We start from the raw sequence: 144,179 nt of genomic DNA, 5'->3' as shown, positions 1-144,179 counted from the left end.
GTATCCAATACCTGGAATACTTTCATTACTTTCAATATCACAAGCCAATCCTGTCTTTTCCTTTGCGAGTAGCATCCAAGGCATCTTCTGCCTACCTTATTACTTTGCATCCCCCCCTTGAAAACCAAATGGAAAAAACCCACGTGAAAAGAACACGTGGTATTCGTACACAGGTTATTGTAAATGTTTACATGTGAAATTTGCACGTGTCAGTCACGTGGTTTTCGGACACGTGTGACATTTCAAAGAAAAAAAATTCACATGAATACATCACGTGATAAGTGTGACGTGGGATAAACAGACACGTGGTTTTCAGGCACGTGAAGTTTTACATGGACTTTTCACATGACTCAGACACGTTGGTTTCCCAATATTTAACATGATATAAGTCTCACATGTGTGCTTTTGAAACTGGCGGGATTAGAACCTGGGTCGGGCAGTAGGCAGTAAGAGGACTGGGCAGTAGGCAGTATGAGGGCCGGGCAGTAGGCAGTATGAGGGCCGGGCAGTAGGCAGTATGAGGGCCGGGCAGTAGGCAGTATGAGGACCGGGCAGTAGGCAGTATGAGGACCGGGCAGTAGGCAGTATGAGGGCCGGGCAGTAGGCAGTATGAGGACCGGGCAGTAGGCAGTATGAGGACCGGGCAGTAGGCAGTATGAGGGCCGGGCAGTAGGCAGTATGAGGACCGGGCAGTAGGCAGTATGAGGACCGGGCAGTAGGCAGGCAGTATGAGGACCGGGCGGGTAGGCAGTATGAGGACCGGGCAGTAGGCAGTATGAGGACCGGGCAGTAGGCAGTATGAGGGCCGGGCAGTAGGCAGTATGAGGACCGGGCAGTAGGCAGTATGAGGACCGGGCAGTAGGCAGTATGAGGACCGGGCAGTAGGCAGTATGAGGACCGGGCAGTAGGCAGTATGAGGACCGGGCAGTAGGCAGTATGAGGGCCGGGCAGTAGGCAATATGAGGACCGGGCAGTAGGCAGTATGAGGGCCCGGTAGCTCGCTGGCTGATTGGCTCCCCTATTACCTAAGGCATGTTTATCGTTGCTTTTGAAGGATCAGTCTCGAACACAGCCCTAATTAAAGCTGTCACGGCTGGGCGCCTGCAAGGATAATGTTATATTATTAGAGTCATTTGTTTCAATTAAACGCTCAATGATTTTACAATAGCAACTGTGAACCTGTGTGAGTGAGCCATCACTCTCAAACAAGATGGCTCCAATCAGGGAAGGTGTGAATTGGGGGGTTGAAGGAGGAAGGCTTAGTAAACCTGGGTTTCTCCCAACACTGCCAGGGATAGGAGCGCTAAGCAGGCAAGTATGGGCACTATTCAATCAAAAGCTGAGTGGGCAGTGTGCGGCGGTGAAGCTTGTGTGATTTGAATGTGTGAAGACTTGTTTTTGTTTCACAAAGCAAACATTGTTTTGTTGATGTATTGACCTGAAAACTTCTGGACACCCATTTTGAATAATACCTTACATCTAGATTCTTGATTGCTTGGTCCTCAGAGAAAATGGAGGTAGACACAAAACCTCAAAGTAGATTATGCTAATTATAATAGAATATGTATTTTATTAATTCCATCCCTTTTTAAGGCTGATTGATAAATATTTCTAAAGGATATTATAATATGCAATTACGTCCCAGTATTTGTCAGATTTTGCCCTTGTTTTATCTATCCCCTTGTTACAGCAATAATGCCGATCTTGGGCCATTTTGATCCTAAATCATTGTTTGTATTCTATCACAAAGGCTTTAGCTCAAAAGTACGGCAAACAAACGCTGTTACAGTGTGTAAGTACATTATATGAAAATACTCTCATCAGCAAAAGTGAGCCATTGAAACCATCTTCCACTTGGTTTTCGCTCTTTGTCAATCTACATGACAATGCTATGTATGGTGATGCATACTACAATTCCAATGCAATACTAATGCGAGCAAAAAGCCCATGCATAGTGGTGGTTGGGTCAATGTTGTTCTATTACGGAGCTAGAGCCATGAAACCTTGTAATGCATTGGGACCTAAATAAAGCAGTTGATATGAAGTGGTAACATTATAATGATATGAAATCATTATATGAAATCATAATATGAAATCATAATATGAAAGTACAAATGTAGAAGTATTCGCTCAATAGTGTCTACAGTTGAAGTCAGAAGTTTACATACACCTAAGCCAAATACATTTAAACTCAGTTTTTCACAATTCCTGACATTTAATCCTAGTAAATATTCCCTGTTTTAGGTCAATTAGGATCACCACTTTATTTTAAGAATGTGAAATGTCAGAATAATAGTAGAGAGAATTATTTATTTCAGCTTTTATTTCTTTCATCACATTCCAAGTGGGTCAGAAGTTTACATACAGTCAATTAGTATTTGGTAGCATTGCCTTTCAATTGTTTAACTTGGGTCAAATATTTTGGGTAGCCTTCCACAAGCTTCCCACAATAAGTTGGGTTAATTTTGGCCCATTCCTCCTGACAGAGCTGGTGTAACTGAGTCAGGTTTGTAGGCATCCTTGCTCGCACACACTTTTTCATTTCTGCCCACAAAATTTCGATATGATTGAGGTCAGGGCTTTGTGATAGCCACTCCAATACCTTGACGTTGTTGTCCTTAAGTATTTCGCAACAACTTTGCTTGTGGTCATTGTCCATTTGGAAGACCCATTTGCGACCAAGCTTTAACATCCTGACTGATGTCTTGAAATGTTGCTTCAATATATCCACATTATTTTCCTGCCTCATGGTGCCATCTATTTTGTGAAGTGCACCAGTCCCTCCTGCAGCAAAGCACCACCACAACACGATGCTACCGCCCCCGTGCTTCACGGTTGGGATGGTGTTCTTCGGCTTGCAAGCGTCCCCCTTTTTCCTCCAGACATAACGATGGTCATTATGGCCAAACAGTTCTATTTTTGTTTCATCAGACCGGAGGACATTTCTCCAAAAAGTACAATCTTTGTCCCCATGTGCAGTTGCAAACCGTAGTCTGGCCATTTTGCCACAACTTTGGAAGTATGCTTGTGGTCATTGTCCATTTGAAGACCCATTTTTGACCAAGCTTTAACTTCCTGACTGATGTCTTGAGATGTTGCTTCAATATATCCACATTATTTTCCTGCCTCATGATGCCATCTATTTTGCGAAGTGCACCAGTCCCTCCTGCAGCAAAGCACCCCCATAACATGATGCTGCCACCCCCATGCTTCACGGTTGGGATGGTGTTCTTCGGCTTGCAAGCCTTACCCCTTTTTCCTCCAAACATAATGATGGTCATTATGGCCAAACAGTTCTATTTTTGTTTCATCAGAACAGAGGACATTTCTCCAAAAAGTACGATCTCTGTACAGTTGCAAACCGTAGTCTGGCTTTTTTATGGCGGTTTTTGAGCAGTGGCTTCTTCCTTGCTGAGCGGCCTTTCAGGTTATGTCGATATAAGACTTGTTTTACTGTGGATATAGATACTTTTGTACCTGTTTCCTCCAGCATTTTCACAAGGTCCTTTGCCGTAGTTCAGGGATTGATTTGCACTTTTCTCACCAAAGTATGTTCATCTCTAGGAGACAGAACGCGTCTCCTTCCTGCGTGGTACGATGGCTGCGTGGTACCATGGTGTTTGTACTTGCGTACTATTGTTTGTACAGATGAACGTGATACCTTCAGGCGTTTGAAAATTGCTCCCAAAGATGAACCAGACTTGTGGAGGTCTTGGCTGATTTCTTTTGATTTTCCTATGATGTCAAGCAAAGAGGCTCTGAGTTTGAAGGTAGGCCTTGAAGTACATCCACAGGTACACCTCCAATTGACTCAAAGGATGTCAATCAGCCTATCAGAAGCTTCTAAAGCCATGATATCATTTTCTGAAATTTTCCAAGCTGTTTAAAGGCTCAGTCAACTTAGTGTATGTCAACGTCTGACCCACTGGAATTGTGATACAGTGAGATAATCTGTCTGTAAACAATTGTTGGAAAAGTGACTTTTGTCATGCACAAAGTTGATGTCTATCCGACTTGCAAAACTATAGTTTGTTAACAAGAAATTTGTGGAGTGATTGAAAAACGTGTATATAACTTCCAACCTCATCTGTAGCTCTCCGTCTTTGTGTAGCTCTAGCTCTCTAGTCATTGGGTCCTAAATAAAACTACAGATAAGAAGTGATATGAAGTTGAGTTGAACGATATGAAATCATGTTTAGGACAAATGTTAGAGGTGTCCACTCCATACTGTCTAGCTCTCTTTCTCTGTGAAACTCTAGCTGTTCTAGTCCACTTCACTGTGGCATTGCAGTTGCTGGTTTAATCCCTTAGCTAAATCAAATGGTGCAGGAAATCCGAGCTGCGATGAAACCATTTCAAAGGTAAGGTCAGACAATCAGAAGAACAATAGCTTTCTGATATACCAGCTTGCACACAATGTGTTGCGCATAATTGGAAGGCCTTTGTTATTTGACTATGATGTACAAGATGTGAATACAAACACATCTACAGTGGAGAGAGGGGAACAGATTTGCCCCAAAGTTTCATCCTGCCTTTGCATCACGGTTAGGGGTCGGCTGGGCGGTCATTCTGGACTTTGAAATTGCAACATCAAACTGTCACCAAGCCAATTGTGTGTGTGTCACGCCAGGCATGAACCCAAGTTCTCCCCCTGGAAGCAACCAATGTCTTAGACCATCAGACCAAGAGGAGATTTCTTCTTGGTCCGAGGGCAGATTCTGGTTTTGAAGTTCGCAGTCGGAGCTACCTCGTCACAATGACTCGTTCATGTCCGCTACATTCACCCTCCTTTGACCTCCTCCCCCATGAGAGACCGCACCACGTAGGATGAAAAAGTAACACACAGGATATGAACCCGGATCTCCCACAATGGGGGCGACCAGCGTCTTGGACCATTACACCAAGAGGAAATTCCCACTTGGTCCAAGAGCAGAAACTGGTTTTGAAGATTGTAGGTGGAGCTACCGCATCACGTGACCATAACCAACTCTTGTCCGCTACATGTTAATGTGTGACTTCTAAACCCAGAAGCGTCAAACAATAAAGTGATATTCTCAGAAAAGTCATCCCTTCGACAATGAAGAAGCAGCCGAATTGCAATTTAATTTATTACATAATCGCCAGTTGCATCATCATTGCTCTGTTAGAATAAAGAACATGTTGTCTGTCTGCCTGTTCTGGGAAGGATTGAGCCAGACAGTAATGGCCAAATAAAGCCTGTTACCCAGACAGCACTTCCCCCCACGTCCAGAGATGACACCGTTTATGAATTAGCATACTGTACCTATGGCAACCGGCAACCTTTGTGAGATTCTTTCATAATGTTTGTACAGCCGTCACCCACCTGCTTTATTTAGCTTAGGGTGACTGATGGTGCAACGTGATACCTTCTCACTCTCTCTGATTCTCTCTCGAGGTGAAAGGGTGAACAGAAAGCACTCCAAAACATAATAAAAGGCCCTTTAGGATAACGATTTGGTTCGACAACTGTTGGAAGTGTGATTATGTGACTTGGAATCGTGATGATTTGCAAGAATAGGGTTTCTACATGTAGTTTGAGTGTTTTGTATTCATGTATTACTTGCTTGCAATATGCATTTTTGTTGTAGAGGTAAAACTAGTTACTAGAGGCATCATGTACTCGACCTTAATGAATTTATAATGTGTAAATTAAACTACAGTGCCAGTCAAATGTTTGGACACACCTACTCATTCAAGGGTTTTTCATTTTTTTTTTTTTTTTTTTTCATTATAGAATAATAGTGAAGACATGAAAATTATGAAATAACACATATGGAATCATCTAGAAACCAAAAAAAGTTTTAATCAAATCAAAATATATTTTAAATTTGAGATTCTTCAAAGTAGACACCCTTTGCCTTGATGACAACTTTGCACACTCTTGGCATTCTCTCAACCAGCTTCATGAGGTAGTCACCTGGAATGCATTTCAATTAACATGTGTGTAAGGGCTATTTGACCAAGAAGGAGAGTGATGTAGTGCTGCATCAAAGGACCAGCCCTCCACAATCACCCGACCTCAACCCAATTGAGATGGTTTGGGATGAGTTGAACCGCAGAGTGAAGGAAAAGCAGCCAACAAGTGCTCAGCATATGTGGGAACTCCTTCAAACTGTTGGAAAAGGATTCCTCATGAAGCTGGATGAGAGAATGCCAGAGTGTGCAAAGCTGTCATCAAGGGAAAGGGTGGCTACTAAAATCGAAAATATATTCAATTTGTTTAACACTTTTTCTTTGGTTACTACATGATTCCATATGTGTTATTTCATAGGTTTGATGCCTTCACTATTATTCTACAATGTAGAAAATAGTAAAAAGAAAGAAAGAAAGAAAAAACCTTGAATGAGTATCCTACAAATAAATGAAATCTATCAGCTTCAATGGGCACAATGCTTCTGCTGTTGACTTGCCAGTGTACCTTTGCTCCCATAATTTATATTTTCTTCTGTTGGTGTGGTATTTGAGATTGTACTGTTGAATAGATGGAGTATATTTGCTCACATTTTATCCAAACGCAGTGCAAGGTCTAGTCAATTAACCTTTGTACATTAATTTAACGAATTTCTCACAAGTTGAAAACTATTTATTTGCAATATATGAAGAGAAGAGATTATGTTTTGGTAATGAGCAATTTTAAGTCTACAGTGGCTTGCGAAAGTATTCACCCCCTTTGGCATTTTTCCTATTTTGTTTGCCTTACACCCTGGAATTAAAATAGATTTTTGGGGCGTTTGTATCATTTGATTTACACAACATGCCTACCACTTTGAAAATGCAAAATATTTTTATTGTGAAACAAACAAGAAATAATACAAAAAAATGAAAACTTGAGCGTGTATAAAGTCAATACTTTGTAGAGCCACCTTTTGCAGCAATTACAGCTGCAAGTCTCTTGGAGTATGTCTCTATAAGCTTGGCACATCTAACCACTGGAATTTTTGCCCATTCTTCAAGGCAAAACTGCTCCAGCTCCTTCAAGTTGGATGGGTTCTGCTGGTGTACAGCAATCTTTAAGTCATACCACAGATTCTCAATTGGATTGAGGCCTGGGCTTTGACTAGGCCATTCCAAGACATTTAAATGTTTCAACTTAAACCACTCGAGTGTTGCTTCAGCAGTATGCTTAGGGTCATTGTCCTGCTGGAGGGTGAACCTCCGTCCCAGTCTCAAATCTCTGGAAGACTGAAACAGGTTTCCCTCAAGAATTTCCCTGTATTTAGAGCCATCCATCATTCCTTCAATTCTGACCAGTTTCCCAGTCCCTGCCGATGAAAAACATCCCCACAGCATGGTGTTGCCAACACCATGCTGCACTGTGGGGATGGTAACCTCGGGGTGATGAGAGGTGTTGGGTTTGTGCCAGACATAGCTTTTTCCTTGATGGCCAATAAGCTCAATTTTAGTATCATCTGACCAGAGTACCTTCTTCCATATGTTTGGGGAGTCTCCCACATGCCTTTTGGTGAACACCAAACATGTTTGCTTATTTTTTTCTGGCTACTCTTCCGTAAAGCGGCTTAAAGTGGTCCTATGGACAGATACTCCAATCTCCGCTGTGGAGTTTTGCAGATCCTTCAGGGTTATCTTTGGTCTCTTTGTTGCCTCTCTGATTAATGCCCTCCTAGCCTGGTCCGTGAGCTTTGGTGGGTTGCCCTCTCTTGGCATGTTTGTTGTGGTTTCATATTCTTTCCATTTTTAAATAATGGATTTAATCTTGCTCTGGGGGATGTTCAAAGTTTCAGATATGTTTTTATAACCCAACCCTGATCTGTACTTCTCCACAACTTTGTCACTGGCCTGTTTGGAGAGCTCCTTGGTCTTCATAGTGCCACTTGCTTGGTGGTACTCCTTGCTTATTGGTGTTGCAGACTCTGGGGCCTTTCAGAATAGGTGTATATATACTGAGATCAAGTGACAGACCATGTGACACTTAGAATGCCCCACCGGTGGACTTTATTTAACTAATTACGTGACATTTGAAAGTAATGGGTTGCACCAGATCTTATTTAGGGGCTTCATAGCAAAAGGGCTGAATACATATACACGTACCACTTCTACGCTTAACAAAAAAATGGACTATTTTGTGTATGTCCAGTACATGAAATCCAAATAAAAATCCATTTACATTACAGGTTGTAAATGCATGAAAATAGGAAAAACTCCAAGGGGGGTGAATACTTTTGCAAAGCACTGTAGATATGTAGAATATATTCACAGTAAAAATCTCCTGACATGTCTTGCTTTCCATTTGATTGATCAACTAGTCAAAACAGGGGATTAGTTTTTAATATTGCTATCTGGATATTGTGCCCCATATTTTACATTTGAGCACTTAGCTTTAATGAAAAAGGAACAACAATTGAAGCTAATACTATGAAGCATGATTTAGAATATGAATAGTGGCAGAATGTATCTATACTTGATTCTAAACAAATATTATGAATTATTCACGATTCGGTTGAAAGAGAAACGAACATGATTGATAGGAGTCCGCTATAGACCCTCTCCCCCTTCCTCCTTTAACAATATGGATTAGATGGGTAATTCCTTTTGTCCCAATAACTCCTCCACTGTTCTATAAAAACAGATATATCCCAATTGGAACTACTGAGAACCCCTCTACCTTGCCACACTGCTACTCTTCTGCTTTGCTTGTCCCTTTTTTTTGTTTATATGAAACATAGTTTGCTCAGATTAAAAGGGTGACGATTTCACCCAGAGGCTGTTGCTATGGAAATAGGTCTGCTGTAGCCATGATAGGCCATTCGTGTTTGATTAATTGGTTTTTCAATGCTTCTTGATTTGTGAAGACCCTTAAAGAGCAGCTCCGCCGAAAATGGAAAAATAATGGATTTTCTTTTTTTTGCTAAAGCTATTTCACCATGTTTGAGAAGTGGAGTGATGGTGTTTTAAATTATGATTTGAGGTTGGGAGGTTCTGTTTTGGGTGGGGGAGGTTAGAGCATGGTTATTTTAAATGCAAAGGGAATGTCTTTGTTCAGGCAGCCTTTTGTTAGCAGCTGCCGAGTCAAAAAAAATAATCTAATGTCCTGTAAATATTCTTTGGTTTTTCAAAGCAGCCCAGAGTTCTCTGCAACATTACATTACCAGTACATTTTATTCTTGGCAACCTACTGGGGCCAATTATGATTACAGAGCTGCAGAGCCTTCATCTCAGAGGCTCTACTTGTGTTTGTCAAGATCTCATAATGCTAGCGCCCCAGTAATTTGATCTTTTTAGCACAGCGCTAATGTGTAATGTATTATTTAACTCATGAATGTTTAACAGCGCTGATAAATGCTAGTTCATCACTTTCTGATCTGTAAATTGCCAAACATTCCTCAGTTATGCTTGCATTAAGGCCTGCTTTGGCTCGTCTATGTCCTGATAGAGTTTTTTTTAAATGCTTTTGATGTTGTTATTTTAGAAGATCTGTTAGACTACTAAGAGTGTTACTTTAAGAAGGGGTTATGAGGACTGTCTCTTTAATCAGTTGAAAGTGTGTATCCTCCTTTAATGCATTAACTTTCAACAATAAACTTGGCCCATAGCTTTTTTTCTCGTTGAATGACCAACCACAGTCATTTTAGGCTATAGGCTATTATTCCATAAGCATAGCTTTCAGTCTGAACCATCCTTGTACTTAGTGAACAATCTAGTAAATGTTGCCCTAATGATGCTCTACAGCGGCAAGACATCTCCCACCTCGCTTTGAAAGTCAAGTGGTTCAGTTGGTTTGGATTCTATTGGTTTGGATTGTAAATTCCAGGCAGGGACATCAGAGGGTGTTGACACAAGTCCACGGGTGGCAGTGCAGATCTCCATAAAAGAAAAACAGTTCCATGAATTCACAAGTAAGATAAAGGGACAGATACAGTCTTTGAATAATGTTGGTGTGATGCATTATATGTTGTTCAAGGTCATTTGCACTGGAGGACTGCAATTGAAATTCAACACATCAAATTGTGCCTCAAAGCTCAATCAGATAAAAATGGCCCGAATAGTGCCAAGTTATTGGACGAACGCATGGTGTGTATTTCAGTCGTGACCGAGGAGAATGAAGATAAGTTTGCTTCCGACCAGTCCTAAGTAGAACAGTGGGACCAGTGAACCCGGAAGGGCACACTTCCCTTCTTTGACATCCTACCAACGGTTTGCCTTCATTAACGAAGACGTCAAGTTTTTGGGCAAATTGGGAATGTACAATTGGTAAAGTTAAGTAGTAAAGCTGGTCTTCTTCTCTCACCCAGATCCAGGAGATGACTCGCCACGACGGCTCACATTATGACCTCAGCCTTCACAACCCCCATCTGATAAACAGGTCACCTAGGATACTGTCCCACCATCCCATGAGCGCAATGTCCCAACTGAACTCTCAGGTTGGCCGGAGTGCACTTACCCATGGTTCTCCCTCACCTCCCGGAAGTAAATCAGCCACACCCTCTCCCTCGAGCTCTACACAGGAAGAGGAGATCGATTCCCACCATAAGGTACTGATGTGGCAATGCTTTTTTGATTTCGCTGAACTTAGGGAAAGTTAGGGTGTTTGGGTTGGTCCTGTTGGGTGTTGCCAGATGGAATGAACATTTTAAATTTTTTATCAACGTGACTTACGTTGTGTAATGTGTGTACGGTATGTATGGCAGTATGACAGTGAATGTATGGCAATTATTCAACAAGCTACTCGGTGAGGTTTTAAGCACAGTGGTGTCTCGATGCAAGCATACACATTTCCAATCTCATAGGTATTGGTGATTGCTTTGTTTCATTTGTTTGTTTGCCTTCTTAGGACATGCCAATAACAAACCATCTTGTATTTTTTTTAGATTGGCTTCGAATCCTGGTTCAAACTTAAAGATGCATTCTGCAGAAATTGCTCCGCCATTTCCTGGTTGCTAAAATTATAATAGTTAGCCTACTTTAAGTTTATGTGGAAAAAGAAGCATATATTATTGTATTTTCAGTTGTTTGAAGCAGGTGTACCAAAAAAAGAAAACTTAAATGACATAAAAACAAAACTTAACAATGGGAAGCATAGAAATATAGCACATTGAACAGATCTACTTCTTCTTAGACTTGAGAATGGCAGATCTAAAACTTACATTTCTATGTGAATTTGGTCATATTGCAGCTTTTAAAGCAATGCACCTTTATATTTTCCCTTTGTTGCTTGCTGTCTAAATTATTTCATTTGAAATGTTCATGTAATGTGGGTTTTGCTAAGAATCCATTATCACCATGTCATCTCATTAATTTCATTTGCATATTGTTAATTGTCACGTCAAGAAAGGAAAGAACTTCTCACACCATTTACAGTTATGTTGTTTTCCCCTCAAACAATTGTGAAACAAATGTCAGATTCCCTTGTTGTTAACATATCTTTTATTATTGTTGTTCGATAGGCCCTAATTTACAGAAGCTGTGTTCAGTTAATTATATTGCAGCAATGGCGACAGTAATGCATTTGGATGTCTTCGTATATAAGCCGTCTCTATAGGATGTCGTAGACATAACTTGAGACAACATAGTGATGACCAAACAAAATCACTAGAAGCAGCAGTCTTCCATACTGTATATCATTGTCTTCCAGGGCTCTACACACCTATCAATAGATGTGTTTCTCCGTTGTGGGGTAAACGTGTGGAAAAGGACAGGAAAGCTTGAGGGAGAATACGTGTGCCTCAATTCCTCTATTGGAAAAGCACAACTCTTTCATTTGAAACAAGGAAACAGAATACATACTCATTAAAGTGGCATTCGTTTAATTTATGTAAATCCATACAACAAAGCATATAGAAATGACTCACCAATCAGGGCTCTCACTGGATTTGTTTTTCCTTTACCTGGGGGATTGGTAAAGAGGAACATGAATATGTATAATTGAATCCGGGGGTTTCTATCGTCTTGTTGCACATTTATAAGCATCTGTAAGCGCACGGTTAAAGTAGCAAATGTTCTGAAAAACAATACTTTCTCCACCATACAAGTCCCCGCTGAGCATGCCTGTCCATGTATGAATAAAACACTTTTACTATCTCTCCCCTATCAGAATGTAATTCCATTTGCCTCCCTCCAATTTATTCAACATCCACATCAAAGCTAGTACAAACAGATGTGATTTGGAATAGTTTTTGCTCCATTGCACAAAAGTTGGAATCTATTATCTTAATGAAACGATGTGAGGAATGTACAGTTTTACTTAGACCTGGACGAAATGTTGCGTTTGTGTTGTTTTGATAAATAATGTTTGACAATTTAAACGATGTATTGCTGACAGAGCAGCTTCAATCGGAATAGATAATGGTAAATTAGATAAGACCAGACATATGATTCTGACTCAGTTTCTGTTCATGGAGTACAATTCAAAAGAAGAGAGTATTAATAGTATCATACTTTAAATACATGTATTTGAACAAAGTTGTGTTTTTATTGTATTTTCTTTGGTACTTTTTAGCCGTTTTTCGTGATATCCAATTGATAATTACAGTCTTCTCCCATCGCTGCAACTCCCATACGGACTCGGGAGAGTCGCAGGTCGAGAGCCATGTGTCTTCAGAAACACGACCCTGCCAAGCCGCACTGCTTCTTGACACACTGCTCACTTAACCTGGGAGCCAGCCGCACCAATATGTCGGAGGAAACACTGTGCAACTGGCGACTGTGTCAGCATGCATGCGCCCAGCCTGCCACAGGAGTTGCTCGAGCGTGATGGGACAAGGACATCCCTGCCGGCCAAAACCTCCCCTAACCCGGACGACGCTGGGCCAATTGTTTGCCTCCTCATGGGTGTCCCGTTTGCGGCCGGCTGCGACACAACGGGATCGAACCCGGATCTGTAGTGACACCTCAAGCACTGCGATGCAGTGCCACGCAGGAGGCCCCAAAGTTGTTTGATTGATGTTAACAGGTTTAAATGGTTACATTGAATGTTTATGAGAATTCTAAATGAAAATAAATGATGCACTGCAACTATTTGTTGTTTTTATTTTGATTTGACTGTGGATGACTCAATAACTAGGGATTGATTCAATTAAGCTGTCATCGAAAACACTCATCGCAAAAATGCACACTTTCATTAAAGTCAAACTAAGTTTTATTTTGTTTTTCGCTGCAAACGTTCATAAACATTATTGTCTATTACCCTAGTAAGTCATACTTGCAACAAGGGCGCTATTCTTACACTTGACTGGCAACTCATATCTCTTGATGGTGGGGATGCAAACTTGTTTTAGCTGTCTGGTGGGCATCGACATGGATGAGTTGGCACACTGACTATGTCCATTGGTCTATGAGAGGCAGTGAAACTTTACCAATCTAAGGAGCCTGTGCACTGGAACGTGAAGTAGATGGGTGGAAAGCATCTAGTCACTGTGTGCTGTTGATCTTCTCATGTAGTAAAGAAGTGTATATATAAAATGGCGGAAACTATTGGCATCATACCAAGTTTGATAGCCTACTACTCCTATCAAAAGGGAACAGTTGAAGTTTACTGCATTTCTTGTGTGTAATACATTCTCTTTGAGTGAGCGATTGTCTTATTGTAAGGAACTACAAAGTTCAATCTCCGAACAATGTTAGAAAGACATGAGGGACAAATTAATAAAGTAGAACCCTGTTGTCGTTTTTTTGATCGTCTTCCAGATCACGGGCGAGAAGCGGCCATCCTCGGAGATGATGAAGCCCAAGCCCAAACCGCAGAAGAAGAAGAAGAAAAAGGACCCCAACGAGCCGAACAAGCCTGTGTCAGCCTACGCCCTCTTCTTCAGGGACACCCAGGCGGCCATTAAGGGCTCCAACCCCAACGCCACCTTCGGGGACGTGTCCAAGATAGTGGCCTCCATGTGGGATAGCCTGGGGGAGGAGGCAAAACAGGTACACATACCAATAAATACATGGGTATACACACACACCAACATACAGTGGCAAGAAAAAGTATGTGAACCCTTTGGAATTACCGGGATTTATGCATGAATTGGTCATAACATTTGATATGATCTTCATCTATGTCACAACACTAGACAAACACTGTCTGCTTAAGCTAATAACACACAAACAATTATACAACCTGGATTCAGTCTTATGTAGCAAAATTTGAAATTGTGTTTTTTACATTATAGAAAAGTAGAGACTCGGAGCTACAAAATGGTACAGTTGAAGTCAGAAGATTACATACACCTAAGCCAAATATATTTAAACTCCGTTTTTCACAATTCCTGACATGTAATCAAAGTAAAAATTCCAAGTCTTAGGTCAGTTAGGATCACCACTTAATTGTAAGAATGTGAAATTTCAGAATAATAGTAGAGAATTATTTATTTCAGCTTGTATTTCTTTCATCACATTCCCAGTTGGTCAGAAGTTTACATACACTCAATTAGTATTTGGTAGCATTGCCTTTAAATTGTTTATCTTGGATCAAACAATTTGGGTAGCCTTCCACAAGCTTACCACAATAAGTTGGGTGAAGTTGTGTGCTTCACGGTTGGGATGGTGTTCTTCGGCTTGCAAGCGTCCCCCTTTTTCCTCCAGACATAACGATGGTCATTATGGCCAAACAGTTCTATTTTTGTTTCATCAGACCGGAGGACATTTATCCAAAAAGTACAATCTTTGTCCCCATGTGCAGTTGCAAACCGTAGTCTGGCTTTTTAATGGCGGTTTTGGAGCAGTGGCTTCTTCCTTGCTGACCTTTCAGGTTATGTCGATATAGATGCTGATTCCTTCAGCATCTTCACATGTACCTGTTTCCTCCAGCATCTTCACAAGGTCCTTTGATGTTGTTCTGGGATTGATTTGCACTTTTTGCACCAAAGTACGTTCATCTACAGGAGACATAAGGCGTCTCCTTCCTAAACGGTATGACAGCTGCGTGGTCCCATGGTGTTTGTACTTGCATGCTATTGTTTGTACAGATGAACGTGGTACCTTCAGGTGTTTGGAAATTGCTCCCAAGGATGAACCAGAATAGTGGAGGTCTAAAGCCATGACATCATTTTCTGGAATTTTCCAAGCTGTTTAAAGGCAGAGTCAACTTAGTGTATGTAAACCTCTGACCCACTGGAATTGTAATACAGTGAATTATAAGTAAAATAATCTGACTGTAAACAATTGTTGTAAAAATGACTTGTGTCATGCACAAAGTAGATGTCCTTACCGACTTGCCAAAACTATAGTTTGTTAACAAGAATTTTGTGGAGTGTTTGAAAAACAAGTGTTAATGACTCCAACCTAAGTGTATGTAAACTCAACTGTATATTTATTTCACCTTTATTTAACCAGGTAGTCTAGTTGAGAACAAGTTCTCATTTGCAACTGCGACCTGGCCAAGATAAAGCATAGCAGTGTGAACAGACAACAACACAGAGTTACACATGGAGTAAACAATAAACAAGTCAATAACATAGTAGGGAAAAAAATATCTATATACATTGTGTGCAAAAGGCATTAGGAGGTAGGCAATAAATAGGCCATAGAAGTGAATAATTACAATTTAGCAGATTAACACTGGAGTAATAAATGATCAGATGAACATGTGCAGGTAGAGATACTGGTGTGCGAAAGAGCAGAAAAGTAAATAAAATAAAAGCAGTATGGGGATGAGGTATGTAAATTGGGTGGGCTATATACCGATGGACTATGTACAGCAGCAGCGATCGGTTAGCTGCTCAGATAGCAGATGTTTAAGGTTGGTGAGGGAGATAAAAGTCTCCAACTTCAGAGATTTTTGCAATTCGTTCCAGTCGCAGGCAGCAGAGAACTGGAAGGAAAGGTGGCCAAATGAGGTTTTGGCTTTAGGGATGATCAGTGAGATACACCTGCTGGAGCGCGTGCTATGAGTGGGTGTTGCCATCGTGACCAGTGAACTGAGATAAGGCGGAGCTTTACATAGCATAGACTTGTAGATGACCTGGAGCCAGTGGGTCTGGCGACGAACATGTAGCAAGGGCATACAGGTCGCAGTGGTGGGTGGTATAAGGTGCTTTAGTAACAAAACAGATGGCACTGTGATAAACTGCATCCAGTTTGCTGAGTAGAGTATTGGAAGCTATTTTGTAGATGACATTGCCGAAGTCGAGGATCAGTAGGATAGTCCGTTTTACTAGGGTAAGTTTTGCAGCGTGAGTGAAGGTGGCTTTGTTGCGAAATAGAAAGCCGACTCTAGATTTTATTTTGGATTGGAGATGTTTGATATGAGTCTGGAAGGAGAGTTTGCAGTCTAGCCAGAAACCTAGGTACTTATAGATGTCCACATATTCTAGGTCAGAACCATCCAGGGTGGTGATGCTAGTCGGGCGTGCGGGTGCAGGCAGCAAACGGTTGAAAATCATGCATTTGGTTTTACTAGCGTTTAAGAGCAGTTGGAGGCCACGGAAGAAGTGTTGTATTGCATTGAAGCTCGTTTGGAGGTTAGATAGCACAGTGTCCAAGGAGGGCCAGAAGTATACAGAATGGTGTCGTCTGCGTAGAGGTGGATCAGGGAATCGCCCGCAGCAAGAGCAACATCATTGATATTTTCAGAGAAAAGAGTCAGCCCGAGAATTGACCTTGTGGTACCCCCTTAGAGACTGCCAGAGGACCGGACAACAGGCCCTCCGATTTGACACACTGAACTCTGTCTGCAAAGTAGTTGGTGAACCAGGCAAGGCAGTCATTAGAAAAACCGAGGCTACTGAGTCTGCCGATAAGAATATTGTGATTGACAGAGTCGAAAGCCTTGGCCAGGTCGATGAAGACGGCTGCACAGTAGTGTCTTTTATCGATGGCGGTTATGATATCGTTTAGTACCTTGAGCGTGGCTGAGGTTCACCCGTGACCGGCTCGGAATCCGGATTGCACAGCAGAGAATTTACGGTGGGATTCGAGATGGTCAGTGATCTGTTGACTTGGCTTTCGAAGACCTTAGATAGGCAGGGCAGGATGGATATAGGTCTGTAACAGTTTGGGTCCAGGGTGTCTCCCCCTTTGAAGAGGGGGATGACCGCGGTAGTTTTCCAATCCTTGGGGATCTCAGATGATACGAAGGAGAGGTTGAACAGGCTGGTAATAGGGGTTGCGACAATGGCGGCGGACAGTTTCAGAAATAGAGGGTCCAGATTGTCAAGCCCAGCTGATTTGTATGGGTCCAGGTTTTGCAGCTCTTTCAGAACATCTGCTATCTGGATTTGGGTAAAGGAGAAGCTGGGGAGGCGTGTAGCTGGGGGGGGCAGAGCTGTTGGCCGAGGTTGGAGTAGCCAGGAGGAAGGCATGGCCTGCCGTTGAGAAATGCTTGTTGAAGTTTTTGATTATCACGGATTTATCGGTGGTGACCGTGTTACCTGGCCTCAGTGCAGTGGACAGCTGGGAGGAGGTGCTCTTGTTCTCCATGGACTTGCTTTGAAAGTCAACTTGTACACTCACTTTTGAGAAAGTGACCTTTGAATGTTTTGATATCTACAGTAGGGAAGAGCTCTACTTTGTCTACACCTATTCAGCATCGTTCACACCCTCACCCTAAGCTTTAGCCCCACCCATCTCGTTTCGCTCTTGAAGCGCACACTTGATGCTCTGTCCGATGATTTGTTTACCTCTGGATAACATGAAAACAGCCTTACCAGTTCTGCTGGCAACAATTTCATTATGCTTTTTTGCAGACATTTACTGACACCGGCCATTTTCAACGGATGTTGTACACACGTCACATAACGTTAGCTAACGAGCCAGCGAGCCAACGTTAGCTAGTTAAACAATAAACAGTGCCAACAATGCCACAGTGCTGGGAGCTAACCAACCATGTTCAATGGTTAGTAACATTAGGCTCTAACTAGAACAGCACACAGCTCTGGGAAACTAATAATAACGTCAGCTTGGGAGCCAGCCAGCCAATAGTGTCTGAAAATATAATGTTAGCTAGCTAATGCTAGACTATCTTACCTGTATACATCATTGTGCATGGACGCGTCTCACATTTTTTACGTTCAAGCGGCTCTCCTGTGAAGTCGTGACATAAGTCGTGACATACATATCCTGAACTGAGTCACATTTCAAAACTGTAGGATGAAGTTTCGCGGCTCCAAAATTAGAGCATAATAGCATTCCTGATGTAATAAAATTCACTTTATCTCTATAAAACATTGACAGACATACAGTGGCTTCAGAAAGTATTCATACCCCTTGACTTATTCCACATTTCGTCTTGTTTCATCTCATCCATCTGCACACAATACCCCATAATGACAAAGGGAAAGCATGTTGCTAGACATTTTAGCATATGTATTGAAAATGAAATATCTCATGTACGTATGTATTCACACCCCTTAGTCAATACTTCATAGAAGCACCTTTGGCGGCGATTACAGCTTTGAGTCGTGTTGGGTGTCTGTATCAGCTTTGCACATCTGGATTTGGGGATTTTCTCCCATTCTTCCTTGCAGATTTTCTCAAGCTCTGTTAAGTTAGATGGGGAGCAGTGATGAATAGCAATCTCCAAGTCTTTCCATATACATGTATACAAGACTGGGCTTTGGCTGGGCCACTCAAGGACTTTTACATTCTTGTTCTGAAGCCATTACAGCATTGCATTGGCTGTATGCTTGGGGTAATTGTCCTGTTGGAATGTACATTTTTGCCCAGTCTAAGGTGAACTCTGAAGAAAGGTTCTCATCAAGGATTTGCCTGTATCTGGCTCCATTCATTGTTCCCTCTATCTTTACCAGTCTCCCCATCCCTGCTGCTGAAAAGAATCCCCATAGCATGATGCTGCCATCATGCTTCATGTTAGGGATGGTGTTAGACGGGTGGTGAGCTGTGCCTGGTTTTCTGCAGACAAAGCACTTTGTTTGAAGGCCAAAAACATTGCATTTTTGACTCATGAGACCACAGAATCTTTTGCATTATGCTCTAAATCTTTCACGTGCCTTTTTGCAAATTCCAGGCGGGCTGCCATGTTCCCTTTTTCAGGAGTGGCTTCCGTCTGGCCACCCTCCCATAAAGCACAGATTGGTGAAGTGCTGTAGATACTGTTGTCCCTCTGGCAGGTTCTCTCATCTCAGCCAAGGAACTCTGTAGTTCTGTCAAAGTGGTCATTGGGTTCTTGGTCACCTCCCTGACCAAGGTCCTTCTTGCACAGTTGCTTAGTTTGGTTGCACGGCCAGCTCTAGGAAGAGTCTGGGTACATAATTTTGTGCTCTTGGAAACTTTCAAGACTCTACAAATAGTTTTATATCCTCATCACAATTCTATCTCAGAGATCTACGGACAGGTATGTTTCTTTCAAAAATGAATTGGCCACAGGTGGACTCCAATCAAGGTTTAGTGACATCTGAAGGATGATCAAAGGAAATTGGATGCACCTGAGCTCAATTTGGAGTGTCATAGCAAAGGGGTGTGACTACTTATGTAAAGGAGATATTTCAATATTTAATTTTGAATAAATTGGCTAAATCTTTATAGTGTATTGTGTGTAGAAGGGTGAGAGATAAACAATCTATTTAATACATTTTGAATTCAGGCTGTAACACAACAAAATGTGGAATAAGTCAAGGGGTATGAATACTTTCTGATGGTACTGTATATCCATATCAGTCAAACAAAGTCTAAATGTCCAACAAAACATATCACAACATAAAGGTACTGTACAGGCAAGGCCAACCTTCACTTCAGATGGTTTGTTCAAGCCAGAGCCATAGAGACCTACAGTATAACTAAGCAACAGCGTATTTACCATAATCACAATGTAGTTAAATGTAAGTAAACAGTTATCTCCCACCACAACCTCACACGTCTGTCAGAACAGAAGGACCACAGAAACTCCTGTCAAAGACATTTCATTTCAAAGACATTTCATATTCACACAGTAATCACAGAAAACAATAGGTAAACACACAACAAACACATCTTAGTTTTGTTACGGCCATAGAGGAGTAGGCAGAATAAAGGCACATGTCAAAGAAAAAATAATCTAATTTGTAGTCACAAATATTGGTACATAGTTCACTCCAAAATCAAAGCTTGATTTGAACTATCTTTGAATTGTGGAATATGCATAGGTCCCGTTGCAGTATCGTTTCCATGGATTCAGTTATTTCTCTATAAAATGGCTTTCACTGTGAAATATTGCACCATATGAATTGCACCACAGAATGTACCATATGCTTATGTGATGCATGGTGTGTATGATGGAACAATGGGTGGTTCATGAAGTACATACTCAATGTCAATGTCATTATTACAGATCGATTACAATGGCAATGCATGTGTAGTGTAATTACAGCGAAACTACTACCCTGTATTGATTAAACTCGCAACCATAGGGTTACAGGAAGGTCAAGTTTTTCAAACAAAACTTCTCTGTACATTTTCTTTGCTTTCATTTTTGCATTCCAACCCTGGAGGAAAAAGTCAAAGGGGCCAATAGTAACAAATGACTTGCTGAAATGAATGGAAAATGAGACAGTCTGATGATGCCGGTCCCAGACAAAATTCATATTTTTAGAATATCCAGTCGGGCAGGGGCCTATTGCGTGTCAAATAAAAGCACCTGTCTCTATGACGAAGTGCAGCCTGTTTGCCACCGCACACCGTATCTCACACCATAAGTGTGTTTTTCCCCAAACCTACTTTATACAGCTGGACTTTGGAGACTGGTTGTGCTTTTATTTGCAGTAAATTTTTGCCTCCTTCACTAGGCCCTCTTCAGCATGAATCTTCATTTCGCTCCTGACACCCTTGAATGTGAATTCCTCATTTCCTGTCCTTTTATTTATATCTGTTGCCTGGTGATTTGATCATGCTGAGAATACAAGATTAGCAATTGCCTCGTCCTTGAATCCGCCTCAAGGACATCTGTTCCTGAAATGTTATTGTTTGCTGGGTTCTTAACCCTCTGGTGTCCTGGCTCTTTCAACCATACATGTTGTGTTCAACACCCTGTATTATTTTTCTGAGGTCATTTTTGTCTCCAAACAAAGATTAAATAGAATAGGGGTTGTCCTTCACAGGAGGACTGTAAAAATGACTGTTAAAGGGCAACTCCACCATTGCATTATAATTTGAGATGTTGTTCTACATCTAATTGTACTTGATTTGGTTGGGCTCTTGTGTTAAATCACATTCTTTAGCCCACAGAGGCCAAAAATCTACTCAAGATGACAATACATCATGATACAAAGTAGATGTTTACACACCTAGATTACACCTAGATTATGCGCAGGGGAGGACCTTCCTCTGAATGACATCATCAATTCTATTCAAAATACTTTTTCATCAGCAACAATATATCAAATAAAATAGGCCTCCATATTGGAAGGGCCTTGGAAATGAAACTGAGAGCTATGTCTGTTCTAGACTGTTTATTTCTATACTTAAAACAGACATTTTCAGTCTTCCCACCCCGAAATATTTTTATCTCCCCTCTCAAACTGATGAGTGTCATTTTTTTTAGTGTTTGGCTGTCATGTCAGTTCTACAGTACTGATGAGGTGTACTTTAATGTCACTGACCTTCCAGAGCCAGTATAACTAGAATGTCAACACATTCTCTCGCCGCAGACATTTTTTTTTTAAACAAAGAAATGCCCTCTGTTTCCAATTACCTGTGTTAGGAAACAAGCAATTCCCTATCCAAATGAAAAGATACCAGCACTGTATCTTATTAAGTATCAGATTTACATCATAAACTATATACTTCTTTGAGTTCGGGTTCATGTTTAATTCTGTTGTACTGCATGATTTATTTTTGCCAAGTTGTCCTTGAGTGTATTAGAGGCATGTTTTTTTTCATGTATTTTATGTTCGTAGCCTCTTTTATTCAGCTGTTTTCAGCTGTTTTCTCACATAGAGTATTTAAACCCCTGGGGTCCCTGCTTTGTTGTCTCAGATCAATCATTGAATTTGCCTTTGTTATTCCTCAAGGTGACAATGTGTTCGAGCCGCCCCCCAAATAACGAATGAAATGTTCTTCTTTTTGTGGTTTAGATTAAGATCAATCCCCAGTTTTACATCTATAAAGGAAAGACAGTTGTAAAGGGGATAGTAGTACTTAGCTTTATTTAATTGAGTCTGTTGTGTTGTAAGTGTGATTCTGTGAAAGGTCATAAGAGAGAGAGGGAAACTGTCGTTCTGGCAAAAAAAAACAAGCTTTCAAACAAAACGGTTCTCTGTATCTCCCTCTTTTTATCTCTCTTTCTCTCGTATTATTTCTTGATCGCTCTACCTCCTTCAATCTCCCTCTCTTTCCCCCCCTTCTATTCCCCTCTCCTTCACTACCTCCTTCAATTCCCCCTCTCTTTTCCACTTTCTCTCTCTTTCTATTTCTCTCTCCCTCTCCCTCCCTCTACCCCACTCCCTCCCTCCATCCCTCCCTCCCTCTGTGTGAATCAGTCAGCTAGCTATAGGTGATCCCATCAATGCCTCGGCTAGACTTAAACCTGTCTCAAACCCTGACACCCCTCGTACCCACACAGGTTGTTTCTGCTTGGGTTGGGATGGGGGCGGGGGGGTAATCGCTCAGTCGATGTCAGGAGGGGTTCGGGAGTTATTGTCTCCTATAATTAACTGGTTATCAAACAAGAACATTTCATTAAGGTACAATTACCGGCTAATTGTTGCGGGACACCCCCCCCCCGTGTCAGGATTACGACCGCAGCATATGCTCCCTCGAAGCTTTGTTATTTCTAATTCATCCCGACCTGCAGCCTCTGACGGCTTCAATTGCTAATGAATCCACTCACTTTGGAATAATTAGAGAATCCTTAGGCATGGTAATTTATTTAAAAGTATCCGTCGTCGGGCGAATCATTAGCTGTGTTAAATTAATTTGAAATTAAAGCTGCTGGGAGTACTTTGGGGTTCATTAAATAGGCAGCGCTGGCTCTATCAATATTTAAGGGGTGAGGCGTTAAGGTCGCGACTTTTAACCTGGAAATATCATCACAGTCTGTTTTTTATTTCTTGTTCTAGGAATAAGTTATGTTTACAGATTTTTGGGTTTATATTTACAGATTTGTATATGAATTGTGGAAACAAAGCAGAGAAGAATGATATAATATCATGTCTGCCATAAATGGGTTCACTCCCCCTCCTCCCTCCTCTCCCATCACTTTCACTCTATTTTGACATTCATGCCATAATGGAAAGGATGATATAGCTGGAGAGAATGGAATAATGCAAATATATCATTATATGGGAGGATAAATATAATTTTTTATTTTCCTCCACCTATAGAAGGCTGCAGTGCGAGTTTGCATTTGTGATGTGTGTGTGTGTATGCATACGAGTGTGTGTGTGTGCTTGTTTGCGCGTGTTTGAGTGCACGTGTCTCATCCCTTACAAAAAAAATGGGAAAACATTTGGTTTTCTTACACGTTTGACTCAAACACATGATTTCACATGTGATAATCTAAGTTTCACGTGTGCTTTTGTACCAGTGAGATTTGAACCCTGTTCTTCCATGGAAGAAGACAGCTATTAGACCATTAGATACTGATTTTGATTTTAACATGTTAAACGCGATAAATACGGAGACACGGAAAGATTATTTTCACTGGGTTTCTCTTCCAATGCATTTCTCACAATCTCAGAATATTGTCTGTTCAAATCAAAATTGTCTCTTTGTAGAGGTTGAGAAAAATGAGGAATTGAGAACTAGTGTAAACTAGTGAACTAGTGTGTGATTATGGATGTATTCTCATAACTCACAATCCACCTTTCACATGCCCAGGGTTCACGTTGGGTCCTGGCCAATAATTAAAAAACCCTGGTTTACATTCATTCCAATAGCAAACACATTCACACATTTTCAAATACATAAAAATCCCTTTTACGCCTGTGTATTAAATGTAACATAAACCAATGAACAGCTAACAATAAAAGAAGCTTAAAATAGCTTGCATGGGCAAAATGGCAGGCTAGCTAGTGCCTAGCATATTGTGTGCTAGCTAGAACCTACTTGCCTAGCGACAGGTAGCCTAGTAATTAGCGCGTTGGGCCAGTAACCAAAAGGTTGCTGGATCAAATCCCTGAGTTGACAAGTTAAAAATCTGTCATTCTGTCCCTGAACAAGGCAGTTAACCCACTTTCCCCAGTAGGCTGTCATTGTAAATAAGAATTTGTTGTGATTTACAATTTAGCACTAAGCTAGCTAGTGGTTAGCAAGTAGCATACAACCACTTGATAAAAATGTAATTAAATTAATCTTCTAAAAAAATATATCGTAACCGTGGTTCATATGTAAATACACTCAATATGAGTCCTTGTTTTTAAAATATTTTATCATTTAAGAACCAAAACATTTATAATAGAAATACAAAATCATCCTAGACGCCTATTGTTTTCACTCGGTCAAAACAATTAAAGTACCTTCCCCCCAAAGGAAGTTGGCCCCACAATTTCAACTGAATTTTTTAAAAGTATAAGATTAAGCTCCGGTGATATGGATAACTTTTGAAAGATAGCTGATATGCGTTTTTAGCTAACGTTACACTAATCAAAGCAGTGGAGTATATAGTGAAGCAAAACTTTAGTGGTCAAAACCATTCATCGTGGGGCGACAGGGGCTCCATGGCTCAGGCAGCCAAGTGGACACTAGGCTGTTTGGCTCATCTTAGTCACGAAGAGGAATCATTTTGCAGCCGTTTCTGATTAATAAACAATGCCATGCTGGTGGGTGGTAACATTCTAATAAAACCTAGCCCTGAAATGAAATGTAGGCTAAAAAGATTTGATATAATAATAATAAAGTATTCAACTTTTATAGCACTATTCATTACATAAATAATCTCAAATCACTTTAAAGCAACACAAAAAAAGATAAGCAATTTATAAAACAACAACAACCTTCATGAGATGTAAGGTAATGTGGAGGGTTTGGGAAAGCACTTGGCTTGAGTGGCCATCGGAGGGAGGTGGAGCAAAGAGCAAGCAAAGATGGTCTCTGGAGCATGTCCGGAGGCAGGCAGGCAGGCAGCACGATGTCATCAAGGTGTCTCCTGGTTCTTGCCGTCTGTGTGGCCTCTCTATAGTAGGACTCGGATTAAGTTTGAGCTTCAGCCACTGCAGTTCACAAACTCGGTAAGTGTAGTTAGCTAGCTACTCCTTCACTACTACCAAAATGTAGCACCCACTTGGCTGAAGCTGCTATGGCAGTAACCACATTTCAATAATAGTTCAAGAGTAGTCTTATAACTTAGTCCTCCCTACGGTCTTCATCACTGCACACGTCAGCCATCCTGCTTTTTTTCTCTCCATCCTCAACCTCCGGACACTGGCTGGCATTCGAATCAAAACAATTGCCAGCCAGTAAACATTAGCTAGCTAGCCAAACAAAGACTTGCCAGCTTCAGTCTTGAAACTCTGTGTGTCATATCATAGGAAAAAACATCACATGGATTTGCACAAAGTTCGGTTTGTCACTTTAAGCCCAAATATATCACACTTTGACAAAAACAATGACTTATTGACTTAAATCGTTGTGCAACATCATGGGTAAGCTCCGGCCATCGTCTTTCAGCTCAGAAAAGTGGATTTCTACTGGTGTCGGTATTTAAATTATACATAAAAATTCGCAGAAAACTCATCACAGTTTAATTAAACATGCTATCTCTACATTTTGAAAAAGTGATCATGCTTACAAATCGGAATACAGGATAATAAATAAGAGTTAGCTTCTCTGTTCTTTTCACTGGGCCCTTTCCAATGGTCACAGACCAACATATGAAGAGAGACATGTGCCTGCAGCAGTAACACTCCGAATGCCAACTCCTAGTGGTAGCGCTAAGATGCATGTATATCAAACCAACACCATGGAGGACTACAATAATAATGGAGTGGATAGCTCAAAATCAGAAATTATAATTTGAATTATTGTTATACTCAGCTAGGCAAAGTACAGAATTGCATTATAGAATTTGCAATTCCACATGTGGAAACATTGCTACTGCCACATGTTAACCCCAACTTTTCACATTTGAGGAGGATAACATGATTTAACCCCCATATGTGATCTTGCAATTCCACATGTAAAAGTAAAACACATGTAAAAAGACATGTAAAAAACACATGTAAAAATATTTTCAGATGTAAATGTTTAATACATGTAAAACTGCTAAATAAATTTTCACATGTACAGTAGGGCACAAAAGTATTTAGTCAGCCACCAATTGTGCAAGTTCTCCTACTTAAAAAGATGAGAGGCCTGTAATATTCATCATAAGGAAAGAATGAATGGGGCCATGTATCGTGAGGTTTTGAGTGAAAACCTCCTTCCATCAGCAAGGGCATGAAACGTGGCTGGGTCTTTCAGCATGCCAATGATCCCAAACACACCGCCCGGGCAATGAAGGAGTGGCTTCGTAAGAAGCATTTCAAGGTCCTGGAGTGGCATAGCCAGTCTCCAGATCTCAACCCCATAGAAAATCTTTGGAGGGAGTTGAAAGTCCGTGTTGCTCAGCAAGAGCCCCAAAACATCACTGCTCTAGAGGAGATCTGCATGGAGGAATGGGCCAAAATACCAGCAACAGTGTGTGAAAACCTTGTGAAGACTTACAGAAAACGTTTGAACTCTGTCATTGCCAACAAAGGGTATATAACAAAGTATTGAGATAAACTTTTGTTATTGACCAAATACATATTTTCCACCATAATATGCAAATAAATTAAATAAAAAATCCTACAATGTGATTTTCTGGATTTTCTGGATATTTTTTCTCATTTTGTCTGTCATAGTTGACGTGTACCCATGATGAAAATTACAGGCCTCTCTCATATTTTTAAGTGGGAGAACTTGCACAATTGGTGGCTGACTAAATACTTTTTTGCCCCACTGTAAATGTCTTTCACATGTGAAAATGCAATTTCACATGTGAGAGTTAGATTTTCACATGAAAGTGAAAATTTGAAACTGCAAATGAGACCGGTTCGACCTGTTCGGTTTGGACTTATGTAGCAAAATTTGAAAAAATAGATAGAAAATGGTATATCATACACTACAGTTAAGGAACAATGGGAAAGTTATTCTGCTTTGAAAGTTGATAACCTCACTTTTGAGAAAATGGCCCTTGAATGTTTTGGTAAACCTGCTGGAGATCTCTTCTTTGTCTACACTCATTCAGTATCATTCACACCCTTTTTAGCCTTAGCCCCACCCATCTCTTTAAGGATTCACATGTGAGGCCATGTACTAAACAACCAAAGATTTCAAGACTAAGGCTGGTTTATACCATGCATATCGACAGTTGTTGCAGTGACATCATGAACATTCTATTGTCGTCCGACATCAAACTTGTCTTTTTTTATGAAAAAGTATAAACACAAAAACTACAGGCTTTATGACATCAGCAGCCTGGTTGTCCATAAAAGCATAACTAGTGTATTTTAACTTCTTGATACTACCCATCCCGCATGCGGGAGCGTAACGCTGTCTCAAACGAATTAGCATAACGCAGCGGACATAAATCTTCCTAGAAAATTATCCTATTCATGAAAATCACAAATGAAATATATTGAGACACAGCTTAGCCTTTTGTTAATCACACTGTCATCTCAGATTTTTTAAAATATGCTTTACAGCCAACGCTAGACAAGCATTTGTGTAAGTTTATCATGGCATAATGCTAGGGCTAGGCTCTGCTAGCATCAGGCAACATTTTCACCAAAATAAGAAAAGCAATCAAATTAAATCATTTACCTTTGAAGAACTTGTTTTCACTCAGGAGACTCCCAGTTAGATAGCAAATGTTCCTTTTTTCCAAAAATATTATTTTTGTAGGTGAAATAGCTCCCGTTTGTTCGTCCCGTTTGGCTGAGAAATCGACCGGAAAATGCAGTCACTACAACGCCAAAAGTTTTTCCAAATTAGCTCCATAATATTGACAGAAACATGGCAAACGTTGTTTAGAATCAATCCTCAAGGTGTTTTTCACATAACAATTTGATAATATATCCGTCGGGGCAATTGGTTTCTCATAAGAAGCGATTGGAAAAATGGCTACTTGTGTACTTTACACAAGATTTTCTGCGGGAGCCACCATGTGACCACTTGCTAAATGTGGTCCCTTACGGCTATTCTTCAACATAAATGCGTAAAAAGACGTCACAATGCTGTAGACACCTTGGGGAATACGTAGAAAACGTAAGATCATTCGTTGCTCATTCACAGCCATATAAGGAGTCATTGGCATGAGGCGGTTTCAAAAAATGTGGCACTTCCTGATTGGATTTTTATCTGGGTTTCGCCTGTAACATCAGTTCTGTTGCACTCACAGACAATATCTTTGCAGTTTTGGAGACGTCAGAGTGTTTTCTATCCAAAGCTGTCAATTATATGCATAGTCGAGCATCTTTTCGTGACAAAATATCTTGTTTAAAACGGAAACGTTTTTTTTATCCAAAAATGAAAATACTGCCCCCTAGTTAGAAAAAATACTGCCCCCTAGTTAAATCCACCCGTTTAAAAATGAATTTAGTATATGTCAATCTATCAAACTAGGCAACTAAAAGCAACTTTCCAAACAATGTTTTGCTTTGTTTTTAGCTTATTAGCTACCTAGCTAATGTTAAGTTAGCTGGCTAGCCAGTTCAAATGATGACCGTATCACGTAGCTGACAACATCTTCACTTTAGCTCATTTGTCTTCATTATTAAAAGAAAATAAACTCACAACAAGATAATTATTTACAAGTTAATGGTGAGCCAATTATTGAAAATGTTCTCAGTCCAATAACTGCTTGTGCGCCTTTTTATGTGGATGGCTGAGCTCATGTGGATATTTCTCTTTTACATGACACAGTGCATTCTACCAAAGCATTTTAGAACTTGGACTGTCTCATTGGCCTAACGTTATATCCTAAATTTGACTTTGGTGCAGGTCATGTTCTTCACATTACTGTCTCTGGTATACACATATTTGTCACATGCACAGGATACAGAAGGTGTAGTGAAATGGTTATTCACATAGTCTTTTGTTTAGACATGTAGCTAGCTAGCTAAACAATTAACCATAATCCCAATTTATAAAGTTACTACCCTGCATGAATGTAGATAGCTAACATTAGGCTATAACTAGCAATGCAAAAAGCTCTGAGATACAATTAATATTACTACACAAATCATACACGTAATATTAGCTAGCGAGCCAATGTGATTGTCACATTTGAACTTGCAATTCCACATGTAAAAGGGAAATTTTCACATCTGATATGTGATATATTTTAACATTTTAACATGTGAAACTGCAAATTCACACGTGAATCTGCAAATCACATGTGATGTAAAAACATGTTATTCTCCTCACATGTGAAAAGGTGGTGTTAAGATGTGAACTCTTAATTTAATACAATTTAAAATATGGTTTCACAGGAAATTTAAGAAGAAAAAAAACTGAGATTTTCATATGGGATGCCTGTGTCTGCGCCTTTCAGTGTGTACATGTGAGCGTGCCCATATGTGCATTTCTGTCTTGTCTATGTACATTTGCAATGCATGAATACCTAATGGTAATTCTAGCCCATCTCTTTCAAAGAGAATGACCTGTCTTTAAGACCACAGAGGGGCTCTATGAAGAGAACTTTAATTATCCTCGATCTGCTCATGCAGTCTGTTGTATAGAAGAACTCCCAAGAGAAGCCCAAATCTGATGGATGCGTCACAAATGGAACCTTATTACCTACATAGTGCACTACCTTTGACCCGGGCCCATAGGGTGGCCCATATGGTTCTGGTCAAAAGTAGTGCACTATGTAGGAAATACGGTGCCATTTGGGACGTAGTAAAGGACTTTCTTATCAATCTAGGGATGGACTTGGCACTTGTTTTCTTACCATCAAAAAGGAACGGGGGCCTCAGTCTCAGCCTCAGCAAACGCTAGCAACCGCACATGACTGACACCCTATTACATTAACTTGAATTGCCCTTCTGAACGCATCATTTGAGGTTCGTTCGGCGGATCCCTATTGCCTCGTGCTAATGCTGTTTGGAATTTTCATCTCGTCTTGATGCTTTGATGGGACATCAACTCTGATTTAGCAATGTGTGTGCTTTAATGGAGGCAAAGACAGAGAGGCAAAATGCAGAATAGTGTTTTTTAAAGTCTGGCTCTCTACCTTAATTTCATCATACCTCTCACTCTAAACACCTCACATTTTCAATGACTGTGGGAAAACCGACACAACTGAATGGGATGATATCATGTTTATGTTTTATTTTTTTCCAGTGGTTCACATGGCATTGACATTATGTGCATCATGGAGTAAATGATGGTGTTTTCTAGGTTGGGACGGGACCAGGGGTAAATTCAGTGTGGCAAAATGTTCAGAACAGTGCAGATAGAAATATAACGAATAGAACTGACAAAATCCTCTATTCAACCTATACATTTATATCTGTAACACCCTCCTAAAGGCTTTTAGCCTTTAAAAAAAGAATGTCCGCTAAATTACATTTATGTGATATAAAATGCCTAGCCTAAAAAGGACCGTCTGCTAAATGACTAAAACATAATGTAAAATGCCTAGCCTAGCCCAAGCACCTTGTCACTGACCACTGCTTTGTTTCTGGTTGTATCTCGCAGGGCTACAAGAGGAAAACAGAGGCTGCCAAGAAGGAGTACCTGAAAGCCCTGGCTGCGTACCGAGCCAGTCTGGTTTCCAAGGTAACGGCGGAGGTCATATCTCTGATATACATGGGTCAGCGGCGATATAAGGGATGATAAATTAGATAGAGAATTCCTCTCTCATCCCGGGGGAGGATGTCCGTGCGGTGCCGTTTGAGGATTGGGTGTGTGTGTGCTCCGAAGAGAACAGTGAAAATTAGGGCCCAAACACACACACACTCCTTTATTTGCCTGTGTTATTTGCAACACAGCGAGTGAGGGAGGGATGAAAGGTGTGTTTGTGTTGTGTGTGTCTGTGTGGGAGAGAGTGAAGGTGTATACAGTATGTGTGTCTTCTTAAGTACTGTATGTATGTATGTATGTATGTATGTATGTATGTATGTATGTATGTATGTATGTATGTATGTATGTATGTATGTATGTATGTATGTATGTGTGTGTGTGTGCTCGTTTGTGTGTGTGTGTACCTGTGTGTGTTCATGCTTGCGTATGTGGAGGCAGAAGTGGGAATTACCTAGCATAGAGCCACCTACTTGTGTCTGTTTTTGAATGAGAGACAAATGTGTGGGCTGCCTGAAGATTGTTTCTTTGACTATATCCTGGGTTGTTGGAGATGAGATTTGATACAGAGGTTGGATCAAAATTTGACCTCTCGTTGCAGGAGAAAAATAATCCTGCAGTGGGAGGAAAATAATCCTGAAGCAGGAGGATTTCAAAAAAATATTTAGAATCGCCACCAGGGGGCAGCTGGAGGCGGTGTTTGTATACAATGCATTGTACCTTCTGTAGGCTACGTGCAGGCTACAGAGCGTCTCGTGTGAATTCTTATGTGGATTATAATAAATGTACATATTTGTGTGGGGTGGCAGATAACCTAGTGGTTAGAGTATTGGGCCATTAACTGAAAGGTTGCTGGATCGAATCCCTGAGCTAACAAGGTAAAAATCGGTCGTTCTGCCCCTGAAAAATGAATTTATTTATTATATGTTGAAGGCAAGCAATAAGCAGAATTAATTATTGATTACCTCAGTGCCTGTGTGGCCCAGAGGTTACAGCTGTTTACCCTAACACATATGCCAGAGTCAGCATGGGTTTGAATCTGGCCCCACTGCCCTTAGACTCCTGGATGAATGTTTATTTTTGACGCATTAAATGTGTGTGGTCACAGTGTTAATTCTGCATTGTTACAGGGTTAAAACAAAAAGAAACGACTCAAAGGTTAACAGTTTAGGCATTAATTCCAAATGGTTAAGGTTAAGGGCGGGCCATGGTTTAGGGAAGGCTTAAGAAACAAAAACAAAAAGTATGCCTATGTATCATCAGTATTCATAGCATTCTTAGTGCTTGCTGAGTATTGTGTACCGTAGCGCATTGGTCTAAGCAGTGTGCACTGGTTTCGAGCCTCAAGACTTCATACCCAATGCTGGGCAATCTAGTGACAAGCCTGAGCCTAAATGGCTATGTTTAGACAGGCAGCCCAATTCTGATAACTTTTCCACTAATTGGTCTTTTGACCAACATCCAATCTTTTCACATCAGATCTTTTTCAGAGCTGGTCGGATTGATCAAAATACCAATTAGTGAAAAAGTAACAGTATCAGAATTGGGCTGCTTGTCTAAACGCAGTCCATTAGGCCCACAAGTTAATTCCATTTATTTCAATGATTCCAAGAAGTAAAACGAATAGTCTGGTAATTTACACATCAGAGAAAAGTGTCTCAGCTCAATAAAATCATCTTTGGATAGGCTCAAATGCATAAACATCTTGACAGCTTTACAAAATTAAATATTAAAGCCACACAATACAGGCTTTCAATCCACACCAAACACCATAGCCTAACTAAATTGAAAAATTGTACGTTAACCTAACTATAAAATGTTGGCTAGCATCCACACTGCAGGAAAGTTTATCATTTTACAGTAGGTCTACATCTGTCAATCAATTGATGGCCCAAATCAACTCATCAACTCAGCCAGGAAAACGCAGTAGCCTAATATCGCTTTTCACACTTTTCATTATGTTTAAATGGACAGGCTAATGGCTAGCCTACAGAATGTATTGGAATACACTCAAATAACAAGGGGTGTATTGCAAACATCGACGGCACTAGATTATCACCAGCTGATATCTCGTTAAACCATCAGAACGCGTTAAATTCACCCGCACAGCTGATCTCAATTACAATCATTATGGGTCACCTCATTACCGCTTCCTCAAAGATGATGGCAGTGCTACTTAGTCAGTATGTAGTGTGTGCGTGAGGTGTCAGTGTAAGTATGTGTGAGTAGAGTCCAGTGTGTGTGTGCATAGAGTCAGAGCAAGAGAGCAAAAAAGGGTCTATGCAGGTAGCCCAGGTAGCCATTTGATTAGCTATTTAGCAGTCTTGTTTAGCAGTCTTATGGCTTGGGGGGGTAGAAGCTGTCCAGGGCCCTGTTGGTTCCAGACTTGGTGCTGTGGTACCACTTGCCTTGCGGTAGCTAAGAGAACAGTCTATGGTTTGGGTAGCTGGAGTCATTGACATTTTTTTGGGGCCTTCCTCTGACACCGCCTGGCATAGCTGTCCTGGATGGCAGGGAGATCAGCACCAGTCCTGAGCAGTACTCACTACCCTCTGTAGCTACCCTCTGACCTTGCGGTCTGGTGCCTTGCAGTTACCGTACCAAGCGGTGATGCAGCCAGTCAAGATGCTCTCAATGGTGCAGCTGTAGCTTCATCCAATCATTGTTCAAACCTTTCTTCTTTCCTCTATATATTTAAATATCTAAAACTTGACCATGTATTCTAATATATAGACTTCAGACAACATCTGAGAATCAATTAATGTCCATGTTTTCCAAATGTTCAAGCTTGTAAAATTACACTATGAATCCAATGTAGTAGATCAACCCTGATATACATATTCAGAACCAGATTAAATGCATAATACAGGATTGAATCATGATATACCAATATTTTTCATGTGCCAGTCTGAGTGCCAAGCACCTATTTTCTCAATTTCCATGTCTTCACTCCATTGTTTTCCTTTCACACAAACCCAAATTGCATTACCATGTTAAACACCCTCCCACCGGTCCCCATTGCCTCACACTTCCTCCAAGGCTTACAAGCCCAAAACAAGTGCCTTGATTAAGGCATGAACAGATTATTCATCAACCTCTTTCTTTCCCTGTGAAGGTTTTTTTTCCCCTTTAATAAAGACCATTCTCATCGCTCGTTTGCGTAATTAAATATTTATTTCTGACAAATCTCATATTCAGAGGCTTGATTGATGCGTTAGCAGATTGGCAGGCATTTAAAAGAAATTAAAACAGACAGAAAAAACTGCAAATCTACTATGCAATCACAACCACTCAGAACAAGACACATAGTACATCTAGCCATTCAAAGGGAGTCCTCTTTAAATAGTGTGTTTTAATTGCTGACGAGAGAGTCTTTTCAAAGGAAGTGGGAATCAAGGAGAGAGAAATTGAAGGTAATTGGAAGTCGACAGAATGTCGTTCTGGACGAGTCACGTGCTCCGTGCGTTTGGCGTGCACCTGTTGCCATTTTGTTTGTGACGCACGCTGATAATCTATGTTGGTGGAAAAGGTACTCGCACACAAATGGAGCTTGATGGCTACAGTGAAAAGCCCCAAGTTAATGAGTTTCATTCATTCAAAAAGTCAAAGTGGTGTTTTCTGCTTTTCAACCCACCAAGGGACACATGAAGGGATAGTTCACCCAAATTACAAAATGACATATTGGTTTCCTTACCTTGTCCCTTTAAGGTGGGAGTATCACATTTCAATATCTGAACAAATAATCATCTCCTGTTGTTCATGGAATAGGGATAGATTAGTATATTGCAGTACAGTATAGAATGCTAGTATAGTATAGAGTAGTATAGTTCATTCTTCATAATGTCATTTTCCACTTGACCCTGCAGTGTATCTCTGTCATCTTTACTCATCTATCCATCTTTCCATTGATTATTTCTCTGTCTCTTTTCAATATATGTACGCCATTACCAAATAGCCGACGGCGATAGATCACGTCAACAACTGTGACAGCTAACGAGAGGGCCTGGACATATTTCATACCACAGCAATGTATACATATATATTGCCATTTAAAGTCTATGAAAGGATGGAAAGTCGAATGAAATAAAGCACGTACATCAGTGGATACGACTCCCAGGCTGAAATGAACCGAACAACATGATTCTCACATAGAGGGACCTGAATGTATGACATATTCATATGTTCTACCAATATAGTGTTTTAGTTGTATAATGAACTGGTTACTATATTTGCATTGACATACCTGTATCTCACCAATATAAATGAGTTGTGTAACATATTTGCATTAAGATAAAGTGTATTTCAGCAATATAAATTAATTGCACAATATATTATATCATCTGAACTTTCCTTTTTTCGCCCTCTGTCCACAAACCTAGTGGTGTTATATATTATATAGTGTGTAATATATGTTCTCAATATACACTTAAATATTTTGTCTTGCCCATTCACCCCCTGAATAGCACACAAACACAATCCATGTCTCAATAGACTCAAAGCTTAAAAATCCTTGTTTAACCTGGCTCCTCCCCTCCATCTACACTGATTGAAGTGGATTTAACAAGTGACATCAATAAGGGATCATAGCCTTCACCTGGATTCACCTGGTCAGCCCATGTCATGGAAAAAGCAGGTGTTCCTAATGTTTGTAAACTCAGTGTATGTCAGTACTGTATAGTTATATTAACTGTACTTTTTGTCCCTTTTGTCTTCCCCTCCGCCCTCAGACCTACAATGACCCGGTGGAGACAAAAGGTGCCCAGACGAGCCAGCCTTCCTCCCACATGATGCCCCCCAATCCGCCCCTGTACAGTGTGCCACCCCAGCCCTCCTCCCCGTACAGTCTGGGGCCGGGGGGCTTCCCCCTGTCGGACCTGCAGAGCTACGCTGGGGCACCGCGTCATGCACTTTCCCGGACCCTCAGCCAGTCCCAGATGCTGCCCAGCATTAGTGCCTCTCCCCCCTCCTCCTTCCAGATCAGCCCACCCCTGCACCAACAGCTCTCCCTGCACCAGAGCTCCCTCCTCAACCAGCCAATCCGCATGCAGCACGGCCAGTCCCAGCCAATCATCTCCCACCAGATGGGACTCCAGGCCTCCCTTCACTCACCACCTCCTGGACAGCAGGTTAGTGTGACTCGGAGAGTGCCGATATCACCAGCATATCACATATCACTAGTGCACTAAATTATTTGAAGGAATAGTGGACATGCTTACTTTGTAGTATATGCTAGTGTGAACAGTATGGGCCAAAAAAATATATAATAATAAAAAATAAAATAAAAACATTTATGTTCCTCATATTTGCATCAAGCATGTATACATTCTACCCAGATGATGTTTAATAAAAATCTATTCCTGCCTCTCTTTATTCTCCAATCTCTCTCCCTCCCACTCCTCTCTCTTTTAAATTCAAATGTACTGTACATGTTATTGGCTCCCTTGAGGTACTATGTTGCCAAACCAATTAGCAATTCGACTAATCTAAAATTAAAATGTAACAGAATTTGGCATTCGGACCATAAGTAAAGAGCAAAACTCTCTCCCTCTCTCTCCATCCCCTCCCCCTACTTTTCTCTAGCATTGTCCCCTCTCCATATGGCCAGTATAAGTTGTCAGAAACTAAAACTAATGCCATGGCCTCTCTCTGCCCGTCTCCTATAGGGATTCTCCCACCTACAGTCTGAGTACCAGAAAAGTGTGGGTTCCCAGTCCCCGGCAGCTCCCAACCCTGGGGGTAGACAAAGCCACGATTGGGATGGTGAATACTGCGATAGGGAGTGCGGTGGCAACCACTGCAGGTGAGCAGCCCAGACCAGTATCGGCTTTGTATAGGAAATGATTGTTCATTCCAATACGGTTTATAACTTAGAATAGGGCAAGTTTCCCTGACCCGAATTAAGGCTAGGTCAGGACCAAGAAATTATTTCAATGGAGATTTTCCATTCAGAATGATTCTTTAGTCCAGTACTTGGCTTAACCTTTATCCGATAAACTGTCAGAGATAGTATTATTTTATGTTACCTTAACTGTTCAAATGAAAGGACTTTGTTGAATGCCCTTGAATACACAGTTTTATTATTTAATGCTGGCTCAAATGTTAATTAAAAAAAATGTTTTTGAGACTATGGCACTTTGTAGGCCTATATCTTTGAATTTACTTTGCACCATTTCAGTCCTCAATGTTGGCTCAGCTATCTACTGCATATGAAAGTGCGTTTGATACGACTCATGTGCCCCTTGAAAATTAAACACTTTAGTACATAACGCTGGCTTAGTCAACTAAATAAAAATATTGTTGATTCTACTGAGTAAACCTTAGATAAGTACTCATAGTTGTGCTACTTAATATGCTGAAACAACCTCTGAGGCTTCCATATATCACTTTTGAATGAACAAAAAGATAAACGCAACATGTAAAGTGTTGGTCTCATGAGCTGAAATAAAAGATCCCAGAAATGTTCAATACCCACAAAAAGCTTATTTCTCTCAAATGTTGTGCACACATTTGTTTACGTCCCTGTTCGTGAGCATTTCTCCTTTGCCAAGATAATCCATCCACCTGACAGGTGTGCCCTATCAAGAAGCTGATTAAACAGCATGGTCATTACACTGGTACACCTTGTGCTGGGGACAATAAAAAGCCACTCTAAAATGTGCTGTTTTGTCACAACACAATGCCACAGATGTCTCAAGTTTTGACGGAGTGTGCAATTGGCATACTGACTGCAGGAATATCCACCAGAGCTGTTGCCAGAGAAATTAATGTTAATTTCTCTACCATAAGCCACCTCCAACGTCATTTTAGAGAATTTGGCAGTGCGTCCAACGGGCCTCACAACCGCAGACCAACCGCAATTTGTTTAAATTGACTGATATCCTTTATATGAACTGTAACTCTGTAAATCTTTCATATTGCTGCATGTGACATTTATATTTTTGTTCAGTATACTATTGAATCAATATTACTAAACTCAACAAGAAACGTCCCTTTTCAGGACCCTGTCTTTCAATGATAATTTGTAAAAATCCAAATAACTTCACAGATCTTCATTGTAAAGGGTTAAAACACTGTTTTCCAAGCTTGTTCAATGAACCATAAACAATTCATGAACATGCATCTGTGGAACGGCCGTTAAGACGCTAACAGCTTACAGGCGGTAGGCAATTAAGGTCACAGTTAGGACACTAAAGAGGCCTTTCTACTGACTCTGAAAAACACCAAAAGAAAGATGCCCAGGGTCCTGGCTCATCTGCGTGAACATGCCCTAGGCATGCTGCAAGGATGCATGAGGGCTGCAGATGTGGCCTAGGCAAGAAATTGCAATGTCCGTACTGTGGGAGTCCTAAGACAGCGCTACAGGGAGACAGGACGGGCAGCTGATCGTCCTCGCAGTGGCAGACCACGTGTAACAACACCTGCACAAGATCGGTACATTCAAACATCGCACCTGCGGGACAGGTACAGGATGGCAACAACAACTGCCCGAGTTACACAAGGAACACACAATCCCTCCATCAGACTGTCTTCATTGCAATAAGCTGAGAGAGGCTGGACTGAGGCCTTGTAGGTCTGTTGTAAGGCAGGGCCTCACCAGACATCACCGTCAACAACGTCGCCTATGGATACAAACCCACCATCGCTGGACCCAACAGACAGGACTGGCAAAAAGTGGACTGGCAGGACTGGCAAAAAGGTTTTGTCTCAGCAGGGGTGATGGTCGGATTAAGTACGTTTGGGATCTGTTGGATCAGAGGGTGAGGGCTAGTGAAATTCACCCCCAGAAATGTCCGGGAACTTGCAAGTGCCTTAGTGGAAGAGTGGGGTAACATCTCACAGCAAGACCAGGCAAACCTGGTGCAGTCCATGAGGAGGAAATGTACTGCAGTACTTAATGCAGCTGGTGGCCACACCAGATACTGACTGTTACTTTTGATTTTGACCCCCTCCCCCTTTGTTCAAGGACACGTTATTCCATTTGTCTGTGGAACTTGTTCCGTTTATGTCTTAGTTGCTAAATCTTGTTATGTTCATACAAATAGTATTATTCACGTATTATACTTTCTCTCTTGTTTCTTTTGAGATGTCTGTCAATTTATTCAGTGTACATTTTTTCTGCTATGGCACTGAATAATCATTGAAACTTCTGTTAGGAACATCTGTTTGGAGTGTACTCTGACAATCACAGGACAAGCTTTATTTCTTTAATATTAGTTTGACAGCTGTCCCTACTGTACTTCAAAGGGGAAGCATTTTAAGGTTTTCTATCTGCAGGTTTTTGGGGGGGGAGTAAGTAGTATCACCTCTCTGAGTCTGTGTTTTTTTTTCTCCCTATTCCGTCTCTTCTCACCATCTCCCTCTCTTCTCGTTTTCAGTGGCAGCATGATAGCTAGGGACAAGCCACTCTACCTCACTTGAAGCTGGAGGCCGCCGTCAACAAGAAAAGACACCAGGGAGTCAGCCCTCAACACCCCTCAACCACACACACCACCTCCCCGACCCATCCCTCGCAACCCCCCCACCCCTACCACCACCAAAACTCAACCTTTTTTTTGTCAATGTAATTTGGGTTTTTTAGAAGGATCTGTGCAATTCTGACGACTACTAGCGATCCCTCTCTTTTTTAAAACTTTTTACGCAAAGCACTTACAAATGTCCAGGCATTTTTCCTTTCTCACCTGATTCTAGAGCACTCATCTTTGTCTCAAAGTTAAAAAAAAAAGTGAACTACCATGAGAATAGTCCCCCTCAGGGACTAAACTGAGCTTTAATTGGAATAAGAAGAGCAAAAAGCCTTCTTCTTCTCCTTCGTCTCCTTTTAATCATATTTAAATTGATTTTGTTTAGTTTTCTTGTTGTTGTTTTTATTTATTTCTTGCTTGCTACATTTGCTTTTGTCAATAACAGTCCCTGTACTGTAGGGAAAATACTCTTCTGGTAGGTTTCAGCACACAGGCCTTGATGTTACTGTAGCTTTGCTTTAGGGTCTGTGACTTATATTAATACAAAGTGACGGGACGGGAGGGGGGGGGGGGTAATTAAATAAATTCTTTTTTTGTAATATGAAAGACCCATGGAGGTTTACCAAGCTGTCACAGTGTGATTGTAAATATCACTTTTATGGGATCAAATTGGGAATTCGAAGTCCAGATGGCTTTTTTCTTCTTCTTTAATATTACCTGTAAGTCATTGGTTTGTATAAAAAAAAACAGTGTGTCTGTGTGTGTGTGTGGATGTGTATGTGACTGTGCGTACGACGTGCGCACATGCATGTGGGTCTGTGCGTGTGTGTATTGTGAATTTTAACAGCCTGTGCAGGTGGATTTCAGAGGAGTATTCACACACTCGATCTTGCATTAAATCTGTGCTCACTGGTGTGATTTTTCCCAATAAAGTTCAATCTAAAACCGAATACAGAGTATGGGTCCCGCAGATCATTCAATGGAAAGAGAAAGAGAGAGAGAGAGAGAGAGAGAGAGAGAGAAAAGAGAAAGAAAGGGAGAGAAAAAGGGAACAAGAAAGAGCGAGATGTAGACACATACACTCACAGGTGAACAGTGTTGCCTCAAACATTTTTGGCCACTGTCTTTGTTGATTTTATTTTTAATTCACCTGGTCATGTTAATTGTTAATTTTCAGCCACTCAACATAAAGAGGTAAACTAAAAATGCTATATGTTAATGGTTATGTCACAGAAACATAGCAGTGGGTTTCTAGTAGCTTCTTAGGTGTTCTATTGTGTTGATCTCATCTTTAAGTTTTGTGATAAATATTAATGCGTTTGATGACAAAGATATATGTTCTTATTTTCACTGTAGCATAATTTCCTTTTTTGTTGTAATTGAAATATAATAACATTTAAACCTGCCAATTGTAGTTATTTTATTTGTAAAGCCAGTAATGATAATTATTTTACTTTTTTTTTTGCAAGTTGCCCATCAGCTATGACAGGTTTCTTATTTACGAAAGAACATGAGATCATTTTTGCTTCATACAATGGAGGTGCATTTCATTCAAATTGCATTGTTTTTATGTTTGGTTTGATGATGATGATGATGATAGTTGTTTTTGTTTGTATTATTATTATTTTTTTTACATTTATATGCTGGTTCTTTCTTTCCTCGCCGGGCGACATTATTTTGTGTCACAATGCTTATTTTGTTTCAAATCTACGTAATAAATAAATAAAAAAACGTTAAAAGAGAAACAGGCTTTCACCGACTCTTTTTTTACAGCACAAAACCTTCTATTTTCTTCCCTTTCGGTAAAGTATCCGATCTAAAATGGCATCCACTTAACCCTTGGACAATGTCCTAAAACAAGGCATTTATGCTTCCATAATATCTCTCTTTTGTTTCCAACCCAGAACATTCCATATGTTTCCTATACTTAATTGTAGTCTTATGGCTGGATTCAAATCAAATGCCATGGCTTTACTAATTAGCTGTCGTCGCTAGAGCTAACACCAACACCGGCCCAATCTGAATGTTGTCCTAAAACTATCTCCGTAACCATGAACAGATGCAGGCTTGAATTTGCTTTGCTGCTATGTGAAAGTGGTGCACGGTGTGGTGGGCGTCAAGTCAGAGCTAAAGAGAACAGAGAAATGCATGGCGTACGTACTGTACACAAACTCAGGCATCCATCCAAAACACAGATTTTACCCCAATTGCACACAAGTCTTCCAGAGAGACGAGAGTGGGGAGCTGTTCAAGGGAACTGTCACGACCGCACCATTTTATGTTTTATTCATTTGCGGCTGGCATCTCCCTCTCTCTCTTGCAGTATTGAATTGGCAAATAGATCATTATTGGACAATTGGAAAACGTGGACTGCCACTTCGTGACATGACACACATTATATGAAAATCAGTCATACATTCTTAATGGAATACCAGATAATGGAGTTTTTTTTGGCACAGCCACATTGGTGTCTTTCTTTTGTGTGTGTGTGTGTGTGTGTGTGCGCATGTGTGTGAACACAATGTTTGGGAAGGTTGGGGTGATGGCTCCTCTGTGCAATGTTTAAATTGACATAATTTCCCCTTTCCTTGCAGTTACAATGGCCTTTCTTCATTTGACAGTTTCTCCACCTTGACTCATACTACTCTCCATGGTCATTCTGTGCACCGTAGTAAACTAAACAGTAAATACTGAGCCGCCAGCCTCGATTTGACAATTTTGTCAGGGCCCATAATCCTATTGTCTTTCACAAATTCAATCTCACAAGGAAAAAGTCAAATGAAAAATACAATTTACAGTAGAAGACATTGAAAAAAAGTCAAAACACTTGTAACCATACAATCGAAAGAGTTTTGCTTTTCCATATCAAGTACAACGGACCTGGGCCTGTATACACAAAGGGCCGGGAAAGCGGCCCAAAGATTTTCAGTAGAAGTGCTGATCTAGGATCAGTTTTGCCCTTTAAATCAAACTGAATAAAAGGGAGAACCTGATCCTGGATCCGCACTCTGAGACACTTTATGAATACGGGTGCAGAGATACAGTAGGTGATATTGAATAGTGATATTAGCTATTGTTATTTTACTGGTGCTCTTGAATTAATTCTTACTTTTATTTCTTACTTTTTGTAGGTATTTTCTTAAAACTACATGGTTGGTTAAGGGCTTGTAAGTAAGCGTTTCACTGTAAGGTCTGTTGTATTCGAAGCGTTTGACAAATAACAGTTGATTTGATTTGATTACGTTCTCTGTTTGTTGAGGTCTGTTTAGATTGGTAGTGACCAGATGCACGGTGTCCATACTAGGATATAAATTAGCTGTTAAATCAGGCACAGAGGTGTGTGACATTTGAGGTGGACACTGGTGTGGCCTTTGTTTGGAGCCGTCTACACAGAGACAATCTGTTATATCACAATGGAAACTTTTCCACCACGGTGGGGGCCTTGGTGGAAAGAGTCAAACCCTCTTTTTTTCTGACAAACACCTTTTTTTTCATTTGCTCTCTTGTGGTCGTGTAACGTACCAACTCTGGATTCCAAGTCAACATTTTTAGCTCACCCGACCACATGAGAGGGTGCCTAGCTAGTGAGCCTCAGTGGAGAGTTAGAAAGTAGAAGGTCAGTGTTAGGTGCGGCCTTCAAAAATCACATGGCCACCTGACAAAAAACTTGTCAGTTGCAACTTTGGTTCTGTGTTAGAGCGAGAACAGGAAATGTAGGCGGTTTTGACAAGAACAGGGTTTCACTTTGTGTTCATTTAATCTGTTTGGTGTTTGGAGATTCAACAGTATGACATGATTCCTAAAAGTGCCCGTGCAACTTGCATTTATAGCATTTTTTTTGTAGAAATGCAGTTATTACAAAAAATGTGTCAAGACCAGGCAGTGAAAAATATGTGAGGTTATCACACAGTCAATGTTATATATATATATGATCAAATGCGTAATATCAAAAATGTCCCTTTGATATACTGTATGTGTATTTATTGTATTCTATCATAACAATAATGGGAAAAATCTTGATCATACAGATTATTTTCCCAACCCACTATCAGGTTGACTGTAAATGAAAGGATATGTGCAGTATTGCGACAGAATTATCTAAGAATATGGCAAAGTGTCATGTTTCTGATGCTAAATGCCCCTAAGACAGATTCTGAAACTTCAGGTGAGACTGAACTTCTCTCTATGACTGATATGACTTACCATATTACCAGTATTTGAGAAGCTCTTTAAGATCTTGATAACACGACCTCATAAAATGTACATCTTTATGTCTCTTTTAGTCTCTTGTTTGATTTGTTGCTTTTTCTCCTTTTTGTTTTTCCTGACAGCTGAATACCTTTCGCAGCTCTGCAAATATACTGTAGTTATGGCCTTAACAAAGGAAATCATGAACACATAACATACATTGATATAGTTAATGATCAATGGATGTATGAATGAACTACAGGCCTTTTGACTCTTCCCATTGAGTGGGGATACCATTTATGATGTTTATTCCACATCAAAATAGCCGCCATTTTACAACTTCAGGAAATGAATAGCATTGTTCATCAATGACTATTTAGAGTGCCTTCGGAAAATATTCACACCCCTTGACTTTTATAAATTACATTTTGGATGGTGTATCAATACACCCAGGCTCTACAAAGATACAGGCATCCTTCCTAACTCAGTAGCCGGAGAGGAAGGAAACCGCTCAGGGATTTCACCTTGACGCCAATGGTGACTTTAAAACATTTACAGAGTTTAATTGCTGTGATAGGAGAAAATTGAGGATGGATCAACAATATTGTAGTCACTCTACAATACTAACCTAATTGACAGAGTGATAAGAAGGAAGCCTGTACAGAATAGAAATATTCCAAAACATGCATCCTGTTTGCAATAAGACACTAAAGAAAAACCAGTCTGCTTCCCAACAGACACTGGGAGACAAATTCACCTTTCAGCAGGACAATAACTTACAACAAAAGGCCAAATATACACTGGAGTTGCTTACCAACACAACACTGAATCTTCCTGAGTGGCTTAGTTACAGTTTTGACTTAAATCATCTTGAAAATATATGGCAAAACTTGAAAATGGCTAGCAATGTTCAAAAACGAACTTGACAGAGCTTCGAAAATTTGTAAAAGCTTAATGTTCAAATATTGTACAATCTAGGTTATTTATTTACTTATATACTTATTTTCCACCATAATTTGCAAATTAATTCATAAAAATTCCCACAATGTAATTTTCTGGATATCTTTTTCTAATTTTGTCTGTCATAGTTGAAGTGCACCTATGATGAAAATTGCAGGCCTCTCTCATCTTTTTAAGTGGGAGAACTTGCACAATTGGTGGCTGACTAAATACTTTTTGCCCCACTGTATATTGAAATTGAGGAGTATGATCCATATAGGCCTACTGTTATACTGTAACTCAATGTAGATATTACTTTATTCAGGAGTACAATCAATATATTACATTTCAATGCAGATATATTACTTTATTCAGGAGTACAATCAACATATTACATTGTTATAATATATACTAAAGAATCAGGACTAAGGGCTGTATCCATTGCTATATTGAGGAGCACGATCCATATATTGCTTCATTATAATGTATCAATAAATAAATAAATATGATGATCCAGATATTGCTGGTGTGTTCCCAGGTTTGAGGACACAGTCCACATCATCAAGCTGCCTCAGGACCTGGAGAACCGTAGTAAAATGGCCCGCTGCCGAGGGAAGTTTGTCTGCCCAGTCATCCTCTACAATGGCAAAGTATGATTTATACAGTACCTGTCAAAAGTTTGGACACACCTACTCATTCAAGGGTTTTTCTTTATTTATACTATTTTCTACATTGTAGAATAATACTGAAGACATCAAAACTATGAAATAACACATATGGAATCATGCAGTAACCAAAAAAACTGTTAAACAAATCCAAATATATTTTTGATTTTAGATTCTTCAAAGTAGTCACCCTTTGCCTTGATGAAAGCTTTGCACACTCTTGGCATTCTCTCAACCAGCTTCATGAGGAATGCTTTTGCAACAGTCTTGAAGGAGTTCCCACATATGCTGATCACTTGTTGGCTGCTTTTCCTTCACTCTGCGGTCCAACATATCCCAAACCATCTCAATTTGGTTGAGGTCGAGGGATTGTGGAGGCCAGGTCATCTGATGCAGCAATTCATCACTATCCTTCTTGGTCAAATAGCCCTTACACAGCCTGGAGGTATGTTGGGTCATTGTCCTGTTGAAAAACAAATGATAGTCCCACTAAGCACCAACCAGATGGGATGACGTATCGCTGTAGAATGCTGTGGTAGCCATGCTGGTTAAGTGTGCCTTGAATTCTAAATAAATCACTGACATTGTCACCAGCAAAGCACCCCCACACCATTACACCTCCTCCTTCATGCTTCACAGTGGGAACCACACATGCAGAGATAATCTGTTCACCTATTATGCGTCTCACAAAGACACGGAGGTTGGAACCAAAAATCATACAATTTGGACTCAATCAGACCAAAGGACAGATTTCCACCGGTCTAATGTCCATTGCTAGTGTTTCTTGGTAAAAGCAAGTCTTTCTTCTTTATTGGTGTCCATTTCGACCATGAAGGCCTGATTCACGAGGTCTCCTCTGAACAGTTGATGTTGACGTGTCTGTTACTTGAACTCTGTGAATGTAACGATCGTCGTTGGAATGAGACCAAAGCGCAGCGTGGAAATTGTTCAAATTTAATGTTCACAAAAAAACACTCAAACAAAATGACAAAACGGGAAAACAACCTAAACAGAAAACAATCACCCACAACTAAAATGGGGAAAACAGGCTACCTAAGTATGATTCTCAATCAGAGACAACGAACGACACCTGCCTCTGATTGAGAACCATACTAGGCCAAACACATAGAAAAAAGAACATAGACTACCCACCCCAACTCACGCCCTGACCAACCTAAAAAAAAGACATAACACAGGAACTAAGGTCAGAACGTGACAGTACTCCCCCCAAAGTTGCGGACTCCGGCCGCAAAACCTGAACCTATAGGGGAGGGTCTGGGTAGGACAGACGGGCGGCTCTGGCAGCTCAGGACAGGCAGGCGGCTCTGGCAGCTCAGGACAGACGGGCGGACCTGGAGGGAGGAGACGGAGAGACAGCCTGGTGCGTGGGGCTGCCACAGGACCCACCAGGATGGGGAGACCTACAGGAGGCCTGGTGCTTGGCGGAGGCACCGGATGGACCGGGCTGTGGGGGAGCACTGGAGCCCTGGTGCGCAGCATTGGAACCACTCCTCCCGGCTGGATCACCATTTTAGCCCGGACCATAAAGAGTGCAGGCACAGGTTGAACCGGGCTGTGGGTGAGCACTGGAGATCTGGTGCTTACCACTCGCACCTCTCCCTTAGGCCCAATACCCACATTCGCCCGGCACGCGCGGAGTGCAGGCATAGAACGCACTGCACCCTCCCAGCGCCGCGGAGAAACAGCACGTAGAGCCGGCGCAGGATACCCTGGGTCGAAACGGCATACCGGAGGCCAAACATGCTGCGCTGGCACAACACTCCCTGGATGGATGCCCACTCTCGCTTGGCACTTGTGGGGGGCTGGCCTATAACCCACCGGGCTATGAGCGCGTACTGGCGACACCGTGCCCTTGACCGCATAACATGGTGCCTGACCAGTACTGCGCTTCTTACGGTAGGCACGAGTGGGCTCAGGTCTCCAACCTGACTCTGCCACACTCCCCGTGTTCCCCCCCACAATTTTGTTTGGGGCTGCCTCTTGTGCCTGTCGCGCTGCCGTGCTGCCTCCTCATATCGCCGCCACCCAGCTTTCGCTGCCTCCAGCTTTACCTTGGGGCGGCGATATTCCCCAGCCTGTGCTCAGGGTCCTTTTCCGTCCAAAATCTCCTCACATGTCCATGAGTCCAGAGATCGCTGCTGCCCGATACCATGCTGCTTGGTCCTTGGTTGGTGGGTGATTCTGTAACGATCGTCGTTGGAATGAGACCAAAGCGCAGTGTGTAAATTGTTCATATTTAATGTTCACAAAAAAACACTCAAACAAAATGACAAAACGGAGAAAATGAAAGTGCACAGTTCTGTCAGGGAAAACAACCTAAACAGAAAACAATCACCTCCAACTAAAATGGGTAAAACAGGCTACCTTGATTGAGAACCATACTAGGCCAAACACATAGAAAAAAGAACGTAGACTACCCACCCCAACTCATGCCCTGACCAACCTAAAACAAAATCATAACAAAGGAACTACGGTCAGAACGTGACAGTGAAGCATTTTTTGTCACGAATCCCGTTTCCTGAGTCTGTTTTTTGCCTGTGTTCTGTCCTGGAATGTTTTTTCCGGCATCCTGGAACGCACCCTGTCTGGTTGCCGGGCAATGTAGCCAGTTGGGAGTTCTGATTACCCGCACCTGTATCCCATCAGCTATCTGCACACCTGGTCCTGATCATCATCCCTCCTCTTCATAAGCCCGGACCTGACATCCATTCCCTGCCGGATCGTTAGCCATGATCATTACTCACCCGGATCATTTACCCCATTCCCGCCTGGTCGTCGGAGAATTCCACTACCCCATTGGATCCACCTATTTACTCCCATCAACTCACCACCGCTGCCCGCTACGCCACCCGGATAAATCTACCCATTCATATTCACTTGTAAATAAATACTCACCTTCTTCCTACTCTACTTGTCATGGTCTGCTTCTGGGTTCGATTTTGAAAGAACGTGACAGAACGATCCGGCCAAGGATGAACCCAGCGGACCTGGACTCCGTTTGCCATGCCATTACCCAGCAGGGGAAGATATTGGGACAACACAAGACGGCGCTACAGGAGATAGCGGATTCAATCCAGAACTTATCTGCTAGCTTGACACAAATCCAGGATCAGCTCAGTTTGCCGGCGATTCATTCACCACCTGTTTCACCCATCTCACCTGCTGTGTCTGGTGCAGTTTCCTTCCGTGAACCCAAGGTACCGACACCTGATAAATATGAAGGGGATTTGGGAAGATGCCGTTCGTTTCTTATGCAGTGTAGGTTAGTGTTTGATCTGCAGCCCCATTCTTACGCCACTGACAAGGCTAGGATAGCCTTTGTTATTGAACTGCTGCGTGGAAGAGCTCTGGAATGGGCTTCAGCCGTTTGGGAACGACAGGAGACCTGCATGGCTTCATACCAGGAGTTCACGGGAGAGATGAGAAAGCTTTTTGACCATCCAGTCCGAGGTAAGGACGCAGCTAAACGTTTGTTCACTCTTCGCCAAGGAGCTCGCAGTGTGCCAGACTTTATGATCGAGTTCAGGACATTGTCTGTGGAGAGTGGTTGGAATGAGGAGTCACTACAAGCGGCTTTTTACCAGGGGTTGTCGGAGCAACTCAAGGACGAGCTGATATCCTATCCAGAGCCTAGTGACCTAGACAGCTTGGTCACTTTATCTATTCGGGTAGATAATAGAGTCCGAGAGAGAAGGAGGGAGAAGCAGTGGGGCCCATCCAATCAATCAGCAACTCGGTTACCATTCGGTTCAGGAAGTGAACCAGAACGTATTGATCGTTATTCCCCACACAGGATTAGTGGAGGGGTCTTGCCACCAGATCCTGAACCAATGCAAGTGGGGCGACACGGGCTAACTAAGGAGGAGCGCCAACGTAGACGTGAGACCAACAGCTGTCTCTACTGTGGTAGCTCGGGACATTACATCTCCGCTTATCCACAGCGTCCGTTAAACTGCCCGGCTCGCTAGTTTTGGGAGGAATGTTAGCGAGCCAGTTTCAACCTCTCAAGAGCCCTGTCAGACCTCGTTTTCCTGCTACCCTCATAAATAAGAATCAGAGTTTAGCGATTAATGCTTTCATCGATTCAGGTGCCGATGACAGCTTCATTGATGCCGACTTAGTGGAACAGCTGGGGCTTTCCAAGGAGCAATTACTGGAAGCCATTGAAGCAACCACTCTGAACGGCAGTAGTCTGGCACGGATCACTATGAGGACTGAACCGGTTAAGATGTTGTTGTCGGGGAATCATTCAGAGTTTATCTCCTTCTTCATTCTGTCCTCGCCCCATGTTCCTCTGGTTCTTGGTTACCCCTGGCTGGAGGAACACAATCCCTCGTTTGATTGGGTGACGGGTAAGGTAACTAGTTGGAGCATTGATTGTCATGCTAACTGCCTTAGGACTGCCTGTTCTCCTGCCGTTTCCAGTCAGGTCAGTGACTCTGCTCCTCCTGATTTGTCCCTGGTTCCAGAAACATATCACGAGTTGGGTGAAGTATTCAGGAAACAGAAGGCTCTGTCCCTTCCTCCCCACCGACCTTATGACTGTGCGATTAATCTGTTTCCTGGAGCTGCCTTTCCGAAGGGACGGTTATACAGTATCTCTCGACCTGAACGTGAGGCCTTGGAGACCTACATCAAGGAGTCTCTAGCTGCAGGTCTCATTCGGCCCTCGTCATCACCTCTGGGAGCAGGATTTTTTTTTGTGAGCAAGAAGGATGGCTCTCTTCGAGACCGTGTATTGATTATCGGGGTTTGAATGATATTATGGTCAGAGGAGTATCCCCTGCCCTGATGAGCTGGGCGATTCTTTACAGGGTGCTACGGTTTTTACGAAGCTTGATTTATGTAATGCTTATCATTTGGTTCGGATCAAAGAGGGGACGAGTGGTTGACTGGGATCAATACTCCGATCCTGCCGTTGTGTTCCAAAGTATGGTGAATGACGTTCTGAGAGATATGATTGGTATTTTTGTGTTCGTTTACCTGGATGATATCCTCATCTTCTCGAAGGAGCTTTCTAGCCACGTTCAGCATGTCAAGCAGGTCCTGCAGCGGTTATTGGAGAACCGTCTGTTCGTGAAGGCTGAGAAGTGTGATTTTCACGCCCACACGACGTCCTTCCTCGGGTACATCATCTCCAGGGGAGAGATCAAGATGGACCAAGAGAAGGTTCGGGCGGTTCGGGATTGGGTCCAGCCCGTTACGAGATTGCAGCTCCAGAGATTCCTGGGGTTTGCATATTTTTATTGGAGGTTTATCCGTGATTACAGCCGGGTGGCCGCCCCTTTAACTGTACTGACGTCTTGCACCAGAAAGTTCTGTTGGTCTCCTGAGGCAGACCGAGCATTTCTAGATTTGAAGAGCCGATTCACCAACGCCCCGATTCTCTCTCAACCTGACACTTCCCGTCAGTTCGTTGTGGAGGTGGATGCGTCTGATGTGGGGGTGGGCGCCATCCTGTCCCAGCGTAGCTCCACTGACGGTAAACTCCATCCCTGCGCCTTCTACTCTTGTCGTCTTTCTCCAGCTGAAAGAAACTACGATGTGGGTAACCGGGAGCTTCTCGCTGTGAAGCTTGCCTTGGAGGAGTGGCGTCACTGGTTGGAGGGAACGGAGCAACCGTTTGTGGTCTGGACTGACCACAAGAATCTGGCTTACGTGCAATCGGCTAAACGTCTCAACTCCCGTCAGGCCAGGTGGGCTTTGTTTTTTGGACGCTTCAATTTTTCCCTGACGTTCCGACCTGGGTCGAAGAACGGGAAGGCGGACGCCCTGTCCCGGATGTTCTCCAATACGGAGGAGAGTGGGGCCAAGACTGAGACGATTCTTCCCCAGAATGTTGTCGTGGGAGCCATTACATGGAGGATTGAGGAGGAGGTGATGGTGGCTCTTCGGACACAGCCCGGGCCCGGTAACGGTCCACCCGGTCAGTTGTTCGTGCCTGAGTCGGTTCGCTCTGCTGTCCTTCAGTGGTCCCACTCCAGCAAGATAGCTTGTCACCCTGGTGTTGCTCGGACTATGGCGCTACTGAGCAGACGATTTTGGTGGCCTGCCATGGGAGAAGATACCCGGAGGTTTGTTGCCACTTGTCCTGTTTGTGCGCAGAATAAGAGTACCAATCGGGCCAGCTTTGGGCTTCTTCACCCCCTACCTATTCCCCGGCGACCTTGGTCGCATCTGGCCCTGGATTTTGTCACGGGGTTGCCCTCTTCTGTTGGTAACACGGTTATTCTGACCATTGTGGATAGATTCAGCAAGTTTTCCCACTTTGTTCCCCTCTCCAAGCTGCCTTCTGCCACTGAGATGTCCGAGATCCTGGTTAGGGAGGTGTTCAGGGTCCACGGGTTGCCCATTGTTTCTGACCGTGGTCCTCAGTTTACCTCTGCTGTCTGGAAATCCTTCTGTTTGGCCATTGGAGCTACAGTCAGTCTCACATCTGGAATTCACCCCCAATCTAATGATCAGGCGGAGAGAGCCAACCAGAAGATGGAGTCCACGCTGCGCTGTCTTGTTTCCTCTGATCCCACCTCTTGGTCCTCTCAATTACCCTGGGTCGAGTATGCTCATAATACTCTCCCTTCATCTGCCACCGGGATGTCTCCCTTCCAGTGCCTGTACGGTTACCAACCTCCCTTGTTTCCTTCTCAGGAGCGGGATCTCTCGGTTCCTTCTGTCCAGACCCACATTCGTCATTGCCACCACACCTGGCATCGGGCCAGGAAGGCCCTCCTTAAGGTTTCTGACCGGTATCAGATCCAGGCGAATCGTCGCCGTATTCCTGCCCCCACTTATAACGTCGGAGATAGGGTTTGGTTGGCTACACGGGATCTTCCTCTATGGACTGAGTCGAGGAAACTGTGACCGAAGTTCATTGGTCCGTTTGTAGTGGAGAAGATCATTAATCCTGTTGTGGTCCGACTCAAGTTGCCTGCTACACTAAGAGTACATTCCACCTTTCATGTCTCCTGCCTCAAGCCGGTTCTCCTCAGTCCTCTGTTGCCCCCTCCTCCTCGTCCTCCTCCTCCTCGGATGATCGGAGGTGGTCCTGTCTACACAGTGCGCCGCATTATGGACTCCAGACGGCGGGGTAGAGGGTTCCAGTATTTAGTGGATTGGGAAGGATATGGTCCTGAGGAGAGGAGTTGGATTCCTCGGCGTCAGATCCTTGACGATGACCTGCTTCGTGACTTTTACCGCCTCCACCCTGGCGCTCCGGGTAGTCCGCCCGGTGGCGTTCGTCGGAGGGGGGGTACTGTCACGAATCCCGTTTCCCGAGTCTGTTTTTTGCCTGTGTTCTGTCCTGGAGTGTTTTTTCCGGCATCCTGGAACGCACCCTGTCTGGTTGCCGGGCAATGTAGCCAGTTGGGAGTTCTGATTACCCGCACCTGTATCCCATCAGCTATCTGCACACCTGGTCCTGATCATCATCCCTCCTCTTCATAAGCCCGGACCTGACATCCATTCCCTGCCGGATCGTTAGCCATGAACATTACTCACCCGGATCATTTACCCCATTCCCGCCTGGTCGTCGGAGAATTCCGCTACCCCATTGGATCCACCTATTTACTCCCATCAACTCACCACCGCTGCCCGCTACGCCACCTGGATAAATCTACCCATTCATATTCACTTGTAAATAAATACTCACCTTCTTCCTACTCTCCTTGTCCTGGTCTGCTTCTGGGTTCGATTTTGAAAGAACGTGACATTTATTTGGACTGCAATTTATGAGGCTGGTATCAACTTATCCTCTTATCCTCTAAATGTAATGATGGACTGTCTCTTTGCTTATTTGAGCTGTTCTTGCCATAATATGGACTTGGTCTTTTACCAAATGCAGCTATCTTCTGTATACCATCCTTACCATGTCATAACACAACTGATTGGCTCAAACGGATTAAGAAGGGAAGAAATTCCACAAATGAACTTTTAACAAGGCACACCTGTTAATTGAAATGCATTCCAGGTGACTACCTCATGAATCTGGTTGAGAGAATGCCAAGAGTGTGCAAAGCTGTCATCAAGGCAAAGGGTGGCTACTCAAAATATATTTAGATTTGTTTAACACTTTTTTGGTTACTACATGATTCCACATGTGTTATTTCATAGTTTTGATGTCTTCACTATTATTCTACAATGTAGAAAATAGTAAAAATGAAGAAAAACCCTTGAATGAGTAGGTGTGCCCAAACCTTTGACTGGTACTGTACATTGGCCCTGTTCTAATACTCTTCAAATGCACCCTTTTTTTTCTCCCATTGCTTGAAGTAATCACTGATCTGATAAGGCATAATTAGTGAAATCAATCCAACACTAGCCTAATCCTGTCATGACAGATCAGTGATCATTCTGAGGAAGGAAGGATGCATTTTAAGAGTATTTGAACAGGACCCTCAAGTCAGCGCTCGCCGGCTAGACACAATCCACATTCCTTTCTGAGTAATTTTCTAAAGTGTAATTCATAGTTAACAGTTAAAATCCCCCATATTGTTTGATGATCGTGTTCCTGAATGGGAATGCCAACACAGGGACATCTTTACTTCACTTTACTACTTTGTTATTAGCCTCTATGGCTGTTATGATCAAGTCTGTCATTTCAAATCAAACCGTATTTGTCACGTGCGCTGAATACAACAGGTGTAGATTTGACTTTGAAATTCTTACTTACAAGCCCTGTCCCAACAATGCAAAGTTAAACAAGTAAGTAGATGTGGCAATCAGTGATATCAACGTTAGGTGGTCAGACTGAAATATTTTGGTCGTGTCAACCTTTTAGATAGATCTCGAAGGGATCCTTTTTGACTGGCACAAAAACGGCATGGAACGTTGAACTGTCATGTTCATTCGATATGAAAACTGTGGTGATGGTTGAGAACTTTGAACAATTGGTGGCCTGTAAAGACTTGACTGACAAGAAGTACTCTTTCGTTTATTAACTCTGTTTCATTTTGCTGCGGGCTGCATAAACCCACATCCAAGCAGAGAAACCACTCTGTGCTCACTTAGTGTGAGCAGAAAAAAGAATAGCACCACTGTTCTTTCTTGTTCTCAGTTGTTGCCAACCTCTCCCCTTGAGGATGACTCAAATGGAGAACCGCAGACATAACTATCTTCTCATCACATTGTGTACTGTGAAAGTAGGATCGTGTTATTTCTGTGAGGGAACTTTTTTTGTTCACCACAGATATGGCCGTGGATAAACTCAAATTAGAACAAGTGAAGTTGGAACAGGTTTTTTTGTAGTCATTTTAAACACTTACTAAGCTTTGAGCTACACTATTTGAGCAATATCACCCATACATATATTTTAGACCCTGTGGCAGATTTTGAAAATGTTCAGGAGGAATATGTCTTTGATCCAGTTTGTGAACATATTTGTAGTAAAAAGCATGATGTATTGACATGACTGCAAATATTGATGCACTTTTGATTGCCGCAAATAAAAAATATTTGATCATTGCTTTGGGTTGCATCTTGTTCAATACAGCGAAGCAATATTTTTGGTAAACTGTTAGAAGGTAAAGGTAAGCCGTTGTAAAGCTCTATTGGGTTCAACATTGACTAAAGGACAGTTGGCGAGGACAACATAGATTGTATTGTTTGGCTTGTTGTGTCCGTTGTCTTTTGCCTCGGCTTGTTTGAAGAGAGGAAGTGTGCTATTGCATTACATGTGTTTTCTGCTCTTCTGGTAATTGTTATAACCTGGAGTCCTTTTTCTAAGAAAGTTAGAAAGTTCAATGCGATATTCATATTTCATGGCCATTCTCTTTCTCGTGTTCTACTCCCCCCCCTCTCCCTATTTCCTTCTCTATCTATAAGTGACAGTGCTTCCACTCAAAAGTTTCTTCATTCAGTGTCACATATATCAAAGAAAGCCAGAGGTTGTGTTTGGACTTAAAAGGCAATGAGGTAAAAGAGGGTTGGATTAAGAATCAACCCAAGGCAATGTCATTAATGCCAATCAAACTAAACCAGGTAATACCAAGCTTACAAAGGGTACACGAGAAAGTCTTACAACTAGGGAACTGCTAGCGTTGAAACCTCATTTGTAGAAAGAGCAAAAATACCCCTTCTTACAGTTTGCTCAAACTGACTTAGAGATCCAGAGACACCTTATGGCCCGGGTCTGTACTGCTGAGAATGGGCTTGAAGCCAAAATGGAGGGGCTTTTGCTCGGCTCTTGGGCCAAGACTGGTGCACTGTACTGTAACTGCAAATAGAGGATGAACAATTCACGCTGCAGCAGACAGGAGGACGTCACTGAGTGGGATACTGTGGGACTGAGACAGCTGTATCCACAAATTGGGCCAAGAATCGCCTCTACTCAAAGCTTATACTTTGGCTCTTACAGTCCAAAATAGGGTTTCCCCTTAGTCACTTTACAGCTTTAAGGGGAGCTAAATTGTTTGATATTCATAGCAGGAATCAGATTTTATAATCCCAAAGTGAGTGTCCTACCAATCCTATCTAGGCTGATTTAGTCCAATAGAAGCATCGATATGGGGAAAGGAGAGTTTGATGATTGACAGGATATGATAATCCCACCCATCAGGGGGTTTAGAAGCTTCAAATCCACCATATTGTTTGATGATCTTGTTCCTAAATGGGAATTCCAACGCAGAGGCGTAGCGACATGTCAAATTAGCAGTTTCACATGTGAAAAGCACATGTTGAGCTTAAAATTCATGTAAAAACATTTATTCACTTGCATTAAATTTAGAGTTCACATGTTAACAACCCCTTCTCGCGTGAGAGGAAAAACATGTTTTCACCTTACATGTGAATCTCAGTTGCACGTGAAATTTGCAGTTTCACATGATAAAAACTTTCACATTATCTAAATCAAATTTGCAGTTTCATATCTAAGAAAACTCCACGTGAAAATGTCACTTTCACATATGGAATTGCATTTTTACATGTAAAGAACCATCACAGGTAAAAATCACATTTGCAGTTTAATGTGTAAGAACATCTCAATATCACACATGGAATAGTAAGTTCACGTGTGAAATCCATTCACATGTGACAATCAAAGTTGCAGTTTCCCATGTAGGAAACATCCATATGTGAAAATCTACCTGGAATTGCAAGTTTAACACGTGGTGGTGAAATAGTGTTATTCTCCTCACATGTGAAATGGTGGTGTTAACATGTTGCGGTAGCAATGTATCCACGTATGGAATCACTAATTCTATAATGTCATTCTGTAAAAAAGGTCATTTAGTCTGCCTGAATAAAATAATTCAAGTGTGTTTAAAATGATCATGTCTTATTTCTGAACCATCCATTTTGAGTGTTACTTCTGCAGGCACACATTTCTCTTCTTCATACTTTGGTCAGTGACTGTTGGAAGAAGCCCAAAGAAAAAAATTGCGCTGTCAGAGTTAACCGGTTAACTCAAGTCAACTTTTTGTAAATTTTAGTGCCCACTTTTTTGGGGGGGCCCATTGTCTGAAAGCATTCAAAATACACTGAAAACATCCAAAATACATAACCTATACAGCTAAAAACAACAATGTGATGTCAAAACAAGCAGACTTTAAATAAAAAAAAATCAAATTAAATCAGGCTCTAACCAAAAGTGGAAAAAAAAGTAGGTATTTTGAGGTTAAAGAAAGTGTGTTTATCAATTTACCTAATTTTGCTAATGGTTACTTTGGACAAAATCAAAACAGCAATATTCTTGTCATGCTTTTTGTATAACAAAAATCTTAAATTAGAACTCAATTTGAGCAAATTATGAATTTTGCGATTAATCGTGATTAATCACAACAAATCCTGCAACAACCTCAATAAAAATGTGTTTTATTTTGACAGCCGTAGTTGACATTAAAATATGAAAATGCTAATGAAAGTGAAGTGGCCATGGTTGCTCATGGTCACCTGCATCTTCAAAATGAATGTTGTTCCTCTTGGTCCAATGGTCAAGACTTCGGCTTCCAAAAGTACATGTAAAACTCATAATAAATATCACATGTGAAATGTCTGAGTCCTGTGAGAAATGAACACACACAGGTCTTACTCGAATAGTGTTGTGTGCCCTGGAAATCCACTAGTATTTTGGGGACGTTTGTGTCTGTTTTTCCCCCCACATCAGCCAAGAACCATAATGACTTAATCTTGTCGTTCAACTCTCACGCAACCTACTCCATTCGCCTATCACGAACGACAGATAATAGAAAACTAGAATCCACTGGACAGCCATAACGTTTTTTTATTGGATTTACAAATGAATCGGAAAAAAAAACAAATAAACAACGTGCATCAACGTGCCATCCACGAATCCTCCGCTCTAATTGAATTACATTTTTGGTGTTTTTTTGTGTGTATTTTCTGTGTTTGTTTTTGGCAGTCGCCATCTGTTTGCTTGGACTCTATTAATATGCCATTCAGTTTTGATTGGGCCCTCGTTTTTTTCTCCTTCACCAGCATTTCTCAGCTTCTCTCTCTCCCTCAATTGTCATGGAAATCATTAGAGGCGCCAAAGCAAGAAACAAAAGAACGAGCGTTCGTTCGTAGACCCGAGCCAAACCCCCCCCCCCAGAACTGTAGCCTAATTATGACGGAACAATTAAGGACTGTGCATATTTATTGATGGAGGACTTTACACACGAACATATGCTCATGAATACCAACAACCGAAGAAAAAAAATCCTCTTGAATGTCTATCTGATGTCGTCGTTATCAAACACCCCTGGTTTTCATAGGCCCTCACACCTTCCCCCTCCCTTCCTTTTTACACGCCATGTTTGACAGTCATATTCTCCTTTTTTTTAAGAGCCTGTGGAACAAGAATTTCCAATCTCGGCATTACTCAGAATTCAGATCACAACCCGCTCTCCAACAGTAATACCAGTCTACTTTAAAATTCATAACTACATTTGGAAGAATAAAAAGGCTCTGATGGAATATTTCCAAGAAGCTTACTTGAGCAAAAATGACATATTTAATAACCCTAACCTGGGTCTTTAGTACATACTGTAATAATAACAATAATACAATCGAGAAAAAAAAACTCCCAGCCATGCTTTAGTATGAAATGACTACCCGTAACTCCTGCCTCCGGGAAAACGGGGGTGAGTGAGAGAAGTCTTGTTAAAGTTGGCCAAGTCAGCTCACTCTCTGTGATTCGCTCTGTCCTTTTTCATTTGTCCGGGAGCCAGTTTGAATGAGATCAAACAAACATGATTGAAGCTCGGCTGAGTTCCGCTATGCTGACAAGGGTTGCTGTTTTAGCCCGAGCTCCTCACTCTGCAAATAGTCAACGTTGTTATTGAAAGTGGTGTTAATTTGAAAATTATTTGATAGTCCTTCATGAGGGATTATTGAAAGTCCTGTTCTGATTTGACAATACCTCATAGGAACAACTGCACACGTGTGTGAGGAAAAAAAGCTAATATGTTTCTCCAATATGAATTGCACTGCTAGTATTAATCTCACACACTCTTTCTGGCCATTCTCCTATTGTGCTAGTTGCTCCCTTTCTGTGTGTGTGTGGGTGTGTGTGTGGGTGTGTGTGTGTGTGTGTGTGTTAGGGAGAGCGCATTGTGGGACGTCCTGAGCTGAATTAGGTCATCTCTAATCAGAGCTCCAATTCTCTCTCTCTCTCTCCACTGTCTATCCCCTCTTTCTCACCAAACACTGATACCCTTTGTGAGGCAACATGAATAGAGACACAGAGACCCCTAGTGGTTCTGATAAATAGTACATCAAGACCACAGAGAAGACTTCAGTTGTGTGCTCCATATGCTCTTGCACCATCTGTGTCTTGCAGACATGAGCAAAATATGATTTCCTTTTTTTTAATCACTTTTGCATCATATCTGCAATTAACAGTTACATGCTGTAATTAAGCATGGTATTTTAATAAACGAAAGGAGGACCACTAGCATTGCCACTTTATCACTTTAATATACGGTGTTGTATATGATGACGTACTGCATGTCCAATCATAAACAATAGTCAACAGAGGTCATTGTTTTTATGTTATTTAAATGTATTGCTAATGCACCTGTTGCAGGTCAGCGTTATGGTTAATTCCTAAAGAGATTCCGCAGTTGGTATCTCCAGTCCCTTTGTTTGCTCGGTAAACAACACAGCAAATATTCCATTTTTATCTCCACTTTCTACTTTAATGTCAAAATGACAACCTCAGAGCACATTCACCATTGGACCAAAAAAAAACATTTCTGAGTCATGACGCCATGGCTAAGCGTAAACAAAGTGAGAGGATTGAGCAATGTCACCGACATTCCACCCTGGGCTTTCGTTAACAAGGCCCTTTGAGAAAGACATAGGTCATTCCAGAATTCCCTAGTGTGCTACTTTTGACCAGTATCTTATATTGTACCGTATTGGAGAAATTGAGTGTCATTTGAGACACAGGCGGTGTGCAACGCCGGCAGTCAGAGAATCCTGTGTCATCCCCTCATGCTGCTGTTCGGCTGTGGCTCACTGCATGGCTCAGTGAGCAGTGGAATGGACTGATGAGGTGACCTGAAAGAAGCGTTGAGGGGAGGAAAGGGAAGAGGGGGAGGAGTAGGGGGGACGGGGGGGGACGGGGGGGGTGAGTGTCAGGCTAACTGTAGAATCACTGCTCAACGTTCCCCTGGAGACCGGTTGACATGAGTCGACAAAGGTGCGAACGGACAGGCAGAGAGGTTAGAATGGCCTCCGGTGAGGCTTGTGAAGCCGTGTTTGCTGGTGGTGGGCGACATAACTGTACAGGTATTAGTCTGAAAAGGAGAGGTTCTGAGGTGTTTTACCAGCTGTCTGTAGAGGCAACAGAATAAATACCACAGGTAAATCTTCCTTATTCAGTTCATGGTATTTATTCAAATTCATTTCTATATTTATTGATTGAAGAGTAGTAAATAATACTACCAAATTGACAACAAAAAATGGGGAAGGGAAGAGGGAAGAATCTATATTGAAATAGATTCATATCAATATATCAATATCCTAATCCTTCTGTCTAAAATCTAAAAATGTTTGACTCTCCAGACAACGGCTAGCCATAATTGTAAGAAGCCCGATGCGACCTTTGCTGAATACTGATGCGGATCCCACCGCTGCCACCAATTTTCTCCTTTTTCTCTCTCTCGTAAGTGGCCTCCCATTTTTTAATCAAAATATATTCACACAATCTTCCGCGGCCTCCCTTCCAGACGGTGGATCTAACGGGCTGATTGGCAATTTTTCCAGCTAACTGATAGAACACTGAGGCCGCTGCCAATCTCCTAGACCCCAGTTGCCATGGCAACCCCTCAACCACGGTTATCGACGGGGGCTAATATGGATTCTCCATCCTGATTTGGTAGTCTGATATACACTATTATTATTCCCTCTCTTTGTTGTGCCGTGGAGCTAGTGAAGCCACTGAGACTAGATTTACCGGCATGTGGCGCCTGCACTTCACTGATATTGTGCCATTACTGTAAAAATATAAAAGGAGGTGTTATTTGAAATACTGATTTACAATGGAAAGGGTATCACACTTCATGGATATTCTACTGTTCTCTCAGCAGTAGACTGTAAAGCTATCATGGGCATCCCAAATAATATCATATTCCCTACATAGCGGACTACTTTTACCAGAACCCTATGGGCCCTAGTCAAAACTAGTGCACTACACTCTTTTTGGTTTACAGGTAGAAATGTTTTGGATTCCATGTCGAACCCCATAGGAGAAGCCTTTGAAGAACCCTTTTCAGTTCCAGGTAGAACCCTTTCCACAGAGGGTTCTACATGGAACCCAAAAAGGTTCTACCTGAAACGAAAAAGGGTTATACCTAGATCCAAAAAAAGGTTGTCCCATGGGGACAGCCGAAGAACCCTTTTGGAACCCTTTATTCTAAGCGTGCAGGGAATAGGGTGCCATTTGGGACACAAGTCATCTTAGCTGTAGTGGCTGGGGCCAATTTGCCTTCAGTTAATAAACTGTCAGATTACCCACTGGTTTTGAGACTGCACACATCTGCTGTATATGCAGAGAAATTTTGAAAATGTTGGGGTTTCCTTTGTTGCCAACCAGAAATGTGAGAGAATGTGCACTATACACTCAGTGGCCAGTTTATTAGGTACATATCTAGTACTGGGTCGGGCCCCCCTTTGTCTCCAGAACAGCCTGAACTCTTCCAGGCATGGAAATGTTACTCAATTGGTATCAAGGGACCTAATGTGTACCAGGAAAACATTCCCTGCTCTACTACACCACCGCCACGAGCCTGTACCGTTAACACCAGACAGGATGGGGCCATGGACTCATGCTGTTAACGCCAAATCCTGACTCTGCCATTAGCATGATACCGGAATTCGTAGGACTAGGCAATGTTTTTCCACTCCTCAATTGTCCAGTCGTGGTGATCGGATGCCTACTGGGGCCGCTTCTTCTTGTCTTTAGTTGATAGAAGTGGAACCTGGTGTGGTCGTCTGCTGCAATTGCCCATCCGTGACAAGGACCGACAAGTTGTCGGTTGCCGTTCTGCACCCCATTGTTGTACTGCGACATGATTTACTTGTTTATGGCCCGCCTGTTAACTTGTACAATTCTTGCCATTCTTCTTCGACCTCTCATCAACGAGCTGTTTTCGCCCAGAGGACTGCCGCTGACTGGATGTTTTTCATATGTCACACCATTCTCTGCAAAGTCTAGACAATGTCGTGCATGAAAATCCCAGGTCGGCCAGCCCTTTTGGAGTTACTGGAACCGGTGCACTCACCACCGACAATCATACCACACTCAAAGTCACTCGTTTTGCCCATTCTACCATTCAGATATGCGTTTTTGTTTTTACTGAAAATGTCTGCACTGGTTGGAAATATAGGATAATTTGATGAATCTGTGGAACAATGTAGTTCGTACACAGAGTGTTTTGAGTACTTTGTGTTGGCAAATACAATTAAAGCAGAAGTAGTTGTGCCAACATTTTCGACTGTTATGGAAAATACAATCTACTACGCAGACTAGTCATGCCTGAAAAGCCTGGTGACAAATCATATGATGAAATTGTGGCTACCTTAAAAAGGACATTATTCTCCCAAACCACTGATCATGGCAGAGAGATTCAGGTTTCATAAGAGAAATCAAGAGGAGGGGGAGTCAATTTCACAGTTTGTGGTTGTATTGAAAGTGTTACAAATTCTCTGCCGGTGACTGTTATCAGCACCTCACAACCTTGAGCTGCACACTCCATTCCCCATCCCCCACTACCGGAGCCTGAGAGTCTAGAGGGTACCATAAACCTGTCTCTCAAACTCTCTCTGACCTGAATGACCTGCGCCCTGATTGGTTGCTAGGTAGGTTACTAGGGGGGCTGAACATCTGTCCATCCTCTTGACTCTGCAGGTCACACAATACTTGCAGTCTGCAGTGGCAGAGAGCAACATCTCTGTCTCTGTCCATCAACAACTGGATTCACTCATATCTCTGGACTTGTGGGGTGGAGTGTGTGCCCAAAGTGAGTTGTGTGACATTTGTATATTGTTCTTCACAGTTAGTTACTACTATTGCTTATTGTATACTATACCAAAAATATAAACGCAACAATTTCCAAAATGTGACTGAGTTACAGTTCATAGAAGGAAATCGTTCAATTGAAATAAATGTCTTAGGCCTTGATCTATGGATTTCACATGGGTGGGCCTGGGAGGGTATAGGCCCACCCACTTGGGAGCCAGGTCCAACCACTGGGGAGCCAGGCCCAGCCAATCAGAATGAGTTTTGCCACACAAAAGGGCTTTATTACAGACAGAAATACTCCTCAGCACCTCCCCCCCCTCCCAGCTTCTTGATATGCCACACCTGTCAGCTTTTTTGTGCATATGGAACATTTCAGGGATCTTTTAATTCAGCTCATGAAAAATAGGACCAACACTTTACATGTTCCATTTACATTTTGGTTCAGTATATGTTCCCCTTCTGAGTTTACTGTGTTGTGTAATACTCTGCAGGTGACAAATGCAATTTATACAGTCCTTACTGCTATATTCTGTAAGATTCTGTATCTGTGCCTTTGTGCCCTGGTGAATTCATTCGGTATGTGTGTATTTATTACCTCTGTTACAGAATTGCTACCATTCCACTACTTTACCCACTTTTCATCCCCATGTGCATCCCCAAATGCATCTTCCTCAGTGTGTTTAATTATTTAAGAGCCTAAGCTGACATATGGAATAGTTTTAAGATGGTCATAATATGGATAATTTAGCTATTTGATTTTAGGTATCAAAAAACTATATAAAAAAAGTGTTTTATAAAATATAGATTTTGGCCTTTACTACTAAAGCCCAAAGAAATGCATTGAATAACATCAATAAATGGCAAAACATTTATCATAACATTTATCATAATCATGTCTGTCCTAAATTTAGGAGATATAAAAAAAACTCTGAAAATATATGTATGTATAATTAATATATTTATATATATATACACATATTTAACCCCTTTTTTTGGTAGGCTCAAAACTACCTTTATACTTCCATTTGTTTTTTTAAACGATACCGGTTACCTTCAGAGAGTCCCTTGTGGAGGTCCTAGAGCAAAACGGAGAACACCATCGTGTTTGTGAGAGTCAAACCGTTCAGACGCTGCGTGAAGGTCAAACCGTTCAGTCTGACAAACACGGCTCTATCTCTGCCACCTTTCACAGCAGACGCAGAAGTGCGGCACTGGGGGGTGTGAGGGATTGAGAAGCATCCAATGGGAAAACCCCCCAGATATCTCTAGTTTAAATTGATGGATTTTGATGGGGATTTTTTTGTTACGTAACTTAGATTGACGCTCCAGCGCATCAATCGACACTAGGGGTTGAATAACGTTCCTGTGAGTTAACTCTTGGGCTGATTTATTCACCTTTAACCGGGGGTGGTGCCAGTGAGTCACAAACCAGTAAAATATGTACAGTCGAAGTCAGAAGTTTACATACACTTAGGTTGGAGTCATTAAAACTCGTTTTCCAATCACTCCACAAATTTCTTGTTAACCAACTTTTGGTAAGTCGGTTAGGACATCTACTTTGTACAAGTCATTTTTCCAATATTTTTTTTTACAGACAAATGATTTCATTTATTGTATCACAATTCCAGTGGGTCAGAAGTTTACATACACTAAGTTGACTGTACCTTTAAACAGCATGGACAACTCCAGAAAATGATGTCAAGGCTTTAAAAGCTTCTGATAGGCTATTTGACAAAATGTGAGTCAATTGGAAGTGTACCTGTGGATGTATTTCAAGACCTACCTTCAAACTCAGTGCCTCTTTCATGACATCATGGGAAAATCAAAAGAAATCAAAAGAAAAGACCTCAGATTTTTTTTTAGACCCCCACAAGTCTGGTTCATCTTTGGGAGCAATTTCCTAGTGCCTGAAGGTACCATGTTCATCTGTACAAACGATAGTAAGCAAGTATAAACACCATGGGACCACGCAGCCGTCATGCCGCTCAGGAAGGAGACACTTTCTGGCTCCTAGAGATAAACGTACTTTGGTGCAAAAAGTGCAAATCATTCCCAGAACAATAGCAAAGACCCTTGTGAAGATGCTGGAGGAAACAGGTACAAAAGTATTAATATCCACAGTAAAACGAGTCCTATATCGACATAACCTGAAAGGCCGCTCAGCAAGGAAGAAGCTACTGCTTCAAAACCGCCATAAAAAAGCCAGACTACAGTTGGCAACTGCACATGGGAACAAAGATCATACTTTTTGGAGAAATGTCCTCTGGTCTGATGAAACAAAAACAAAACTGTTTGGCCACAATGACCATCATTATGTTTGGAGGAAAGAGGGGGAGGCTTGCAAGCCGAAGAACACCATCCTAACCGTGAAGCACGCGGGTGGCAGCATCATGTTGTGGGGGTGCTTTGCTGCAGGAGGGACTGGTGCACTTCACAAAATAGATGGCATCATGAGGCAGGAAAATAATGTGGATATATTGAAGCAACATCTCAAGACATCAGTCAGGAAGTTAAAGCTTGGTCGCAAATGGGTCTTCCAAATGGACAATGACACCAAGAATACTTCTAAAGTTGTGGCAAAATGGCTTAAGGACAACAAAGTCAAGGTATTGGAGGGGCCATCACAAAGCCCTGACCTCAATCCTATAGAACATTTGAGGGCAGAACTGAAAAAGCACGTGCAAGCAATGAGGCCGACACACCTGACTCAGTTTCACCAGCTCTGTCAGGAGGAATTGGCCAAAATTCACCCAACTTATTGTGGGAAGCTTGTGGAAGGCTATCCGACATTTGACCCGAGTTAAACAATTTATAGGCAATGCAACCAAATACTAATTGAGTGTATGTAAACTTCTGACCCACTGGGAATGTGATGAAAGAAATAAAAGCTGAAATACATCATTCTCTCTGCGATTATTCTGACATTTCACATTCTTAAAATAAAGTGGTGATCCTAACTGACCTAAGACAGGGAATTTTTACTCGGATTAAATGTCAGGAATTGTGAAAAACTGAGTTTAAATGTATTTGGCTACTGTGTATGTAGTCTTCCAAGTTCAACTGTATGTCACTCTCTTTCAGAAACAGTTATCAGAACACTGTGAATTTGGGCGATCATTGAGTGACACTATAAGTGATAGGTTAGTGTGTGGCACATGCAGTGAGGCAATTCAGAAACGCCTTTTTACCGAGAGTACCTTAACACTGCAGAGAGCAATATACGTGAGTGCATCAATGGAAATGTCAAATAAAGATGCACAGCAGCTAAGTGCATCAGCCCAATTGCATAAGTTCTAAACCAAGGGCCTCACTTACAAACCGTGCATACCTACAAAATATACCCCAAAAATGTGGGTTGGCCTCCAATTGCTCTTAAATACAAGTAAAACTAAATGCATGCTGTTCAACCGATCGCTACCTGCACCTATCCGCCTGTCCAACATCACTACTCTGGACGGCTCTGACTTAGAATACGTGGACAACTACAAATACTTAGGTGTCTGGTTAGACTGTAAACTCGCCTTCCAGGCCCATATCAAACATCTCCAATCCAAAGATAAATCTAGAATTGGCTTCCTATTTCGCAACCAAGCATCCGTGCTGCCAAACATACCATTGTAAGACTGACCATCCTACCAATCCTCGACTTTGGCAATGTCATTTACAAAATAGCCTCCAATACCCTACTCAACAAATTGGATGGAGTCTATCACAGTGCAATCCGTTTTGTCACCAAAGCCCCATATACTACCCACCATTGCGACCTGTACGCTCTCGTTGGCTGGCCCTCGCTTCATACTCGTCGCCAAACCCACTGGCTCCATGTCATCTACAAGACCTTGCTAGGTAAAGTCCCCCCTTATCTCAGCTCGCTGGTCACCATAGCATCTCCCACCTGTAGCACACGCTCCAGCAGGTATATCTCTCTAGTCACCCACAAAAACAATTCTTTCTTTGGCCGCCTCTCCTTCCAGTTCTCTGCTGCCAATGACTGGAACGAACTACAAAAATCTCTGAAACTGGAAACACTTATCTCCCTCACTAGCTTTAAGCACCAACTGTCAGAGCAGCTCACAGATTACTGCAACTGTACATAGCCAACCTATAATTTAGCCCAAACAACTACCTCTTTAGCTTTCTTGTCAAATTTTTTTTGAGTGATCAGGAACACGCAACTCCAGTTTTCCTTCACAGAAAATGCATTAGTGCAGCACATTCAACAGAAAATTACTTCATTTTCATCAGATGACAAGAAAGCTATTTGGCTGGGAGCCACAGAAGTACATGAGCAGGTCTTTTTTGCATGGCCATCATATTTAGAATGTTTAGGACTATCATAGAAAGAATGCAGCCAGCTACATTTCCTAATTTTTTTGTTAAAAAATCTTGCATTTATAGGCTGGTTACACAAGAATAGGCTGGCTACACTGAGAAAAATATTGGAGAAGAGTAGCTACACTTCAGTCAGAGCGCAGTCTGCTGATAGAATGCCATTCCTGGATTCTCATTGGAATTTAGAAGTGCAACTGAAACACACAATCAGTCTGATGCGGAGCAAAATTCTAATAAGAAGCATTTTAGATCTGCGTTTACAAAACGCAGCAAGATATATATTCTGATTTTAAAAAAGGCAAAATTCAGCGTTAACACAAACCCTAAGTTTAACTTGCTGTCTAAGTAAGTGGCTGAATTAATAAGGTGATGGGGCATCAAATTGTGTTAGCTTTCTGCCGTATTTAAGAAGTCAAAGCCCTTTGGATTACTTATTTGTACAGCTGCCACTGATATCTTGATTTCCTTGCATTTTTTCTCCTCTCTGTTGTCGGTCTGTCTGCTCCACCCCCTTCTTCTCCAAACAGAGCAGGCAGGCCCGTTGCGCTAGCGAATCCACACAGACACAGCCTGTTGACATGCTGTTGGAGAGCCAGTACTGTCAAAACTTTGCATCAAACTTTGTTCATTTGCACAAAAACACTCTTGGTAGATAAGCTGTAGACCACACTATCTACCAAGAGAGTTTTCATCTATATTTTTCATAGCCGTCTATTTACCACCACAAACCAACGCTGGCACTAAGACCGAAATCATCGAGCTATAGAAGGCCATAGGCAAACAGGAAAATGCTCATCCAGAAGCAGCACTCCTAGTGGCTGGTGACTTTAATGCAGGCAAACTTAAATCCGTTTTACCTCATTTCTACCAGGATGTCACATGTGCAACCAGAGGAAAGAAAACTCAAGACCACCTTTAGTCCACACAGAGAGAGGCAAACAAAGCTCTCACTCTCCGTATCCGATGTGAGCAAGACCTTTAAACAGGTCAACATTCACAAGGCCGCGGGGCCAGAAGGATTACCAAGATTACCACTCAGAGCATGCACAGACCAACTGGCAAGTGTCTTCACTGACATTTTCAATCTCTCCCTGACCGAGTCTGTACTACCTACATGTTTCAAGCAGACCACCCTGTGTCCAAGAAAGCAAAGGTAACCTGCCTAAATGAATACCGCCCTGTAGCACTCACGTCGGTAGTGCTTTGAAAGGCTGGTCTTGGCTCACATCAACACCATCATCCCGGAAACCCTCGACCCCCTCCAATTCACATACCGCCCCAACAGATGATGCAATCTTAATCGCACTCTACACTGCCCTTTCCCACCGGGACAAAAGGAATACCTATGTGAGAATGCTGTTCATTGACTAAAGCTCAGCGTTCAACACCATACTGCCCACAAAGCTCAACACTAAGCTAAGGACTGTGGGACTTAACACCTCCCTCTGCAACTGGTTCCTGGACTGGCCGCTCCCAGGTGGTAAGGGTAGGCAAAAACACATCTGCCATGCAGATCCTCAACACGGGGGCCCCTCTTGGTTGTATTAGGCACATGTGACCAATAAAATTTGATTTGTAAATATCCATACTCACCAAAAATTACATTTGGTAGATCCTACCTATATACGTATAACTTTGAGCTGGACTGCCTGTATTTGCAATTCATTTATTTTCATTTGCGCTCGATAGCATATGTAGCTAGCAGCCTCCATGGAAATTCGCTATTACTTGTGCTAATTTTGCTAGCTTTTGTTAATAGACACCCTTTTTTGTGATTTTTTTGGCGGCACCTTGTGAACTGAAATCCCAGGGTGAGAGAAGGATGATATGATGATGTGAAAATCGGGATACCGCCCAACCCTAGACCATGCGTATGCACATCTGCTAATGGCTGAAATATTGTATTGCAAGTAAGTATTTTGCGCAAATGGGGGATTAAAACATTAGATTAGATGAAAACATTTTGCCAACACAGTAAATAGTCTGGTCGTTTATGTAAAATATTTGACATTATGGGTAGGTTACAGTATTTCTGTGCATGCGATAGGAGCGCGACACCATTGCCTATTTAATCTCAGAGCCTATACCAAGGCAGGACATTGAAACCCAATAATCTATTGATGAACTAAATATTGAACAACAATTTGTCTTTTGCATACCATGACCGAATCCCAATAGTTCCCAAATATACAGCATATAAAGGCATTATTGACAGCACAAAAGGTGAATGGAGGTGTTTTCCCGGTGTTTTTTTAATGCACAGTTCACGGGTTTTACCACAGGTGTTGATTTATAACGGAAACATGCGTATGTATGGATGTGCAGCAAGTTTATAATCTCAATGTTTTTGTACATGAGCAGACTTTTCTGAAATGGAGCATGCATATATTTCGGGTGAAATTTACGCAATGGTTATAAATGAGGTCCCTAGTCGCCAAGCGCAAAAGTGTTGGTGGAAAGACTGCAGAAGTTGTGGCAAAAAGGGTCACATTGAACGTGCACGCAAAAACTAAAAGACACAATCAAACAAAAGTACTGAACAAAAGAAAAGTGACTTCAGGAAGTACAAAAAGAAAGGGCATATAATGGAGCACACAGAGGGTGAACAAAGTGATTCCCTGTCTGAAGTGGAAGAATATTTGCATATTTTGCTCATTTCAGACAATGGACACGGATCTCAACAAACAGAAGTTAAATCATGAGAGGCAACCATCCAGCTTTGTTAGGACAAACCTGGCTGGAACAGATCAAACGGGCATGAAACTCATATAATTCAAACCTACAAGGGATATTGAAGCAACACGCTGTGTTCAATGGAAAACTTGGCAGTATAAAGGACATAAATGTTAAAACTGACCGTAAAACCAGACAGACAGCAAGCCAAAATGCTTCAAAGCCAGAGCCATTCGCCATAAAACCCTAAGTTTAAAGTGAGCTAGACAAACTAGTTAGGAGTGGAGCATTGGATCCAGGAGGTGTTAGTGAATGGGCTACACCCGCCGTTCCACTCCTGAAAAAAAGACGGAGACTTCAAAGTCACCGTTAACCCTGCTGAGAAATATCCATTACCCCTCATTGATGAACTCATTTCTGGTTGAGCTGAAGGACACAAATTCAGTAAGATAGAATTATGTCAGGCCTATCTACAGATGCATGCTGACCAAGAGTCACAAGAACTGTTGACCATAGTGACTCACATAGGACTGTACAGGTACCGGAGGCTTCCTTTTGGAATCACCTCAGCTCCAGCCTTGTTTCAGAGAGCTATGGACCAGATACGGAGAGAGGGTTCACCAGGGTCCAATGTTACCTCGATGATCTACTCATTACTGGCAAAGACGAGCAGGAGCAGCTGAGAAACCTTGACGCTACACTACAGAGACTGGAAGGGTACGGATTGAGGGTCCGGAAGGACAAATGTGAGTTTTTCCGGCCTTCCTTTGAGTACCTGGGCCACGTCATCGACAGTTCGGGGCTCCATAAGGCGCCATCATGGAAGCTCTTACTGTGAATCAGCTGAGATCATTCTTAGGACTATTGACATATTACGCAAAGTTTATGCCGAACTTAGCTAACATGCCAAAGCCACTGCATGTAGAAACTGTGGAAGTGGACAGACAGTTGTGAGGAGGCCTTCAAGTGAAAACAGCCTTAGCTCAGTCAGAGGCCCTAACCCACTTCAACCCCAACTTGCCATTACAGTTGGCATGTGATACATCACCTTATGTGTTGGTGCTGTTGTCTCACACATCATGCCATCATGAGAGCCGGGAGCAATTAAGCACAGATAGAGTCCCATCGTGTTCGGAGTTAAAACATTCCAGCAGATTATGTTAGGACGGCGATTCACACTGCTGACAGACCATAGACCCCTTACTTCCATCTTTGGTCCCCACACCAGCATTCCGTCGCTTGCAGCCAGCCGCATGACGCGATGGGCCTTACTGATATCTGCTCACCAGTACAACATCAAGTATAGAATGTCTAAGCATCACTGCAATGCAGACGGCTTTCCTTACCTGTCGCACACCACACAGAAGACTTCCAGGCTGAAATCTACTACTTCAAGGAAGTGATGAACACCCCAGTTACCGCAGCCCAAGTGAAGAAGTTCAGTTGCACTGATCCAGTGACGTCTGTGGTCATGGACATTGTCAATCGCGGGAAAGGATGGGAGCTGTTGGACAGTCTTACCCGGTGGCAAAAAAGAGCTCACAGTTCAGTCCGGATGCTCGTTATGGGGCTTTCGAGTCATCATACCACCGCCACTGAGAAAGCAGGTATGTGAAGAACTTTGGCATGGTGCCATTGAAGGAGATTGCACGCAGCTACTTTTGGTGGCCAGGCTTGAGCGCAGCTATCGAAGACAAGGCTAAGTCATATTGTGCAATGTCAAATTATGAGGAACATGCCTAAGCTAGCGTCGCTACACCCATGGAGCTTCCCAGAGGAGCCTTGGCAGCGAGTCCACAGAGACCATGCAGGTCCACTGGAGGACCATATGTTATTTCTATTTTATGTATTTTTTTTAGGGGGAAGATTAGCTTTTATATTGCAGATAGATTGCTGCTTCTATCGGTGTAATTGTATTCCTCATTTCCAATCTCCAAAATATATTTTTGTTGTAAATATATACGGTATATATTATTTTGAAATCGTAGTCGACACAAACAGCAAATGGCCTGAGGTCACAGTGATGAAGAGCACTTCAGCTGAGAGAGCCATCAAAGAACTGCGGTCAATCTTCAGTCAGGAGTGTTAGCGATAATGGCCCCCAATTGTTGTCTGAAGAGTTCCTGTCATTCAAGGAAGCAAACGGAATCCAGCACATAAAGTCAGCACTATGACCGTATTACTGCCACACTGACAGTCATGAGTCATGACCGCAGTAAAATTTTGTCACGGTAATCTCCTCTTATGCACTCTGGACATGTGCTGGTATGACCCAACCCGCTAACGACCGTCAGGTTGCTAATGGCCTGGTACTCAGCGCTCCATTGTTCCTCTAACCGCTCTGACATCAATGCAAATGAAATGAAAATCACATCACACACACTTATCATTAAAACGGTATCATGTTTTTAAAACTCATCTCACCGTGATCGATCAATTTGAACAGGTTGAAACTGAGTGGAAAACATGGTCATTGTGGATCTTGTTTCAAAGCCTAACACAGCAAAATGGACAGCACTTTCTAAGGTGGTGATTCATTCAAAACATCCAAACATGCATACGTATAGGCCTATATATGAAGGCCAAGCCCGATAATTTGTTATGAATTTAAATAATGATTGTGCCCTTATACAATACATAGCCTAATGCATATTATGCATGACAGTAAAAATTAAACATTTAACAGATTTAAGATGTTCTGTTACATAATTGGTCTAGCCTATACTTCAAAATGTAACAAATTCTAGTAATCACCTTAATTAAGTGTGGACTATTTTATTATGCATACTGGATGGACTGGTTACCTTGTGCTACCCACCAAACTTTCTATCCAGGAGTTTGGGAGGTAACGTTTAGACCTAGGCAATGCTATTGGCTCATTGATTGTGCAGGGCGGCTTGCAGTCAGCCTAGAATTATAGTGAATTTTCATTTGATTTTGAATAGACTAGTAATAGGGTATTTTTTACATTTTCAGAATTAATAGGTCGATGCATTACCTTAGCTACAGAATATCTCACCACTGTGCGTTTTCATCTCCTCTTTCTCCCTCATTCCTTTCTCGAGCGCATAAAGAGAGGGATTGTCAACAGTTTAATGAAATATGTTTTCTTGTGAAAACATGTTACTATCGATGCTCTCGAACAGATATCACTTGAAACAGTCAGAGTGCCTACTCGGGGTGCTGTTGTACCCTAGTCTGGCCATACAATGTGACTTTAGACTCACCTTTACGTCGTCATTAGCCTGCAAGAGAAAGACGACCCCCTGAAAGATTGAACGTTTAGTTTAGAGACTAACCTCCAACATTAGGGCAGAATACAACCCAGGGTTAAGTGAGAACTGAGGCATTCTACCCTCTTTCCCTAGTTCAGGAGAGGTCATACTGAAAAGTTTAATTGTTACATTAGGAGAACTGTTCTGGTAAAAAAAAAAGTTACTTAAAGATAAAGACTATAAAGAAAATAACATGCAAAACAGTGAATATTTACTTTTTCCTTGAAAAGTAAAGGGGGGGGGGGGGAATATGTTGTGTATTGATATTCTACTTTGTCCCTTCTACTTAAGTACATTGGAATGTTTGGAATGTCTTGTCCTGTGAAATGCTTTACACAACGCCCATGTTAATTTCTACTCCTGTCTCATATCCGGTCCTTATACCAGTTGTATAAGTAATACAGTGTGTTATACAACTTCTTTGCAGTGAGCGAGTTATAAATCATAGGATAGGAAACACCAAGTTAAGCGGAGGGTACTAATATTATTGTTGTACTTTTTTCATGATGTTTTGATTTATAAAAACCTATTAGCATAGAAACAGAGGACTCCAACGAAGGTTCACACAGAGAGTGTAAACAAAGGGAAACATTGTAACTTGCGGTTGTTAGGGATATGTTTAGAATTATGAAAATGACATGATGAAAATGTATTTATGAGATATAATTATCAATAGCTTTTTACAAATGGTTTGGCATGTTGGCTATTTAGTAGCCTAGTTAGTTGAATGAGAGAGAGCGAGACAACTGACAACTGTATCGAAGAGAGAAGCACCAGATAAACATTATTTTAAACCTTTAAACCTCATCTTCAAGGTGTCAGACTACATTCTTCTCACCATACCCTATTCATATCCAAAGATTTTAATTGGGTACACTACACTACTAGACCACCGGTTCTCAATCTGTTTGGGGCCGTGGGCCCCTTTTTGATGGCTACAACCAATAAAATAGTAGTAGTAGTTTGAAGTATAATAACAAATATAAAAAACTGTGGTGCACATTGTTATAAACTTATCGTTCTATTCATCACTATCGCATCAATTCAGGCAATTTATTGCATTATGGATTTTTGTCCCTTTTTGGCTCTATCTCCCAGCTCTTTTTGGCTCTATCTCCCAGCTCTTTTTGGCTCTATCTCCCAGCTCTTTTGGGCCCCATCGACCAGCTCTATGTACTACCATGGTACATTTTTGGAAGAGAAAGAAGCCATGGCCATCCAATGAGGACTACGTTGATAGTTCATTTGATGGCATGTCAAAATTTTGCTTTGCGGGTATGAAGTGGATTGGGGTTCCCAACCTGGGTTGCCCGTACGTTCCTTTTACGAAAAAAGATTGCAGTTACAGTGCAGTATAACTGCAGTACACTATACTGCAAGTACTGTGTCCAAAAAAACACTGTTTTTCTGTTGTGCAGTATGCTTAATTTGCAGTATATAACTGCAGTTAGAGGAAGTTTAACTTCAGTACAATGCAGTACAATCCACCAATAGAGTACCTTTCGGGTAGTGAAACTTGGTCCAAAAACCTATTAATTTCACCTAATTGTAACATTCTGTCATAAAGAACACATGTTCAACTTCATAAAAAACATGTTTTCCTAATTCAAGGGGTAAAAAGAAAAAGAAAAAAAGATTATAGTAAGTGCCAATTAAGTGAGTTAAAATGTTCCTAGAAGTCTGAAAAACATGACGAGGGATGCAGATATTTGGCACATTAGCAAAGTCAGATTGGAAAAAAATGTTCCATATGGTCTATATTAAAGGGCCCTTCACTTAACATAACAGGCTTAAATATCTGTGAAAAAAATGTCTACTTAAAATATCAAAGGGAAGCAGAACGTACGCTATTCATGGAATGACCCAGTTATACTTCAACTGCAAGCACACTGAAGTTATTAGGAAAGCAAAGCTTCCAAAAGAACACAGTACACTCCAGTTACTGCACTTTTGTGGGCGGGGTCCCTATTACATATGCAGCTTGTTAATCAAACTGATACCTAGAGATCTACCAATAAAACCCTGTAAAAGTTAACAATCAAAGTTTATTACACTTTTATATACAAACAACCCTGCAAGGCACACCTTTTTGTTTAAATAAGAATATACAAGAAATGTTTCTTATTGAAAGCAAACACGTTTTAGTTTGAAATATATATTAATATAGGTTTGTTTAGCATTGTAGAGCGAAGGCCACGGGTAGTGAATAGTCCGTTGACACAAAAGAAATGGGGGCAATTGAACACATACATGGTCATGTAAACTATAGACCCCATTTCTGTTCATTTTAAGTTGGTTTGACATCTGTAAATGCACACACCTAACAAAAGGACTAACACTGTATAAAAACTGCATCATGAGTCCCCAACAAGCCTTTTTCTTTCAAATGCATCAGCGATTTTGGCTGTAGTTGTTAAGAAGAGAACATAATGTGTATTCAACTAGCTTTGTAAGGACTTAAAAAGGTTTAAATATAACACAACTCAGTACCTGTAGCATATACTCTGATAACTCTTTTAATAGGAAACACTTTCAATGTATTCATTGATAATGTTATACCCAGAGCCAAATACATACATATACGTATACTATACAGTTACATACACCTATATGGCTGGTTATACCTATGGGAGAACCATTCCATCGATCTTTCCTCAAACTGAAAAGGATCTAGTTTTGAGGGACAACATCCTAAATCAAAAGGGGTCGTAGTGTGCACTCCATCGACAGAAATGATAACGCGTCAAATTCTGTATATACCGTATCTATAAATGCATAGTAATCTTATGCATAAAGTCATTCCAGTTAGTTGGAGGGTGGAGCTTTTTGTTAAGTGAAATTACAGTAGCAACAATCCGTTTGGTGCCTGTATCTAAATGTCTGGATTTATGTGTTAAACAATATGTCAGAAAGCACATTTTAAGTTATCTTCATGTTGATATTGGTTACGGGAAACATTTATGAACCTATTAAAGAAATGCAGAGTCAAAAGGCTTTTCGCTGCACTCAAAATGTATCTGAATCAGTACTTGGAAAACTGCTCTAAAAGCAGACATAAAATAATGTTTCTCAAAAAATGTTATGACAAAACAGTAAACCCTCTGAATAGTTCAACACAATCAGTCAACAGTGCATGTAACAGTTTTAAATTGTGTAACCTTTTTTGAAGCCGTTGTAAAATCAATGGTGCCTGTTATAACCACTTGTGAGAGGTTATATCAATTGACTTATCACTTATGACAATGGACATGCTATGACCCATGAAACAATCAAATACAATTCAAACATTTAGCCCCTTGAGCTTGGCAACAGTGCTATGTAGGCTGTCATAAGTGTAAGTTTGGCTCTCGTAAGTTAATATCCTCTTAGGACAGATGTTGCCCTTACGACTGATAAGGACCTTTGAAAGCATCGTTATTGCAGGTACAGTATATCTTCAATCCACTCGCTTTCCACTTTGATTCTGACCAACGGTGGCCCTTGGTAAGAGTTTGGTGAGGTTTGAAACAGAGCCGAGACATCATATCCTCTGCAGTGACGTCACATCCTCCTAACGTTAGTCGTGGCTGCGTGTAAATACGCATGGGTGGTTCGGTGGTATTTCAGGGTGGGTGGGGAGGTTAAAATGTTATCATGCTAACAAGCCTAGCCGCTTGACCTTAGCGGAGAGGAAGGAGTGGATGATGAACACCATGGTCTTGGGACAGGAGTGGAGGTCCAGTTGCTGCAGGAGAGGGAAGGGAGGGTAAGAGAGAGAAAGAAGGGGGAGAGAGAAGTTGAAAAGTTTACTCTATATTGAAATGTTTTTTGGGGTTTGAAAATGGGGTTCATCATGGGCCCGATTCAGACTTTTTTACACGTTTCAATAGTTGGTATTCAGACTTACTTTATGCAGGTGCATAACAGGTTTTGCAGGTGCAGCAACTTGCGCACACTGAATAAATTGAATTCAACCCCTGAAAACCCTCCCACTTGCTGATCAACAGATTTTCTCATGAAGTTTTCATTCAATAGGGTTTTCAGTACATGTATCTAAAGTCATCCCTTTAAATACGGTGTAACTTTAATTCAAATTTTCTCGAAAGACTCAGAATATATAGAGGGGTTCAGAATAGGGATCAATGAAAGAAAACCATCCAAATACACATATATTCTAGGGATGCACGATATATCGGTGAACTAGTTGAACGATGTCTAGTGTAACGCCGATGTTAAAAGCCGATGTCAAAGATACCGTGCATACCTATATAAAATGACGTAATAACGTAAAATGTTGCACTACACGTGCAACACAGCATTCCTAACCTAGCTCACACAATGTCTGCTGTGTGGATCGAGCAGTCAACATGTCGAGCAGTCATTTGAAAAAGTAAGACCTTTTCAGCGAGACAACTCAAAGGTGAAATCTATTAAAGCCAAGAAAATGGAATTCCTTGCCCTTGACAAGCAACAGTTCTCTGTCATGGGTGATGTTGGCTTTCGCTGACTGCTCGGGCACCGGTACACATAACCAAGTGCGCTATTTTTCAGATGTTGCCCTACCGGAGTTACACAGTAATAGAGTCACTGCTATTAGCTTCACGACATACGGGGAATAATAATAATAATAATAATTTAAAAAAAAGATATATAAAAAAAGACATATGCCATATGAAACGCCGTTTGGGTCTTTGTGTGTCAAAAAAAGATACAGTAGCGCTGTCAAAGCTTTGCAAAAAAGTCTGCAAACAAGCAAACACCGTCCAGGAATGATGTGTTTACAATACCGCATTGGTAATAAAGCATCATTTGTTCGACCGCAACTTCTGGGGTAGCTAGCTTTAGCTTGGTACCTAGCCAGCACCAATACAACCAACCGGAAAACAATGACAAGTAGAAACTGCAGTCATTTTCATTATTCATAGCAATGATTTATGAATCCTTGTGAGTATGAGCTTGGTTGCCAAAAGCTAACGTTATAAGCAGCCAGCTAGCTTCATCTGGCTAGTGAGGCTCAACCAGAGCGGGTTATGTGTTGTGAAGCTAGCCACAATAAGGATTAGGCACAATAGTAGAATTTGCGGTCTGCCTTCAAAATAAAAGTATGTCATTGGCAGTGATGCAAATTAAATCAAATAGTAGAATACTTTTATTTTGAAGGCTAACCGCAAAGTCCACTATTGTGGCTAATCCTTATTGCTAGCTTCACATAGATGGGTCCGACCACCAAAATCAAATAAGAACTGTCTCATAAATTAGGGTTATTTTAGATTACACCTAGCTATATAGTTAGCTAGCTAACTATATAGCTACTGAAACAGATTATGTTGTGTTATATGACACGTCAAATAGTGTTATTTGACATGTCTTTTTTGATAGCAAAGACCCAAAAGGTGTTCCATAGAAATCCTGGTTGAGAATGAAATGACTGAACAACAAAACAGCACAGCAAGTAAGTGAAAGAAATAGGTTTGATTATGTTTTACTGGAAATGGGGACATACGTAAATGCCACAAAATAACTTTTTGGGGTCAGTGTGGTGTGTAAAAAAAAAGTGTGGTGTGTAAAAACCTTTATTTTTTTTAATTATCATTATTTTTCACCTCTATTTAACCAGGTAGGCCAGTTGAGAACTTGTTCTCATTTACAACTGTGATCTGGCAAAGCAGTGCGACAAAAACAACAACACAGAGTTACACATAAACAAACGTACAGTCAATAACACAAAAGAAAAGAAAAATAGAAAAATCTATGTACAGTGTGTGCAAATGTAGAAGAGTAGGGAGGTAGGCAATAAATAGGCCATAGAGGCGAAACATAATTACAATTTAGCATTAGACTGGAGTGATAGATGTGCAGATGATGATGCGCAAGTAGATATACTAGGGTGCAAAAGACCAAGAGGGGATGAGATAGTTGGGTGTGCTATTTACAGATTGGCTGTGTACAGGTACAGCAGTAAGTTGCTCTGACAGCTGATGCTGACAGCTGATGCTTAAAGTTAGATAGGGAGAGAGACTCCAGCTTCAGAGATTTTTGCAATTCGTTCCAGTCAATGGCAGCAGAGAACTGGAAGGAAAGGCGGCCAAAGTAAGTGTTGGCTTTGGGGAGGACCAGTGCAATACACCTGCTGGAGCGCATGCTGTGGGTGGGTGTTGCTATGGTGACCAGTGAGCTGAGATAAGGCGGGGCTTTACCTAGCAAAGACTTATAGATGACCTGGAGCCAGTGGGTTTGGTGACGGATATGTAGTGAGGGCCAGCCAACGAGAGCATACAGGTCGCAGTGGTGGGTAGTATATAGGGCTTTGGTGACAAAACGGATGGCACTGTGATAGACTACATCCAGTTTGCTGAGTAGTGTTGGGGGCTATTTTGTAAATGACATCGCCGAAGTCGAGGATGGTCAGTTTTACGAGGGTATGTTTTACGAGGATTTGTTGTGAAATAGGAAGCCAATTCTAGATTTAATTTTGGATTGGAGATGCTTAATTGGAGATTGGATTGGAGATGCTTTGAGTCTGGAAGGAGAGTTTACAGTCTAACCAGACAACTAGGTATTTGTAGTTGTCCACATATTCTAGGTCAGAACCGTCCAGAGTGGTGATGCTAGGCGGGCAGGAGGATGCGGACAGCAATCGGTTGATGAGCACGCACTTAGTTTTACTTGCGATTAAAAGCAGTTGGAGGCCACGGAAGGAGTGTTGTATGGCGTTGAAGCTCGTTTGGAGGTTTGTTAACAGTGTCCAAAGAAGGGCCAGATCTATACAGAATGGTGTTGTCTGCGTAGAGATGGATCCGAGAATCCCCAGCAGCAAAAGCGACATCATTGATATATACAGAGAAAAGAGTCGTCCTGAGAATTGAACCCTATGGTACCCCCATAGAGACTGCCAGAAGTCCAGACAACAGGCTCTCCGATTTGACACACTGAACTCTGAGAAGTAGTTGGTGAACCAGGTGAGGCAGTCATTTGAGAAGCCAAGGCTATTGAGTCTGCCAATAAGAATGTGGTGATTGACAGAGTCGAAAGCCTTGGCTAGGTCGATGAAGACGGCTGCAAAGGACTGTCTTTTATCAATGGCGGTTATGATATCATTTAGGACCTTGAGCCTGGCTGAGGTCCACCCATTACCAGCACAGAAACCAGATTGCATAGCGGAGAAGGTACGGTGGGATTCGAAATGGTCGGTGATCTGTTTATTAACTTGGCTTTCGAAGATTTTAGAAAGGCAGGGTAGGATAGATATGGGTCTGTAACAGTTTGGGTCTAGAGTGTCTCCTCCTTTGAAAAGGGGGATGACCGCGGCAGCTTTCCAATCTTTGGGTATCTCAGATGATATGAAAGAGAGGTTGAACAGTCTAGTAAATAGGGGTTGAACAATTTCGGCAGATAATTTTAGAAAGAGAGGGTCTAGCCCAGGTATGGATCCAAATTTTGCAGAACATCAGCTGTCTGGATTTGTGTGAAGGAGAAGTGGCGGAGGGGGTTTGGGCAAGTTGGTGCAGGGGGTGCTGAGATGTTGGCCAGGGTAGGGATAGCCCGGTGGGATGCATGGCCAGCTGTGGAAAAATGCTTATTGAAATAGATTATCGTAGATTTATCAGTGACAGTGTTTCCTATCCTCAGTGCAGTGGACAGCTGGGAGGAGGTGCTCTTATTCTCCATGGACTTTATAGTGTTCCAGAACTTATGGAATTAGTGCTACAGGAAGCAAATTTCTATTTGAAAATGCTAGCCTTAGCTTTCCTAACTGAGTATGTATATTGGTTTCTGACTTTCCTGAAAAGTTGCATATCGCGGGGGCTATTCGATGCCAATTCAGAACGCCACAGGATGTTTTGTGCTAGTCAAGTCTGGGGTGAACCAAGGGCTATATCTGTTCTTAGTTCTACATTTTTTTGAATGGGGAAAGCTTATTTAAGTTGGAGAGAATAGCACTTTTGAAGAGCAACCAGACATCCTCTACTGACGGGATGAGATCAATATCTTTCCAGGATACCCGTGCCAGAAAGGCCTGCTCGCTGAAGTGTTTTAGTGAGCGTTTGACAGTGATGAGGGGTGGTCGTTTGGCCGCGGAAGCATTACGCATGCAGGCAATGAGGCAGTGATCGCTGAGATCCTGGTTGAATACAGCAGATTTGTATTTAGAGGGCAAGTTGGTCAGGATGATATCTAAGAGGGTGCCCATAGTTACAGATTTAGGATTGTACCTGGTACGTTCCATGTTAATTTGTGTGAGATTGAGGGCATCTAGCTTAGATTGTAGGACGGCCAGGGTGTTAAGCATGTCCCAGTTTAGGTCACCTGTTAGGGATTTCCTCCTCTTCTTCCGAAGAGGAGAGGCGAAAAGGATCGGAGGACCAATATGCAGCGTGGTAAGTGTCCATGGTTCTTTTAATACGAAATAGTGCACATGAACAACTGAATACAAAAAACAATAAATGTGGAAAACATAAACAGCCTTATCTGGTGCAAACAAACACTGAGACAGGAACAATCACCCATGAAACACTCAAAGAATATGGCTGCCTAAATATGGTTCCCAATCAGAGACAACGATAAACACCTGCCTCTGATTGAGAACCACTCCAGGCAGCCATAGACTATTCTAGACAACCCCACTAACCACAATCCCATGACCTACAAAAAACCCCAAGACAAAACACACCACATAAATAACCCATGTCACACCCTGGCCTGACCAAAATAATAAAGAAAACACAAAATACTAAGACCAGGGCGTGACATCACCAAACTCTACGAACTCTGAAGATAGATGGGGGGGTGATCAATTCACATATGATGTCCAGGACACAGCTGGGGGCTGAAGGGGGTCTATAACAAGCGGCAATGGTGAGACTTGTTTCTGGAAAGGTCGATTTTTAAAAGAAGAAGCTGAAATTGTTTGGGCACAGACCTGGATAGTATGACAGAACTGCTGCAGGCTAACTCCACCCCCTTTGGCAGTTCTATCTTGGCGGAAAATGTTATAGTTAGGAATGGAAATGTCAGGATTTTTGGTGGCCTTCCTAAGCCAGGATTCAAACACGGCTTGGACATCCGGGTTTGTAGAGTGTGCTAAAGCAGTGAATAAAACAAACTTAGGGAGGAGGCTTCTAATGTTAACATGCATGAAACCAATGCTTTTACGATGACAGAAGTCAACAAATGAGAGTGCCTGGGGAATGGGAGTGATGCTGGGGGCTGCAGGGCCTGGGTTAACCTCTACATCACCAGAGGAACGACTGGATTTGACTAGGCAATCAGTTAAAAACAAATTCTTATTTACAATGACGGCCTGGACGACACTGGGCCAATTGTGCACCGCCCTATGGGACTCCAATCACAGCTGGATGTGATACAGCCTGGATTCGAACCAGAGACTGAAGTGATGCCTCTTGCACTGAAATGCAGTGCCTTAGACCGCTGCATCCATGTGTGTGTGTTAACAATTTAAATGTACTAGAATGCTTAAAAGGCCGCAATTTTTTAAAATATCGGTTATTGGTAAGGAAAATATTGGATATCGGTATCGGCCAAAAATGTCATATCGGTGCATCACTAGTATATTCGTCTCCTTTTCAGTACCAATCGGTCCATTTAAATATACTCTGATCCTGTATATTATTTAGGGTTAGGAAAGTATTAATGAATTTTAAAAGAGAGGCTTTATGCATGAAATATATTGGTGAATAAAAAAATACAGTGGTTCGATTTGTCCTGAAAGTTGCCATATAAAAACAGTTTAATCCATGATATATTGGAAGGTGACAAACGTGTACAATAGGGGTTGATCAGTAGTCCTCTAAATCTATCCTAATTCTCACTAATCATGGAACTGTCCAGTCGTTGTGAAACGTGGGCCAGGCTACAGGTTTAAACTGCTACTTATGGTCTGCATTAAATAATGAGTCAAATAGGTTACATGTTCCAAATTATTGCACAACGTTAGCCTAATATTGCTAGCGATCCTCAGGAACAACCACACAAACATGACAAGAGGAAAGAAAGGTGAACTAACGATGTAATGGAATGATGCAAAATGTAAGGAACTAAGACTAAAGTGACAGTTATAAATATATGTTGGTATTAATGACAGTGGCTAACGATAGTGGCTAATATTTAACATGGAACAAATTGTCAAAAAAAATACTGTGAAAAGTCTGGGCATATAATTCTAGAAATCATAAATCAACTCGGTAGGTTTGGCACTATACTGTCATTTGCACATGGCTGCAGAAGCCTAATATATCATTTCATATCTGCAAGTAAAGAGGCCAACATTTCATAAACTTCACTGTGGAAAAGGTGATATGTTGATATGCTTCAGTTTGCTGCCACGTGACTGGTTTCACATTTGTCTCCAGAGATCACGAGGTGAAATAAATATAAAACAATTAAAACAATTATCCAAACGGCTTACTAATTTACATAGCTCTTATCAATAGCCCTTATCTTTTTTATAAATGACATTGCAGGGAGAATGCTTTTACCTCTATCGGAAAAAGAAAGTAAGATGTGGTTCCATTTGGAACAGACAGGTTGCTCAACCTTCTTCATCATTTCATTGTGCGTTAAGGTGGTGGAATTATGAGGGAATTAAGTCAAGGTCAGAATACGGCTTATCTGTAGACACACCTCCGCCATACCTTCCTTTATTTGATATCCAAACCAAACTAATAGCGGGTGAGTAATAGCATGCTATTTTCATACTTAAGTGCAAGCCCAGAATTCGCATGGAGAGAAAGGTGCACAAAAAGGGAATTACGTTCCCTTTACGCACACTTAACTCGGGTAGAAATTAGCATCCATGTGAACAAAAGAAGGACACCAACAGCAAAGGAGAGAGATGGAGAGAGAGAATGACAGGGAGAGAGAGAGATGGAGAGAGAGAATGACAGGGAGAGAGATGGGGAGGGAGAGAATGACAGGGAGAGATGGAGAGAGATGGAGAGAGAATGAGAATGAAAGCGAGAAAGAGAGAGAGACAGAGATAATGACAGGGAGAGAGAGAGAGATGGAGAGAGAGAATGACAGAGAGAGAGATGGAGAGAGAGAATGACAGAGAGAGAGAGAGAGAGATGGAGAGAGAGAATGACAGGGAGAGATGGAGAGGGAGGGAGAGATAGATGGAGAGGGAGAATGACAGGGAGAGATGGAGGGAGGGAGAGAGAGAGATGGAGAGGGAGAATGACAGGGAGAGAGAGAGAGATGGAGAGAGAGAATGCCAGGGAGAGATGAAGAGAGAGATGGAGAGGGAGGGAGAGAGATGGGGAGAGAGAGAGATGGAGAGAGAGGGAGAGAGAGGACAACAGGGAGAGAGAGAGAGAGAGAGGAGAGAGATGGAGAGAGAGAATGACAGGGAGAGAGAGGGAGAGAGGGAGAGATGGAGAGAGAGAGAGAGATGGAGGGAGAGAGAGAGAGAGCGAGAATGACAGGTAGAGAGAGAGAGATATGGAGAGAGAATGACAGGGAGAGATGGAGAAAGAGAATGACAGGGAGAGATGGAGAGAGATGGAGAGAAAGAATGACAGGGAGAGATGGAGAGGGAGGGAGAGAGAGGTGGGATGGGGGACTGAGGGAAGGTAGGAGGTGTAGGATGGCAGTAAACTGAGCCGGGCACACTCTTTGTTATTCTAAGGAGGCTCTTTGTGATGTGCTGATATCCCTGACATGATATTGTAGCAAAAGAACACAGCTGATGGCTTTAATTAAAGAGAGAGGAACCCAGACTTCATCAAATAAAGTGGAAATACAGACATTGTCATCCTAGAAGAAACATGGTATAGAGGAGAGGGAGCCACTGGTTGCCCTCTAGGTTACAGAGAGCTAGTAGTCCCATCCCCCACACAACCTGGTGTGAAACAGGGAAGAGACTCTGGGGGTATGCTAATTTGGTATAGATCAGACCTAACCCACTCTATTAAATTAGTCAAAACAGGAACATTTTACATCTGCCTAGAAATTAATAAGGAAAAATGTCCTCATGTGTGCTACCTATACGCCAATAGAACCCCCATACTTTAACGATGACAGCTTCTCCATCCTAGAGGGGGAGATCAACCATTTCCAGGCCCAGGGACATGTACTAGTCCGTGGCGACCTAAATGCCAGAACTGGACAAGAACCTGATACTCTTAGCACACAGGGGGACAAACACCTACCTGGAGGTGACAGCATTCCCTACCAAATATGCCCTTCTAGACACAACTATGACAAAACAACCAACAAAAACGGGTCATAACTCCTGCAGCTCTGCCGCACGCTGGGTCTGTACATCGTCAATGGTAGGCTTCGAGGGGACTCTTATGGTAGTCACACCTATAGCTCATCCCTTGGCAGTAGTCCTGCAGACTACTTTATCACTGATCATCAACTCAGAATCTCTCAGAGCTTTCGCAGTCAGCCCACTGACAGATCACAGCCAAATCACATTCCACTTGAACAGAGCAATACTCAATCAAGAGGCATCAAAGCCAAAGGAATGGCACAATATTAACAAATGCTATAAACAAATACAGTCGATGTCAGAAGTTTACATACACTTAGGTTGGAGTCATTAAAACTTGTTTTTTTAACCACTCCACAAATTTCTTGTTAACAAACTACAGTTTTGGCAAGTCGGCTAGGACAACTACTTTGTGCATGACACAAATCATTTTTCCAACAATTGTTTACAGACAGGTTATTTCACTTATAATTCACTGTATCACAATTCCAGTAGGTCAGAAGTTTACATACACTAAGTTGACCGTGCCTTTAAACAGCTTGAAGAATTCCAGAAAATTATGTCATGGCTTTAGAAGCTTCTGATTGACATCATTTGAGTCAATTGGAGGTGTACCTGTGGTTGTATTTCAAGGCCTACCTTCAAACTCAGTGCCTCTTTGCTTGACATCATGGGAAAATCAAAAGAAATCATGCACGACCTCAGAAAACAACAGTAAAACGAGTCCTATATCGACATAACCTGAAAGGCCGCTCAGCAAGGAAGAAGCCACTGCTCAAAAACCACCATAAAAAAGCCAGACTACGGTTTTCAACTGCACATGGGGACAAAGATCTTAATTTTTGAAGAAATTTCCTCCGGTCTGATGAAACAAAATAGAACTGTTTGGCCATAATGACCATCATTATGTTTGGAGGATAAAGGGGGAGGCTTGCCAGCCAAAGAACAACATCCCAACGTGAAGCATCTGTGACCAGTTTATTTTTTGTAACTATAACTGGCGCCGACAGAGATGGTCGCCTCGCTTCGAGTTCTTAGGAAACTGTGCAGTATTTAGTTGTTTTATGTAATATTTCTTACATTGTTGTCCCAGGAAATCTTAAGTCTTATTACATACAGCTGGGAAGAACTATTGGATATAAGGGCAACGTCAACTTACCAACGTTATGACCAGGAATACAACTTTCCCGAAGCGGATCATCTGTTCAGACCACCACCCAGGACAATGGATCTAATCCCAGTAGCCGACCCAAAACAACAGCGCCACAGAAGGGGCAGACAGAGTGGCCTCCTGGTCAGGCTCCGTAGATGTGCACATTGCTCACTGCTCCTGAGTATACTACTTGCCAATGTCCAGTCTCTTGAAAACAAGGTAGACGAAATCCGAGCAAGTGTTGCCTTCCAGAGAGGCATCAGAGATTGTAACATTCTCTATTTCACAGAAACATGGCTCTCTGTTGTTGGAATCGGTTCAGCCACCGGGCTTCTCCATGCATCGCGCCGACAGAGATAAACACCTCTCTGGGAAGAGGAAGGGCGGGAGTGTATGCTTTATGATTAACGACTCATGAGGTAATCATAACAACATACAGGAACAACAGCAATAAAGTCCTTTTGCTCACCCGATCTAGAATTCCTTACAATCAAAGGCCGGCCATTTTACCTACCAAGAGAATTCTCGGCAGTTATAGTCACAGCTGTGTACATTCCCCCGTAAGCGAACACCAAGACAGCGCTCAAGGAACTTCACTGGACTGGAAACTATATATTTGGAGGCTGCATTTATTGTAGCTGGCGATTTTAACAAAGGAAATTTGAGAACAATGCTACCTAAATTCTATCAGCATATTGATTGCACGACATGCAGAGCTAATAATCTCGACCACTGCTACTCTAACTTCAGTGATGCATACAAAGCCCTCCCCCAACCTCCCTTCCGCAAATCCGACCACGACGCCATCTATCTTGTACCGTCTTATAGGCAGAAACTCAAACAGGATGTATCAGTGACGAGAACCATTCAACGCTGGTCTGACCACTCGGAAGCCACGCTTCAAGATTGTTTTGATCACACAGACTGGAATATGTTCCGGTCATCCTCAGAGAACAACATTGACCTATACGCTGACTCGGTGAGTGCGTTTCTAATTAAGTGCATTGGAGGTGTTGTACCCACCATGACTATTAAAACCTACCCTAACCAGAAACCGTGGATGGATGGCGGAATTTGCACAAAACTGAAAGCGCGATCCACCGAATTTAACCATGTAAAGAGGTCTGGAAATATGGTTGAATATAAACAGTGGTGTTATTCTCTCCACAAGGCAATCAAACAAGCGAAATGCCGGTACAGGGACAAGGTGGAGTCGCAATTCAACGGCTCAGACAGGAGACGTACAGTATGTGGCAGGGTCTACAGGAAATCACGGACTACAAAAACAGCCACGTCATGGACACCGGCGTCATGCTTCCAGACAAACTAATCACATTCTTTGCCCGCTTTGAGGATAATACAGTGCCACCATCGCGGTTCGCTAACAAAGACTGCCCCCCCCCTCTCCTTCTCCATGGCTGTGAGTAAAACATTTAAACGTGTTTACCCTCGCAAGGATGCTGGCCCAGACAGCATCCCTAGCCGCGTCCTCAGAGCATGCGCAGACCAGCTGGCTGGTGTGTTTACTGACATATTCAATCGCTCCCAACCCAGTCTGTTGTCCCCACATGGTTCAAGATGGCTACCATTGTTCCTGTACCCAAGAAGGCAAAGATAACTGAACTAAATGACTCACTTCTGTCATCATGAAGTGCTTTGAGAGGCTAGTCAAGGATCATATCACCGCCACCTTACCGGCCACCCACTTCAGTTTGCATACCGCCCCAACAGGTTGACAGATGACGCAATAGCCATCACACTGCACACTGCTCTATCCCATCTGGACAAAAATAAAGGTAGGAAACATCATCTCCACTTTGCTGACCCTCAACACTGGGGCTCCACAAGGGTGTGTGTTCAGCCTTCTCCTGTACTCCCTGTTAACCCATGACTGCATAGCCATGCACGCCTCCAACTCAATCATCAAGTTTGCAGACAACACAACAGTAGCGGGCTTGATCACCAACAACGACAAGAGCCTACAGGGAGGAGGTGAGGGCACTCGTAGTGTGGTGTCAGAAAAACAAGCTCTCACTCAACGTCAACAAAACAAAGGACATGATTGTGGATTTCAGGAAACAGCAGAGATGGAACCCCCCTATCCACATTGAAGGGACAGCAGTGGAGAAGGTGAAAAGTTTTAAGTTCCTGAGTGTACACACCACAGACAAACTGAAATGGTCCACCCACACAGGCAGTGTGGTGAAGAAGGCGCAACAGCGAGGCTGAAGAAATTTAGCTTGTCACCCAAAACCCTGACAAACTTTTACAGATGCACAATCGAGAGCATCATGTCGGACTGCATCACAGCCTGGAACGGCAACTGCACCGCCCTCAACCGCAAGGCTCTCCAGAGGCTGGTGCGGCCTGCACTACATATCCCTGGGGGAAAACTACCTGTCCTCCATGACACCTATAGCACCGAATGTCACAGGAAGACCAAAAAGAGTATCAAGGACAACAAACACCCGAGCCACTGCCTGTTCACGCCGATATCATCCAGAAGGTGAGCTCAGTACAGGTGCATCAAAGCTGGGACCGAGAGATTGAAAAACAGCTTCTATCTCAAGGCCATCAGACTGCTAGACAGCAATTATTAACTCAGAGAGGCTGCTGCCTACATTGAGACCCAATCACTGGACACTTTAACAAGTGGATCACTAGTCACTTTAAACAATGCCACTTTAATAATATTTACATATCTTACAATACTCATATCACATGTTTATACTGTATTTTATACCATCCATTGCACCTTGCCTGTGCCATCGCTCATCCATATACTTATATGTACATATTCTCATTCACTCCTTTAGATTTGTGTGTATTAGGTGGTTGTTGGGAAATTGTTAGATTACTTGTTAGATATTACTGCACTGTCGGAACTAGAAGCACAAGCATTTCGCTACACTTGTATTAACATATGCTAACCATGTGTATGTGACCAATTAAACTTGATTTGATCTTGAGCCCCACCCTCTTCAACATATACGGTGCATTCAGAAAGTATTCAGACCGCTTCACTTTTTCCACATTTTGTTACGTTACAGCCTTATTCTAAAATGGATTAAATCATTTTTTTCCCTCAATCTACACACAATACCCAATAAGAACGAAGCAAAAACAGGTTTTTAGAATTTTAGCAAATGTATTAAAAATAAAAACAGAAATATCTTATTTACATTTGAAGTCAGACCCTTTGCTATGAGACTCGAAATGGAGCTCAGATGCATCCTGTTTCCATTGATCATCCTTGAGATGCTTCTACAAGTTGATTGGAGTCCACCTGTGGTAAATTCAATTGATTGGACATGATTTGGAAAGGCACACACCTGTCTATATAAGGTCCCACGGTTGACAGTGCATATCAGAGCAAAAAACAAGACATGAGGTCGAAGGAATTGTCTGTAGAGCTCCGAGACAGGATTGTGAGTGGCAGAGATCTGGGTAAAGGTTCCAAAAACTTTCTGCAGCATTGACGGTCCCCAAGAACACAGTGGCCTCCATCATTCTTATCCTTTTTACACATACCAACAAACGGGTGTGATCATTCTAAAGTGGTCCCTGCAGCGTAGGCTGTGATTAGAACGCGTATTCAGAACGTCCAGTATCGATTGACGCAACAGTCAACGTTTGAGCTGGCCACACTTGTTTCTTCAGAGAAACATTTTGCACAAACACAGTCCTTGCAAAATTATGACGTGAATGTGACCCGTTTGTTTTTGGATGCAATGTTCAGACATTCACTGAATAGCTACAGCATAACACAATCATCCAAACTGGAAAATGTAGGCTACATTTGTCCTCGTGCTCACTGAGGAAAGATTGACGTAACACAAGCGGTCATGTTTAGATAACTCTCGGCTGACAGAAACCACAATATGAATTAGTTAATAATAATTACTATTTATAATTCATCACATCACAGATGAGATCACCATTGAATAATTCAGTAAAACACTTTCTAGAAATAGAAAGTAATCCAAAGATAGGTAGAGGTAATAAGAGGAGACAAGATGAGTTTGGTCTGTTTGCAGTATGCATGTTGAAGAGGGTGTGTCGTCTACCATCGTTTACATCCCATCATTCACTTCCGGAAGTTCACTCGAAAAATGAGTGAACCCTCCCTCACGTCATCACGTCAAACCCAGAATGAGTTGTATGTCTACAAACATGGCTGCACACATAGCTGGAATTAGCTTAGCTCATCATAAATCAGTACAACCTTCGAAAAAGTATTTTACACACATAATGTGTCCATTACAATCTATGCAAGAATTAGAATGCATGATTAGTCATCAGTACTTGAAAACATGTGAATAAAACAGTAAATAAATAAATAAATAAATAAATACCACACAAAACATTTTCTGATGGTGATTTATTCATTATTTGCTATGTGCGATGTGAAGACAGGGTTTGTCCAAGACATTATAGTTTACACAGGATCCAACATTATGAGGGGTTTGGGGTGTCCGGGTCCGTGATGATGGCTCCTCTTCTCAGCAAGGGACACACTTTGTACGTTGACAATTGGTACAGCAGTCCCACACTCTTCTAGCATCTGCTCTCCAACAGCACAGGGGCATGTGGCACAGTCAGGTCGAACAGGATGGGGATGCCAGCATTCGGATGCAGGATGATGCAGAGAGGGCAGGTGGAGTTCAAGGAGAACGGTCAACGGCTGGCAGTAAAGTGGCATGACAAATGAGACGTCCATGTCCTCTCCACTGTCCATACAGCAACCATGTTGGCCACAGGGAAGGTGGACCACCTGACAGGAGAGAGAAATCAAACCAGACTGTGTGCTTGACTATAACCTCAAAATGGGGGCAGTGGATAAGGCGGACATGATAAACAGCTTTGTGGAATGCACTCTGGAAAACTACCAATTGGTATTTTTCCATCTGATCGACACTGCTGCCCTCAACGGCCACATAGTTCACCACCAACTAACAGGTGAGATGATTACTGAACAAGGTATTTTTTGTAATTGGACGTACAGTTAACATACAAATCACATACAGTTCCATTATGCAATTATAGTGACAATATCTCACCCACCTGCCCACTGCCTCCTCATCCTCTCCCTTCCCTAATCCTCCCCTCTCCCTCATCCTCCCCACTCCCTCATCCTCCCCACTCCCTCTCCCCCATAGGTAAAGTAATGACCTACCAAAAGTACAGAGAGAACCTCATGAGAACCTCATGAGAGCTGGATGATCACCACACCCCTTGGCGCCCATCCACTGGGGGTCGTCCTGCTGCAGACAATCCCCTACGCCTCACTGCACGGCATTTTCCATGCTAAGTCCCTCCAAACTGCTGCTCAAAGTAGTCGCACTGCAAAGTCTGCCTGTCTGGCACCAGGAGTAGTAAGTAGAGGAAGTTGTCAAAATACATGTGTTTAGCTTGTGATACACCTCTGTGTTTCACCATGCTTTGGGGGGTATCATATGCTCAAGCACTATTGAGCACATCTGCAGCAATTAGTGACTGACTGACCTGACAGGTGACCTGCCATGATACTATGCCTTTAGAGATGGGGGGTGGAAATGCAGTTGTTGTTCAACCACTGCATGAATATGAATTATGGGTTATGCATATTCAGTTGTTTTTCCTTCAGTAAAACAAGTTTTTTTGTTTTGTTGTTGTTGTTCAACATATTGGCCTAAGTGTTTTCTTGCTGTGTTGACATCCAGATAAACTGTTAAGGAGTGTACGCTTGCATACAAAAGCTGGCCTCAATCTCCAGCTCCAAAGATGCCCAGCTCCAGTTATGATATTGGCAAATAATGTTTGTTTGTGTGTGTGGTTTCTGAAAGTACTTCTCTGATACAATTAGCATTGTTTTACGGAGCTAATAGCACAATTGAATAGAACACCATAAAGGTTATGAAATTAGTAATATTATGCTCCATACACACAGTGAGCTACAGTAGAAACGAGATAACACGACATACAGAAACTATTATAACATAATAAGGCACTTACTTTGATAGAAACGCACACATTTCCAGTGGTCGTGTAGTAATGTAAACAACGGCGAATTCGATGTGGGCACCAGGCGGAAAATGTGAACACGTGTGCGCAGGTCTTGTTCTGACTGGAGATGCGCAAATGTCTGCAGAAACAATTGGGAAGTGCTTGGGGAAGTTTGTCCGGGTCAGTAATGCCTCAAAAATAAATTGTCCGCAAAAGTGAAATGGCCTGATTTTATGTGAATTAATGAGGCGGAACACACCTCAATTCAAACTGTTGTTAGAAAACTAAACTTGTGAGAAAATCATTTGAAATTGACAAGATGAAACAGCTTATAAATATATACAGGCAGCGTGCCTTGGTTTGAGGGCAGTGCAGATTAAATGTCCTGTTGTGTAGCAATCACATTTTGGAACAGTGAGCGCATTCTGACATCACGTGAATAAAACAACACACTGGGGAGAACGATAAAGATATATGGAACTCACATGTGAAAAGGTTAAATGGAACAAGTTTGGAAGCACCAAGACTATTCCTAGAGCTGGCCGTCCAGCCAAACTGAGCAATCGTGAGAAAGAGAAAGGCTTTGGCCGGGGAGGTGACCAAGAACCCGATGGTCACTCTGACAGAACTCCAGAGTTCTTCTGTGGAGATGGGAGATCCTTCCAGAGGGACAACAATCTCTACAGCACTCCACCAATCAAGCCTTTATGGTTGAGTGGCCAGACAGAAGCCACTCCTCAGTAAAACGGCACGTGGTAAACCACTTGGAGATTCCCAAGCGTCACATCTGGAGGAAGCCGGGCACCATCCCTACAGTGGAGCATGGTGGTGGGAGACTAGTCAGGATCGAGGCAAAGATGAACAGAGCAAAGTACAGAGAGATCCTTGAAAACCTGCACCACAGCACTCAGGACCTCAGACTGGGGCGAAGGTTCACCTTCCAACAGGACAACAACCCTAAGCACACAGCCAAGACAGTGCAAGAGTGGCTTCGGGACAAGTCTCTCGGTGTCCTTGAGTGGCCCAGCCAGAGCCCGGACTTGAACCCGATCGAACATCTCTGGAGAGACCTATAAATAGCTGTGCAGCGATGATCCCCATCCAATTTGACAGAGCTTGAGAAGATTTGCAGAGGAGAATGGAAGAAACTCCCCAAATACAGGGGTGCCAAGATTGTAGCATCATCCCAAGAAGACTTGAGGCTGTAATGGCTTCAACAAAATACTGAGTAAAGGGTCTGAATATTATCTAAATGGGATATTTTAAGTTTTTGCTAAAAAAAAATGTTTTTGTTTTGTCATTATGGGTTATTGTGTGTAGATTGATGAGGGAAAACAACTATTTAATAATTTTTAGAAAAATGCTGTAACGTACATTTTTGGAAAAGGGGTCTGAATACTTTCAAATGCACTGTATATCAACGAATTGGCGAGGGCACTAGAACAGTCTGCAGCACCCAGCCTCACCCTACTAGAATCTTAAGTCAAATGTCTAATGTTTGCTGCTGATCTGGTGCTTCTGTCCCCAAACAAGGAGGGCCTACGGCAGCACGTAGAAATTCTGTCTCAGTAAGACAAAAATATTAATAATGATGTTCCAAAAAAGGTCCAGTGCCAGGACCACAAATACAAATACTATCTAGACACCATTGCCCTAGAGCACACAAAAAACGATACATACCTTGGCCTAAACATCTACACACCTCGGCCATAGGTAACTTCCACAAAGCTGTGAACGATCTGAGAGAGAAGGCAAGAATGGCTTTCTACGCCATCAAAAGGAACATAAAATTCGACATACTAATAAGGATCTGGCTAAAAAAAACTTGCATCAGTTATAGAACCCATTGCCCTTTATGGTTGCGAGGTCTGGGGTGCACTCACCAACCAAGAATTCACAAAGTAGGAAAAACACTCAATTGAGACTGCATGCAGAATTCTGCAAAAAAATATCCTCTGTGTACAACGTATTAAATCAAATAATGCATGCAGATCAGAATACCTGCTAATAATAAAAAAAAACGAAAAGAACCGTTAGTGTCCAAAAATCACCTAAAAGGTAGCGATTTCTAAACCTTCCATAATAAAGCCATCACCTACAGAGAGATTAACCTGGAGAAGAGTCCCCTAAACAAGCTGGTCCTCACAGAGCCCCAGGACAGCAACACAATTAGACCCAACCAAATCATGAGAAAACAAAAAGAATTGCATGACAATGGAAAGAATTGACAAAAAACAGAGCTAACTAGAATTATATTTGGCCCTAAACAGAGAGTATACAGTGGCAGACCCAAAATTAAGGGAAGCTTTGACTATGTACAGACTCAGTGAGCATAGCCTTGCTATTGAGAGAGGCCACCGTAGGCAGACCTGGTTCTCAAGAGAAGACGGGCTACGTGCACACTGCCCGCAAAATGAGGTGGAAACTGAGCTGCACGTCCTAAGCTGCCAAATGTATGACCATATTAAAGACACATATTTCCCTCAGATTACGCAGTCCCTAAAAGAATTTGAAAACAAATCCAAGTTTGATAAACATCCATATCTATTGGGTGAAATACCAAAGTGTGCCATTACAGCAGCAAGATGTGTGACATGTTGCCACAAGAAAAGGGCAACCAGTGAAGAACAAACATTGTAAATATAACCCATATTTATATTGATTTATTTTCCCTTTTGTACTTTAACTATTTGCACATCGTTACAACACTGTATATAGCCATAATATGACATTTGTCTCTATGTCTCTCAAATGTCTCTATTCCTTTGGAACTTTGATGTTTACTGTACATTGTTTATTTCACTTTAGTATATTATCTATTTCACTTTGGCACACACAAAGACAGACAGACAGATGTCCCTCTCCCTTTGAAAGTAGACATTATCTCATGCTTCTCTTTTTACATGATGTGTGCCGCCTGCGCACAATTTGGCTTTGGCACACAATTATTAGGCTATTACCATCAAGTTACGTGAAATAAAGTTGTACTGCGCAGCATGGACTTCTTAGCTCACCGTGTTACTGTTGAGGTGCCAAAATGCAAAGCATCACCCAGTTGTTGAGAAGAACTGTTCCATATCCACATATATTGTAGGGACCATTATTTTCTCATCATTTTGCCCAACACCTGCACATGGAACAGACCATCCTCTGAAGTCGTAATCTTTCTATGGGTAGAATGTCAGCATGAACGAAAATGGATAAGGGAGAGAGAGAGAGAAAGACTGAGTAGAAGCGAGAGAAAGAAAGAGTAAACAAAAGAGAAAGAAGGAGAAAAAGAGATCCAGAAAGACAGCCAGACCAACCAAACAAATAACCAACCAACCAGTCATCAGTCCAACTCACAATCTCCGCCTCGGGCCCTCCGAAGTCGAGGAAGATCATGCGCACGCCGTCGTCGGAGGACATGCGCAGGCGCTCGAAGGGCTGCTGGAGGACCACCGTCTTCCTGATGCCCATCTCCTCGGTGAACAGGGAAAAGCCCTCGTTGATGTGAACTCCCAGGTTGCACTCCTTCCCGTTCCAGCTGCAGGCTGCCAGGCACCACAGGGGGGGAAAGGGTAACACAGGTTGGTTGGTCACTAAGGGCCAGTTTCCCAGACACAGATTTCTTCATTCTTCATGAAGATTCTTCATTGATCTTGCGTATTAAGCCCAGGACTAGGCTTAACCTGTGTCCAGAAAAGCACCCCTAAATGTTTTTATTGTAAGGCATTCTAGATGAAAGCATCTGCTAAACATTGTAAATGCGTTCACGTCTCTGTTTCACTCCCCTTACAAAACAAAATACTAAAAGGTACAGTAGTTTTTTGACTGATCTGTTCTCTGACAAATTGACAAGGACAGCTCTTATGAGACATACTTCCCGACATTGATCATATAGTCAGTATGAATGCAGACAGTTGCGATTCATTTATTCTGTAGGTCCAGCTTAGATGTGGCTGCCTCCCATGAATGCAATGAGTGACCTTTTATTGACAATATGCTGCACCACACCAGAAAACCAGTAGAGGGCAGTACTACCCTATTTAAACAGCCAGACCTGCACATACTTGCTGTCGGTCTTTGCTTGACTATCTGCTGTTGTTTTGCAGGAATCCATGATGACATATACACTTACAGTTGGAGCATTTAAATGTTACTTTAAATGTTACTCAAAATACCTGTTCTGCAGCAACGATACATCGTTAGTGTGACAAACTCTCTCAGAGGGTGATGCCAAGCACCAAGTTGAATAGCAATAATGAATGAATGAATAATGAATAATAAAAATACATTTTTGAAATATGCCCCTGAAGATGCAGTAACATCCAAAATGCATTTTTTTTGGGGGGGGGGGGGGTAGATCACCTTTAATATTGAAGATAGATTAGGCCTACAGATTACCTTTTGAAGACCGTGTTAGCCCTCTGATCTAAAAGCCTAGACATTTTCTCAAGGAGCTAACGTAAGTCTTCCTGTCTCAGACCTCTCATGACACGAGCATGGTTCCGTACTGAAACCCTGTCTGAGACCTGAAGACTTGTGTTAACTTCCCGAGCTCATGCCTAGGCTTATGCTCAGTCGGGCTAACTTGGCGGAGGCTCCTTGTTCCGTACCTTGTCTGAAACCTGAAGACTCGCATTAGCTCCCCTAGGCTTTAGCTCAGCAGGCTAACTTCATCCGCTACTCCTTCATCCGTACCTGTGGTGACTTCCTGGATGAGCTCTGCGGCGTTGTGGCAGCCGTCCACCAGCATGTGGGTCCAGGTTGAAAGCTCCTTGGCCGAGTTCACCCGGAACACGTGGGTCTCTACACCCTGCTTGGTGCCCATGCGCAGCCCAAAGGAGAGCTCTGAATCCAGCAGGGGAGAGCTCTTCCCCGGACCCGAGTGGACCAGTCTGGAGGAGGCGGGGATAGGGAGAGGGAGGGTAAGAGAGGGGGAGAAAGATGGCATGGAGAAAGGGGGCATAGGGAAGGGATAGAGGGGGAAAGGTGGTAAGAAGGTGGAAGAGAGAAAAGGGTGGAGGGAGGGGGAGAGGAAGAGTAGGACATGAAAGAGGAGGGAGGGAGGGATGGAGAGAGAGAGAGAGGGAGAAAGAGGATAAGTAGGGAAAGAGCGAGAAGAAAAAAAAGAACAGAGAAAGAGTGGAAAATGAGAGAGAGAACCATGAGGGGTGGAGAAAACCCAAAACACAACTTGCTGGTTTTCCTAATAATTTGCACATTAATATGACAACATGCGTGAACATTTTCAATGGGCCATTTATGGAAGATTATTAAGTATGCCAATAGCCCAGTTTGGGGCGTGTTTAAGTATGATTTGCTGTTTGGCCAGAATGTCTTGACAGACTGGCTTTAAATACAGTACAGGCAAACAGGGTAGTGTGTGTACATGCGAATGTGTCACTCCTAGTTATGATGAGATACTGACTTTTTGACCTAATGATCTTAAGCCGTGGCTCGTCATTTAACTGACTTGGCTGGAAGGAGATTTGACTGTCTGGTTTCAACCCTACACAGTGTGACACTGCCACATGTGTTAGGTGACAGGCGCGTACACACTTATACATGACTGTTTTAAAGTTACAAAATCTTGCAAGGTTAAACCTTTCTACGTGTCTTTTCACTGTTTATGTGATGTACTGTATCTGCCAGTTCTGACTGCATTATTTGCACTGGAAAGCACTGGCAAATCAAAGATGGTCACCATATCCGGTTCCGTTGCCCATCCCTTTAAGAGAGAATGTCCCTTGAAGAAAAGGTTTTTGGGGAAATGTTTAGTGTGTACCCGGGGTTAAGGTTTTAGATAGTGTTTGTGTCCTACCTGGTTGTGATGAGCGGGTGGCTCTTGACTGGGCTGTTGATGCTGTCTTTAGTGTCAGGCAGGGTGGGGTATAGCAGCAGGTCTCTCTCAGTCAGCAGAGCCAGCAACGGTCTCTCTGGACCCTGGGTCGCCTTGGGGGAGAGGACAGACATACACACTTTTTCGGAATCAAATGTCACAACATACACTACCGGTCAAAAGTTGTAGAACATCTACTCAAGGGTTTTTCTTTATTTTTACTATTTTCTACATTGTAGAATAATAGTGAAGACATCAAAACTATGAAATTACACATATGAAATCATGTAGTAACCAAAAAAGTGTTAAACCAATCAAATTATATATTTGAGATTCAAATAGTCACCCTTTGCCTTGATGACACTGTCGCATATTCCAATGCTTCTTTGACAAAAGGCTAAGATCAAATAATAATTGTCAATTCCATAATAAAGTACAAACAAGGGGAATGTTTAACAACATAATTTATTCAGCAGAAATAACAACGAGTGTCTAGTTTCTGAAAATTTCCCTCCTTTCATCCCAAAATGTATTGATTTGTCAGCATTCGGTAGGCAAGGCTGCTTTAAAACTTTGAAAGAAATATATAATTATTGGAAAATTCCATGTGTTGTGGTGCTTGACGGTAATGTTCCATCCATCAAGGGCTTTTACTACATTGTTGTTGGGTTTTCAACAATATTGGCCTAGTCCAGAATTAAAAAGCTGTCTCTCTGGCTATTCTCCATTAAAATAATTCTGATTCCAGGACTTAATTTGTGTCTGGGAAACCGGCCCTATATGTTTCATTCCTTGAACAACGTTAATTATTTTGCCTTTGTAAGGCACATACTACCTATTAGCTGGCAGCTCCTTAGCACAAGGCTAACGTTAATGCTAAACCTATTCTCAGAAAACACAGAAAGTTGCTTTCAATAAACTAAACAGACATGTCGTACAGTCTTCAGTCGACTGCTTCTAGGCTAGTCGCTAATGCAGTGTGCCAAATAATAAAAATGTGCCAAATAATAAAATGTCCATACAAATGTACGTATTACAAATACATTTACAAATGTATGTCACGCAGTAAAAAGTGCATTCGGAAAGTATTTAGACCCCTTGACTTTTTCCACCTTTTGTTACATTACAGCTCTATTCTAGAATTGATTAAATTGTTTTTTCCCTCTTCAACCTACACACTACCCCATAATGACAAAGCAAAAACAGATTTTTAGAAATATTAGCAAATGTATTTATTTTTTTAAACACTACAAGCTTGGCACACCTGTATTTGGGGAGTTTCTCCCATTCTTCTCTGCAGATCCTCTCAAGCTCTGTCAGGTTGGATGGGTAGCGTTGCTGCACAGCTATTTTCAGGTCTCACCAGAGATGCTCGATCGGGTTCAAGTCCGGGCTCTGGCTGGGCCATCCAGAGACTTGTCAGTCTGAGGTCCAGAGCGCTCTGGAGTAGGTTTTCATCAAGGATCTCTCTGTACTTTGCTCCATTCATCTTTCCCCCAATCCTGACTAGTCTCCCAGTCCCTGCCACTGAAAAATATCCCCACGCCCCCATGTCACTACCATGCTTCACCGTAGGGATGGTGCCAGGCAGTGAAGGCTGCAGAGGGGAGGATGGCTCACAATAATAGCTGGAACGGAGCGAATGGAATGGCAACAAACACATGGAAAGGTTCTTCCATCTCCACAGAGTGACCATCGGGTTCTTGGTCACCTCCCTGACAGTTTGGCCGGGTGGCCAGCTCTAGAAAGAGTCTTGGTGGTTCCAAACTTCTTCCATTTAAGAATGATGGAGTCCACTGTGTTTTTGGGAACTTTCAACGCTGCAGAAATGTTTTGGTACACTTCCCCAGATCTGTGCCTCGACACAATCCTGTCTCAGGGGCTCTACAGACAATTCCTTTGACCTCATAGCTTGGTTTTTGCTCTGACATGCACTGTCAACTGTGGGACCTTATATAGACAGGTGTGTGCTTTTCCAAATCATGTCCAATCAATTGAATTTACCAATCAAGTTGTAGAAACATCTCAAGGATGATCAATTTCGAATCTTCGAGTCTGATAGCAAAGGGTCTGAATATTCCTGTATTTTGTTTATTTATAACTTGGCAAAAAAATCTAAAAACCTGTTTTCGCTTTGTCTTTATGTATTGTGTGTAGATTAATGAGGATAAAAATGAATTGAATCCATTTTAAATTAAGGCTGTAACGAAACAAAATGTGGAAAGAGTCAATGGGTCTGAATACTTTCCAAATGCACTGTATATCCTAAAATGCAGTCCCCACAATGTTCTTTGAAACACACTCAAGGGACACATTAGCTGACCAACCAATAGAAAGGCCTTTCTCGGTTAGGGTTGAATAATTTAAGTCATTGGGTTCAAATACTTTATCTGTGCTTGATTGAGCTTGTCTGTTGCAATAGAACAAATAGAAAAGTCTCAAAAGTGCAAAGCCCGCCCACCTGGCACTCCTGGCACGCTAAGTGCTCAGACACAACAATAGTTTTTCCCGGCGGAGAGTATTTAGCACCTCTGAACAGAGTGTGTACAAGTGCTCAAAGTATTTGAAAGATTTGAAATATTATTTGAACCCAGGCCTGCCTGCCATTAAAATGCATTAAACCAAACACAAACAAATATTTGACCTTTGACCCTTTGTACCTGTTCAGTGATCCAGCCCATGTGTTTGACATCCAGGTCCGCCTGCATGGCCCTCAACTCATCCCTGATGCGGGGAACCAGGCCCAAGACCCCTACCTGGATGGCGTTGTACCAGGACTGGGCCATGACGGGGTCCTTGGCCCTCAGGAACACTGAGCTCTTTCTGCTGGACGAGATCACCTCAAAGTACCTGTGTGAAGGGGAGGGGACAGAGGGAGAAAGAGAGGGGGAAGAAAGAGAGGGGGACAAAATGAGAGAGAGAAATGGGGGAGGAGAGAGAGGGGAGAGCGAGAGACGGGGCGAAATAAAAGAGGTGAAAAGAGAAATGGGGGAGACAAACACAAGAAAACAGTATTCGCTGTGGTCAGGTCCCTTGTGAATGCACTAAAATCCACATTTTGATGACCCTTGAAGTTGAAGAGGGTCAAAGGAAAATATTCTCATCCACTTTACCTCTGGACAAAGTAGTCATGGTAACTTGACATGAGGTGATTCTAACATAAACACAATTTGTCATTCAAGGTCTTCCATACATGGAAATATAAACACTCGTCCCCTGGTCTGCTCCACAATGTGTTAACTAACATTGACCGAAACGTTGGTTTTGAGCCCCGATAAAGCTCATTCTGGAGAATACCAGTGTCCAAAACCAGTGTGCTTCTTTTTGACAGAATTTTTCATACCAAAGGTGAGATATAAAGAGAGATGAAGTAGGACACACACACACACACTAGTGCTCCACTCCATACCTTGAACTAAGCTTAGTGAAACAAAGTTTCAATCATTTTCATCACGTCATAGGCTACCAAAAGTCAAACCAAAGGGGACAGCAGACGGAGCTCAGAAATTGCTGTGAAAAAGGAGATAAAACAGAGCAGCGCTACTTTGCTTCAGGTGAATATTAAGAAGTAGGGTGCTCGTTACCTTCAACGGACCTTCATTTCTATTCCAAAAGGAGTGCCTTGTGGGTCTTTTGACTTGATGAACATCTTACTGAATTCAAGATACAAGCCATTGTACCCAGTTTCTCTCTCTAACTCTCTCTCATCGTGGAACTCAGTTCCCCATTAGCCTGTGCCAAGTCCCCAACAACCGAATGTTCCAGTTTTCAGGGACTGGTTTTCACCCGCAGTACCTGTTCTCTGTGTCCGGGGGGCACTGTTTCCTAGTCACCTGGCACATTTTCAGCGATATGGTCCTGGCCTCGTTCAGCTCGGCAGGGGCGTGTGCGCCTTTCTGTGATGTGGCAGGGGGGGAGTCCCAGGGTAAGGGTGCGCCGGGGGAGGTGTTCTTAAAAAAGGCCGACATCTCCTTGATGTATTTCACTGAGAGGAAAAAAGAGAATTTGTATTAAGGAAGGTGTCATATAAGATGAATTGCATGCCGTAAGAAAAATTATTTGGGTTTTGGGGTTTCTCAGACACAGATTAAGCCTAGTCTTGGACTGAAAAAGCCTACTCAATGGAGGATTTTAATTTAAATTGATTTTTAGTCCAAGACTAAGCTTAAACTCAGTTAAAGAACAATTGAGGATCGGTTTCCCAGACACAGGTTGAGCCTACTCCTAGACTAAAAATATCCAATGAGAATGCCTTTTAGTTCAGAACTACGCCTTATCATTGTCCGGGAAACCGCCCCTCAGTGTTTAGCTGATGGAGTGTGCAAGAGAAGGTTAATTAGCCAAATGAAGTTGGAGTTTGAACTATAGCCTTGGCTCTTATCAATGTTGCGAATTTCATGAGCGAGTATTCTCTTTCACTGCTGTGACCAAATCCTGATCCTCTGCTCGCCTTGCCTGTCGTGCAAGCACCCGCTCTCTGTCTTACACATGCTTCTTACACATGGCCTATGCCCACACAGACGCACCACAGCCAGCCTGCTCGTTCACTCACCAGACACACACACACACGCGCACACACGCACACACACACACACACACACACACACACACACACACACACACACACACACACACACACACACACACACCCCTACGGCAACCGCACATACTCACAAACACACATGCATGCATTCAAGCCCACGCACACGCACTCATATGCACACACGTGCATGCTCAAACACACAAACACACACACAGCCTCCTCCTCCAGAGTGGTGGCGGTTCTGCTGCCCACTAGGCTGTGGTATGGGGAGCCAGTGCAGGCTGGGGTATAAATAGACCAGAGGACGGGAGAGAGGGAACAGAAGGGTACAACTCAGGTTTCACTTGGGAGGTGTGAAGTGGTCCTCTCTCAGGGGACAAACAGGGGCTTCCTCTGACCCCAAAAGTCAGTCAGTCAGTTAGTCTCTCCGAGACCTACCAACGAGTCAGCAGTATGCTCCAGTGTTTTCCATAAGCGCCGTCCGTCGGCTAAATAGCCGATAACAGACTATATAAGCCGGCTACTTTTTCCACTTCATAAATTAAGTAGGTTTCTTTTCATTTAAAAGTTTCAATTTGCTTGTCAGAAAAGACAGTTTAGCCTTCTCCAGCTAGAATGAACAATATGCATCTTCTAGTGATCTATTGATAGGACAGGCGCCTGTCAGTCACAAAGTGAGCAATAAAAGGGAAAGATTGCTGGTTTGTCAGTCTGCTGCATGTCCCGCCTCTCGGTACATATTTGTGTGAGCTGTGGTTGGCTGCAGTCTAATTTCTTTTCACGGAGGAGGGAGAGCATGATGCTTATTCATCGTCTCCTGTGAGTGAATTTACATGTCCCATGTAATGTACTGTAAGTAATAAAGATGAGTTGAAATCCACTTAATTTCTGTTATGTGGCACATGAATTTATTTTACTTTAAAAAAAAAGTAAGTCAGTTAAGAACAACTTCTTAGTTACAATGACTGTCTAGGAACAACTGCCTTGTTCAGGGGCAGAATGACAGATTTTTGATTTGATCAAGCAACCTTTCGGTTACTGGCCCAACGCTCTAACCACTAGGCTACCTGCCGCCTTCTTTCAAGTGTTTCATAGGCCTATACAGTCACGGAGGTGGGGCGCATAGGCTATTTACTGTGCTTTGATTGACAACTGAACAGCAAGTGTTGACTCATTTATAAAAGGTGTCAAACTGACTGAATGAAGTAAATCTCCTTTATCCCTTTGCTATTTCCAGGCTGTGTCACAACCGGCCGTGGCGGTGCACAATTGGCACAGCGACGTCCGGGTTAGAGTTTGGCCCGGGGTAGGTCATCATTGTAAATAAGAATTTGATCTTAACTGACTTGCCTAGTTAAATAAAGGTTAAATACAAAAGTACTTAAAAATATATATAAATCATACAACGTAGTTATATGTCCATGGTATCGCATCGGGACAAGTAAACCAAAGATCTTATTTGTATTTTCCTAGGATTAGGGAAAAAGGAAACCGCACATTGCTCTTGATAGTATCACTGATCTTTTATAAGCTTACGTATCGGTCTCACGGCCTTCGTCAGAGCTTTGTCTTTTCATAGGATTCAAAGCCCATGTTGAGACTTGCCAGTGATCACAGAAGACACTCGTCAGTGTAGTCTAGTGATGGGTTCATTTGGCTCCCTAATTTGCATACTGGTAGGGTACTACTGATTTTTGCCGATTAACTGCAGATAAATTATGAAAACACTCAATGAAGATATTGAATCCTCAATGCAGGAACAATAGGTAGTGGAGAGAGAGAGCCTTATTCTGGTCCAAAATATGATAAAATAAAGCAGATTGAAGGTTATAAAAGCTAATGTCATAATACTAATATGGTATTATAAAATGCATTGTTATAGGAAGAATCAGCCAGCCCCAAACTCCCTGGCTGGCTACTTTATCAATTTGGCTGCCTACTCCATATACTTACAGGAAACACTGATGCTCTCTATACTGTATATCTTGCCTACTCCCTCTCTCTCTCTCCTAGTCCCCAGCACTCTCTCTCACTCTCTCTGTGGCATAACACGTGCTGGTCTAACACCCCTCACACTTGTACCAGACGACCAACATGGTTACCTGGGCAACACATTCACACCAAAAACTCTGACCCACACACACACAAACACACACACACCTGACAGCACACCAGTGTTTCAAGCCTCGATGACTCCTGGATACTTTGCTTCTACCATGCTTCTAATTGCCCTTCTAGAGTTTAGCCTAGCTTCCCATTTGTAAAGTAGCTTAGCCGTGTGTAGAGTTCTGACAGGGAGAAGCTATATTCCCTACAGTGAGCCTTCGATCCCATAGAAAACACAGTTGACAGTACATGTCAGAGCAAAAACCAAGCCATGAAGTTGAAGGAATTGTCCGTAGAGCTTCAGGACAGGATTGTGTCGAGGCACAAATCTGGGGAAAAATGTCTGCAGCATTTAACGTCCCTAAGAAGACAATGGCCTCCAACATTTTTAAATGGAAGAAGTTTGGAACCACCAACACTCCATCAATCAGACCTTCATGGTAGTGGCCAGATGGAAGCATCTCCTCCGTAAAAGGCACATGACAGCCCGCTTGGAGTTTGCCAAAATGCACCTAAAGGACTCTGACAATGAGAAACAAGATTCTCTGGTCTGTTGAAACCAAGATTGAACTCTTTGGCCTGAATGCCAAGCGTCATGTCTGGAGGAAACCTGGCACCATCCCTATGGCATTGTGGTGACAGCATCATACTGTGGGGATGTTTTTCAGCGGCAGGGACTGGGAAACTAGTAAGGATCGAGGGAAAGATGAACGGAGCAAAGTACAGAGAGATCCTTGATGAAAATCTGCTCCAGAGTGCTCAAGACCTCAGACTGAAGCAAAGGTTCACCTTCCAACAGGACAACGACCCTAAGCACACAGCCAAGACAATGCAGGAGTTGCTTCGGGGAAAAGTCTCTGAATGTCCTTGAGTGGCCCAGCCAGAGCCTGGACTTCAATCCAATCGAAACATGTCTGGAGAGACCTGAAAATAGCTGTGCAGTGAAGCTCCCCTTCCAACCTGACAGAGCCTGAGAGTTCTGCAGAGAAGAATGGGAGAAATTGCCCAAATACAGGTGTACCAAGCTTGTGGTGTTGTACCCAAGAAGACTCGAGGCTGTAATCGCTGCCAAAGTGCTTCAACAAAGGACTGAGTAAAGTGTCTGAATACTTATGTAAATGTGATATTTCTGTTTATTATTTCGAATACCTTTGCAAAAATGTCTGAAATCCTCTTTTCACTTTGTCATTATTGGGTATTGTGTGTAGATGGATTAGGGAAAAACATTTTAAAATTCATTTTAGAATAAGGCTGTAACTAGTGATGCTTCGATATTACATTTTTGGCCGATACCGATATCCAATATTTTCCTGAAAACAATACCGATAAAAATTTTGCTGCCTCTAGTACAGTCAAATAGTTAACACACACACACACACGGACGCAGTGGTCTAAGGCACTGCATCTCAGCGCAAGAAGCGTCACTACAGTCCCTGGTTTGAATCTAGACTGTATCACATCCGGACATGATTGGGAGTCCCATATGGCGGTGCACAATTGGCCCAGCGTTGTCCGGCCTTGGCCAGAGTAGTCCGTCATTGTAAATCACACACGTACACACACACACACACACACACACACACACACACACACACACACACACACACACACACACACACACACACACACACACACACACTGACCACACTGACCACACTGACCACATTGACCAAAAAGTTATTTTGTTGGCATTTAAATATCTCATACTATGGAATGCCGTTTGGGTCTTTGCGTGTCAAATAACACTATCAGGACCTGAATATGACTGCACGTCACATAATAATTTAACACGTTCATAAATGTACATTGTTATTACACAGATTACACTATCACTCCTATTTCATATGTCACAACGGTTCATCGATACGTATGCTATGAAGCTGGTAAAGTTGTCTAGCCCAAACAACTACCTCTTCCCTACTGTATTTATTTATTTTGCTCCTTTCCACCCCATTATTTATCTGTACTTTGCATATTCTTCCACTGCAAATCAACCATTCCAGTGTTTTACTTGCTATATTGTATTTACTTTGCCACCATGGCCTTTTTTTGCCTTTACCTCCCTTATCTCACCTCACTTGCTCACATTGTATATAGACTTATTTTTCTACTGTATTATTGACTGTATGTTTGTTTTACTCCATGTGTAACTCTGTGTCGTTGTATGTGTCAAACTGCTTTGCTTTATCTTGGCCAGGTTGCAATTGTAAATGTGAACTTGTTCTCAACTTGCCTACCTGGTTAAATAAAGGTGAAATAAATAAATAAATAAAATTGATTGTCAAATGTCGTTGTTTTGCCCGTGTGCTGACGTTGTGCCTGTCTTGTTTCATGTCTGTTCCTTCTTAAATGTTGACTCCCTGTACCTGCTTCTCATCTCTGGCATTGGTCCTTACACTGCCTGGATGTTTTGGAGTCTGATAACTGAGGAGGACGTAGGGAAAAAAACATCTTGTGTATTGAGTAGACTTGCAACCCATTTCATTGATCCCCAATCCTTAGGTAAAGCTGTACAGTACAATTTGAATGTGGAAGGGATTTCACATAGTCACAGTCCCGCGATAAGAGCTACAACGCTAATATTTGCGCAAACTCTTCACAGTTGTGTTCTGTGGGTGTCACCGAGTAGACTGATACCCCATTTCATTGCTTCACATTTCAACCTTGTTTAACATTATCTAGTCTAAATATGGCATGATTCAATTGTAACATTCTGCATCACTTTCAAAGAGGTACTTTATTTTGAGGGAAAACTGCAAATCTACTATTGTGATTACTCCTTATTGTGGCTAGCTTCACAGCACATAACCCGGTCCGGTCGAGCCTCACTAGCCAGATGAAGCTAGCTGGCTGCTTATAACATTAGCGTTGGGCAACAGGGTTAAAAAACGGACTAGCTATGTATTTTCATGAACTGAAGTTCAATTTCAATACATGAACAACAAGTGGAAACCTAGCTAATACTTCCTCACAAGGATTCCTAAATTATTGCTAAGAATAAGGACCAGTTTCTACTGGTCATTGTTTTCAGGCTGGTTGTATTGGTGCTAGCTAGGTACCAAAATAAAGCTAGCTACCCCAGAAGTTGCAGTCAAACAAGTAATGCTTTATTACCAATGCAGTATTGTAAACACATTGTTCGCGGCCGGTGTTTGCTTGTTTGCAGACTTATTGGTACAGCTTTGACAGTGCTACTGATAGTAGTGGTGTCACTTGGCTTGCACATGCAAATTCAGAACACACAACATTCTATAATCTAACTGTGTTATTTGACGTTTGACAGTTATTTGTTAACAGTTTATCTTTTTTGACACACAAAGACCCAAACGGCGTTCCATAGTATGTCGTGAAGCTAATAGCAGTGACACTATTACTGTGTAACTCCGGTAGGGCAACATGTGTACCGGTGCTCGACCAGTCGGCGAAAGCCAACATCACCCACGACAGAGAACGGTTGATTGTCAAGTGCAATGAATTCCATTATTTGGGCGTTAATGGATTTCGCCTTTGAGTTGTCTCGCTGAAATGTTCTTATTCTTTCAAATGACTGTTCGATCCACACAGCAGACATTGTGGGCTAGGTTAGGAATGCTGCGTTGCACGTGTAGCGCAACATTTTACGTGGCGTCATTACGTCATGTCCCTTCGTTATATAGGTATGCACGTCGGCTTTAACATCAGTTTTACACATCGGCATTAAACTAGACATTGGCCGATACCGATGTTTGCTGTAACGTAACAAAATGTGGAAAAGGTTTGGTGCAGGGTAGAGTACCGGGTGGGAGCCGGCTAGTAACTAAGTTCAGGGCAGAGGAGGCTGGCTAGTGGTGACTATTTAATAGTCTGATGGCTTGGAGATATATTTTTTCTGTCTATTTTTTCTGTCTATTTTTTCAGTCTCTAAGATGTGCCAAGAGCACACTTTTTTTTGGACAAGCTATGATTTCTAAACTGTTATGTTCACATGAATTCTGATTATTTCCAGGGATACACAACATCCTGAAATATATGTACATATTTGTTAGAAATAATACTATATTTCCCTTGACAGAGTGATGCTGAATGTAAAAAAATGCTAAATTTACCTCACTCTCCCTGTTACAGAATCCCCCTGCCGAGGGCGCTGTGGGTCTCATTTCCAGCATGTGTTGTTGTTCATGTCTGGCTGGAGCAGCGCTGTCTGACTCTCACCCATCCTCACCCTTTCTCCTCCTCACGTGAGAGATCGATATCGCCTCCAGCTCATAGCTTCAGCCAATCGGACAATAGCCATGTGTCTCACCCCTGTACATGCTCTAGCCATGCAGTCTCTCCAGGTTCTGATTGGCTAGACAGCCTGACCCACACTCTCCACGGGAGTAAATATTGCCGTACATACTCTACATATGTGCATGGAATGCGTGAACACAGAAACCATATCCGTGTACATACCAATGTACATACCCATGTTCATCTTCATCTGTGCGTGATTAAAGTTCCTGTGTGTGTTAATTCTTGGGCTGCTTTAATTCCCCTCTAACCGGGGGCGGTGTCAGTGAGTCACAAACCATTAAAATATGTAGATCCGGGTCATTCTCTTTCACTCCTCTGCATGAGACAGATGTCTTTTTATTTTCAGAAGTTTCTTCAGGTAGCTTATATACTGTATAGCCCTTGGTGTTGGTAGTTGGTGCATTGTAGGTGCTGAGTGAATGGGCTTGGATGATAAATTAAAAGTAGGTAGGTTTACATATGTTTGGATAAATTCCCATTATCCAAAGACTAGGAGCGGGCGAGATTCATTGGTATTTTCCAGATGAATAGTAATAGGTATTTTCTATTTCCCTACATCACTAATCGGAGCCAATGGAAAGGGAAGGGAGGAGGCCACCGCTGAATAGCTTGGCCCTGTAGAGAATAAGAGAATGCTGGGGTGGAAAATACGACTAAGCTCGATTCAACCAGAGGCAAATGATGTTTAACAGAATCCAAATGTTTCCATGAATACCAGTGGCGGCCACATTCAATGTAGGGCTAAATTTAGCTGAAACAGCACTGTTATTACTTTAGCTTATCTGGCAGGCCTCGAAAGTAGTTCTATGTGTGCGTGTGTGGAGTTTCTTTGCTCCAATTGCAGAATCTCCCGCTAAGCTTTTCCTTGGGAGTCTTTACATTGAAATCACAAAGCCCGACTATACATTTCCTACCCAATTCATTTAGACTCTATTCACTTAACTCGGGGCGTTTTCCTAAAGCATTCACTAAATCGCCAGACGGGCCAAAAAAGAGATCACAGCAGTCGCCACTTAAATTGTCAAAAAACTCAAAAAGATGGGGTAAATGGAAACATATTTAACAAATCCCCCTTTGGTGTTATTATCGGGGGAGATGTGCTATGGTGGTAAACCATGTCACGCACACTTTTGGGTCCACATCACAATGCTTGTCCACTGGCGACCAGGGGGGTACACTGCCGTAGTCAGTCAGCATTGATGGACAGGGTTGGTCCCACTTTAAATGACATACAGCTTGCTTGTAAAGGCTTCATAAAGCCTTCATAAACACTACATAAACGTGTCTCTATAACCATATGTCATGCTCTATAAAAGGTTCATAAATGTGGCAGATCTGTGTGACATAACCACCAATGTTAAATGTGACATAACCCACTACATCAACTATGACATAAACCTATATTTTATAAAGGGTGGCATACACAATGCTTAATAAAAACCTTATAAATCATATTAAATTGAGGCTTCACAAAGCATTTATAACCTTGACATGCATCTTGGTAGAGCATTGCAACGCCATGATAGTGGGTTCTATTCCCGGGAACACCCATATGTAAAAATGTATGCACGCGTGACTATAAGTCACTTTGGACAAAAGCGCCTACTAAATTGTATATATTATGTTACTCTAAAACATTTCTAGGATGGCCCAACCTCTTTCTGTCTTGGGTGCATAACCAATATTGAACCTGCAGGATGACAAACACAAAAACATTAAAAATGCAGTCATGGTTTTGGATTTTCCCAGTTTTTTCACACTACTTTATAGAAGAACAACAAAATTAGATTTTCCGAGATCACAACAATGCTTAAGTCACATCAGGGGACGACTTTTGAGGTCTTGGAAAAATCTAAGAAACTTTTATTATTGAGTTTAGTTGCCCATTAATTCAGTGCACTGTTGTTTGGTTAGCAGTGTTTCTGTAGCGCAGTATAGGCACGCGATGAGTTTGCAAATCAAATGCCCACTTGTGGTGCCACTGGACAGTGAAAAATGTGTAAGTTAACATTTATCTATTGTAATTTAAATTAGTCTGTAGGTTAACTGTTGAGTTAGATTATATAGCTACCTCAATCGTTATTTCAAATCAATTGATAGCTAGCTAATGAAATTTAGCTAGAGAGCAGGCTCAGCTAAATAACCCCCCCCCCCCAGCATCATAACATGGTCATTGTTGTGACACTGTCATGACCCATATATTTACACCTGTTGTGACATATTGTGTTAGTTTTTTAGCTGGTTATGACACCTACATAAGAGTGTCGAAACCCAGATTTATGTTTTTCCCTGCCAAGAAGTTTCATTTCATTTGAATGTCCTCTGTTGTTGTAATGACTTCTTTACAGTCATATTTTAAATAACTTGTAGAAAATACACTTCATGACACTGTCAGAGAACTGGAAGGAAAGGCAGCCAAAGGAGGTGTTGGCTTTGGGGATGACCAGTGAGATATACCTGCTGGAGCAAATGCTACGGGCGGGTGTTGTTATCGTGACCAGTGAGCTGAGATAAGATGGAGCTTTACCTAGCATAGACTTATAGATGACCTGGCGTCTGGCGACGAATATGTAGCGAGGGCCAGCCGACTAGAGCATACAGGTCGCAGTGCTGGGTGGTATAAGGGGCTTTGGTAACAAAACACTGGCACTGTGGCACTATGATAGACTGCATCCAGTTTGCTGAGTAGAGTATCGGAAGCTATTTTGTAGATGACATCGGTAGGATCGGTAGGATAGTCAGTTTTACTAGGGTAAGTTTGGTGGCGTGAGTGAAGGAGGCTTTGTTGCCAAATAGAAAGTCGATTCTAGATTTGATTTTGGATTGGAGATGTTTAATATGAGTCTGGAAGGAGAGTTTACAGTCTATGAAAGAGGAATATAATAAATCGAATCAAATGAAGTTTCCCATCAACCCTTTAAGAGTATTTCTGGCGGAGCACAGAAATCCCCTTATCCAGATGGTATGACAAAGGCATTTCCTCAGACCTGCTAACTTTATTTGATGTTACTTTTAGGTTGACACCAGTGCTTAATCTGAAACATTTTTTTATACACTTGCCAAAGTTATAGACTTACAGTAAGTCTATAACTTTGGCAAATGTATAAAATGTATCAGGCGTGCTGCAGCTCCTGGAGAACACGTCACATGGCTATGATTCTATAAAGAAATAAATTGTTCAGAAATAAATGAAATAATTCAGAATAGCCTACTAAACCTCGAGAAAGCCCAACATTTTACCACAGAGGATAAATAGCTTATTTTAAAATAGCCGAGCTGTGGAGTGTAGCCCAATACCAATGCATAGCCTACAGTCGGGAACGCGCAGCAAATCTGTCAGCGAACAAACAGCATGCAGACAGGTCTTTGGCAATATTTATAATAGCCTACAATTGCGGGAAACCCCAGGTTGGAAAGCAAATGGCTCCCACTGAAAAGAGAAGACTCCAAATATTGTTTTTTTGGCCTGAGCGCATCGACCATCAACAGCTAGTGAGCTGCGCATCATTGGGTGAGTCAGTGAAACTGGAAAGCAATTTTAAGACTAAAATGTCCTTCTCATATCGTAGCTGTATGCGTCTCCACACACCTAGGCCTAGGCTACTGATGGATTCAAGATAATGTTGTTTTCATTAATCTCAGATTCTCAGTTTGTCAGTGTCAAAGTAACATGTAATTTTGATCATTTGTGGGGTATTATGTTGGTTTTAAGACAACTGGCAACTCTGAAAAAAACTAGTTTGAATCATGACGTCAGTGATCTTCGGGTCGGAAAGTCGGAGCTCTATATAGGCCAGAGTTCCCCACTTGGAATTCCGAGTTGGATGACCGTTCAAAATGTTTTTGCCCTGATTTCCCAGTAGTCTTGACATGAACGCACTGAAGTCGGTAGTGATTCGGTAGAGTCGGTAGAGATTTCCCAGCTCTGAGTTCCCTATTGTTTGGAACGCGGCATTAAAAAATGTCACGCCCTGACCTTAGAGATCCTTTTTATGTCTCTATTTTGGTTTGGTCAGGGCGTGAGTTGGGGTGGGCATTCTATGTTTTGTGTTCTATGTTTTCTAGTTCTGTGTGTTTGGCCGGGTCTATTGTTGTCTCTGATTGAGAACCATGCTTGGGTAGCCTTTCCCACCTTTGTCTTCTGGGTAATTGTTTTCTGTTTTGTGTCTTTCTGCACCAGACAGAACTGTTCCGTTTTCATTCGTTCTCTTTTTTGTTAATCAGTGTTCAGTTCAAATAATAAAGATGAACATGTACCACGCCGCACCTTGGTCCTCCACTCCTTCCAACAGCTGTTACAGAACTACCCACCACTATAGGACCAAGCAGCGTGGTGAAAGGGACTCCTGGACAGGTGAGCAGCTCTATTTGGACTATGAGACAACCTGGGAGAAGGTAGAAAGGTGGTCGGTTGACCCAGGGAGAGTGCCGGAGCCCGCCTGGGATTCTCTGGAACAGTGCGAGGAGGGATACTGGAGAATGGAGTTGGCAACACGAACACGGCTGGCAAGAAAGCCCGAGAGGCAGCCCCCAAATATGTTTTGGGAGGGGGCACACGGGGAGTGTGGCAGAGTCAGGTTGGAGACCTGAGCCCACTCCCCGTGCTCACTCCCCGTGCTTACCTTGGCGAGCATGGGATTGGTCAGGCCCCGTGATATGGGGTGATGCGCGTGTCTCGACCGAGTATTCACAGGCCGATGTGCTCGGTGCCAGCATCCCGCATTTGCCGGGTGGAAGCTGGCATCCAGCCAGAACGGGTGGGGCCAGCTCTGTCCTCGAGACCGCCAGTGCGCCTCCACGGCCCAGTGTGCCCGGTGCCTCGGCCAAGGAGGAGGCCGCCTGTATGTCTCCCCAGCCTGCTGCCAGAGTCTCCCGCCTGTCCGGAGCTGCCAGAGTCTCCCGCCTGTCCGGAGCTGCCAGAGTCGCCCGCCTGTCCGGAGCTGCCAGAGTCGCCCGCCTGTCCGGAGCTGCCAGAGTCGCCCGCCTGTCCGGAGCTGCCAGAGTCGCCCGCCTGTCCGGAGCTGCCAGAGTCGCCCGCCTGTCCGGAGCTGCCAGAGTCGCCCGCCTGTCCGGAGCTGCCAGAGTCGCCCGCCTGTCCGGAGCTGCCAGAGTCGCCCTCCTGTCCGGGGCCCGCTGCAAGGGTCCCCAGTCCGGGGTCGGCGGCGAGGGTCCACGACCCGCACCAGAGCCGCCACCGCGGATAGATGCCCACCCAGACCCTCCCCTATAGGTTTAGGTTTTGCAGCCGGAGTCCACACCTTTGGGGGGGGGGGGTTACTGTCACGCCCTGACCTTAGATATCCTTTTTATGTCTCTATTTTGGTTTGGTCAGGGCGTGAGTTGGGGTGGGCATTCTATGTTTTCTATGTTTTCTATTTCTGTGTGTTTGGCCGGGTGTGGTTCTCAATCAGAGGCAGCTGTCTATCGTTGTCTCTGACTACCCACCTTTGTCTTGTGGGTAGTTTTCTGTTTTGTGTCTTTCTGCACCAGACAGAACTGTTTCGGTTTCGTTCATTCTCTTTGTTGTTGTTTTTTTGTTAATCAGTGTTCAGTTCAAATAATAAACACGTACCACGCTGCACCTTGGTCCTCCACTCCTTCCAACAGCCGTTACAAAAAAGATTATGCCAAAGTAAAATTATGTAGAATCGCATGAAATGCCTTTATAAAAGGACAAAAGAAATGTTTGCCCATGTGTGCAACATCTGTAAGTGCCTCTACTGCTCTATGCCAATGTGATTATATGCATGCAATGCTTATAATAAAAGGTGATTTTTTAATAGAGCTCCCCAGACCAGCGTACTGCAATATAGAGTCCTAATGTATGTGCTATGAATGACCGAAGGTGTCTCACTTCTAACAAACTATTACAGGACACTACATAAAGTATTAATAAATAGCTTATTAACGTTCTACTGATTCATGAAGGTTCTATCATGATCCACAGGTTACTGTAGGGTGTCAGAGGTATTTAGATGGGTTGATGGACCTGCAAAGCTGTGTGTGTGTGTGTGTGTGTGTGTGTGTGTGTGTGTGTGTCAGAGCTATTTGGAGCAGTCCAACTTGAGACTGCCGCATCAGGTATTCCTTGTTTGTTCCCTTGCTGGAGACCAGGGCTTGATTACAACCTGTTACAACGGTGCAAACATTTTGTGGCTGATCTTTCAGCGGGCGGAGTGGGTGAATGTGTCAAAGACCTGACTGGGCCCGGCACTGCATGGTATGGCTCCTTATAATGTTGAGTCAAAGACCTGACTGGGCGCAGAACCCCACGGAATGGCTTATTATATAGTTGTGTTTGTGTAGTGAGCAACATGTCATTTGGTTCCAGAATAAAGCCACTTTCAATTGCCTTATGTTGAGGGCTTACATCAAGGTAATTGTTTATTGGTGTAACATCGTCCCCAGGCTATGGCGCACATAGCCTGTATAAGCCTGGTATGTCAACCTTTCAAAGTTGGCCTTAGTGGGAGTGACCATCGAATTGTATGGGAGGGACCTTACTGAGTAAAGTATTTGTCATCATTCCCCATAGTTGTCACTAGTTAACACAGCCACAAAGTCATAATTATGGCTAAACCCTGCCCATTTCCACAATTTCTCTTCTTGAAATTAGATTTGAAACCTGACTCTAACTAATGAAGGCCAAGTTTGATGCGTCGGTCCACCAGAGCTACCACGCATTTGGGCAGAAGTGTCTGTGAACGAGTTACGGTGTAATGTGACTAACAAGACTTCTCTTTGGAGCATGTGCCACAACATGTCACCCTTTATAAAGCACATGTTTACATCACACAGTTATGCCACGTTAATGAGACCTTTATAAAGCATGACATAGGGTTATAGATGCTTTGTAACACACATTTATGTAGTGCCTTTATAAGCTGAATGTCATTTAAAGCGAGACCAGTAGGGCCCATTAGTTTCGCGGTCTGACTTGGTAAACACAACTCTCCGTTACCAAGTCAAAGACAACAATGCTCTGTGGCTGAGCTCCCTGCTTCTTTGTTGCCGTGGGAGCTGCTGGAATTTCCGTTTCATTCGCTACACTGTGACTTTTGAAGCATGCTGTTCGCCCCGTAAGCTCTATTAGCCAGTGGAATGTCCCTTAACCTCCCACGCAAAATGTCCCTGGCCGACAAAAACAAGATAGTACAGTCCCTAATACAGTCCCTGTGCAAATACGAACACCCCAGTGCTACACCAGACACACAGTGCTCGGTTCCCTTTTCTACGTGATTGTGTGTGCGTGTGTGTGTGTGTAAACAATGTGTCATGGTTGCAGTCAAGACACAATGTTTGCGTTATTTTCACAGAGACTTCCATTGTTCCAGCTCATTTATTTTTTCTTCTCCTTACTAACATGTGCAATGAAGTCTAGTAAAGCCACATGTGATGTGGTGTGTGTGTGTGTATGCGTACAGTATGTGTGTGGTCTTTCCTGAACTTTATGGGATAAGATTGATAAGAGTCAGGCCTGTAATGTGTGTCCAATTATGTGGACTGACTCACTTAGCTAGAGTGGGTAAGGTAGTTAGGTATTCCCTCCAATATAAATGATTTTACTCCAAGTGCGATAGGCAAATACAGTCCATACAGTCCAAATCATTACAATCATGGACAACGTCAAAACTGATAAGTGGGTCACAGTCAGTATCCCAAATGGGGCTCTGGTCAAAACTAGTGCTCTATGTCAGGAATAGAGTGCCATTTGGGACACAGACAGAGGGCTTACCTCCTAACTTATTCAGGTATACAGCATAACTTAAAAATGTGATTGGTTTGCATAAAATGTAAAGAGAGGTAATTATGTACAATTTCGCCAAAGTCGGGAAAGTTAACTGAATTCAGCACTTATTTTCCCACTTTTCAATATGCATCTACAGTTGCGATTCCGTCAGCCTTCCACTTTCCGGGCTTTTTTCTACCACAGGTAAAAATATAAATATTTGCATATTCCAAGTAGCCATTGGAAGATGTAAGTGCCGGCAAAACAAATTGTCCAAATGTCAATTTAAATCTATTTTGTATTCAGAACTCTACTTGTTGCAGTCAACGGTAATGTCAAAGGTAATGTAAGTACAAACAGTCTATGTAAACCAAGCCCAATGCCAGAGGTGATTATTGGTGCGCCCATAGCGGTTCTTGTGGCGACATGGCAACAGCATGTCTGTAGATGTAGGCTAAATAGTTATTGTATTGACCAAAGTTGTAGGGTGAAGTTGCCCCTAGACACTGATCTGGGCTCAGTTTTGCATTTCCCCCACTAATGGTTAAGGTTAGGAATGGGGAGGGGAAGTTGATCTTCGATATTTACCTATGGGAGACTTCACACCATCTAAAAAGCGGCTCAAGGATAAACTGAAGAAATTCCAACGGGAATAAGGTCAATACAGAGCAACGTAGAGGTAACTGCCAAAATAAAGAAAACACTTGAGTAAATAAAAAAATAAATATATATGTTTTATTGTCACACACCAGATAGGTGCAATAAAATGTATTGTTTTACAGGGTCAGTTATAGTAATACGGCGCCACTGGAGCAAATTAGTTTTAAGTGCCTTGCTCAAGCGCCCATCGACAGACTTTTCACCTTGCCGGCTTGGGTATTCACACCAGCGACCTTTACGTTACTGGCCCAAAGCTCTAACTGTCAAATGAGGGATACAAAGTATATTGAAAGCAGGTGCTTCCACACAGGTGTGGTTCCTGAGCAATTCCTAAACAATTAACATCCCATTATCCTTAGGGTAATTTATAAAAATGATGGACATTATTTTCGCTACCATGGCTATGCCCCCATAGGATGACAATACCCCCATCCACAGGGCATGAGTGATCACTGAATGGAGCATGAAAAGGATGTAAACCATATGCCATGGCAGTCTCAGTCACCAGATCTCAGCCCAATTGAACACTTATGGGAGATTCTGGAGCAGTGCCTAAGACAGTGTTTTCCGTCTCTATCAACAAAACGCCAAATTATGGACTTTCAATCACTGGCATAAATTAGTGTCGCATCCCTTCAATAGTTCCAGGCACTAGTCGAACCTATGCCAAGGAACATTGAAGCTGTTCTGGCTCGTGGTGGCCCAGCTCCCTATTAAGACGCCTTATGTTGGTGTTTCCTTTCTTTTGGCAGCTACCTGTATATGCACTGAGTCTACAAAACTTTATGAACATCTGCTCTTTCAATGACATAGACTGACCAGGTGAATCCAGGTGAAAGCTATGATCCTTTATTGATGTCACTTGTTAAATCCACTTCAAATCACTGTAGATGAAGGGGAGTAGACAGGTTAAAGAAAGCTGTTTAAGCCTTGAGACAGGCGCAAGAATTGCAACGCTGCTAGGTTCACGCTCAACAGTTTCTGTGCGTATCAAGAATGGTCCACCAAGACTCAATATTAGCAAGGTATTCTTAATGTTTTGTACACTCAGTGTATATCATAATATTTGTCATTCCACTAATAGAGTACCTTTTGGGTAGTGTAACTTTGTGACAAATAACTTTTTGTAATTTATCTGTCATAATTACAACCACCTGGGGCGGCAGGGTAGCCTAGTGGTTTGAGCGTTGGACTATAGTAACCGAAAGGTTGCAAGTTCAAATCCCGGAGCTGACAAGGTACAAATCTGTCGTTCTGCCCCTGAACAGGCAGTTAACCCACTGTTCCTAGGCCGTCATTGAAAATAAGAATTTGTTCTTAATAACTGACTTGCCTAGTAAAATAAATAAAAAATAAAAAATAAAGATCATATGTTCAACTTCATAACAACGAAAATGTTCCATCTCAAGAGGTTAAATTTAGAAATATTACTATAAAAGTGACAAGGTTGACACTATCAGGGTTGATGATTTCATCTTAAATCAGCCTTTACTGCTCTTGTGACATGGAAGCTTTGAACATGTTAAAACATTTTAGCCTATCTATCTATGGGAAAAAAGATTGATATGTTATGCTCGACATGCTCAGTTTTCCACCACAAAACACTAAAACATGGTAGAAAAAAAGTAGAACCAGGCCACCTGCTTTTACACTATGCTTTGACTATAAATGTTCAATGTTTTATTTTGAAAATAATAACTTAAAAATAACATTAGCCAACTTTTGGCCAGCTCCAATGGTACATCAACTGGCAAAAACTAGCCAAGTTAATTTACTTCTGTTGTAACGGCAAAACAAAGGCTACAAAACATTTCCATACACACAACAGCTGTTTGATACTGCTACTTGACAGATAGCTAGACGATAGAGCTGGCTGTGGTAGCTACAGAACTTCAGTTGAGAGGGGATGAAACATTAGCTAATGTTACATGTCAGTTACACTACTAGCTCAGCACTGGGAATAAATGTTTTTTAAGTCAAACAGCAGTTACCTTGGCAGACAAATAAAGTCAAATAAAGAGTAGCCAGTTTCTGCTCTGCTTGCTTTTACAACTTGGAGAAAAAGCTAAACACACACAGACAGCAGCTGCCTCTGTTCAACTCTCCTGTGCCAGTCCTATAAGGCAGCCTTTCAGAAGCTTTGCATTCACACAGCCTGTCTGAATGCTTTGTGGCTTCCGCCTGGTCCTAAATCCAGCTATCTGAAACAGCCAAACAGCTTAACCGACTGCTCTGAGGCGGCCTCATGGTCCTAAAGCACACCGATGGCACCTTTTGTATCACAGCGCCACGATACAATTGGGGGGGACAAAAATGCAATTTCAGAATGTGGGGGTGTCATGTCCCCCAGTACCCAGTTAAAGTTGTGCCTCTGGATGTATGTGATCCAACTGTTAGAGTTTTATCAAAATGTACACTCATAATATCTGAGGGACATAAAGGGACTCGATTGATGGAATGACACATTGATATGTCTATGGGTCAACATAATAAGACATACTAATAGACACAATAGACTTTTGACCGATTTGTTAGAAGGAGCTGTTGTGATGACATAAAGGCACAGGCATCAGTGATTTTAACTCATGGCACACATCTCTCCATACACAAACTCAGCCAGCATGAATTAAGGAGTTCTTGTGAAGAACTAGGCCTCTCAGGGGGTAGGGTGGGGGCACTGGTCCTTAAGAGGTTTGCCTTCTTGGGGGGTGTGTGGGGGTTCAGGGGGCCCCCAAAAGCAAACTTCACCCTATGGAAGAAAAACGGTCAGGGTGAGTTGTAATTTAATTGAACCATTTTCTTTTGTGGTACTAATCCACATATGAGCCTGACCAAAATGTGCACTCAGGCCAGAACATCTTTGGGAACAGGACGTGCAAATCTTTCCCCAGGGTGGTGGTCCGACCATGTAAAACACATACTGTAGAGACCCGAGGATCCCAAACCCAACAAGGTTTTGGAGATATTTGTTGTTGTCAGTGGCACACCACTAGTAGAAGTAGTCAATGTACCCATACTAATTATCTTCATACCAATTACTTTACCTCTTTGCACCTGTTTTTGAGGACAGTCCAAAAAGTTAAGTGAAGGTTAAGAGAAAGAAACGGTATCATGTTTTAGCTTTGTTTTTGGTGTTATATTGCAGAAAAAAATGGTGGTGCAAACACAATCTGGCCCTGTTTCATTCTACTTTAGCCAACTCCTGGCCGTGTGGTTGTCATGCCAGAACACAAATGTGTGACTAAAGCCGAAACAGTTTCCAAGCTCAGTGTCTGCTGCATAGACTGATATGAATAAATGTACATCACAAAATACAATTCTGATGTATACTCTAAAGGCAAAGCTGTGTTGCCCAAGTCTAAATGTCATTGACCCTCACCTAACAAGCAACCAACCAAAGATCTGACTAAAAGGTGGCAAAAGAACAGTCTTTATCACTTTATAGCAAAGTAAGTCATGTGAGGGCGACTTACTTCGATATCTAGAGATGACTGGAGACTTGTGCTAAATACCTGTGTTCTCCGTTTGTCTGTTGCCAGTTCGTTTTGTTTCGTGCAACCTACCAGCGGGTTTCCCCTTGCTTCTCTCTGTTCTAGTTCCGCCCGGTTTTGACCATTCTGCTCTGACCCTGAGCCTGCCTGCTGTTCTGTACCTTGCCACACCACACTGGATTATTGACCCCTGCCTGCTCTGACCCTGAGACTGCCTGCCATTCTGTACCTTTTGCACCCTATCTGGATTACTGACTTCTGGCTGCCCTTGACCTGTCATTTTCCCTACCCCTGTACTAGTAATAAACTTTGGTTACTTCGACACTGTCTGCATCTGGGTCTTACCTGAAACGTGATAGTTATTTTTTTTAAGTCTGCATGACTTGGTTCTCTTCACAACAAAACACATATTATGCATAGCTAAATAACAGGCTATTATACCGATTATTATTAATCGAATCAAGACTCAAACACATGCCCATCCACAGAAGCTCTCTTTCTTCTTATTCCCGGGCCGTTGGGAAAATAGTAGGTTTTTTACCTGCTACATTGGAAGCGTAACTGTTACACTGGAAGGGTAAACCTTTTGGCCAGCAAGAGCAGTGCTTGAGCCACTTTATCAAGGGTTCTCGGGCCTGAGCTGTGTGTAGAAATGTTGAAAATGGAACCAGAGCAGCGCAATAAATTATTAGGGTTATCTCACAGACTGAAAAAGTTACACGTCTAGTGTAGCAGTCCAGATAGGACAACTGACTTCGTCCACTGACCTAAGTTCAGTAAAAGTTTGAATCAAACAGAGCCTCCTATAAAAGCGCCTCTGTGTGGTCATTAGTCGCTTTCTGTGTATGGACTTGAAAGACAGTTGGACATTACCTCTGGCGATATCATGTATCAACACCTTGGGCACTACAATGCCAGAGGAGAGGACTAGTTCAGGGAACAAAGCATGGTGGTCCTTCAAAGGTAAGCGGTTAGCTCCAATTAATTTGTGGGCGGTAATACTGTAACTGGCTCATCAGCCATTTTGTTGGCACCATCCTTGGTTGCTTTGATGTGGACCACTGAGATATTGTCTTCGAGTTTCACCAGCCAATTTATTTTGATTGACAGGCTAATTAACCAGAAAACCTCTGACAAAACAACCTATGTTTGTCAGCCTGTAGTGATCAGTGTGGCATTGCTTAGCAGGGAGCTTAACAATTCCCTGTAAACATTTTATATTTTTAACCCTTTAGAAAACCATTCTGAAGAGGAGGTTAGCAACTCTCAACCAAATTCATGTTTATGTACTCTTGCTGTTGGTAAGAAGTTAGAACCAGCAAGGCTTGTAAAGCTACAAGCCTTGCTAAGTTGATTACATGTTAGCAGAGGCTAGCCCTGCCGCACGAGAGCTTTAGGGTCAGGTTAGCTCCGGCTGTTACCTCACACAAGGCTGCGTGGGCACAAAAACTGGCACCCAACTGCCAATTAATCAAATTGCGTTGCCTTACTGGCAACCTCAAAATGGAGAAAAAGAGGTAGGACAGATGCGTGTGCCAAGATGCGGAGGCTCAAATACTTTAGGGAAATATAACAGGCGAGAAATGTCAAAAAAAATATCAACGTAAAGTCTGTAGCACTTCCCATGTGTCATAAGCCCTGGGAAGTTTTGGCTTTTCTCGCTTCGGCCTTGGAAAAGAACAGGAATGTCGGGATGAGAGGAATTACCACAGATCCTGTAGTGCTTCCCGGTTTCCCAGCCTTCAGGGATTGGGATATGCAGGGAAGGGGAGGGAGGGGTGGACATAGTTGCTCGCCATCACCTGTTCCTTCAGTGAGGGAGTTTGGCTACGGCTGCAGTTGAAGAACTCTGTCACGCCCTGACCTTAAGAGAACCTTTTATTTCTCTATTTTGGTTAGGTCAAGGTGTGACTAGGGTGGGTAGTCTATCATAAATAAAATGATTAACCTACCCCATGCTGCATCTTGGTCCGACCATCCTTCCAACAACGATCATTACAGAAGATCCCACCACCCCAGGACCAAGCAGCGTGCCCAGGAGGGGCAGACATCCTGGACGTGGGAGGATATATTGGACAGGAAGGGATCCTGGACGTGGGAGGAAATCCTGGCCGGAAAGGATCGCCTTCCATGGGAGCAGGCGGAGGCAGCAAAGGATCAACAACGACGACACCGGGGTTTGCGGCCACGACGGAAGCCTGAAAGGCAGCCTCAAAAAATGTTTTGGAGGGGCCACAAGGGGTGGGAACCAGAACCAACTCCCTGTACTCACCGTGTGGAGTTGGTCACCGTTCAGGTGCCATGTTTTCCAGTTCTACGCACTGTGTCCCCACTGTGCCTTCACAGCCCAGTGTGTCCTGTGCCAGCTCCCCGCACTTGCTGTGCGAAGGTGGTCATTTGTCCAGGACGCGTTGTGCCAGCTCTACGCTTCAGACCTCCAGTGCGCATCCACGGCCCAGTACATCCTGTGCCAGCTCCACGCACCAGGCCTCCAGTGATGGTTCCCAGTCCAGAGCCTCCAGCGACAGTCTGCAGCCCAGAACCTCCAGCGATGGTTCACAGTCCGGCACGTCCAGCAATGGTTCACAGTCCGGAGCCTCCTGTGATGATCCATGGCCCGAAGCCTCCAGTTATGATTCATGGCCCGAAGCCTACAGTGATGATCCATGGCCCGAAGCCTACAGTGATGATTTATGGCCCGAAGCCTCCATTGATGATCCATGGCCCAAAGCCTCCAGTGATGATCCATGGCCCGGAACCTCCAGTGATGATCCATGGCCCGGAGCCTCCAGTGATGATCCAAGGTCAGGAATCTCCAGCAACGGTTCCCAGTCCGGAGCCTCCAGCGACGGTTCCCAGTCCGGAGTCCCCGGCAACGATCCATGGTCCAGTTCCTCTGGGGACAATCCACTGTCCGGAGTCCTCGGCGATGATTCACGGTCTGGAGCCTCCGACGACGATCCACGCACCAGAGGCACCACCGAAGCTGGCGGATCCGCGAGCGGAGCAGGGTCTACGTCCCGCACCGGAGCCGGCACCGAGGCTAGATGGCCGCCCGGACCCTCCCCCATAGAGTTAGGTTTTGCAGCCTTTGGGGGGGGGGGGGACACTGTCATGCCCTGACCTTAGAGAACCTTTTATTTCTCTATTTTGGTTAGGTCAGGGTGTGACTGGGGTGGGTTTTTCTTTTCTATGTTGGCCTGGTATGGTTCCCAATCAGAGGCCGCTGTCTATCGTTGTCTCTGATTGGGGATCATATTTAGGCAGCCTTTTCTACCTGTTGTTTGTGGGATCTTGATTTTGTATTGTTGCTTTTTAGCCCTCCAAAGCTGTACGTTTGCTTGTTTTCTTTCTTGTTTTGTGCCGGTTATCATAAATAAAAATGATAATAAAAACCTACCCCACACTGCATCTTGGTCCGACCATCCTTCCAACAACGATCGTTACAAACTCTGAGAAGAACATGGAGGACCAGGGGGGAATTTGGCACTGTGGGAAGCTGTGTATGTCACAGAGATGCTTGAGCCCCTCAGCCTTATTTGTTGGACAAAACACACGTGGCTAGGCCATATTAGCATCATTGTCATGTGGACTGAGAAAGACACACACATTTTTGGCATGAACACACATACACACTAAACTACTCATAAGGCACACATGCACACACACATTTTTGTAAACTACTCAGAGGCACGTACTTGCACACACACACACACACTCTCTCTCTCTCTTACACACACACACACACACTCAAATAAAGAGGAACACAGAGGGACTTTTCAAGTGCCCGATTAGTTCAAGGAGCACAGGGTTGTGGTTGCAATAGCTCCAGAGATATTTGTCATTGCCTTGTCAGTGTAATGCTTCAATGGCCGACATTTCACAGCCTGGTCTACACTGTCCTCAGAGCCACATTAGCTATGTGTGAAGGCTGGCTGGGCCGCTCTGTCAGTCGTGACCAGTGTGCCTCGTTAAATGGCTTGGCAGTGGGCACCAGCACATTTCACCCACGGATTTACTGCCATTGCCAGAGACTGGCCCAGTAAAATTCAACTGAAAGTTAGCCTGACAAAGGCCCAGCGCAGTAAAAAAAACTTTTCACCCCCTGAAATTATGAAAATTATGATAATACCATTTTAGTGTAAGAGTTGTTTGAAAAGAATGCCTGAAATTTCAGCTTGTTTTGGTGGGATGGAGTTTTGGCCTGCCTGGTGACATTGCCAAGTGGTAAATTAGTTAACAGACCAATAAGAAAATGAGTTCCAAACCTCAATGCCAATAACAGCTAGTTTTCGGTTTTCACCTCCCCACTCTCAGACAGTCCTAGGGATCTATCTTTGCTCGAAAGCTATTTTTATTTATTTTTGACCATGAAAAAAAACAGTATGGTACTTAATTACTACCCAGAAATGATTTGATACTGAGATTTAAAAAAACGTCTGCATTGGCATCATACACGTGGTTATAGTTGAGGAACAGTTCTGCGATTGCCAAATTTTCTCACACTTTCTCGCTACTTCCCCATCTGTTGGTCTCTACTGAATACATGTACCGGTAGGCTGTTTATTATCTCATTAGCAGTAACCAAGGTTATGTCCCAAATGGTACCCTATTCCCTATGTAGTACACTAAGTAGGTAGTAGTGGGCCTTTCGGGACACATGCCAAACCTTTTTACACGGTGGCCTATGTAGGTGTCACCTAAGGAGCTGAAGCTTACTGGTCTGCTGGGGTTTAGGGAGAGCTCTTCCCTGTCCATCTCCTTACCCTAGAAGCTTCGTATTCTGCCCCACGCCACAGCACATGGTGCACCATGAGCAATCTTGCCCACCCAACCTCCCACGAAGACACACTAAAACACTGCACAAACCTGTGTATGTAAGCTGTGTGTACACACACAGACACACTTTGTCTCTATCTCCTATCCATGTCACAGTGTCACCTCACTGCCACCCAGCCACCCCCTGTGACACCCAGTCAGGCCTGGTTGCCATGTGGAGCATGCTTCCATACTTACATGAAGTTGGTGGCACCTTAATTGGGAAGTACGGGCTTGTGGTGATGGCTGGAGCTGAATGAATGTTATCACACACCTCCTTTCTATGTGTTTGATGCCATTCCATTTACTCCATTCCAGCCATTATTATGAGCCGTCCTTCCCTCAGCAGCTTCCACTGTTCCACTCTCTCCCCCTGGTTCACTCTCACTGTGTGGAGATGGTGCCTGGATGGCCATTGGCAGCGATGAATGCAGTCTCAATAAAGTAGTAAGAATATATTGTATTATATGATATTATATTGCAGGTGTGTGCCTACAGGGTGTGGACACGAAGTATGCCCACATCAGGGGCCGTCCCCCCCCCCTCTCTCTCACACACACCATGTTAACTCAGATAGGAAATGAAAACCAGCTGCGGCTTACTAATTTTATCTGTGATGCTTTGCTGTTATATGTATCTGACCTTCTCAGGTGTTTATGTCCCCAAGTAGGATTGATTATTCCATTTCCACGTTGATGGAGGAATGACAGGAATATACTAAAGAGCCGTTCTACTCTCCACTGAAACCTCTACACTCCTCGCATATGTGTAAGTAATGTAATGTAGTAATGTTTGTCCATTATGCCATTTGTCTTAGACCACATTATCATTACATATTATCATGAACTCCGTGGTACAATAATCAACAGTAACATACTACAGGCTTGAAATAGGGATAGCTGTTGTAAATGATACAAATAAAATGTCAATTGTAGCTTAAGTTTGACATGAGCAACATTAAAAGCATTCATTAGGCATAACGGGTAAACAACACATATGCCTGTTTTTGAATCTAATACCAATTCTAGACGTAATTATTTCTAATAAAACAGTCACGCTGTGATCAAATGCTCGAGTGGAATTATAATGGCTCATAATGAGGTGTTTGAGCTAAATGTGTGGAAGTGAGGTCTTTGTATTTAGTTCAGCACTGTATTTAGTGAAGTGATTTAAATACTCCCAACCATTAAAAAAAAGTTCCCAAAGATGTCATATGGAGGAGCTTTTACGATCAAGACGATCAAAATAATAATAATTTGACCCCTTTTTCGTTGGTATCCAATTGTTTTTAGTAGCTACTATATTGTCTCATCGCTACAACCCCCTGTGCGGGCTCGGGAGAGACGAAGGTTGAAAGTCATGCGTCCGCCGATACACCACCCAACCAAGCCACACTGCTTCTTAACACAGCTCGCATCCAACCCGGAAGCCAGCCGCACCAATGTGTCGGAGGAAACACCGTGCGCCCGGCCTGCCACAAGAGTCGCTGGTGCGAGATGAGACTAGGATATCCCTACCGGCCAAGCCCTCCCTAACCCAGACGACACTAGGCCAATTGTGCGTCGTCCCACGGACCTCCCGGTCGCGGCCGGTTGCGACAGAGCCTGGGCACAAACCCAGGGTCTCTGGTGGCACAGCTGGCACTGCAGTACAGCGCCCTTAATCACTGCGCCACCCGGGAGGTCGATCAAGATGATCTGATTGAACTTTATGGATAGCTATGGAAGTCCATTGTTAAGTGGAGCACAGAGGCAGCGTACGAGTACTTTTCTTTCTTTTCCAAGTCATAGAAGTCAGACTGTTATCAAAGGTGCCAAACAGCTTCTCTGCTGTGAACTTTACAATACAACAGAACTACCTACAGTTTAGCGCTGTTGTTTACAAACCGGTGGATAATGCAGGTGCTGCAGGTGCAATTCCAGACACAACAAAAACCTCTCAATAACCTCCCCCACTGCAAAGTCCCAAAACCTCGCGACACCATTTGCTGCCAAGTCTGTTCCCTCGGGGTGAGTAACCTACGAAATGATTTCTGACATTAATGATCACAGGCCTGGTGGATGAGCTGTCTGACATCAATGCTTTTCTGCTCTAGTGTTGACAGGGCAGAGGGATTTAGAGTGATTTCATCTGCTTGACTGCCGGGCTGTAGAGCACTGTAGCGTTGCGAGACTTAGCCGTAGGGTCTGAAAACATTTCCTCTGACGGTCTGTCTGCCTCGCATCAATAAACTGGTTTATCCACCCACTGTATACTGTATGTCTCAGTGGGCGATCTAGACTGGACCAGAGAGGTTTACAGCCTGACTAAACATGACAGAAATCCACTCAAAACTATTCTTGTGGATATTGTGCTCTCCTTCTAGAGCATTAGCACAATCTTAATCAATGTTGTAGAGCGTAGAACACCAGCTCTGACCAATGATGTGCATTTTCTTTATGTGCATAAAAGATTGGGAGAGAACAGCTGTGACGCAATCGATGGACAACATGAAAGCCTTCTATTAATCCCACTCCCTGCAGCTAAAGACCTCATCTCCAATTCAATACTGTCTGTTTCCCTTCACCTGCTGTGGGCGCTGCCTGGCCTGTGTAACAGACAGAGAGCAGTGAACCTACAGGATCCCCTCCAGGACTTTCTCCACATCTCTCCCCCGCAGTGCTGACCGGCAGCCTAGAAGTCTCCAGAAGTTTCCCGATTTATTGACAGGATCTCATTTCGGGATGAAACAGTTACAGAACTAATGAGTGGATTGTCAGTTATCCAAGACGTTTTGATGGGCTCTGATGAGATTTGTGGCAGCCATTATTTTTGCTTCAATAGGATCGACTCTGATAAGCCCGCTCTACGGCCCCCAAAATAAAACTACGGACCGCTGTATCTCAGTGTTCTCAGTTTTCCTCTAAGTGAGACCTTTCTATTTCTTGTCAGTTGTTTGCTACTTACTGTTCACTTACTCACAATTCATCTTACTTCTAATTCACTGAAGGAGAAGGAATCTGACTCATGGCTATAAGAGAACCAAAGCAATACACACCATGCAATTCAGGGTTTGAACCTCTACACCAGTGTCGATAATTGACCTGGTCATGCTAGAACAATTCCTGGAACACCGGCCATGCCTTAATATCCTGGTGTTGCTTACCCTCTAGGATGACTTCTTTGCCCGTCTTCTTCAGGGCCTGCACAGCCTCGTCGTGTGTGGCGTCCCGGAGGTCGGCGCTGTTGACCGACAGGATGGCGTCACCCACGTACAGGGCCTCCGTCTGGTCAGCCGCCAACCCCTTGAAGATCTTCGAGATGAGAATGGGCATTTTGTTCTCTTTTCCACCTGTAAAGTAGGCCGTCATTGTAAGATAAGAATTTGTTCTTAACTGACTTGTCAAGTTAAATAAAGGTTAAATATTTTTTTTTTCATAAAGTAGAGCACATGGCATTGGCTCAGTTCATAACAATGAGACACAGTACGCTTCACGTACAAACTACAAAACCAGATGGTTACAGGGCTTAGATTGTGCATGAATATGATGGGGTATGAATATAAAATATTGTGGTCTACAGGATTATAATACATACGCTTTATCCTAGGGCTTAAAGTAAGTCCCTCCCCACTGGGCACATTTACATGTGGTTGAGTTGTCAACTAACGCGAGTTCAACGTGAAATCAACAAAACATTTCACCATGGCATTGGATTTAGGTTCAAACTTTTTGCAAATCCAATCACCTTTTCCCGTTGATTCGTTGGGGTGAAATGGCGTGGAAACAATGTTGATTCAACAAGTTTTTGCCCAGTGGATCTGATACTAGTGACTAACATTTGAAGTATTTCTTGGGAATCTTCGAAAGTTTGTTGAACGTTGTTTAAGAGAAAGGAAAGTAGCAATGCACAAAGAATGTTTTGCTCCATGGGTGTAGGTACTCTTGAGACTGACTAGATTGTTCTGTCACTCAGAGTTCATAGTAAGTACATAAGACTGCATCATCCACGACAGTGCTCAACGGTTTAATTTGAAAAGCTGAGCAAGGGACATGTTTCACATTTAGACTGCAGTTGTAGAGAATACGAGGACACCAGTCATCCACTTTGCCCGGCTGCAGTCTCTTCTCTCTAACAGGATAATGAAGGTCAGTTCATAGGCTGATGAATCTGCCACTTCCAGAGGGCCCTTCATGGGAAATATTGTCAATAATGTCAAGTGCCAGTTGGGTCTTGGCCTTGGGGTGGCTGAGAAATGTTCCGAAAGAGGATTAAATCAAATTAACTCCGAATATATATTTCAAAGGTTGGCTCCCACGGGCGATTCTACGGATTTAATTCATGCCTGAGACTAGAGCCAGGTGCCCTCAATAAAAGATGCCGGGGCTTACACACCCATGCATCTCAATCACAGTGGCATCGGCACAGACTGCGACTCCCTCCGCTGTCAACATTATCTATGCCTTTTCTGAGTGGGGCTAGCGTTGCACGCCAGTGTGACATTTGATGGTTGTTCGTTCAGTGATTGAGATGCAGAAATTTTGGCCACCAAACTGAGATTCTGACGCCTGGTGAATTGTGTGGGAGGCGAGAGCAGAAAAAAAATATCCTCGGTGATTCAATTGTAAAAATAGAACTACCAGATAATGAAAACCCAGACTGTAACATCACCAAATTGAAATCACCAAGGAACAAACTCCAAATAGACTTTTAGATTAGATCATGAACAAATCATAGACCATACGCAATATTGGGTTATATGTCATAAACTGCATTTAAGCCAATCAACTTGAATATGTGAAATTCGGAAAAGAAATAAATCACACTTCTATTACTATTTTTATTTTTAAATTGTCGGAATAATTTCCAATCCCCCCTATATATTTCTTGTAAATATATATACAGTATACACAGTACCTGTCAAAGGTTTCACATTCATTTGAGTTTCTTTATTTTTACTTTTTCTACATTGTAGAATAATAGTGAAGACATCAAAGCTATGCAATAACACATATGGAATCATGTAGTAACCCCCAAAATGTTAAATCAAAATATATTTTAGATTTTAGATTCTTCAAAGTAGTCACCCTTTGCATTGATGACAGCTTTGCACACTCTTGGCATTCTCTCAACCAACTTCACCTGGAATGCTTTTCTAACAGTCTTGAAGGAGTTCCCACATATGCTGAGCAATTGTTGGCTGCTTTTCCTTCTCTCCGCGGTCCGACTCATCCCAAATCATCTCAATTGGGTTGAGGTTGGGTGATTGTGGAGGCCAGGTCATCTGATGCAGCACTCTATCACCCTCCTTGGTCAAATTGCCATTACACTGCCTGGAGGTGTGTTCGGTCATTGTCCTGTTGAAAAACAAATGATAGTCCCACTAAGTGCAAACCAGATGGGATGGCGTATCGCTGGAGAATGCTGTGGTAGTCATGCTGTGGTAGAGAATGCTGTGGTTGTGTGCCTTGAATTCTAAATAAATCACAGACAGTGTCACCGGCGAAGCACCCCCACATCATCACAACTCCTCCATGCTTCACGGTGGGAACCACACATGCGGAAATCATCCATTCACCTACTGTCTCAAAGACACAGCGACAAAAATCTCACATTTTGACCAAAAGGATTATGGCCTAACCTACGGATTTCACATGACTGGGAATACAGATATGAATCTGTTGGTCACAGATAACTTAAAAAAAGATAGGCGTGTGGATAAGAAAACCAGTCAATATCTGGTGTGACCACTATTTTCCTCACGCGACACATCTCATCTGCATAGAGTTGATCAGGCTGTTGATTGTGGCCTATGGAATGTTGTCCCACTCCTTTTCAATAGCTATCCGAAGTTGCTGGATATTAGCGGGAACTGGAATACGCTGTCGTACACGTCAACCCAGAGCATCCCAAACATGCTAAATAGGTCACATGTCTGGTGAGTAAGCAGGCCATGGAAGAACTGGGCCATTTTCAGCTATCAGGAATTGTGTACAGATCTTTGTGCCATGGGGCCGTGCATTATCATGCTGAAACATAAGGTGATGGCGGCAGATGAATGGCAATGGGACTCAGGATCTCGTCACGGTATCCCTGTGCACTCAAATTGCCATTGTTCATTGTCCATAGCTTATACATGCCCATAACATAACCCCACCGCCACCATTGGGCACTCTGTTCACAACGTGGACATCAGCAAACCGTTTGCCCACATGACACCATACACACGGTCTGCCATCTGCCCGGTACAGTTGAAACCTGTACCCACCCGTGAAAACCACACTTCTTCAGCATGCCAGTGGCCCACTTTGCCCACTGAAGTCGTTTACAATGCCTAACTGCAGTCAGGTCAAGACCCTGGTGAGGACGACCAGCTTCTGATAGTTTTTGCAGAAATTCTTCGGTTGTGCCCACAGTTTCATCAGCTGCCCGGGTGGCTGGTCTCGGATGATCCCGCAGGTGAGGAAGCCGGATGTGGAGGTCCTGGGCCGGCATGTTTACAAGTGATCTGCGGTTGTGAGGCCGGTTGTACGTACTGCCAAATTCTATAAAACGACATTGGAGGAGGATTATGGTAGAGAAATGAACATTCAATTCGCTGGCAACAGATCTGGTGCACATTACTCAGCATGCCAATTGCAAGCACCCTCAAAACTTGAAGACATCTGTGGCGTTGTGTTGTGTGACAAAACTGCACATTTTTGAGTGACGTTTTACTGTCCCCAGCACAAGGTGCACCTGTGTCATGATCATTCTGTTTAATCAGCTTCTTTTTATGTCATACTTGTCAGGTGGAGTGATTATATTGGCAAGGAAGAAATGCTCACTAACAGGGATGTAAACAGATTTGTGCACAAAATTTGAAAGAAATAAGCGTTTGTGCATATGGAACATTTCTGGGATCTTTTATTTCAGCTCATGAAACATTGGACCAACACTTTACATGTTGCATTTATATTTTTGTTCTTTAGTGTAGCTAAAAAGTAGTAAGTAGTTGAAAAGTTGCTAATTAGCTAACATGCTAATGTTGTCCGTTATGAGATTCGACATTCTCGTTATACACCTGCCCATCCACCCCAACCAACCATCCTACTTCCGTTTTGCTTAAGGCAAAACATCGGTCTTATGTAACCATACCAAATGTAACATAACATATAATACTAATTTGAGTGTCTCGGATTTACATTTACGTCTAGTCTATGAGACCAGAAAAGGAGGGCACCAATGCTTATTCAAACAGACTAACTATTTAACATACGATTTGTTGCATGAGCTGAACATCTGAGTTGTGCACTAATTTCTACACACCAGTCTCCTTCTACCTATCGTACAGTATAATGGTGTCAAAACAAACTTTAGGCCTCAAACCTATTCGGCCTTAAATGCACTTCGGCACTTTGGTCCAAACGCAAGGTCGACTCCATGCCTCCCTCCACCGAACCAGGGTGGGCTTCTGAAAATAAACATCCCAGACAGACTGCTCCACTGCCATCAAATAGCTTTCATCTCAGGCCAATGACAACTGCATTCTGGGATCTTCTTGTCAGCTGTTCGCATTGTGGTGTCAGCTGGCCGCCTCCTGCCTTTTGCTCGCTCTCTCTCGGCTTGACGTGGCAGCACCACTCTGTCGAGACAGTGGGGAGTCACCGGTTGGTGGTCGGTTTCACTTATTTAAACAGTGCCAATTGATTTTCAAAGCCGCAATTTTTTTTTATGTCATTAAATGTTTATGTCATGAGGGGGACTCCTTTTGTAAAAGGGAGCTGAAACTAATACAACACCAGACACATCATTCCTGCCAAACGGTGAAGCATTTTGCATTGCAGTAGGTCCAGGCCGTCTATCAAAATGGACCACTGTCCTGGGCAGGTTGCCAGAGCAATGAGATGGTCTATGTATACATGCAGACATTTCAGGAAGTAAATCTCCATTTATTCTCTATTATATTGCATTATTTACAACAGCCACGATAAACACAACCATTGATGTTTAATGATGGTGCATTTTACACAGTAACAGTTAAAAGTTTGGACACACCTACTCATTTAAGGGTTTGTCTTTATTTTTACTACTTTCTACATTGTATAATAATAGTGAAGACATCAAAACTATGAAATAACACATATGGAATCATGTAGAACCAAAAAATTGTCATTGTCCTGTTGAAAACCAAATGATAGTCACACTAAGCGCAACGCAGATGGGATGGCGTATCGCTGCAGAATACTGTTGTAGCCATGCTGGTTAAGTGTGCCTTGAATTCTAAATAAATCACAGACAGTATCACCAGCAAAGCATCCCTACACCATTATACCTCCTCTTCCATGCTTCACGTGGGAACCACACATGCTGAGATCCTCCGTTCACCTACTCTGCGTCTCACAAAGACACAGAGGTTGGAACCAAAAATCTCAAATTTGGACTCATCAGACCAAAGGACAGATTTCCCCCGGTCTAATGTTCATTACTCATATTTCTTGGCCCAAGCAAATCTCTTCTTCTTATTAGTGTTCTTTAGTAGTGGTTTCTTTGCAGCAATTTGACCATGAAGGCCTGATTGACACAGTCTCCTCTGAACAGTTGATGTTAAGATGTGTCTATTACTTGAACTCTGTGAAGCACTTATTTGGGCTGCAATTTCTGAGGTGCAGTTAACTCTAATGAACTGATCCTCTGCAGCAGAGGTAACTCTGTCTTCCTTTCCTGTTGCGTTCCTCATGAGAGCCAGTTTCATCATAGCTCTTGATGGTTTTGCAACTGTACTTTCCGGATTTACTGACCTTCATGTCTTAAAGTAATGATGGACTGTCGTTTCTCTTTGAGCTGTTCTTGCCATAATATGGACTTGGTCTTTTACCAAATAGGGCTATCTTCTGTATACCACCCCTACCTTGACACAACACAACTGATTGGCTCAAACACATTAAGAAGGAAAGACATTCCACAAATTAACTTTTAACAAGGCACACCTGTTAATTTAAATGCATTCCAGGTGACTACCTCAAGCAGTTGGTTGAGAGAATGCCAAGAGTGTGCAAAGCTGTCATCAAGGCAAAGGGTAGATACTTTGAAGAATCTCAAATATAAATTTGTTTAACACTTTTTTGGTTACTACATGATTCCATATGTTATTTCATAGTTTTGATGTCTTCACTATTATTCTACAATGTAGAAAATAGAAGAAATGAAGACAAACCCTTGAACGAGTAGGTGTGTCCAAACATTTGACTGGCACTGTATTGTCATTGGCTATACTGAGCAATTTTCCTAACCAGCTTTGCTGCTGTTTTAACTGAGCACAGGTACAGTGCCTTGCGAAAGTATTCATCCCCTTGGCATTTTTCCTACTTTGTTGCGTTACAGCCTGTAATTTAAATCGATTTTTATTTGGATTTCATGTAATGGACATACACAAAATAGTCCAAATTGGTGAAGTGAAATGAAAAAAATAACTTGTTTAAAAAACGTAAATGTGGTGCGTGCACATGTATTCACCCCCTTTGCTATGAAGCCCCTAAATAGATCTGGTGCAACCAATTACCTTCAGAAGTCACATAATTAGTTAAATAAAGTCCACCTGTGTACAATCTAAGTGTCACATGATCTGTCACATGATCTCAGTAAATATACACCTGTTCTGAAAGGCCTCAGAGTCTGCAACCCCACGAAGCAAGGGGCACCACTAAGCAAGGGGCACCACCAAGCAAGGGGCACCACCAAGCAAGGGGCACCACCAAGCAAGGGGCACCACCAAGCAAGGGGCACCATGGAGACCAAGGTACTCTCCAAACAGGTCAGGGACAAAGTTGTGGAGAAGTACAGATCAGTGTTGGATTTATAAAAAAATAATCGAAACTTTGAACATCCCACTGAGCACCATTAATCCATTATTAAAGAATGGAAAGAATATGGCACCACAACAAACCTGTCACGCACCAGGTAAGGAGGGCATTAAGCAGAGAGGCAACAAAGAGACCAAAGATAACCCTGAAGGAGATGCAAAGCTCCACAGCGGAGATTGGAGTATCTGTCCATAGGACCACTTTAAGCGTTACACTCCACAGAGCTGGGCTTTACGGATGAGTGGGCAGAAGAATGCCATTGCTTAAAGAAAAGAATAAGCAAACACGTTTGGTGTTCGCCATAAGGCAAGTGGGAGACTCCCCAAACATATGGAAGAAGGTACTCTGGTCAGATGAGATTAAAATGTAGCTTTTTGGCCATCAAGGAAAATACTATATCTAGGGCAAACCCAATACATCTAATCACTCCGAGAACACCATCCCCACAGTGAAGCATGGTAGTGTCATGCCCTGGCCATAGAGAGGCTTTTTATTCTCTATTTTGGTTAAGCCAGGGTGTGACTAGGGTAGGCGTTCTATGTTATTTTTTCTACGTTTTTGTATTTCTTTGTTTTTGGCCAGGTATGGTTCTCAATCAGGGACAGCTGTCTGTTGTTGTTTCTGATTGAGAACCATACTTAGGTAGCTCTTGTCCACATGGGTTTTGTGGGTAGTTGTTTTCCATTTCTGTGTTTGCACCATACGGGACTGTTTCGATTTTCATTTCTTTCCTGCACTTTGTTCTTTTGGTAATTTCTCGTGTTCTGAGTTATTGAAAGTTATCATGGACACGTACCACGCTGCATTTTGGTCCGATCCTTCTTATTCCTCATCAGAAGAGGAAGACAATCATTACAGAACTACCCACCACCAAAGGACCAAGCAGAGTGGTAACCAGGAGCAGAGGGTTCTGGACTCCTGGACTTGGGAGGAGATACTAGACGGTAAGGGACCCTGGACACAGGCTGGGGAATATCGTCGCCCTAAGGAAGAACTGGAGGCAGCGAAAAGCTGAGCGGCGGCGATATGAGGTAAGGCAGCGCAACAGGCAAGAGAGACACACTGGGAGATTGGCGGAGTCAGGCGATAGACCTGAGCCAACTCCCCGTGTTTACCGGGAGAGGCGTAGTGCTGGTCAGGCACCGTGTTATGCGGTAAAGCTCACGGTATCACCAGTGTGCACTCATAGCCCGGAGCGCTATAGGCCAGCCCCCCACAAGTGCCATGCGAGAGTGGGCATCCAGCCAGGGTGTGTTGTGCCAGCTCAGCGTTTTTGGTTTCCGGTACGCCGTTTCGGCCCAGGATATCCTGCGCCGGCGCTGCGTGCTGTGTCTCCGGGGCACCGCAATTCGCCCTATGCCTGCGCTCCGCCCGTGCCGGGGGAATGTGGGCATTGAGTCTAAGGGAGAGGTGCGAGTGGTATGCACCAGATCTCCAGTGCTCCCACACAGCCCTGTTCAACCTGTGCCTGCACTCTGGAGGGTCCGGGCTAGAGTGGTCATCCAGCCTGGAGGAGTGGTGTCAAAGCTGCGCACCAGAGATCCAGTGCTCCCCCACAGCCCGGTCCATCCTGGTGGGTCCTGTGGCAGCCCCATGCAACAGGCTGTCTCTCCGTCTCCTCCCTCCAGGTTCTCCCGCCTGTCCGGCGCTTCCAGAGTCTCCCTCCCGTCCGGAGCTGCCAGAGCCGCCCATCAGTCAGGAGCTGCCAGTCGCCCTTCACTCTGGAGCTGCCAGAATCGCAGCCCCTCAGTCCAGAGGCGCCCCTCAGTCCAGAGGCGCCATCTACGGGGGTCTTCAGCCCGGGACCCGCTGCGGGGTCCATATCCCGCACCCGAGCCGCCACCGTAAGAAGGCCCACCCGGACCCTCTCCTTTAGAGTCAGGCTTTGTGGGGGAGGGGGATACTGTCACGCCCTGGCCATAGAGAGGCTTTTTATTCTCTATTTTGGTTAGAACAGGGTGTGACTAAGGTGGGCGTTCTATGTGCTTTTTTCTATTTCTTTGTTTTTGGCTGGGTCTGGTTCTCAATCAGGGACAGCTGTCCGTCGTTGTCTCTGCACTTTGTTCTTTTGGTATAATCAAATCAAATTTTATTTGTCACATACACATGGTTAGCAGATGTTAATGCGAGTGTAGCGAAATGCTTGTGCTTCCAGTTCCGACAATGCAGTAATAACCAAGTAATCTAATAACCAAGTAATCTAACTAACAATTCCAAAACTAATATCTTATACACAGTGTAAGGGGATAAAGAATATGTACATAAAGATATGAATGAGTGGTGGTGCAGAGCAGCATAGGCAAGGGTACAGTATATACATATGAGATGAGTATGTAAACAAAGTGGCATAGTTAAAGTGGCTACATGTATTACATAAGGATGCAGTAGATGATAGAGTACAGTATATACGTATACATATGAGATGAATAATGTAGGGTATGTAAACATTATATTAGGTAGCATTGTTTAAAGTGGTTAGTGATATATTTTACATCCTTTCCCATCAATTCCCATTATTGAAGTGGCTGGAGTTGAGTCAGTGTGTTGGCAGCAGCCACTCAATGTTAGTTGTTGCTGTTTAACAGTCTGAGGGCCTTGAGATAGAAGCTGTTTTTCAGTCTCTCGGTCCCAGCTTTGATGCACCTGTACTGACCTCGCCTTCTGGATGATAGCGGAGTGAACAGGCAGTGGCTCGGGTGGGTGTTGTCCTTGATGATCTTTATGGCCTTCCTGTAACATCGGGTGGTATAGGTGTCCTGGAGGGCAGGTAGTTTGCCCCCGGTGATACGTTGTGCAGACCTCACTACCCTCTGGAGAGCCTTACGGTTGTGGGCGGAGCAGTTGCCGTACCAGGCGGTGATACAGCCCGCCAGGATGCTCTCGATTGTGCATCTGTAGAAGTTTGTGAGTGTTCTTGGTGACAAGCCTTCTGAGGTTGAAGAGGCGCTGCTGCGCCTTCTTCACGATGCTGTCTGTGTGAGTGGACCAATTTAGTTTGTCTGTGATGTGTATGCCGAGGAACTTAAAACTTACTACCCTCTCCACTACTGTTCCATCGATGTGGATAGGGGGGTGTTCCCTCTGCTGTTTCCTGAAGTCCACAATCATCTCCTTAGTTTTGTTGACGTTGAGTGTGAGGTTATTTTCCTGACACCACACTCCGAGGGCCCTCACCTCCTCCCTGTAGGCCGTCTCGTCGTTGTTGGTAATCAAGCCTACCACTGTTGTGTCGTCCGCAAACTTGATGATTGCGTTGGAGGCATGCATTGCCGCGCAGTCGTGGGTGAACAGGGAGTACAGGAGAGGGCTCAGAACGCACCCTTGTGGGGCCCCAGTGTTGAGGATCAGCGGGGTGGAGATGTTGTTGCCTACCCTCACCACCTGGGGGCGGCCCGTCAGGAAGTCCAGTACCCAGTTGCACAGGGCGGGGTCGAGACCCAGGGTCTCGAGCTTGATGACGAGCTTGGAGGGTACTATGGTGTTAAATGCCGAGCTGTAGTCGATGAACAGCATTCTCACATAGGTATTCCTCTTGTCCAGATGGGTTAGGGCAGTGTGCAGTGTGGTTGAGATTGCGTCGTCTGTGGACCTATTTGGGCGGTAAGCAAATTGGAGTGGGTCTAGGGTGTCAGGTAGGGTGGAGGTGATATGGTCCTTGACTAGTCTCCTAAAGCACTTCATGATGACGGAAGTGAGTGCTACGGGGCGGTAGTCGTTTAGCTCAGTTACCTTAGCTTTCACGCGAATGCTGCCATCAATCCACGGTTTCTGGTTAGGGAATGTTTTAATCGTTGCTATGGGAACGACATCTTCAACGCACGTTCTAATGAACTCGCACACCGAATCAGCGTATTCGTCAATGTTGTTGCCTGACGCAATACGAAACATGTCCCAGTCCACGTGATGAAAGCAGTCTTGGAGTGTAGAATCAGCTTCGTCGAGAATATTCTCGTGTTCTAAGTTATTAAAGTTATCATGGACACGTAGCACGCTGCATTTTGGTCCGATCCTTCTTATTCCTCATCAGAAGAGGAAGACAATCGTTACAGGTAGTGGCAGCATCATGCTGTGGGGGTGTTTTTCATCGGCAGGGACTGGGAAACTGGTCAGAATTGAAGGAATGATGAATGGAGATAAATACAAGGACATTCTTGAGGGAAACCTGTTTCAGTCTTCCAGAGATTTGAGACTGGGATGGAGGTTCACCTTACAGCAGAACAATGACCCTAAGCATACTGTTAAAGCAACACTCAAGTGGTTTAAGGGGAAACATTTCAATGTCTTGGAATGGCCTAGTCAAAGCCCAGACCTCTATCCAATTGAGAATCTGGAGTATGACTTAAAGATTGCTGTACACCAGCGGAACCCATCCAACTTGAAGGAGCTGAAGCAGTTTTCCTTGAAGAATGGGCAAAAATCCCAGTGGTTAGATGTGCCAAGCTTATAGACTTGCAGCAGTAACTGCTGAAAAAGGTGCCTCTACAAAGTATTGTTTCACAATGAAAAATATTTTGCATCTTCAAAGTGGTAGGCATGTTGTGTAAATCAAATGATACAAACCACCCCCAAAAATCAATTTTAATTCTAGGTTGTAAGGCAACAAAATAGGAAAAATGCCAAGGGGGGTGAATACTTTCGCAAGCCACTGTACGTCACTCTGTTTCATAATTGTCCTTAAATTCGCAAGAGGCTGAATGTTTCTCACTGGAGAGCATCTGAGTGAGCAAAACAGCACCCCTCTGTCTCTATGTGTGCAGGCCAACTATGTGATGCTGTCTGGTCAAAAAGAGTATGACATTGCTGCCGCCGTAACATTGAACGCAAGAGAAGCCAGCAAGCATTTGGCCTACCTCGATTAAAAAAGGTATAAAATAATAGCCAATCAGCATTGAGCTAAACTGAGCGAGCTCAACTGTGAATGGTCCTAGCGCACCCAGAAGAAGTGTCAAGGGAAGCCAGATTGGATTTGGCTTCAATCGAATCACATCACATAGAGAGCAATATGTAATTGACAGAAACTACTTGAATTGTTGCATCGCTTTGTGTTGTTGTGACCCGGTGGCTAGCTAGCTTGCTAAAATTGGTCCTTTCCTAAATAAGCCATGGATGGAGATAGGGTTTTACTTAATTCTCCATTCTGGGCAATGATTATAATGGCGATTCTGATACAACCATAAATTCGTACATTGTGCCCATGGCCTGAGAGCATGGAAGTTCAATATGTAACTAGATGTAGAAGGCTAACGTTAACTAGCCAACGTTGCATGAAAGGAAGTTAGGCTAGTGAGCAAGCATTTTAGCCAGGTAGCTAAAAATGCAAATGCAAAAAATAAAAGCGTGTAGTGTATGACAGAGTCATAGACCGTTTGGTCAACATGAAAGGGAGGAGGATGGCATTGGCATTTCTCTACAAGTAGGGTGAGTCAACATGTTTTTCTACTTGCACAAATGCACGCACGAAAACACACACACAAATCAGAACCATGGACAGTCACATCATATTTAGCTTACGTTGATTGGACTAAATTATTTTTGGTATCTTGTAGTTGTCACTGTATTAGACTAAGCATAGGTGATTTGATTATATTGAAGTTGAAATGGCGTTGGACTAGTGGAGGCAGCTCCTATTTTCTTTGCGACTTGACTTGGTAACTCTCCATGGTTCTAAATCAATAGTTATTTATTAGTCTGAAAATGTCGGAGACGTTAACTTGCTTGACCTTGCTGTAGATCATGTAACTGTTTGTTACATGCAATATGCTTTGTGGACTTCACTGGACAGAGGTTGCACTCTGGTTTTGTGATGAAACAAAGGTGTCGTTGAATTTATTCTGCCACTGTGTTTTCTTTTGTCTTGGCCTTATGCCTATATATCATGGCACGAGGCATATGAACTAACAGGTTATCGAGCAAACAACACAGTTATCACAACACATCGCTTGTAATATGGCTTTTTTTTCTGGCTTGGCTTCCCCAGTGTTTTTACCCACACACCGCTACTGCTCTTCACAAACAAAACAGACAAACAAGCACACACCATCTTAAGCACAAACAGGAGTAGGGATGTAATTCTTAGAAATAACTCTATTTTCTTCTTGAGACCTCAAAAGTCTTGCTTTTCCTAAAAGCATGTTCCATCGCCTTATCTGATTGCATGTGTACACTACAATGGCGTACAATAAATACTCATGAGGCTACATTAGATTTAAAGGGTGTGCCCCAAGGTTTTTTTTGTTGACCTGCTTTTCCATCGCATATCATGCAGGAAGCAGTGAGATGATTTGTTTCCTAATCACAGGTTTGAGCCGTAACATTGACAGTGGAATACTCCAAAAAGACCACGGGATACACTGAGTGTGAAAAACATTAGGAACACCTTCCTAATATTGAGTTGTACCCTTTTTGCCCTCAGCACAGCCTCAATTTGTCTGGCCACGAACTCTACAGGGTGTCAAAACCGTTCCACAGGGATGCTGGCCCATGTTGTGTCAAGTTGGCTGGATGTTCTTTGGGTGGTGGACCATTCTTGACACACACAGGAAACTGTTGAGCGTGAAAAACCCAGTACTGCTGCAGTTCTTGGCCCCTACTACCATACCCTGTTTAAAGGCACTTAAATATTTTGTCTTACGCATTCACTCTCTGAATGGCACACATACACAATCCACATGTCAATTGTCTTTAGGCTTAAAAATCCTTATTTAAACCTGTCTCCTCCCCTTCATCTACACCTATTGAAGTGGATTTAACAGGTGACATCAAAAAGTGATCATAGCTTTCCCCTGGATTCACCTATGTCGTGGAAAGAGCTGGTGTTCTTAATGTTTTGTACATTCAGTGTATATGGAGACATTTTGATGTTGGTAATAACTTGTGAACACAATAATTAAAAGAAAAGCAGGTCACCTAATAAATAGATGTCCTAATTCAATTAGACATGCAGACTTATTCCCATGGGACAACATTAGGCAACATTTCTCCTCCCATGACATCATGTAACTATTTCACAGTGGTGCTTGTCTAACATCAGCTCTTATTTCTATATGAAGAGTTTACTATATGCCATTATTGCACAGCAGCATGGCAGATAGGCAACCTTTCTCTTGAAATTACCATGCACCCTGACAAACTTTATTGGTAGGCTATAGTCGCCCGATCATAACATGTTTAGGGAGAGAATCAAGTCATCAAAATAACATTTAGAGAAATAGAGTTGGTTGCACAGTTTACTTGAATAGCTTCAAATGGCTTTATTGACGAGAACAGTTTGATGTTTTTTCAAAAGGTTCCGCTGTTGAAAAACTTAGGCTATCACAAACAGCCTAGTCTAGTGCACTACAGCATGGCCTTTTCTCAATTATTAAGCGAATGGAAGAGTGTCCTCCCCGCCTGGATAGACACCTTTCATCTATGATAGTCATGTGTATCCTACCCAAGTCCTTCCTGGAATTGTTTTTAAATCTGCCACACCTAATTTGAATCAGTTTTTGTTTTGTGTGAGGAGAAAAGCATGTACACGTTTAAAAACAATATGCTACTTATCATTTTATTTATAAAATGTCTTGCACAACAAGTATTATTATTTATTTTTGTATCACTTATCACACATTTATTTTGGGATTCCAACCTGTAAATTAAATGTGCCTGACTCAACCAAGTTTCATTTCATACAAGCGCATTTTCGCCCACGTTCACTCTCGCCACCTCTCCTCGATTACCTTCAAAAGGAGGCGAGAGGACTGAGGAAAGAGGACGAAGGAGTTGAACCATCCAATTGAGAAAAAACCCATGGAAAAACTTCAACCCAATTACTGACCTTCGAAGGGTTTAAGTATTCGGTGAGGGAAGTTGGTACTTTCCGCGTTTACTTTTAGTAAAGTCCAACGCAAGTATCGAGTAGCTTACATTGTTAAACTTGAATAAACAAACGGACCAAATACATGTTTTCGAGAGTGTCATTTGATTACGCACTACACTGAACCTACCTTTAATACTAATTCCAAGTCCTCCCACATCTTGCTTGGTAACTCGCACCGTGCGCTTAACGTTGGTGATTGTTTCTGGGACCGGAGAGGAGCTGAGGTTGGCTGGGTCTCCGTTAATGGCACCGGCAGGAGTTGGGTTGGGTTTAACTATGTCTTCGGCGACCTCTCCGGGGCTCACGGTTAAAGTCTCCTCCGTAAGTGTGGCTAATACACGGATCCAACGGTCCACGGTAACTCGAAGTTCTAACAGTCCCGTTTTCTGTGCCTTCATCGTGGCAGCCATGTTCAACACATTCCTGGAATAACTAGACGGGTTGGCACTCGGTAGTCGTGTAAAGAGATAGGGGTGGGGGAGATGCCAAAAGGCGCAGCCCCCTCCTCCAACTCTCTCTCTCTCCTCCTCTTCCAAGAGGTTTAGCCTAGTACTCTCTCTCAAGTATTGAAGTTAATTGAGCACAATACGATTAGTAAAGATAAAGGGGAGTTTTTTTTCTACATTAATTAACAAGGTTTAACCAGTGGCCAACATACTTTTTGTAAGTTGTGGGAAAAGTACCCCATTCTAAAAGTAAAGATATCTTAATTAACAGAGAATGACTCACGTACAAGTGAAAGTCACCCTGTAAAAGTATACAAGTATTTGGTTTTAAATATACTTAAGTATATATACAAAAGTAAATGTAATTGCTACAATGTACATAAGTATCAAAAGTGAAAGTATAAAAAATGTCTAATTCCTTATATAAAACAAACCAGATGGCATAATTTTATTTTTATTCATGGGTAACCAGTGGCACACTCCAACAATCAGACAGCATTTATAAACAAAGCATGTTTGTTTAGTTAGCCCGACAATCAGGAATACCAGGGATACAGTTGAAGTCGGAAGTTTATATACACCTTAG

At 42.7% G+C, this 144,179-nt stretch overlaps 2 protein-coding genes across 8 annotated transcripts in view; one reads left to right on the top strand and one right to left on the bottom strand.

Moving 5' to 3' along the window:
• LOC135539573 (TOX high mobility group box family member 2-like) overlaps nucleotides 1-40,867 on the top strand; it is a 137,856-nt gene extending 96,989 nt beyond the window's left edge. For 4 of the 6 annotated variants that reach the window (XM_064965523.1, XM_064965521.1, XM_064965525.1 and 1 more), the window contains 6 exons: nucleotides 10,272-10,511; nucleotides 13,663-13,893; nucleotides 30,559-30,639; nucleotides 35,388-35,786; nucleotides 36,324-36,460; nucleotides 39,036-40,867. In XM_064965523.1, coding sequence (XP_064821595.1) covers nucleotides 10,272-10,511; nucleotides 13,663-13,893; nucleotides 30,559-30,639; nucleotides 35,388-35,786; nucleotides 36,324-36,460; nucleotides 39,036-39,078 — 1,131 coding nt within the window. In that variant the 3' untranslated portion in view covers nucleotides 39,079-40,867. The remainder of the gene's footprint in view (nucleotides 1-10,271; nucleotides 10,512-13,662; nucleotides 13,894-30,558; nucleotides 30,640-35,387; nucleotides 35,787-36,323; nucleotides 36,461-39,035) is intronic. The other 2 variants (XM_064965527.1, XM_064965526.1) reach the window with 1 other exon arrangement.
• Nucleotides 40,868-74,701: 33,834 nt separating this feature from the next.
• LOC135539572 (alpha-1-syntrophin-like) lies at nucleotides 74,702-143,646 on the bottom strand. Of its 2 annotated transcripts, none has more exons than XM_064965519.1 (8): nucleotides 143,275-143,646; nucleotides 128,614-128,799; nucleotides 101,645-101,834; nucleotides 100,510-100,699; nucleotides 97,832-97,962; nucleotides 96,709-96,905; nucleotides 95,351-95,558; nucleotides 74,702-76,400 (listed from the first exon to the last, which is right to left on the bottom strand). In XM_064965519.1, the coding sequence occupies exons 1-8, from the start codon at nucleotides 143,555-143,557 to the stop codon at nucleotides 76,322-76,324; spliced, it is 1,464 nt and encodes a 487-aa protein (XP_064821591.1). In that variant the 5' UTR covers nucleotides 143,558-143,646; the 3' UTR covers nucleotides 74,702-76,321. The 2 variants fall into 2 exon arrangements, with proteins under 2 accessions (XP_064821591.1, XP_064821592.1); XM_064965520.1 differs by having other exon boundaries at nucleotides 95,371-95,558.
• Nucleotides 143,647-144,179: the final 533 nt, after the last annotated feature.

Source organism: Oncorhynchus masou, chromosome 5 (genome assembly GCF_036934945.1).
Source record: "Oncorhynchus masou masou isolate Uvic2021 chromosome 5, UVic_Omas_1.1, whole genome shotgun sequence".
Classification (NCBI taxonomy): Eukaryota; Metazoa; Chordata; class Actinopteri; order Salmoniformes; family Salmonidae; genus Oncorhynchus; species Oncorhynchus masou.
The sequence above is the reverse complement of the archived record's forward strand: the minus strand, read 5'-3'. Positions and strand labels throughout refer to the sequence as shown.

Coding starts and splice junctions, on each gene's coding strand:
- LOC135539572 (XM_064965519.1), bottom strand. CDS start 143,557: ATGGCTGCCACGATGAAGGCACAGAAAACGGGACTGTTAGAACTTCGA. Junction 96,906..97,831: donor CACCCGCTCATCACAACCAG/GTAGGACACAAA, acceptor CGCCTCCTCCAG/ACTGGTCCACTCGGGTCCGG. Junction 76,401..95,350: donor GTGAGTTGGACTGATGACTG/GTTGGTTGGTTA, acceptor CCTCTCCTGCAG/CAACTGGACCTCCACTCCTG.